Genomic DNA, 144,179 nt, shown 5'->3' on the forward strand with positions numbered 1-144,179 from the left:
ACCCAGAATAGAACCAGAATATATATATTCTAAATAACGAGAATGTAATTCACTTCATAATCAGGAGGTAGCTATCCTAAATTGCAGTTCTAAAATTCAAATATCCTTAAAACTATATAGACATAACCTGTTGTCAGGAACTTAGGTTCCTAAAGGAGGGAGCAAATTAGACTCCCATCCTGGACATGTAAGCAGTTCTCAGGTCATGCTTGCTCCATTAATAGTCCACGGTTAACTCTGAAGTGTGGCACATTACTGTATATCAGACAGGCCAAAAGGACTATATAGTCCATGGTATTTACATAATGAACAGCAACTTAATGCACTAAAATGCATGAGAACAAAATGGATCTTCAAGTAATTAGTGGCACTTCTCATCTTTAAGTAAAGGTAAAGGTATCCCCTGTGCAAGCACCGAGTCACATCTGACCCTTGGGGTGACGCCCTCTAGCATTTTCTTGGCAGACTCAAAACAGGGTGGTTTGCCATTCCCTTCCCCAGTCATTACCGTTTACCCCCCAGCAAGCTGGGTACTCATTTTACCGACCTCGGAAGGATGGAAGGCTGAGTCAACCTTGAGCCGGCTGCTGGGATCGAACTCCCAGCCTCATGGTCAGAGTTTCAGACAGCATGTTGGCCGCCTTATTAGCATATTGCAAATTTGATGTTCTATAAAGTTTAGTCTCCCTCTTTTGGCTCTGCCACCTTTCTCAACAGAATTATAATAATTCATGGCAATTAATATTATGTAAATTAGTATTTGGTTTTATTTATTTTAGATTTTTATACCGCCCTTCCATATGGCTCTGGGCAGTTTACATATAACATAATGGGATAATTGCATAGAACATTGCAACAAATATAACAATAACATAACATGTCAACCAGAACAATATTTAAACAGGGTCATTGACACAGTTTTGGGTTGTTCAGATTCTTCGGTCATGGGAGGAGGTGTCTGGGGGGGCAATGCGTGTTTGGGGGCTGGTTGGCCTTAAGCAAATGCCTGGTGGAGGAGCTCCCTTTTGCAGGCCCTGCAAAATTCTGAGAGTTCGGACAGGGCAATGATCTTTTCAGGGAGCTCGTTCCACCAGGTGGTGGCCAGGACCAAGAAGGCTCTGGCCCTTGTTGAGGTCTGACATGCTTCTCTGGGGCCAGGGATCCACAGCCTGTTGGACGTGGCGGAGCATAAGGCTCTTTGGGGGTATAGGCAGGGAGGTGGTCTCTCAGATACACTGGGCCCAGACTGTGTATGGTGTTAAAGGTGATTACCAAAACCTTAAGCTTAATCTGGAATTCAACTGAGAGCAAGCCCAGTTTTTGGAGTATCGATTGGATATGGTATAGTAGTGAGAATCCTGGCCGCAGCGTTCTGCACCAGCTATAGTTTCCAGATCAAGGAAGGGTAGGCCTGCATCGACCAAGTTACTGAAATCCAGTCTAGGGGTGACCATTGCATGGATCACTGTGGCTAGGTGTTCCGGGGCCAAGTAGGGTGCTAGTAGTTTGGCTTGGCGGAAGTGAAATGCCAGCTGCTCTACTTTTCTGACCTGGGCTTCCCTTATAAGGGAAGCATCCAGGATCACGCCCAGGTTCCTAGTGGAGTGAGCCATTAGTAGTTGCACTCCAGAGTGGGCAGGTGCACTTCCTCCCATGGTTCCTTCCTGCCCAGTCATAGGACCTCCGTTTTTGCAGGGTTGAGTTTCAGATGACTCTGAGCCATTTTGTCACTGATTTCAGGCAGCTGGCAGCTGGCTAGTGCAGAGGTTCTCAAACCAGGAGCCGCAACCCCCCGAGGGGTCGTGGTGGCAGCATGGCACTGGCCTTCTCTGCGCTGCATCAGAGCTAACCAAGGTGGCTTGGAGGAGGCCAGCGCAATGCCACCGCTCCAGCCGCTACCACCACCTCTCCTGTTACACTGGTCTCCTTGGCGCCACCTCAGTAAGCTCCGAAGCAGCACAGAAGAGGCCAGCACCATGCTACCTCCGCTCTGCAACCCCTACAGCAGGAGCAATGGCAGCATGTACCCATGCGCGCCGCTGCGTGAGCATGCACACGCGTGCACACTTGAGCATGCACATCGCTGCTGACACTGCCATCCCTGCTGTAGGGGTTTGAGTGGCGGCAGTTGAGAGCCGCTGGGCTAATGCTTCTGTGGAGGAGTCAGGGCAGTCATCCAGAGGAAGAGCTGGGTGTCATCGGCGTATTGGTGGCAACTGATGCAGAGTAAAAGCTCCCATCAATATAGGGTGAGGATTATTTAAGATCAAACAAATGTACCACAAGTAACCTATTGGGTAGCAAAAGTGAATCCTAGATCAAATTCAAAGTTTTAAAGAAGGAAATTATTTGCTGGTGCAAATTTAGCAGAGTAGATTACAAGAGACAGACGCATGTAACATTGTGTATATCTTGTCACTGATCTCAGCCAGCTTGGTGTAATGGTTAGGAGCGTGGACTTCTAATCTGGTGAGCAAGGTTTGATTCTGCGCTCCCCCACATGCAGCCAGCTGAGTGACCTTGGGCTCACCACAGCACTGAAAAAGCTGTTCTGACTGAGCAGTAATATCAGGGCTCTCTCAGCCTCACCCATCTCACAGGGTGTCTGTTGTGGGGAGAGGAAAGGGAAGGAGATTGTAAGTCACTTTGAGACTCCTGGTAGAGAAAAAACAGTATATGACCGATTGTGCACAACTGTGCCAGAGCATTGTGGTGGAGCAGCATGCTCCGCTATTTATGGAGGATATGTGAGGTTTGCTGGAAAGCTATGCAAGCTGGTACACTGTTTTCCATATCCCCACAGGGAACACATTTCGGTAATGGATCGACTCCGCGCCGAAATATGTCCCCCCCGGGGAATGCCGCTACCATGGAATGGTTCTGCGGAAGGGGGGTTGTCCAGTGTACACGATGGCAGCTTCCTGCACAATAGTGCACACAGCTCCAGTCGGCCCATGGTACCATGCAACACCATAGAGCCGGGGGGGGGGGGCTGATCTGGTCCATCCCTGGCCACTGTAGCACAGGTTCTGCCCTGGCCTAGCCTCCAATGGTGGCTGTGGCAACAAAGGGAAAGGAATAATCTGAGGCCCTGACTTGGGCCAGGGATGGGAGGGGTCTGGGATGGTGGTGACATCATGCATACGTGGGGATTACCCTGCTGCCCTGGTGCTGCCAGCCCAGCGTTTCCACCTCATGCATAATCAGTCATATAAGAACCAACTCTTCAGTAACTGTTGGGTCAGCTTTCAGTTCTCTATTGATGTTTTCCAGAACCAGTTTTCTTCATCTATGGCAGAATAGAGCACTTTGGTTCCCACTGCCACTAAATCTCCATTTATTAGAAAACTCCATCTATAATTTAAGTAAGCAGAAGCTCCTTGATGTCTAAAACATCCTCAGTTCTGTTACTTGGTGTTACAAAGATATTTTTTCCTTGATCATCCATCACTGGCTCAATAGTACAATGCAGTTCTGTTCATTACCTTAGATCTCTAATTTTTCAATCTCCTTCCAATTGCTGAATTGCATTTGCAAGTTTCCACACTCCATGTTGATTAACATCTGTTTTTTAGATAGTTGCGGTGACTTACCACTCCAATATGAGTGCATGTCTGTGTTTATTTAAGATTTTCTTGGATCCCTCCTTTATAACCAGTTTCCAAATTTTAGATATCTTGTGATATGACTATCACAGACACTTAATTCCTCAAACATAACTAAGCACAACTCTAGTTTGAAACAGTCATTCTTCTGGTTTGCAGAGTTAATCATGTAATATTTGAAGGGAGGGAAATTTTGCAACCTTGTTAAAGATAAAGGGGAATTTTAAAAAATCCTTAGGGCACATTGACAAAGCCCAAAGCTTGCAGTTTACAGCTTTCTTAAAATAGAGTCCAGGAAAATTGCAATTTTATGGATATTTTGTGCTGGCTACAGATCAGATTTCAAAATGCACCATAGGCTCCTAAGGTGAAAAAGCAAAAATGAGATCTTTCTGAGAATATAAAAATTGTCAGCTCATCAGATTTTACACCTAGTGATGCCTAACACACATTCCTGTTAGACATCTGAAAAGTAGGAAATGTGTATTTTCAAAGGGATAGATTCCATTTTTTGCTACTTAAAGTCTGGTTTTTTGCCCAGATTCATTTGCCTCAGTACCTCCTAGACTCCACTTCGAGAAAGCTATGAATTGTAGCAACTTATCAATGTGCCTGGCAAGATATATTTTCCTCCACTTCTGCACCCACCTTTCTATACTATCCAGCCTAAGGAAGGAAGAAATCTACGGTACTTAAAAGCTTGCATTCACTATTCTCATTGATTCTAAAAAGTATTCAATCTACTTGTGTCTTGGATTCCCCCCCCCCCATGGCTACCTATTATATATCTCAGTGAAAAAGCAAAAATTGTTTATAGTAGCTGTTGGAAATTCCAAAGCTCACAGGAATGATGTACCATCAGAATGTACTGTAGGGAAGGCTCCAGAGAGCCTCGGGTGGGGGGGGGCCCGGCTGGCCTTCTCCTGGCCGTCGGAGCGGCTTCGCAGCGTCGTAGACGCTGCGAAGCCGCTCCGCCGGCCAGGGGAAGGCTCCAGAGAGCCTCGGGTGCGGGGGGGGGGGCCCGCGGGCGCCACGGACTAAATAAGACAGTAAGGGGTTCTCTGGAGCCTTCCCCTGGCCGGCGGAGCGGCTTCGCAGTGTCGTAGACGCTGCGAAGCCGCTCCGACGGCCAGGAGAAGGCCGGCCGGCCCCCACCCGAGGCTCTCTGGAGCCTTCCCCTGGCCAGCCAGGCCCCCCCCCACCCGAGGCTCTCTGGAGCCTTCCCCTGGCCTGACGTGGCTTCAGGCCAGCGACAAAGGAGCAACTGTGAGCCGCGCGCAGCGCGGCTCGCAGTTGCTGGCGGCGGGAATCAGAGGGACCAATCGGCAGGCGCTTTGCGCCTGCCGATTGGTCCCTCTGATTGTCTGTCATGAGGAAGGGTCCAATCTGGACCCTTCCTCATCCCGGACACATCCCGCCCCAGAACCCCTTACTGTCTTATTTAGTCCGTGGCGCCGGTGGCGCCACGGGCAGTTTACAGATAGTCTCAACACCATCAAATGTCTATTGGAACAAACTTCGCTGCATTTTTTGTGTTGAAGCGATACCAAATGGCAATCCTGCAAATCTGTACTTGCCAAGAGAAGTATTGAATGCACACTTATACAGGTACATTTCTTCCTGATTTGTCTCTCACTCAGATTCTTTCCTCCAGTCTTAAATCTATTGCCACCCTCTACTCACATCTCATTTTGCTCTGACTTCTCCTTTATTATACCCTATTGACTGGCTTCTGCTTTCTTAAGATGTCCAGTTCAAGTTACCTCTTTTGTCTTTAAATATATTCATTTTTTTGCTTCTTTATCCTTTTCTCTTTAGTTGCTTTCTTGCCACATTTGTTCTGCCAAGGCTTTTCCTTGGCTAGACCCTCAGGTTACTTCTGTCCCACGCCCTGTCCTTTCTCTCTTGGTGCCCCTTTCTCAGGATTTTATTGCAGTCTCATATCCACGTTTTCCATTCCTGGCAAGTCTTTAAATAGCTTCTGAAAAATCTGGCTACCATTCTGTTATGCTGGGGTCTATAATCTTTCCTTTCTGCAACCCTTTCCTTTTCCTTGCAGTCTTATGTTTCTTTACAGAGTAAGCTTATTGCCAAGGCTTGCCAAGATTTATTATTGTTTTTTCATTATTGTTTGTCTTTGTTTTTAATACGCTTCTTTCCCATGAATCTTAGTGCATTTAAAAAAACATACATGTTGCTCAGGCTGAGTTTCTTCAAACTGCTCTGTTCATACATTGTGGAATATGCCTGCTTTCTTACAAGCTTTTCTTTGTCTGCCACTCCTGGATTTAACCCTCTTTAGAGCATGTTTCACCTTGCCCACCTCCTTCATTTTTTTCTATATGATTCACTTACTTTTCAGTGTTATCCATTAATTCCACTAATCCTTCCAGTGGTAAATGACACAGAATACTGGCAACTCTGTAGCCAGGTACAACTCAGAAGTTATTTTTTTCCTTCTCAAAAATCAGTCCCAGGCATACAGAATTGTAGGATGAAGAGTTTTTAAAAATCACTTCCCCATTGTGTTTTCCCAACCTGAAAGACCCCATCAGCAGTGCTGTTGTCCCAGGACCAAGATCACTCTGCTTGATACTTCAGATTATATCCAGTGTTGTAATTATTAGAATATTGGGCAAGCTTCTAGAAGAGCAAGATAGTTCTTACTATGGTATTCCCTATTACCATGTATGGGTGCAAAAGTTGGGACGGTGAAGAAGGCTGACAGCAAGAAAGTTGATTTATTTGAAATGTGGGAATTTTATGGATACCATAAAGCCAGTTTGGTGTAGTGGTTAGGAGTGCAAACTTTTAATCAGGCATGCCGGGTTCGATTCTGCGCTCCCCCACATGCAGCCAGCTGGATGACCTTGGGCTCGCCACAGCACTGATAAAACTGTTCTGACTGAGAAGTGATATCAGGGCTCTGTCAGCCTTACCTACCTCACAGGGTGTCTGTTGTGGTGAGAGGAAAGGGAAGGCTGCTTTGAGCCTCCTTCAGGTAGAGAAAAGCAGCATATAAGAAGCAACTCTTCTTCTTCTTCTTCTACCATGAACTATTGAAAAGACAATAATTGTGTTCTAGATCAAATCAAGCCTGAACTCTCTATAATTACACTGATCAAATTGAGGCTTTGGTCACTTTATGAGTAGACAAAGAGATGTGAAGATGGCAAGGGAGGTATAGCATGGGGAGGTGGTTTATCAAGAGAAGATCAGGGAGCTTTATAGGCCCAGTAAGCCAGTGGCCATGGAATTCCAATGGCCGTAGGTCAGAATACACTCACTGTCCTTCTAACCTCCATCCTATCCCTAGGCATGTGGAAGTGGAAGATATACCACAGAGCTTCGGAGAGGAAGAGGGTAGTGAGACGACGAGAACATGTGTAGAGGAGCACTTGTGACAAAGCTGCAAGAACATCTTTTCACATACTTACGAAGGCATATGAGATGGCAGTGAAGGTGGCTAAACATGAGTTTTATGCCATATCTATTGTGTCTGCAATATTTTATTTAGGGTAGTTTGATCTCTCACTGCCCTCGAGGGTGGGCAGCAAAATATTTATTTTATTGATTGATTTATTTGATTTGTTTTCTGCCACTATTGGATCCGTCTTGAAGCGGGTTGCAATCATGGAGCATAAAACCCACATAAAAGCATAACTTCCCAATTAAAACCCACAATTAATAAAAACCCCAGTAGCATAAACTCTCCTTCTCCCCCCTGCCAACACTCACATACCAGTGCCTCAAGGGTGGACTCAGATACCTGACACATATGAACTGGGTGTATTGAGGGGCCCTCTGATATTTCATGCCCCTCAGATATTTCATGTCCTGGCTTCATCCAAAGACCTGGTGGAAGAACTCCATTTTACAGGTCCTGAGGAAAAGTGAAAACTCCTGCAGGGCCCTCATCTCTTCCAGGAGCTCATTCCACTAGGTCATCGCCAGGACTGAAAAAGCCCTGTCCCTGGTCAAGGCCAGGCTAAGCTCACACAGGCCAGGAACCACCAACCAGTTTGTACCCACAGAGTGCAAGGCCCTGTGGGGGGGGGGGGCTTAGGGGGGCAATTGGACCTTAGTGAGCTTTTTTTGTGAAGAAAGTCTTGTTGCTCTGCTATGACCTTCTTGTTACGATTGATACAGATAGCAAATTAGAGACCCCTTGGCTATTTATGGGGGATACGTTTGATTGGAGCGATTGAGGGCAAAAGAAGAAGGGGACGACAGAGAATGAGGTGGCTGGATGGAGTCACTGAAGCAATCGGTGCAAGCTTAAATGGACTCCGGGAAATGGTAGAGGACAGGAAGGCCTGGAGGATCATTGTCCCTGGGGTTGCGATGGGTCGGACACAACTTCGCAATTAACAACAACAACAACAACAACGTTTGATGGCTTCTTGTGGCTCTGGGAATCTAAACTGAACGTTGCTAGGGTCAGTGAGGGTGACCGCTTGCCCCACTGATCCTGTCCATCTTGGCTGCTCAGAACGAATGACCAGCTGATACAAGGCCCTCCGATGGATATTGTTAACCTCTCCCTGTCTTCCAGGAACTTCCAGGAAGTGGGGTGATGGTTCGCCCTCTACTGAAAAAACAAAACAAAACAATGCTGGACCTGCAGGACCCCACCAGCTATTGCCCAGTTTTGCATCTTGCATTTCTGGGCAAGGTAGTTGAAAGAGATGCCAAGGACCAGCTCCTGGCATAGCTGGAGGAAGCTTTGGTGCTCAACCCATACCAGTCTGGCTTCCATCCTGGCCATGGGGTATAGACAGTGCTGGTCACCTTGGTGGATAATTGCTGGCACCAGCTGGATGCGGGCAGTTCAGCCATCCTCATGATGTTAGATCTGTCGGCTGCATTTGATAGAGTCAACCCCAAGCTGTTGGCCTACCATCTTGCTGGGGCTGGCATTTAGTGGACAGCCCTTCTGTGGCTATGTTCCTGTCTCATGCCTTTCTGGGTATTTACTGGTTCTGATAGATTGCCCTTGTTATTAAATCTCACTTTTACAGCCTGGTCTTCTCATGTAATACAACCAGCAGATCTAACAGCCTTTTATCAATAGAGGTGTTAGCCAACTTAGCCCACAAGTGGCTTCTAGAGACGGTGACAAAGTCAGCTTTTAAGTCAATAATGGCTGCGGAAATGGCGTCCGAGAGCTCTCGCCCGGCCCAACTATTTAGGACAGATAGATCTCTTACCGCCCTTGAGGGGCGCCAAAATAGTAGGAAATTAGAACTAGGCTGTGAGGCCTTAATGAGCCATTTTGCGGACAAAGTCTCGTCGCTCCGCCGCGCTCTGCCCGCCACAGTTAATACAGTAAATTAACTGGAGACCCGTTGGCTGCCTTTGGAGGTGACGTTCGAAGGCTTCAGACGGCTCTCCCTACCCGAAGTGGACAAGTTGCTAGGTTCAGTTAGGACGACCACTTGCCCCCTCGATCCCTGTCCGTCATGGCTCCACAAGGGAGGTGGCCAGAGGATAGGAGGCCAGCTCAGGGATATTATCAACCTCTCCCTGGATTCTGGGGAGTTCCCTGAGCAGCTGAAGGGGGCAGTGGTTCACCCTCTCCTGAAAAGATCCACGCTGGACCCGCGGGACCCAGACAGCTACCGCCCGGTATCGCATTTGGCGTTCCTGGGCAAGGTGGTTGAAAGGGCCGCGGCAGACCAGCTCCTGGCATTCTTGGAAGAAACTTCGGCACTCGATCCATATCAGTCTTGCTTCCGACCTAGCCACGGGGTGGAGACGGTGCTGGTCGCCCTGTTGGATGATCTCTGCCGCCAACTGGATAGGGGCGGGTCGGCAGTGCTGGTCCTTCTGGACCTGTCGGCCGCTTTTGACACAGTGGACCACGAATTATTGGTCCACCGCCTCGCCAAAATGGGGATACGGGGCACAGCTTTACGCAGGATACGCTCCTTTCTCCAGGACCGGACCCAGAGGGTGGCAGTGGGGGATGAGCTCTCGCGCTCCTACAGACTTCCATGTGGAGTCCCACAGGGCGCGATCCTCTCCCCCACATTGTTCAACGTCTTTATGCGCCCTCTGGCCCAGCTGGTGCGGAGCTTTGGGCTGGGTTGCCACCAGTACGCTGATGACACCCAGCTCTATCTCCTCATGGATGGCCGCCCGGACTCTCCCCCGGAACCATTTGCCAGATGTTTGGAAGCGGTGACAGAATGGTTCGAGCAGAGTTGCCTGAAACTCAACCCCTCCAAGACAGAGGTCCTGTGGCTGGGACGTAGGGGGCGGGAGCAGGAAGCGCGCTTGCCCACCCTGGGAGGGACGCACCTTACCATCGCGTCCCAGGCCAGGAACTTGGGTGTGATCATTGATGCCTCTCTGACTTTGGAGGCACAGGTCAAAAGAGTAGCGGGCCAGGCATTTTTACAGCTTCACCAGGCCCGACTACTAGCGCCCTACCTGTCCCCCGAACACCTGGCCACGGTGATCCATGCAACGGTCACCTCCAGAATAGATTTCTGTAACTTGCTCTACACGGGCCTTCCCTTGTCCTTGATCCGGAAACTTCAGCTAGTGCAAAATGCAGCTGCTAGTGTCCTAACTGGTACACCGTGGAGGGCCCACATCCAGCCGGTGCTGAGGCAACTGCACTGGTTGCCAATTGCTGCCCGGATCCGGTTCAAGGTTCTGGTTCTAACCTTTAAGGCTATACGCGAGTTGGGACCCACATACCTGAGGGACCGCCTATCGCCCTATGCCCCCCGCAGAGCCTTACGTTCTGCGGGAGAAAATCTGTTGGTCGTTCCCGGCCCTAGGGAAGCATGCCTGGCCTCGACCAGGGCCAGGGCCTTTTCAGTCCTGGCCCCTGCCTGGTGGAATGAGCTCCCGGGTGAGCTGCGGGCCCTGCAGGATCTTCCATTGTTCCGCAGGGCCTGCAAGACGGAGCTCTTCCGCCAGGTTTACGGTTGAGGCCAAGGCTAACATCTATGCCCCCCCTCGGGACTTGGGATTGGGATTAGAGATGGGTACCACCAATATCCCCTCTCCACCTGCTAGTAGGGGGAAAGAGTAGTGGACTAGCCAATCGTGTCGGGTGAGCTTGCTGACTAATAATTGCTGGATTGTGTTTGTTTAACTGGATTTTAATGGATTTTATGGGGTTTTAGAATGTTGTAACCCGCCACGAGCCGCAAGGGAGTGGCGGGCAATAAACCAAATAATAATAATAATAATAATAATAATAATAATAATAATAATATAAGGAACCTTTTGTTGTAGTCACATACTTACGGATTAGATAATGCATAATAAGGCATAGTTGATTTCCCTGACCTAAAACCAGCTTGTTCATCTTCTAAAAAAATTTCTTGCTTCAACCACTTAAACAGTTTAGGTGTAGAAGTTTGGAATACAGTTTGGAAATAACATTTAACTAATTTATTTAACAAACTTATTGGTCTATAATTTTCTGGCTCAGTTCTAAGGCCTTTCTTAATGATAGGAATGATTATGGCTAGACCCCAATCTGATGGGATTTGAGCAGTTTGATCTATATAACTAAATAGTGATGCCAAGACAGGGGCCCACTAATTGATGTTAGCTTTTAATACATCAGGAGAGAAAGTTGTACTGTTACCACTGTTATTATCAGTTAGTAATATTAATGTTATAGTTATTTGTATGTATGGATTGTTTCTTGTACAGTTCTATCTAAACCGCCCTGAGCCTTCGGGGAGGGTGGTATAAAAACGTCGTAGATAGATAGATAAAGCCACTATGTGGGGGCTTACCACACTTTAAATCCTGAATCAGTTGTTTAATCTCACAAATGGAAACCTACGGCCATTGGGATATTATGCCCAAAGGTTCAGGAATGAACAATTCAGATTTAGAATACTGGGTCCATTCAGTTGCACTAATAATCTTTATCCATGGTTCCTCTATATATTTGTGAAACAGCCTGTGGGGTGGAACATGTCCCGCTGTCCAACTTGGAATAGGGCCAATAGAATTGGTCCTGCAGCTCCTGCAGCTCCTGCAGCTCCTGCAGCTCCTGCTCTCTGTCCCTGGACTCTAGCCTCTTTATTCTCAGACGCACTTCAGTGCCTGGAGCCAGCAGCAGGTAAGGGGAGAGGGCCTTGGGCAAAGGGTCTTGGTGGAGGGCCCGCTAATGAGGGCTTCCTGGCCTGCTAGGCTGGGTCTACTAACAAGGGCCTCTTGGCCTATTAGGCTGGGCCTGCTAACGAGGGCCTCCCAGCCGGCTGACTGCCTGCTAAGAAGCTCTGTTCTGGCCCTGCTAACGAGCTGGCCAGCCCCTACTCACACTTGATCTGGCTGTGAGCTGCAGCCCAAGGCCACCTTAAGCTGCCTGGCCGGAGGCCACGGGAGGGGACCCTTTCAAGGCCCGTTCTTAGGAACGGGCTTTGAAGCTAGTATTAGACATAAAGATGGGAACTTGATTAGATTGTGTATATGTCAGTCTCCAAAACTCAGCAGTAGATTTAACAGTTTCAATAATAATCTTCCAATTCTCCATCATTGCATCAGAATATCTTAATAGATTTTTTTAACCATCACTCACTCATAATTAATCCATTTATTAGACTGAAACTTTGAAGAGAAAGTTTTTAGATTAGGCTTGGTAAGTAATGAAGTTAAAATCTGTATAAGTTCCACACGGACATCAAGGATAGTGTCAGTATCCCAAGGGTTCAACAGCTTTGCATGAATGATTCTAGTCTGTTGGGGAATTTAACCATACTTTTAGGATGTTGTTCAGCTGGCAGCTCCATTTGATTTTTTGTTTTCCTGGTGTCTAAATGTGATGGCTCAACAAAAGTGTCTAAATGAGTCTGGCACCAATATTTTAGAGCAGGGGTCATCAACCCCCGGGCCATGGCCTGCTGCCGGGCCGCAAAGGCCACAGTACCGGGCTGCTGGCAGCCGCTCCTGCCTCCCCCCGCCCGCAGCGAGAAGGAAGGGAGGAGGCAGGCGCAGCTGCCGGCACCCCGGTGACGCAAACAAGCATGCGTGCAGTTGCTGCGCATGCGCGTTAGTGCCCCCTCGTGGTGAAAACACGCATGTGTGGCAACTGCGCACATGCGCGTTAGCGCCACGTCGTGGCGAAAACGTGCATGTGCGGCAACTGCACGTGCGCGTTTTCGCAGCACCCGGGCTGTCGGCTCGCCCCTCACCCCGGAGGCGGTCCCTGACCTGAGAAAGGTTGGGGACCGCTATTTTAGAGGATCCAAGTCAAAAAGAGGTAGATGATCACTTTCTGATCTTAGAATTATTTCAAATGTATTTAGTCTCAGTGCCAGGCCTGGAGAAATGACCATATAGTCAATAGTAGAGGCTTTAGATGCAGATCAATAGGTAAATTGACCAGGTTGGTAATACACGCCACAGGCACAGTCCAGCAAAATTAGCCTCTACATCTAAAGAATGGGCTGGTAAATATTGTTTACCTTCTAAATGTTCAGAAGGCTATATTGAAATGTCTTAGCCAAACATTAGTCATTATGCCCTAGCCTGACATTTAAATCACCTCCTATAAGGAATAGGGCAGAAGTATATTTATTTATGAGAGAGAATATAAAAGACTCGATTTCCTTCCAAAGGACTTTTATCTGACAATGAGTTCTTAATGGGGATAAATATAAAGTAATACATAATACTGAGTTCTTTCAATACCAAAATAGCTGTGTTTCTAGGCAGGTGGGAACACAGTCTTCCCACTCTCTCACTTGAGGTGGCCAAGATAGTTATAATTTATAATTAGGAATATCGAGCTCCTATGTGAGCCAAATTTCTTGAAGGAAATAAATTTTATAAAATCAAAGTATGAGGATTTGACTTATTGAGTTATTTCATAGTCATTTGTGTGAACCCTCAATAGTATTTAGTACTTCCCTTCTGCTATGTGAAGATGAATCCATTATGCTCTCATCCTGAAAAACTCCCATTTCTTTTAAGGAGATGTTAGTGGAAATCAGGGATTGTATATATCAATCCTCTCTAAATCCCCATTTGTGTCTTGAAAGATGCATCCATTCTTTGATTTCATATCAATTTCCAAAAGTTCCTTTTTTTGAAGTAGGGCTTATATGTTTTACATTATTCTTAAATTGTCCTTCCCTATCCAAAATAGCTAACGTGTCAGATTTGGAGATCTCTATGTTGCAAGTTTTAGAAGAAATGATTATATCCTTGCATTTGATGTCATTTGTTTATTGGGGGGGGGGGGGTCTGGTTTGCTTGCTCTGCTACTGATGGATTCTTCAGATGTTTAGTATTCACTCTTCTGTCCAATGCCTTTAACCATTCAGTTACTATTCAATTTATCCGCATTCCAGAAAACAGAATCACCTGGCTGGTGCTTAGCTATACAGAATAGGTAAAGGTAAAGGTATCCCCTGTGCAAGCACCGAGTCATGTCTGACCCTTGGGGTGACGCCCTCTAGCGTTTTCATGGCAGACTCAATACGGGGTGGTTTGCCATTGCCTTCCCCAGTCATTACCGTTTACCCCCCAGTGATTGCAATTTATATTTTACCAAGTCCAATCTTTCAATAATTGTCTGTTGCTACATCAAGGACAAATTCTCAAAGGAGTATATAAGATCATCTTCAATAGAATTATCCAAGACGTGATGGATTAGGTTATCAGATATTTCAGACAGCTCATCTCTGTGGATTTGCTTTTGACTGTGCATCACTGAAGTCTCGTCTAACTTGTCCCATCTTATTAAATCTGAATGTGCTGAATTTTCAGATGTCATCACATCCTGTGTGGTCTTATTTATCAGTCTTGGGATTTGAACTCTTAGGGCACAGATCAACAAATTTGAGTTTGAAAATACACATGTTGGAAAAATCTCTTTTGCACTTAGCAACATTTTCTGTCTTTGAATGAATGACATAATTTTGGGGGTGTAAGATGTAAGCAAAATCTGTTTTGCCTGAAACTGGTGATTAAGTGATTCAAATTCAGCAAGATGAATCAGAGAGAAGTTAATTTTTAATAGTGTACTGACATGTCTTTTGATCTCATGTTTGCTTCTCCAGCTTGGTCTCAAGCCCTTATAACTACAAATTGTCAAACAGTTCATCTTTGGCTTTAGGCCAGTTGATAGTAGTTCTCTGGTGTGAAGGCTAGTTCCTGTCCACATTGCTATGCAATATTCAACTTTTTTGAAAGCTGGCTGTCAGTGGGTTAACTGTAGCTGCCAATCTCCCTATTTCAAGGATAAGTTTTAAGGTCGATTTTAAATACATGCTACAGTTCTTGAAATCAATTCAACTTGACTGTGATTCTCAAGCATTGAGGTTTCCCTGGTGTCTAGCTTCACTTGGGGATGTTGCTCTATTGTATGCCATACACCAATTTCAGCGTCAGTTATACCTTCTGTTTCAGCCTTTCCGTCAAACAAAATCATGTCATGTTCTGTCCTCTCAATCCCCTACTCACATTCAAAATCTTCCTCAAGAGAAGAGAACCAGTTGGTCATTTTAATTGCAAGGTAAAAAGGTAAAGCTATCCCCTGTGCAAGAACCTAGTCATGTCTGACCCTTGGGGTGACGCTCTCTAGCGTTTTCATGGCAGACTCAATATGGGGTGGGTTTGCCAGTGCCTTCCCCAGTCATTACCGTTTACTCCCCAGCAAGCTGGGTACTCATTTTATCGACCTCGGAAGGATGGAAGGCTGAGTCAACCTTGAGCCGGCTGCTGGGATTGAATTCCCAGCCTCATGGGCAGAGCTTCAGACTGCATGTCTGCTGCCTTACCACTCTGCGCCACAAGAGGCTCTAATTGCAAATACCTGCTTTAATCTGTGTTTTATGGAATTAGGAGTAAAAATGTCTCCTATTTTTGATTGTTTGCCCTTAGGAAAGGAATTAGTTACTTCATAGTCTCTTGGACGCTTGCTGGCAGCCACAGTTAAATGATAGCAAAATTTCTCCCTCCACAACCAAAAACAGTAAGCTCTGCCAAAAGTGGTAGTTGTTAAAGATGTAATGTTCTCTACCTAGTGCAGTGTTTTCTTTCTTTCTTTCTTTCTTTCTTTCTTTCTTTCTTTCTTTCTTTCTTTCTTTCTTTCTTTCTTTCTTTCTTTCTTTCTTTCTTTCTTTCTTATTAGCAGCTACATACAGCCTCTTCACAATAGCCCTGAGCCTTCAGGGAGGGCGGTATATAAATATAATTAATAAATATTCAGCATGACAGCATAGCAGAAATAATTAAAACTGCTTAAAATAAAGTTAAAAGGGAAAATAATATCTCAAGGCTGATAAAGATGCTGACACCCAGCCTTACCGGAATCGGAAAACCACCAAAAGTCAGATGTGACTGAATGGCTGGCAACAACAACAACACGAAATGTTGAAGACAGGAAGAAAACAGGAAGACTTAACATGAGGTAGAATGGCTCTCGGTTTGCTTTGAAAGACCTCACCTTTTAATGATAGGATGTTTTAGAGGTATCTAATTCATAGGATTGCTAGAAATAAATTTTCTCTGACCCAGTCACACTGCTTCTCATCCACCTCACAAGACTGTTGTGAGGAAGGCAAAATCATACTTGCTTTCCTAAGCTCCTTGGTGAAACAAAGTGGGATAAAAAGATTTATATTGAATGCTTTTAAAGTTCACACCATTTCAAAACCAGCTTGCTACATATGGTTCTCCATCATTGTATTATCACAAGAAATCTGGAAAAGACAACTGTGTAATAACCCATATAAAACTGGCATAGGATTACAATCACCCTGTACCCCAATTCAGAGCGGCTGGCCTGGTGACTGGATATTTCTTTAACCTTTTAAACATGGTAGGTTTTCAGTATTGTGCGTTAACGGAGCGCAACAGAAACAACGAGAAAAAACGTTTTACTTCGATCCAAAGACGTACATCCAATTAAATAGATTACAGCAGGCTCAAGAATGTGATGCTTAGCTGAGTTAGGTTACCATTCATGCGAATGTCTACACAGGTCCGAAAGTGACAGTACCAGATTCTCGTTTTATTTTGTTGTGGTCTAACAAACAATTATTCCAGCATAAACTCCCGTAAATTAGGCCTCACGGAATCGGTTTTTAAGATGCCGCATGACTCCTGTTTATTTTGCAGCTACAAGCTAATGGGCCTGTATCGTGACAGTTCTCTAAACAGAAAACTTTAAGAAGAACTGTCTTCTACTATACACCTCACACACGTTTCAAGAAGCAGGCGGCAAAACACAGCAAGAGATGCAGGCATGTCAAACGAATCCCAGTTGTCTGCGTCTGTCAAGCAGGCAGAAGACCCATCACAACCATCAAGGCGGCGCATGCGCGGGTTCTCGGACGCGCCTCGGGCAAAATGGAGATCCCAGCATCGCCCCGGAAGCCTGGGAACCAACCTTGCACGAGTCCGCCCGGCTCTATGCTCCTGAATCGTCGCTCTAGGAGAGGAAGCGGAACTCCAGCCCCGGAACTGACGAAGGTGGGTTGAGGGTCAGTTTGTGGGCGGCGAGCCTTGAGTTTCCGCCCGGCTTGAGAGCGTCGTAGGCGCACGCGCTGTGGCAGCAGCCCTGGGGCTGGGGTCTGCGCGCGGAGGTGGGTGGGAGTCTCGCGGGTTGAAAGTGACTCGGGGTGGTGGAAGGGGGCCAGAAGGAGGCAGCGTCGGGGGGGGGGGGGTCGCACCGGAGTGGGCGGGCAGAGGAGACTTCCGGGTCTCGTTGCTTATAAAACCAGGAGATAAACAGCACGAATGGTCCACCCTTATTAATGTATTTAGGAAAGCACAAATGCGCTTGCCTGGTGTTTCTTGACAAAATGCCAATTGATGTCATGTGTTTTCTTGATTGGAACATAAAATAAGTTTGAATAGATTTATGGCTGCCATGTGACTAAACAATCTGAAAACACAAAACAGAGATGAACTTACTTGGATCTGTGTCCATCATCCCCTAAACACTAAGCCCACAACCAAGAGAATGCAGAGGCCTGTAATGTGTCTTACAAATCCAATGACCTTTGGCCCATCCCGAGGGTGTAAAATAGAAATTTGCAAATCAAATTGGAAGCCTTTAGAAAAGATACATTGCTGATATTACCATCATTTCTTGTTAGAGCAATATGGGATACGAATAAGTGATAATACCTGTAGTTTGGCAATATATTTGGCTAGTGGGTAATCAAATAAGCCCTCGAATAAAGTGCCCCGAATGACTGCCAAAAGCCTGTTCCACTGTGCTCTGATCACACCATATGTAGTTCTGTGTTTGTGCTTTTAGGTTGTAACGAACTCATAAGAAGTAAAGCCATCTTAGAGATGCATGAAAAACGTTTCCTTAAATGTAATCCCACTGAAACGTGAAATTTTGCCCTTTTGACTACATTCTCCATGTATATATCAACATTAATTTATAGTATTCTGTTTAATCTAGGAAATATATTAGTCTTTAGAAGGAACTTTAAATGTCTTCAGAGGACAAAGAAGCTCAAGAAGATGAGCTACTTGCTTTGGCAAGTATTTATGATGAATATGAGTTCAAGAGAGCAGAATCTGTACAAGGAGGAGAAATGAGAGTCTCTGTGGACCTGCCACAAAACTTTGGTATATTTATGACTGGTGAGTCCGGCTACTTTTGACATTTGCTGTGTTCAAATTATTGTCTTACTGCCATATTTTAACTAGCAGTTGTTTAACAGAGCAGCTCAGCATGTAGGTTCTGCACACAATAGGGTTTTGGGTCAAGTCTCTGCTTGCCAGTTCTCTGTCTCTGTGTATAGAACATTGTGTGATTAGGTATCTGTGCATCATGGTCAGGTCACAGCACATTATGCATACCTTGCGTATGGAGGGGAACATCATCTACACACTCCTTGTTATGGATTTTGACAGTTTTAATTAATAAGACACTAAATCTAGCAAATATGAGGTATAATATATTAAACAAACAGATTTACTCAAGGTATATGTTAAGCAGGATTTTCTTTCTTTTCAGTGTTGTGATTTCATTTTTATCACACCTAAATAGTTGTCATAAGTTCACTTAAGGAGAGAGCCTTTCAACCTCAGTGTGATTTACTTCCGAATATATATGTTTTGGATGACACTGATAGTGGGGGAGACGTTTTCTGCATCTGTTATTAAACAGTATTTTGCAATTTCTTAGAATTTTTATGAAAATCAAAGTAAGATTTGTTTGTGTTAAAGAAAGATGGGATGAGGTACAATGCAGAAGGTTCAAAAAATCTCAAGTGTTTTTTGAAGAAGTTTGGGGGACAACTCATGACAAAGTGGCAAGAACATCTTATAGGACCTTTGAGGTGGCAATGAAAGCGGTGAAGAGAGATTTCTATGCAGCCTCCATTGCATCCGTGAGCTCATTCTCAGTGCAACTATATAGGGTAATTTGATCTCTTACCATCCTTGAAGACGGGCATTCAAATTGTACTCAATTGGCATTAAATGGTGAGGCTTTTGTGAGCTTTTTTGCAGATAAAACTCTTCCTTTGCTACAATGTTTCACCATTGGTTAGTACAGTAAGGGAACTGGAGACCCCTTGGCTTCTTCAGGGGTGTGTTTTGAATGCTTCAGGGGGCTTTCACAAGTTGAAGTGGGTAGGTTTCCCCCCACCGAGTTCTTCATTCAGCAAATTCCAACTTGCTGGTGATCACCAGAGAGGTGCACTTGGCCTTAACAAGGACTTTTTCAGTCCTGGCTCCAGCCTGGTGGAATGAGTTAGAGATGCTGGGACTTTCTAAGTTCTGGAGGGCCTACCAAATTGTGCTCTTCCACAGGCGTTTGAGGCTAAGGATCACCATTGCCATCAGAACTCCCCCCCCCCCCCGGTTGGACTCCTACTCCTGCTTTTTTGTGCCTGGTCAATAAACTGTATTCCATCCATTTAATTCCCAGGTGCTATAGGAGAAGTTTGCTAGAGTATATTCTGACAATGAATGAAAACTGATTTTTGGATGATGTAGTTTTAAAATTGATTATCTGTATGGGTTTTTAATCATGTTGTCATGAGCCATCCCGAGACCATTTGAAGAGGGGCAACGTAGCAGTCAAAATATCAATCAAACAAACAAACAAACAAAACATCACTTTATCTTAAATATTCACATCACTGTAACATAATGGCTTGTACTGGCTTAGGCATGTGTGAAGTAGGCGAGTCATGATGCATCCCACTCCCAGTGACACTGGGATATGTTTAGCGTGTGAAAATTTGTGTGCTGACCCAAAAGGCAGAGGCCACATTGGAACATCTAGCTTGTGAACCGGCACTAGCTGTCATGCTGACCTGTTCCCCCTGCCCTTGACCCTGTCCAGTTTCTTTGCCAGTGATAATTTTGTTTCCCTGTCACAAAATGGCTGCCATCCTAAGGATACACTTCCCTGAGAGTAAGAATCATTGAACTATATGGGACTTACTACAACATCTGGCTGCTGTAGTTTTGGCTAGCAAAGTCCACTTGGGGCTGGTACATTGTCAGCTTGTGATCCTTCCCAACACAGTGCCTGGACATAGTAGGCATTTGTAGTCCATCCTGACTGGCTCTTTGCTGGAACAGCAACCTACAGGATCAGGAATAATCCTTAGCAGAAGGAGAGCTGACAATTAAAGTAATGGTTCTAACTAAAATTGCCTGTTGCTATAAGTAATAATGTTTATTACGGCTTGCACTGATGATAGAATATTTTTGTGCGACATTCAGGTATTGAATTCAGTAGCTTTTAAAAACTTGGCTTTACAGTGTTCTCAGTTTAAAACATTTTGACAGAGAAGAATTATTTTTAAGGAACTCAGCTGCAAAACTGTGTGACATGTCACTAAAATTGGCCTCCTTTTCAAGAGGATTGGAAAGTGGCAAACATAATGTTTGCTTTTCAAAAGGGACCTAAACTTCAGAAATTGTAAGCTGGGTCGGCTCCATAGTGTGGCAGCAAATAGAAAAAGACAAACTCTGTGCTACAGATTATTAGGGAAAGACAAGTTGGGAACAAAACTCCCAGTATCCAGATAGCCATGTATAGTGGAGCTGGATTCGAAATACTGTATACGTCTGGTTGCTATATCTCAGAATGGATACTGTAGCTCTAGAAAAGGCCAAGCCAAATGATCCGAGTTGGAACACCTCCTGTGTAAGAAAAGGCTATGGCATTTTGGGCTTTTTAGTTTAGAGAAAAGGCAATAACACAAAGCAGACGTTGGACAATAACATGAAGAGAAAATGGACAGAGAGAACGTTTTCTCACTCCTAAAATATAAAATTTGTGACCCCCTAAAAAAACTTGTTTGGTAATAAATTAAGGGTGGACAAAATGATGTACTTTAGTGAAATTCGTCACCACGGGATATAATGTATAATGAGAGGCATTGGTTTACTTTACTTTAAAGGAGATTTAGAGTAATTTTTGGATGATCAACGGCTGTCAGCTGTGATGTTTAAAGGAAACTTCGGTGTTCAGAAGTGGGAACTCCTGAATGTCATTGCTGGGTGATGACAACAGAAGAAGGCTTCTGGAGACATTTAGTTGTTTATTGTATGAAAAAGGATATTGTATAAGATGGACTACTGGTCTGATCCAGCATGGCTCTCCTTATGTTCTTATTAGATTTCTTTTTATTTTGTTTCAGGCAGTCCTTTAGAGAATCTTCAGAACGGCAAATTTGAGTGCACAGTTTGCTTCTTGCCTCCAATTGTTCTGAATTTTGAATTCCCAGTCGACTATCCATCAACCTCCCCACCTGTGTTCACTCTCAGTAGCAAATGGCTCTCCCGAGCACAGGTTTGCCAATAACCTTTACTTTTTTGCATTCTCCAGAATATTAAAAAGATGTTCAGTGATGATGACTTCTCTGACAATTGTAGATATTGTCTTAGGTCACCCATTTGACACAGATTGCCCCCAGAGTTGTAAAAAGTGGCGTTCCTCCTTTTTAACTGTTTTAACCATGTTTTTAAAATGTTGTAAACTCGCCTGAAATGATAGGGTCGATAGGGTGGTCTAGAAATGTAAATAGTAAATAAATAATACTCCTTTCTTCTGTCTCTCATCTAGCTCACTGCACTTTGCAAGCACTTAGACAACTTATGGGAAGAAAACCGAGGTTGTGTGGTCTTGTTTGCCTGGATGCAGTTTCTCAAGGAAGAAACACTCGGGTATCTGAACATCACCTCCCCATATGAGCCAAAGATATGCGAACAAGAACACAAGCCAAATGGAGCGCATAACGAAGAGGCTTGCTGTGCAATAGCAAGTGCTGGAGCAGCAGCAAAAGAAGAAACCCTTGACCCAAGAGCTATACAAGACATTGAGTCTCAGTCCAGCCTGATTAGAGAAATACTAGACCTTGATCAGGCCCAGAGAGAAAAGTGCTTTAATAGTAAAATGTACTTATGCGATATCTGCTTTTCCGAAAAGCTGGGAAGTGAATGTACGCACTTCATGGACTGTAGTCATGTGTATTGCAAAGCCTGCCTAAAGGACTACTTTGAAATTCAGATCCGAGATGGGCAGGTCCAATCTCTGAATTGTCCAGGATCAGAATGTTCTTCTGCTGCTACTCCAGGGCAGGTAACATTCTGTCTATTTATTTTTTTAACTATTGGCTTCTATGAGCTCTCTCTCTGGGAGCAGATCTGCATGTACTATTTTGTCATGTCCTTTATATAATTTGACTATTTATTGGGCATTATCCTAAGACTCAAAAGCAGGAACAGGTGTGCCAGAGAGGAATTTATCCTATGGCATGTGTAGCGTAGCCAGGAGATCTGAGGATTGTTTGGCAGCCAGGTAAGGATGTTCAGAGGTGGTTTGCCATTGATGTCTCTGCATAATGATGTCCACTAGTGATCCTTGGAGATCTCCCATCCAAATACTAGCCCTGCTTAGCTTCCAATATCTGATGGGATTGGGATTGCCCTGGATATCCAGATCAGAGAGGAAAGGTTGTGTTGTCACCTGTGCCAGAAGAGTGGCTGACCAAAGCTTAGCACTTTATAGGAAGGACTTGTGATTAGGCCAAGTTCTTAATGTTGCTGTATATTGGGTTAATGGATAAATGGGTTTAGTTCAAGTATATGGCAAGCCTCCTGTTAGTATTTAGTGTTGTCTGGACCAATGCTGGTCCTTACTCAGTATGCAGGATTGGTCGGCAATAATAACCGAATATAGTATTAGACAATCTGAAGAAAAACCAGAGTAACTGCTTTGGGTAGTATTGGGCACACACTCCTAGTTGGAATTTTTGAGGTAAAGCATCAATATCTGTGTACTCTTTTGTCCCTCACAGTAATTAGACTATGACATCATTCTGGGATTCAGAATAAAAGCCATTGCTGACTCCCCCCCTTGTTTTTTTTAAGGATCAAAATTCACTAATCTCATAGTATATTGATACCCTGTTCTTTTAGGTGAAAGAGCTGGTTGGAGAGGAGCTATTTGCACGTTACGACCGCCTGCTGCTTCAGTCCAGCTTGGATTTGATGGTGGATGTGGTGAATTGCCCACGCCCCTGTTGCCAAACGCCGGTGGTGCAGGAACCGTCTTGTAGCATGGCCATCTGTTCCAGGTGCAGTTATGCCTTCTGTATCCTGTGTAAGAAGACTTACCATGGTGTCTCGCCATGTAAAGTCGCCCTAGGTGAGTTAAATGTGAGAACAAGGCCTTCTACTTTGAAATATTTGGATGATGAATGCTGTAGCTCAGGTGAAACTTAGCTGTTCTCCAAAGATGCAGCTAATTTGGCCAGTCTTCTTGTTTGCTCCCTATCTTCCTTGAGCCCTTCAGCTCAATAGGGAGAAAGTAGTGCTTCCGAAATGTAGAGTGGAAAAGACCACTTGGGGTAGAACATAGTGAAGCAGAGAATCTTAGAATAATATTATGCAAAATAACTTTGCCCATGGTGCAGGTGCCTAACAAATTGCTTACACGGTTAGTTTTTCTTTCTAGAGAAAAGGGTAGAAAATGTTAGATCTTGAATTATTACTTCATAGCTGCTTTTGATTGTCTGGCAATGGCATTTGTTTTGTTTGCAGTGTAGCTAGGCATGCTTGTTTATTGTAGCCTTGCAAGCCCTCACACAACCTTGTTTGTTCCTCTGCTTTCCTTAGATAAATTAATAGATTTGGAGAATGATTATCTTGAAGCGGATGAGGCAACAAGAAAATTTTTAGAGCAACGCTATGGGCAAAGGGTGATTCAAAAGGCACTGGAGGAAAAGGGAAGTAGAGAATGGCTGGAAAAGAACTCCAAAACTTGTCCCTCCTGCGGAACTCCTATACAGGTGATATCAGGTCAAAGGAGGAGAACTTGCGTCAAATACATGTTTTCTTGAACATTTACTTGTTTTGCATTCAAAGCATTGTTTTCTTATTGTTTGTTTAAAGCATTTCTATCCTGCCTTATCTCCTTGAACTCAAGGCAGTGAACAGTACAGTAACCAGGTTGCTGGAACATAAATAATAGTACAGTTAACCAACTTAAAACAGGTAAAAAATGTGTAACATCAGTTTAAAAGCCTTCGGAAAACAGGATCACTGAACTCACAGTCAAATCTTCTTGAAAAATCCACCCTCCTTCAAACATGTTCTGGAACAAGACTGCCTGACATACTTTCTTAATTGTAGGTGAAGATTCCTTCTTCATCCACTCAGGCAGGTCATCCCAAAAGTCTAAGGCTTCTGTTCTTGTTGGAGTATATATCAGTCATAAGGGAAGACACCTTAAGGCAGGAGTAGCCAAACTGTGATTCTCCAGATGTCCGTGGACTACAATTACCATGAGCCCCTGCCAGCCTGTTGAAAGTACATATTTGGCACAGGGAAGTATACTGGGAGATATGGCTTAAAAAATAAAAGGCCACAGGCCACAGAGAGCTTTCAAGGTAGTAATCAGCACTATGATTTAAGCCTGGAAGCAAATAGATAAATAGATGCATATTGAATTTACACATTCCAAGTGGCTGACCCTTGAGTGGAGTCTTGGTGCTGCCTTTTGTATCAACTGCAGCTTCTGAGATGTCTCCAAAGATGTACAGTCTAGTCTGGAGGCTTACTGTAGCATAGATCAGTGCAGCCAGGTTGGTAGGGTCTCCGTTTGGCCAGTGTACAAGCTAGTTGTAAGAAGGCACTTTTAGCAACAGCACTGACCTCATCCGTTGGCAAGGTTGGGTCTAGAAATACGCCTAAACTCTTAACTTGATCTACCACAGAAACCTTAACCCCATTAAATGAGCATCAGCCAAACAGTCAGATTTCTTAAGCCTGGACTAAGTGTGAATTTGTTTACTTTAAGCCAGTTAGTCACAGCCTTAAGATACAGGTCCAGGAATGTCTCAGCTTCTTCCAGAGACTGGGAGAGTGAGATATAAAGATAGGTGTCTTCAGCAGATGGGTAACAACTCCCCCCCAAAGCTCCTAATGATCTCTTCCAATGGCCTTGCAGAGAGATTAAAGAATTTTAGGGCTAAAATGGCTCCTTGGGGCACCCCACACATCAGGTCCAAACTAGATGACTGTCTTTTCTGTGGTATCTCTTTGCTGCCAACAAGAAATGAGTGAAACCAGTGGATAGTGGTCCCTTTTATCCCAAACAGGGACTGCAGGCTGTGTGCCGAGATATCATAGTCAGCTGTACCAGATGTCACTGATATAACAGTATGCCTGCCATCACTCCACCACAACCCGCTTAGTCACCGTGTCCAGAAAGTGGAAATTAGACTCAAGGCAATAATTGCCCCCATCTCTCTTATCCAAATATGACTTCTTATGAAGGGATTTCCTCTTCAACATCTCTTCCTCCCCCCGGCACTCTGATTCCTTTGTAGTTTTGGCAGTATGCAGAACAGACAAAGATGGAGTTGCTAGAAAAGCAAATACCGTGCTTGATGGTTCGCTAGCCTGATCTCCAAAGCTAAGCAGGGTTATGATGTAGAGACCACGAAGGAGTGCCAGGGTTATGACGCAGAAACAGGCAATGGCAAACCACTTCTGACTGCCTCTTGCCCTAGGGGGTCGCCATAAGTCAGGGATGACTTGATGGCGGTTTCCGCCACCAAGTTTCCTACCGAGAGAAAATTTAGTCTGACCATATAGTCAGGTGTACTTTGAGCAGCCAGTGAGAGAAAATAGCTTTCAGGATAACATGTTGAGTAAGCAGGATCTTGAGGCCTAGAGGAAAAGAACGTTCAGAAAATAAATTGTAGAAAACAAGCAATATTTAGTGTGTGGGACTCAGTAAAGCATTATAGGTTTAGATAAATTGACAAAATGCAGGAAGAATGCTCTCTGGTGAAAGATGGGGAAAACACCATTGAGCGTCTTTAAGCAGTGCAACAGTCTCCCATCATATTGACTTGGATTATTATAAGCCCTTAGGAAGGCTGGTTGTGATAACAGCCTAGGTATTGGTCTTCTAAGGCTGTGGTCCCCAACCCCCAGTCCAGGGACCGGTACTGGTCCGTAGATCAGTTGGTACCGGGCTGCGGCTCCTCATCCTCCTCCCCGGCTGCTGCTTCGGGGGCTGCCCTGCCACTCTGCTGCCGGCTCACCTTTGGTGCTCTCCGGTGGCCGCCATGGCTGGGGCTCCCCCTCGGCCTGGCACTGCACAGCTGTTGCTGGCAGCGCCCCCCAGTGGGCGGTGGGAAGTCAGTGGTGCCGGCAGGAAAACAAGTGGAGCAGGGGCTCAGGCAGCGGCGGCGACGTCCCTTGGCAAAAGACCCCCCCCCCCGGCCTCAGTAAAATTATCAAGTGTTGACTGGTCCACGGTGATAAAAAGGTTGGGGACCACTGTTCTAAGGTGCCAAAGATTATAGTACTGCTCAAGAGACTCTGCAGATAGCTAGATGGTCAGGTAAGTGATGATGAGCATGGTGACATCCCATTCCACACCAAAGATGAGCCAAAGCCTAAATTCTGAAGCACTGTGACAGTGCTGTGCCCAAATCCACAAATAGCATGTGTTTGAAACTGCTAGGACTGCTTTCCAAAATTCAGGATCACATTCCTCTCTTCCATTGGAAAATTGTGTTTGCCTTAATGATATTGTCAGGTTTGGGATAAAGCTGTCACCAAGGTGGTATTACTGAGAGGGGATGTATAGAAATATCCAATTAATTAATCAATTAATTAATTAAATGTGTGACTGTGTGTCTCAAAGATAAACAGAGCAACTCCCCCCCCCCCCGGAATTCCAGTATGTTTTATGGTCTGCAATGCAAGTTTCAGAGCACAGCATAAACACTAATCTCAATTTAGTAGCTGACTTGTTGCTTAGTTGATTATTATTTTTCCCCCTCTACCAATTGTCAGAAGTTAGATGGCTGTAACAAAATGACATGCACTGGCTGCAAGCAGCATTTCTGTTGGCTTTGTATGAGGCCTCTATCCAAGGCAGATCCATACGGACACTTTAATGACCCAGGCTCCCCCTGTGTTGACCGGTATGTATTTATTCTTACATCACTGTAAGAAGAGTTACTTTAAGTTGTGTATTGCACCACGTTTACTTGAATTAACAGACTGAATAGTAGAATTTCAGCATAGAGTTTTTGCACAACCTTGAATCACAAGTCAAGATGGTGTTGTAATATTTGGATTGCCATTGCATTGCAATAGAACCAAGTAAACAATAGTTTGTGCCCTTACAATTGGACATCTTTATTTTTCCAGAATTTGGCATTTTTTACTGATTCATAACGTACATTTGGCAAACTCTTTTTCAAGAAACCTCTGGAATGTGTGCTGAATCTTTTGCCACCGGCTTTGGGTTGCTAACAGTCACTGTGGTGCAAATGTTCAAAACACGTTCAGAAATATTCAGAAAAATTTCATGCTAGCCTATGTGATAGTGGGACTTTTCTTTTTTTATATGTGGCTGTTGGGTACTGCACTATAGATTTTATTTTCCTTTGCATTTACAAGGTTATGGGTCTTTTGGGGTAGAAAATTAACAAAATTGAAATTCTAGATCAGGGTCTATTGCATAGACAGGACCCGTAAACTGTTGCTGGATAAGGCAGGGGTAGTCAACCTGTGGTTCTCCAGATGTTCATGGACTACAATTCCCATGAGCCCCTGCCAGCAAATGCTAGCAGGGGCTCATGGGTATTGTAGTCCATGAACATCTGGAGAACCACAGGTTGACTACCCCTGGGATAAGGCACTGCTACAGCATCAAGAGCCTCTTGTGGCGCAGAGTGGTAAGGCAGCAGACATGCAGTCTGAAAGCTCTGCCCATGAGGCTGGGAGTTCAATCCCAGCAGCCAGCTCAAGGTTGACTCAGCCTTCCATCCTTCCGAGATTGGTAAAATGAGTACCCAGCTTGCTGGGGGGTAAACGGTAATGACTGGGGAAGGCACTGGCAAACCACCCCGTATTCAGTCTGCCATGAAAATGCTAGAGAGCGTCATCCCAAGGGTCAGACATGACTCGGTTCTTGCACAGGGGGATACCTTTACCTTTTTACAGCATGTTAGTACTTATTTATTATATTTAAATGCTGTCTCCCCTGTGGCTCAGGCTGGTTTACATGGAACAACAAAGAAAAATACAGTATAACTTGGTAGTTACAGTGATAACAGAGAGAACATAGTTTAACAACATCAGCATTTTAACAGTCCTTTGGTTGCTTCTGGTGTTTGGTTCATGGGGGCCTGTAAATGTTGTTAGGTTCAGTTGACCTCAATCAAATGCCTGGCGGAAAAGCTCCCTTTTGCAGGGAACTTTATATTACAAAATCTTGAGATGTGTTTATTAGAAGCTTCCATGAAGACACTAAGATGTTACATTATCGATATCAAAATATCCTGTGGAAATAGGTGTCATGTCTACACATCCATAATGTCCATTAAAGTGACATAAAGATCAGTGGCTCTTGGGTTGGATCCAGTGAACTCTCAGCCAAAGGCACTGATTATGTAAACTTTTCCATTCTTTCCCCTGCCCAAGCCTTTCTGATGGTTGCAGGAGCCATGGAGCTAATAAGAATGGGGTGAAATCAATCAATTCTCCATCTTCATCCTCCAGTCAGTAAGCCTGTACTGACAAAAGAGGGAGGGCTGGGTGATTTCCCCCCATCCTGTATCACCCATCCTGTATCCACAGAAAAGGATCTGAGGTCTTGCTTCCAGATTGTTGGATCCAACACTGGAACAGCATTAGCAAGCTTCCTCTGCCATTTGTGCTGCCTTATTTGGCAGCACAGTGTTTATAGTGTGGCCTTTCTTTGGGAGGAAAGTCACCAATTCAAAGGGCACTTTAAAAAGACTACTCCAAGCAGAATTATGCAACACAATGAAGAGATATACTGTACCACCTCAGGTAAGAGATATCATGTGTGAATGCTTCCCAATGTTTTTAAAAAAACAAAATGAAATCCTTGTAAGTAGTTTTGAACTGGCAGGAACTTTCCTGACTGCTCAATAAAATCAGAGTCCAGTAGCACCTTTAAAACCAACAAAGATTTATTCAAGGCATGAGCTTTCGAGTGCAAGCACTCTTCCTCAGACTAAGAACTCCCTGTATGACAGTGGGAATATGTAGCAAAAATTAATTATGTTACATTAGTAAACTGTGTTACACATCCAAATACAGCCATATGATAATTCTTAGCCAAAACAGCCAATCAGTCGCCTGGAATTCAGTTGTACTTTACAAAAACATAGGAGAAATAAAACTGTCAGTGATCAAAGGCCCTTGCAGGAATGTTTTGCACTTATATGGTGACAGATGGGGCAAACAGCTAATGGTGGGGTGGGAGCCTTTGATCACTGACAGTTTTGTTTCTCCTATGTTTTTGTAAATTACAACTGTTTGCACTCAAAAGCTCACGCTTTGTTGGCCTTAAAGGTGCTACTGGACTCTGATTTTATTGTGCTACTTCAGACCAACATGGCTACTCATTTGAATCTTTCCTGTCGGCTGTTCTAGTTAATTTCTGATAGGCAGCACTCAGTGTGTGTCTAGAGAATGTGCCTCTTCAAACTCTACATGCATGTTTGGATACTCACTCCTGTAAAATAACTTGCTGTGCATGGTATATTAGCATAACAGAGAGATGTGTTACAACCAGAGTTCTTATTGGGTTTTCATTTTGAGTGTGACATTGAACTCTGAAACTCCATTGCCTTCAGTGGTATAATCCACTTGGTTCTGATGATTGCATACAGGTACAAAAGACCTTATAACAAAAGAAGGGGGCTAGTAAGAATGACAGTGTGAACCAAGCTATAGTGTTCATAGTTGGCAGTATGTCAATGCATTTTGATGACCTTGTTCCCAGTTGACTTCCTTCCGTGTTTCAGGTTATTTCAGATGCTGGAAAATGATGCTGACTTCCAGGATGAGGAGAACTAGTCCCCCCCCCCCCCCCCGGTGTTAAAAGCTGAACTAAGCGACACTGAGGCAGTTGCCATATATGCTCTTGTGCCTGGTTCCCACCCTATCCTGCCTCTACTGGAATTATGATAGAGGGCACAGAAGAACTGAAAAATCCTTAGAAAGCTGCATTGGTTTGCTGCTTGCCACCAAAAGCCTTGAATCACAAGGGAGTGATGATTTAAAGACTTTTTAATTTTTGAATAATAGAGCACTGAGAATCAAACAAAACTCTAAATTAGACATTTTGCTTTTTTGTAATTGGTCCTTTTCTGCTAAAATGGACTCAGCAGTCACCTGAGGATTTAAGCATCTTTTGCTTTTTCTTTACCATCGTATAAATATGAAATTCATAATTGTTCCCCCTGGCAGGACCTGCTCCAGTGGGGGAAGGGAGATACCATTGCGGTTTTTATCATGTGTGTATTTGGGCTGGAAAAGAGAGGATTTTATGTGCCTATAAGGATCTTAGAAGGAACGCATTATTGCAGGGACTAATGCACTATTGATTTATTCTTTGGAGTCCTGTTGTACACTAGAATTACCCTAGCCAAAAATAGTAATTGATATAAAATATTCTAGTGTGTGCTCATCTTTATTTTGCGTCTACCTCAGCTGAATTTCTGCTTCAAATGTGAATTTTAAAAAATCCCACAATTAATGTAGGTCAGCCATTTAACAAACCGATACCCAGTTACAGCCACTTGCTAAGGGGATGTGCTCGTACTTTGCACCAGCTGGGGAGGGGGTGGTGGGTTGGATGGCAGCAATCACCAGAGCCCTGGATGACTTGATGCAATCTGAGTCATAGTCATATATTTTGGTTGTTCTGTAAATTTGGCCAATCTGTTTCAAGTAAATGATAACATCTGATCATGTAAAGCCTGCACAATAATGGTTGCTGCTAACAGAGTTATTACAGATGAAGGTTCCGTAGAGACATACGACAGCCTGTTGTCTTTCATGCACTGTTAATGTTGAATTGTGGTCTTTAAAGGGATTTTAAAAAAACCTTGAATGCAGAAGGATTAAAAAATGTGAATTTAAATAGTAGTTATTCCTGATTGAACGGAGTGTAGCTAAGAGCTGAGGCAAAGATCTATCTGGGATCCCTATATTTTTGGCTCAAAATAAACCCCAGAGGCCAAGGGCTTCTTCCTTTGATCCTTCAATATCCTTGTAAATCTAGTTGGCTTAAAGCTACCAAGATTAAACTCGCATGCCTGGGCTTCTCCCCCAGTGACTTATTTAGACTGGGTGAAGATCTGGGGGAAAAATAGGATGCATTGAAAGGCAAATGGATATAGCAAGCTACAAGACATACATTAAAACCAGCTGCCAATCTATCATCATTTGATATCAATATAGAAGAGCCTTTACACTAGCAAAGATGCTCAGCCATACCTACAGTATTTCTGGAGGGCAGATACATAAGAACGATCTCAGAGAGATTGTGCACCTGCTCATTAAGGGAGGCGAAAACAATGGGACACATCTTCTTCCACTGCCCTTTGTATTCCATAGCCTGCAGCAAGCTTATCCAGCCACTTCTGGACAGGAAACCATACCAAACAGAGGCAGACTGGTCCAAAGAATTACTCAAGGATGAAAAGTTTAATTCCAGACAGTGAAATTCTGCACGCACATGATTCGAGCCCACCAGAAAGATAAACACAACCCCCATCACCATGTCCTTTTAGCTAATTTTACTGAAAATCTTAATTTTTTAATCTTGTTTAAAAGTTTTATCTGCAACCTGATCTGTGACTACATAAATAAACTTTATTTGAGCTGGATGGATTTAGGGTTCACCAAGTCATGTTTTATGACGCTTGTTCAATTTAATACAGCAGCAGAGGGTGGTTCTCTGCCACTTTCCCTCGTGTGCTGCAGATGCCATTCTCCTCTTTACACAGAAAGAAGACTAGGAAGTCTCTCTGGCAGTTGTCTAGTTGACATTCTGGCTGACCCACACCCACTTACTACCTTCTGGTTGACATGGATTAGAGCGTGCCAAAGTTCATTATTAACAAACCTGCCATAATGGCTACTTCATCTTTGATCTGAGTTACTGACAGCAGTAACGTTCAGATAAAGCAGTGCTTTAGAAATGAGAACAGCAACCCTTATGAATTTCCAACCTTTGTGGGAGAAGGAAGAGGTGTGGAACCTGTGTAAGGGCATGTATGGATTTCAAAGATGTCCAGCTGGTGCTTCCAATGACTTGGAAAGATTTAGCAACAAACTTATCTTTTGGGAAACATCTTTTAATGTAGAAAATTCACAGTAGCAATGCAGCACATAATTTGACACTGAGTTTGTAAGTTAAACAGATTGCTAAATTCTTTTAGAGTACATGCCATGATACAAAATGACATGTTCCTATTGTTCATTTGGCCTTGCTTATTAAAATATGGGCAACCATATTTATTCCTCTTGAAGATTACTGCTTCTACTTGGTTTGGATCCTGATTCAATTTGGTTTTTTTTCAACACCGAGTTTAAAAAAAAAAAGGTTCTTTTGTAGACGAACAAATGGTGGAAATCTTCAACACAAGGTTGTTCTTCCAGAGTCTTAAGAGATTAGTCACTGTAGGGTTTCTTGGACTGGCTTCTTTCTGCTCCCTTTTCTTTCATACTGTACAAGGGATCCACTAACTTGTTGTGAACTAGCATCAAACCTGTTGTCATGGAAAGCATTACATAAAGTTTGTAAAGCAAAATACCTGCCCCAAGGCAAAGTGAAAATGTACCCATGCCTTATTACTTGCTTTCTTTTAAATATATTGCTTAACTCATACTTACAATGTAATTAACAAGTTCCTTTGGAAGACTAATTACCCCTCTCCCCAAAAAAGTTATTTGGATTATGAGGGAAAGAACATATATTTTTTGTACCCCACTTTTACTACCTGAAGGACAAAGTGGCTTACAGCTCTCCCCACAGCAGACACCTTGGGAGGTAGCTGAGGATGAGAGAGCTCCGAGAGAATTCTGACTGGCCCAAGGTCACCCAGCTGGTTGCATGTGGAGAAATTGGGAATCAAACCCAGTTCTTCAGATTAGAGGTTGCTCCTCTTTTTATTATTATTTCAATTTATTTCCTGCCACCCCTGAGACCGACTTGTGACGGGTTATAAAATGTCCACTAAAATCCCCAATAAAACCCCATTAAAAACCAATAGGATGACAAAAAACATACAACGGGAAACCGGAACAAATATGGTGGTAATTACTCCCATCCCCCCAACCAGCCTCTAGTAAGGGGGTGGAAAGAGTGCCATAGATAGCAAATGGGCTAACTGCTGTCTAACACCCGGGCGGGGGGGGGCCTCAACCATAGACTGGTGGAAAACCATACCCTGGCCTCAACCATAGACTGGTGGAAAAGCTCCGTTTTGCAGGCCCTGCAGAATGCTGGGAGCTCCTGCAGGGCTCACAGCTCATTCCACGAGGTAGGGGCTAGGACCGGGAAGGCCCTAGCCCTGGTCAAGGCCGGCAAGCTTCTCTGAGGCTGGGGATGACCAAACAGTTTGAACCCGCAGATTGTTAGGCTCTGCGGGGGGGGGGGGATAGGGCAACAGGCAGTCCTTCAGGTATGCGAGTCCCAGATGGCAGAGGGCCTTAAAGGTCAAAACCAAAACCCTGAACTGGATCTTGGCAGCAATCAGCATCCAAACCAGCTGCCTCAGCACAGGCTGGATATGGGCCCTCCAAGGTGTTCCTGTGAGGACCCTAGCAGCCACATTTTGTACCAGCTGCAATTTCCGGATCAAGGACAAGGATAGGCCAGCGTACAGCGAGTTACAGAAATCTCTTCTGGAGGTGACTGTCACATGGATCACTGTGGCTAGGTGCTCAGGGGACAGGTAGGGCTCTAGTAGCTGAGCCTGGCGAAGAAGGAAAAATGCCTGCCAAGCTACCCTCTTGACCTGTGCCTCCATGGTTAATGAGGCATCAATGGCCACTCCCAGATTCCAGGCCTGGGGCATGGTCATAAGTTGCAGCCCTACCAGGGTGAGTAAGTGTGCTTCTTGACCCACCCCCCTACCTCCCAGCCACAGGACCTGTCTTGGAGGGGTTGAGTTTCAGAGGACTCTGCTCAAGCCATTCAATCACTGCTTACAAACATCTGGCAAATGGTTGGAGGGGGAGGGGGGGAGTCTGAGCGGCCGTCCATGAGGAGATAGTGCTTGGTGGCATCAGCATATTGATGACAGCCCAGCCCCAAACTCTGCACCAGGTCTTAACCATTACACCAAGCTAGTCCTCAATGCTTTGTTGCATTCTAATTTATGGAAGAAAACAAACCAGAGGCTTTTAATTAACAGACCAAACAAGTATTCTGTGCAGAGGCTGTGGTACTTCTCCAGTTGCAAGATACTGGGAACATTCAGTAGAGCCATCCTATTGCTGTCTTCATGCCGCAGTTGTAAACTTACTGCAAGCATCTAACCAACTATTTGTTCAAAATTGGATTTTCACTGTGATGGAGTGGAACTAACATTTTTCACTGACATCCTCTCCACTTTCTGCATATGATTGCAATACCATGCCATAATGTTAAACTTTTGGCTTCTACATCTGCAACCGCTTGCCTGGATGGGTTGGGTGTGTATGTGTGTATTTTCTTCAAGATGGGAATTTGGGTCAGGTAAGTTTTACAGAGTGACATGCATCCCGGCTCATGGGTGTGACCAGCTTGGTGAACCAGCGTAGTATAGTGGTTAAGGGCATCACTCTCTAATCTGGTGAGTTGGGTTTGTTTCCCTGTTGTCCCACACGCAGCCAGCTGGATAACCTTGGACTCATCATAGGCCTGATAGTGCTGTTCTCAGAGAGCAATAATGTTAAGTTTCTCTCAGTCCCACCTACCTCTCAGGGTGTCTGTTGTGAGGAGAGTTTATCAAAAGGAGTCTCAAAGCGGCACAATCACCTTCCATTTCTCTCCTCACAACAGAGGTATAAAAATCTCTCCACACAAGCAGGGTATAAAAATCAACTCTTCCAAAAAAAGAAAAAAAACATTGAGGGAAGACAGAGGTTTCAATCATAGCAAGTGAGAAGATGAACCAGTTTTTTTTTTTAAGGATCAGGAACGTGACAGACGTTGGATCAAACAAACCAAGAGACACTGAAGAACAACGTATTCAATGGTTTTATAGCAAAAAATAATGCACAAGTTAAATATTCATTAAACAAATTGGTCTTAAGAAATATAGGCCTTCTATCAACAGGTCCAAGTTTCCTGAAGATCAATGCACCTACTTTTAATTGAATCAGGGCCATAGGATCTTGTCTGTAAAAATACCCTAGCCACAAGTGTAATGTTCTTAATGTTTAATATGTGTGTGAAAATCAACCTGTTTGTGAATATCACTTGGTTTGCACAGCTTCATCTCACCACCTACCTTGAAAATACTTCACTGTTTTTACTTTAAGTTCGAGAGTAGCATCCTCATCACATACAAAGACAGTACGGGGGTGCTGTTGAAAAGCAGAGACTGTCCACATGTGGTTCACGCCTTCCTCAATAGCTTTGTACAAAGCAAATGCTTTATGTGCTCCTGTGATCAGAATCATTACCTAAATTGAAGGACACACAGAATGTTAGGCTTGTTAGTTTCAGAAACACCAAGAATACCCTTCCACCTGATTTTACAGAAAAGTGTTGTCAGGTCACCAGTGTGGGAAAAGAGAATGGAAGAGGCATTGGGTTTGATCCAGTACTAAATTTCAGCTAGGGGAAAGAGTGGGTTATTCCCTCCAGACCCTCCTCCTACTAGACCTCCAACCTCTGTATTGTTTCTGGGGAGTTTGTAAGGAGCAGCATTTCACACGTCAGTCTAGGTTGCAGCAAGGAGGAGGCTACAATTCACTGACAAACCCCAGTGCCCAGCAGAATTTATGGCTGGATTCAACTGTGATTTGGCATGCAACAAGAAGAGGAGTGGTAAAAGCAGGCAGGGGATCAATGAAGCATTTTATCAATGTTCTTTAATAATTTTAGGGCCGATTCATGCTTAATGTAGTAAGTACCAATTCTGTGGGGAATATCAATGTCAAAGAGACACACCTAGGCATGTACATGGTAGTCCATATTAGACAGGCTGTTGCCTCTTTACAAATCAATTGTTGCAAAACGGAGTATCTCTTAAAGGTACACACATCATAGTCTTGACTACAGTTATCAAGATGGACCACTGCACCAAAGCTCCCTCTCTGCTGCTTTCTATTAAGTTACTATGTTTCTAATCCAGCGTTTCTCAATCCTGAGAAACCCTGAGCTACCATAAGGTACTACAAAGGGCCCTCAATGGTACTGTGGCATGGGGTTTTCAAGATGGTGGCTGGGGAAGAGCCCTCCCACCCTATGAAAGAAAAAGGGTTTTAAAAAAATATTCTACTCTTATTTGGGCAGGCTGACCTACCCTCTCCCAAAGTGGCCAGTGATGGGTGTGGAAGGAGTGAGAAGAGGAGGGCTGTTGGCCATTTAGATATTTGCCGGCCAAGGCTCCTCTCACTTCTGGGAAGTATGGCAGGGAAGTATGGCCAGCTGACATCACTTTCTGGTAGTTGGAAGCCTGAAAAACAATTCAGTGGTACCTCCATGATCAAAAGGTGGGAAAAGTCTGTTCTAACCTCTCGGGCATCCATGACTGTACCCACACCAACTGTGAGAGCCATTGTGGGCACCTTGGAGAGATCTCCATCAAAGAATCTAGCATTAGCTAATATAGTATCCATAGCCAAGGTCTTCACTCTGGTTCTGGACACCAGACTTGAGCCAGGTTCATTGAAGGCAATATGACCATCTGGACCAATACCTGTAAAGGAGACAGTTCAAGGAGAGGCAAGTTAAGCAGAATGAGCGTATAACCATAACAGGAAGGGTTGCAAGTGGGTCTTTTGTCATGACCCATGCTTGTGTACATTTGCTGCTCACCTCCCATACACAAACATTGAGGAGAAAAGCATCCACCTTCAGGAACTGCCTGAAAGAGTAATGGTGCCATTTTTAAAATATCAAGGAAGAAATTAATGAGGTACAGAAGGGGTGATATTCAGCAGATGTTTTCAACAAAAAGACATGGGTTTCTAATTAAAATTGGCTCTCAGACTGGTAGATTTTTATGCAACCAGAGAGTGGACTAAGCTGCTTTCAAATTTAAGTAAACTCCCTAAACTTCCTGTTCAGTATGCCTCCATGGAGTAATCTAATGAACTTTCTCCAGTCTCCTAGCTTGAAGCCCCATCTAAAGCTGATCCCATGACAATCACCAAACAATCTCTTCTTTCCACCCACCACTTCAAGATCATATTGTTTCCTGTTCCATAATTATAATATGTATCAAACTTTCCCCTCATCCTTCTCCAGAAAAAGTCACAAATCATGATCTTTTCTTCTGCAGCCAAGATCAGAACTTAGGCCATGGCTGGGGTGGAGAATCTGTTCTTCCCCAGTATGAGTTCCAGTTTCCTCCAAGCTCATCTCACTTACATGGAAACTTTGCTAATTCATATTGATCATGGAATGGTCAAAGTGCTTATTTATAAGACAGATTTAAAATGGAGTCACAATATTTATGTGGACTGGTTCCCAAGCAGCAGCTTCAGCTCACACTCCCTCAGTTTTAAAGGAATTTGCCATAAGTAACTTGAGAATATCACCTACTAAAAATGTTTCATACTCCAAAGACCACAAGACATGAACTGCACTAATAACAGGATAAGTTACAAAACATGTGCAGGCCTACCACCCACTTAGAAGCAAGTCCCATTAAAGAAGAGTTTGTTCTTATATGCCACTTTTCTCTACCCAAAGGAGTCTCAGAGCAGTTTACATTTGCCTTCCCTTTCCTCTCCCCACAACAGACACCCTGTGAGGTGAGTGAGGCTGAGAGAGCCTTGATATTACTGCTCAGTCAGAACAGCTTTATCAGTGCCATGGTGAGCCCAAGGTCACCCAGCTGGCTGTATGTGGGGGAGTGCAGAATTGAACCCAACTCGCCAGATTAGAAATCTGCACTCCTAAACTGGCACTTATTGAACCCCTAAGACTTGCTCATCAGTAAACATGAATAGGATGACTGTTTAGTGACTGTTGCTCTGTGTACTTGAACATACAGTTACAGCAAACCACATACCAGTTTTCCTATTAAATATCCTAAATCTGTTATATGCACACACATAACTTTATTTAGCTTCTTTTGACTTACTGACACTTCTTGCAGCTTAACATAAATTGCCTTCATTGAAAAATATATTAGTTGAGCTTTGAATGTTATGTGTGGGCATGACTGATCTTGGATGGCACATGCAAATCACCACTCCCTGTTCCAGTGGCAGAGTGATTAATACACATGTGCAGCCTCACCCTTCTTCCCCACTCTTTCAGAAGTTCACCTCCAACAAAGAGTTCAATTCCTCCAGCTGCCTTGATTTTTTCTTCAAAAGCCTCACATTCTGCTTGCAGGTCGGCTGCATTTCCATCCAAAATGTGAGTGTTTTCAGAGGAAATATCAATGTGCTTGAAAAAGTTGTTCCACATAAAGGAATGGTAGCTTTCTGGGTGATCCCTTGGAAGGCCTGTTTAATTAAGAAAGCTCAGTTACTGTAACCACCACAAGTGCAATCTCTGCACTGAAATACAGAATTATGGTCTTATTTATTTAAAGCATCCAAATGACATATGAGGGTTCAGAACTGTAAATATTTCTTCTCCCTGCAGTTCTTTACATTAAGCAACTCACCTACATATTCATCCATGTTGAAGGTTTTCACATATTTGAAAGAGAGATCTCCATTCTTGAAATATTCTATTAGCTTTTTGTAGCACCCAAGTGGAGTACTTCCTGGATGAAAGAAAGCAGGGTATGCTCCCATGAGACCTTCTGCACAGTACAGTAACATGCATTTAATGTTGCATATCCAAACTCATGTAGCTTTAATGCCAATTCCATCTGCTTGATCTCACACTGTTTAGAACTTTTGCCATTCTCTGCAAGGCTATATTGGCACTCTGGTTTCAAGAAGTTTCTCTTTAAAGTGTTTTCAGTTGGTATCAGTGGAATAGTCTTCCAAGTATTGGCACATCAGGAGAATTAAGCCAGTCATCTCATGTGTACAGTAAGAACACAAGAAACACCCTGCTGGATCAGACCAATAGTCCATCAACTCCAGAAACCTGGCTCACAGCCAGTTCCTCTGGGCAGCCAACAACACAGCATAGAGGCCAAGGCCTTCCCCAGATGTTGCTTCCCAGCTCTCAGATTCATAGGCTTAGTGATTCTGAATGTTCCCCACAGCCACCATGCCATTAGTCAATGACAGACATCCTCCATGAATCTGTCTAACCCCCAAACTGATCCTTGTGAGACGCAGCACTGAGGCTGTTGGCTGCCCATGCAGCCACGCAGCAGTAGCCAGCAGCGAGGGGCACGAGTGCTGGAAGTGGCTTCCTCACCACCCAGGAGCCATCTGGTGGCGAGGCTGGGTAAGCGGCTAGCACATGCGTCATGGAGGTGGGCACTGTAGGGGCTGGCCCAATCCGGACACGCCCAGCTTTGCTGAGTGCATCTGGATGGGGCTGCTGGAGTGGTGGAAGCACTAGACAGACAGGAGCTTCCTGTCCCAGACAGCACCCGGACAGTCGGCTCCTGATCCGGACAGTGGCACTCAGATGGCCCTTTCAGAAATATAAGAGGAACCTGTGGTAAGGATATATAAACACAATTTAAAAAGTGTTTTAATGTTTGTTTGCCATGCTGGGAACTCTTATGTTGGATGAGAAAGCAGCATAAAAATGTTTCAAATAAAACTAGATCATTCACGGCATTTAACATGTCCACATGATGGCCTTTCCTGCTAACTGATCCTGATAGTACTTTGGCTGTGGTTTCTATGTGAGGATGGTATTTGTAAGATTCAGTCCAAGACAACTGAGTCACTGGATTGTTAAAGAAAGAAGGTTAACTGGTTGGGCATATGAAAAAGGTCCATGTGGATCCCACATCAAATGTGATGTGATCCCAAGCGTATACACACCAATGCTTTCTGAGCAGGCCAGTGGCTTGGATCCTGCAATCCATCAGCTGAAAGCTCTGATCTTCCTCCCTCCCAGCAACCATTTCTGAATTCAGGAAAGTTATGTGATTGTAGACCACTCATGAAGTAACAGCCATGAGGGTTTGGGGGTTTGCAGAGGGGAGGAGAGGCAAAATAGCGCTCTCTTGCCACATCTATGCATAGAGATCCACTGAAAGAAGAGGAAGAAGAGAGCAATTATTCCAGCTGAATCCAATAACTCTGCGAGTAAGCTTTCTCAACATCAGAAATTGCTGCTGGCAGGAAATAAAAGCTTGGAAGTTCAGTGATCCTCACACAGTCCTTGCGCTAGATCCTACCTTATTTATTTTATTTATATTTATTTGTAATTTCTTATCTGCCACTCTTGAGAGTCATCTTGCGGCTGGTTACAATGAAAAATAAAAATCTTACAAAGATAAAACAATAAAAACCATTCCATATTCCAGCAGTGAGGAAAAAGTAAAAAACCCAACCCAACCTCCTCCCTTACCCCCTCCAAATGCCACAGGGAAAGGGTGCTTCCAATAAATAGTAGTGGCACCCTGCAGAAGTTGGCATACCTTGTTTATAATATGTTGGCTGAATGTACAAGTGGAGTAAAAACATTTTAAATAGCAAGTCAGAACTGAGGTGGCACCTACTACAAAGCCCCATAAGCTGGTTTGTAACTCACCTGTGGGAAGCCCAAGAGTGAAATATTTGCTTGGACCAGGGTTAAACTGGATGATCCGATTCCTAATGTATTTTGCAGCCCATTCACTGGCTTGAGAATAGTTCTCTAAAATAATGAGCTTCATTATAACCTGAAAATTCGGAAAAAGGTTGTGATTACCATACAACATGACTAGGGTAAGGAGGACAGAAGAAAGAGGAGGTTTGATAAGTTCACACCCACTTAAGTATCACTGATTCTCTTTGGGCTGATCCTGCGTTGAGCAGGGGACTAGATGGCCTGTATGGCCCCTTCCAACTCTATGATTCTCAATACCACTACCTAGCCAGTATTCTGTTTTATTTCCTTAGCAGGAAATGGTTGTTCCCAAGAAGCTAGCTTTGGAGTATCTTCAGGTAAGGAAAGCCAGTGTGTGTAAAAGCAATTTGAACTACAATGCATTCACATTTCTGGTTTCTGATCTATTTGAAAAGCTCAGCATACAAAACAGAGTTCTGCAGCTGAGAAGAACCACCAATTTCCATCTCTAAAAGGCTTTCCGTCTAACAGGTAGTCAATTCAGTCAACAAAAAAACTAACAGTATGAATTTCTTGTGCTTCTCTCCTTCCTGTGATCTGGAGGCCCTTACCTGTGGGGAGACTTATGAGTTCTCTACAGCTTCGAGTTTTCACTGTTGTCTAGATGCATGAAGCCTCATTCAGGCATTTCAAGTCATGCTTTGCAGATAGCAGCAAGAATTCTTCATCATCACAAAGTATATCATTCAATAAGGCCATGATCTCCAGAGCAAACAGACTACAAGGCTTTTCAGGTTGAAAGTCCACTCCTGTCCAGATATCATGAGGGATATCACAGCACTGCAAGTTTATTACCTGTGATCTCTTACCAGAAAAGTCACTTGTAGGCAGGCAGGCAAGGCAAGCATTTCATGCAGTAGACGGGGTGCTTAGTTGCAAGCAGGCCTGCCTCCCTGCAAGAAGGAGGGATCCTTCCCTTGCAGTGGGTAAGCACCAAACACTGCTGTTTGAAAAAAAAGGGGTGAGAGAGGAGGCTTGCTGTTTATTGACAATTAATCCCATTGTCAGCTTGGGGGATATGGCTTTGAAATGTGACCAAGGGCAGCACAAACACTGACTAGAATGAGGAGATGCAAAAAAGAGAAGAGCTGGCTTTTGTATAAGGTGACCAGATTGTCCCACTTTTGAAGACAATCTGGGGGTACCTGGCAAATTGTACTTATGTTGAAATTAAAAAATATATATATTACAGTACTATTTTTGCGTTCTATGAAACTTTTTGTTGCTCCATATAGACCAAATTTTTAACAAGAACCCCCCCCCCCCGGTCAATGGTATCCCACATTACCAATGTTAAAATCTGGTCACCTTACTTTTGTACCTTGCTTTCACTACCTGAAGAGGGGGGGGGGGGGACGAGACCAGCAATCAAAAACTACTTGTCTGAAGTCACTATAAAGCAGGCTCCTTTCTGCCACATCTCTTCTTTCTACGCATCCACTTCATAATCACCCCTTTGCCACATACTATTGGTCATACCGGTACCATCCCCTTCCCTCAAAAATCCACATAGAGGGTGTTTATCCCACTTTATCATCCCAAGAGACAGGCAAAGTGCTGATCTCTCAATCCATCCTGACCACCAGCTGCAAGATGTAGGTTCCCTCAGCCCTATTGCTGGGGCGGCCAACACCATCCTCCTGCACCCGCAGAAAGGAGAATGTGAGGTTGCAAAGCATCTTTGCTATCAGCAGCACATCGCTGTATGCTCCATTTCAAAACCAGCCACCAAACAAGGCTCAAGCACAGATTAGGCACACACATTCTCAGCCTCCTGTGCATGAGATAAATCGGCAGAAACACCCTCAGGTTTTTCTAGGCGCGCTGACTCCAAGCAGGGGACGCTGACGACTTCGACAAGCTCCTAATAGAAGCCCCCAACTCAAGTGGGAACGGCGCCTTTTAGATGCTACGGGAATCCAAGACCAGAAACAGAGTAAGAACATAAAAACATCATAGGGAAACAGGAAAAGGAAGTTTCGCAAGCCAGGAAAGAGAAAGCGAACCCTTCCACGCGCGCTCAACGACGCAAACGAGCGACCCTTTTGCAGCAGGCTGAGGACTCGTGCGCCGTTCAGCAGCCCGCAGAGCGCTTGTCGCTTCCGTGCCGGCAGAGAACAACGCCTAAGAGCAACAACAACCTGTAGGAGCCCGACTCTTGCTTGAATCCCGCCGTCGGCGCAAAACTCACCGCTGTGTAGCGACTTCAGACGATCGTCTGCCGCGACACGCCTCTCGGCTGAGCTCATTCGGTCACATGAGCGGCGGAGAGTCGGTTCAGCAGAAGAGCTGAGCGAGCAAACCACCCTCCAGCTGGCCACGGCGCCCCCTGCGACCGGACTCTGCCCTCCTTTGGCCCCCGGAAATGCCGAACTCCAGGCGGATCGTTCCGCTGCGGCCAGAGGCATTTCAGCCTCTGTGGAAACGGAGGGCCTCGTCTGGCACTTTTCACGAAAAGCAAATGAAGGCCTGCTTTGTTAAGCAGCTTGTATGGTCCAGTTTAGGTGAAGTGAGCCAGAACTTGAAAGTGAAGCAGAGTGAGCCACCTTGTGCTGTTATAGTTAAACAAAGTTTGGCCCCTTTAATACCAGCCAAGTTTTATTCAAGGTATAAGCTTGCGTGTACACAACACGCAATAAATAAATGAATAAAACTTTGTTTTAAAAGGGCCCTTGTTTAAAAAGGCCACTGGCCTCAACGTTGTTCTGCTGCTGCTTCAGACCAACCTGGCTACTCGAATCTGTTATAGTTGGGCTCTCAATGACCGTTTATCCACTGGGAACTTTACTGCCCCAGCTCCCATGCGGGAGCACAAATTGGGGACGCATGAGATGCACCGAACCAAATGCTCCCCCGTGTGGGTGCAGGAAGAGGTGGGGCAACCTGCCACGACTAAAGCTCTAGCTTGCAGCCCAGCATGAAACCTCCAGTGCATAAACGGTCAATCTGAGGAAGGGAGGTTTGACTTTTAAAAGTGTATGGGGTGAAACTCTTATTGAGGTGTGGGTAAAAGTAGGATCTAGAAAATTTCAAATGCATCCTCATGAATTCATATTTTTACATTGAAACGAAATAAAACCACCTTCATTCTGTTGACCATGTCTACTTAGACAATAGTCAGCACCACAAAAATCATGCATCTACAGCATTGTGGTGCTGCAATGGGGCAAAAATGTGGCTGAAATACATGAGTCCTCATGATTTTTGCACTAGATTTATTTATTATATTTATACTAGTAATCAAGCCCGCTGTATCTAAATACAGCGGGCGCTAGACCAGGGAGCCCCCGGCAGTCGCGCAGAGCGCGGCTGCCGGAGGTTCCCTTTGTGGGCAGCCTGAAGCAGCCTGAAGCTCTGTGCGGCTGCCAGGGGCTCCCTTGCCGGCGGCCTGACGCGTCGGAGGCGGACGCGTCAGGCCGCCCTCAAGGAAGCAACTGCGAGCCGCGCTCTGCGGTTGCTTCCTTCAGCAGGCTGGGAATCGGCCGGGCCAATGGTCTGTCCAGAGGAAGGGGCCAATCAGGCCCCTTCCTCATCACGGACAAAGCCCTCCCCCCAAGGGCTTAATGAATTATTTAGTCCGCGGCGCCCGTGGCACCGCGGGCGTGTTAAGGATATCGCCCTCCCTGAAGACTCAAGGCAGTTCACATAAAATGGAAACAATACATCATCCCATACTCCCCATAAGATCATCTGTTCTATCAATAGGCACAGCATACACCACAAAAATCACAGATCTACGCCTTTGTGGTGATGCCACAGGGCAAAAACATGATTCTTGAAACATGGATCTTCAGGGTTTTTGCATCCAGGCACCCCAAACGCATCATAAAATCACCTATCAATAGCTACAGCATAAACCACAAAAATCACCGATCTATGCCTTTGTGGCAACAACAGGGAGCAAAAACACAGTTTTCAAGCACAGATCCACATGGACCCTCAGGGCGTTTGCATCCGGTCACTCCAAACTCACCAATGAATCTCTTATGTCCATGGCCATAGCTGGCACCCCAAAAATCATGGATCCACACCTTCATGATGACACCATGGAGCAAAAACATTGTTCCAAAGCATTGATCCTCGTGGATACTCTGGAGTTTTACTTTTTGTCACCCCCAAATCATTACCCAACCAAGAGCCAGTTTGGTGTAGTGGTTAGGAACACAGACTTCTAATTTGGTGAGCTGGGTTTGATTTCTCGCTCCCACACATGCAGCCAGCTGGGTGACCTTGGGCTCGCCACGGCGCTGATAAAACTGTTCTGACCAAGCAGTGATATCAGGGCTCTCTCAGCCTCACCCACCTCACAGGGTGTCTGTTGTGAGGAGAGGAAAGGGAAGGCGACTGTAAGCCGCTTTGAGCCTCCCTCGGGTAGAGAAAAGCGGCATATAAGAACCAACTCTTCTTCTTTATATCATGGTTATGGGCACCACAGACATCTCCAAATCCACAGATGGTGCTAAGATTTGGTTACAAACAAAGATCTTCAAATCTGCCATGGTGCTAATATTTGGTTACAAACTATCATCACAGATGCTTAGAACTTGTCTGTTGCGTCACCCAGAACACAACACCACATATTATTTTCCTTGTCACAGATTTCAACACAAGAAGCATGGGTCCACTGCTTTCTGCTGTTGCTAAGCGGTCCAACTACTGCTTAAAGGTGAGGGGGAGCTTACCATCTCCTTAGGTTAGCTGATTACACTGCTGAACTATGCCATGGTAAATTTGGGTCTGTGATGACATGGCCCCCTTTCTGGACCTGGACCTAGGATGGGCAGACTTGCATGTGTGGGCTTGTGTGAAGGCTCTGAAGAGGTCTTGAAGACTGCTTCAGGGAAATATGCAAGCAGCATTCATACATGGTGGTGAGTATACGTGACCCCCTCATAAAGGGCTTTATCGCCAGGTGGGAAAACCAGCTCACCAAATGGTGTGACTTGATCATCCAGTGATTGATGCAACAGATATCCAAAAGGGCAAGATTGGAAGCCAGGATGGGGTGGGGGGAAGCAGCTTGGCTGCTGCTCCTCCTCCACGTACCTCAGTAGCCAACCTTTGCTCCACGAATACACTACCAGTCAATGGAACAGACATGACAGGAAGCTGTGTCTGCAGTGGTGATAGTTTTCTTCAGGGAGCCCCAGGAGTCACAGAACATCTGTCCACTGAGGTACTGGGCCATGCTGGAGTCAGACCTTGCTCATGTGGCCCAGGCCTTCCTGTCATGCCCTCCAATGAACATGTAGAGTGAGTGGACATTTTCTCATACATCATTGTTTGCATACATCTTTTGCGCCTTGACCCTGATAAAGTTTAGCAACTGATCTTCCTGAAGGTCAACGCCAGCTCTTGGCTGCCTACCACTGGGCTTCGATGAGACATGAGGTGAACACAGATTGGCTGTGACTGCATCCCCTCTTAGTCTGTGATGGGTTACTGGGGTGAAAAATACTTTTTGCATCCTTAAAAACAGTGTAGCAGGAAGCAGCAGGGCCATTAACCAGTCTGATTGGCTGAGGGTTGTGTGACAAAAACTCACCTGCCCCCCTCCCCCAATTGCCACAGCAAATCGAACGGAGTTAGCATGAACCCATCAGGAAAGTAAGAGCACAGCCTCAGCACAGGGGTGATGAAGAAGAATAGTGGATTCTTATGTGCTAGAAACTCTACCCGAAGGAGTCTCAAAGTGGCTTACATTCCCCTACCCTTTCCTCTCCCCACAACAGACACCCTGTGAGGGAGGTGAGGCTGAGAGAGACCTGATTTTACTGCCCTGTGGGAACAGCACTATCAGGACTGTGGCAAGCCCAAGGTCACCCAGCTGGCTGCATATGGGGGAGGGGCAGGGAATCAAACCTGGCTCACCAGATTAGAAGCCCGCACTCCTAACCACTACATCAAGCTGGCTCTCTCTACATCACCAAGCTGATGTAGATGGTGGTGTGGGCTTCATAATTCACCAGCCACACAGAAATAATAAAAGTTAATTCTGAAATTGGGCTGATGAAATCATGAATATTCTTTTCTGCAGGGATGGGAGGTAGGAAGGGGAGAGTCTGTGATGAGGAGCGGCTGTAGCACTTAGGCCAGCCAGAGTTCCTGTACTGAGACAGTGAAGGCTGGTGAGCAGGCAGATCCTGGTGAGAGAGGAGGATCAAGGTGGATACCATCTCCTTCCCTGGGCAAATGGTTTTTATGTGGTGGGTGAATGTGTTTGTTCTGCTGCTGTTGTCCTGGATGAGCAGTAATGGGCATGGGCAATGGCGGGCAGGGGGCAGTGTGGGTGGTTCTTCTCTGCTGTCCTTGCTAATGCACACACCCTTCCCTGGTATTGTGTTTCCACACAACTGCTGTGTGTGAACTGTTAGGCAATGCTAGGTCCTACTTTTTTTGATGGACATTTTCGTGACTGCTCCAGTTGATTGGCATCGTCCTGGGGATTTGTTTTTCTGGTTTGCTGGAATGTTGCTTCTGTGAATGACCCCACCCCCCCTTCCCTGAGATTAAAAAGGTAAAGGTAAAGGTATCCCCTGTGCAAGCACCGAGTCATGTCTGACCCTTGGGGTGACGCCCTCTAGCGTTTTCATGGCAGACTCAATACGGGGTGGTTTGCCAGTGCCTTCCCCAGTCATTACCGTTTACCCCCCAGCAAGCTGGGTACTCATTTTACCGACCTCGGAAGGATGGAAGGCTGAGTCAACCTTGAGCCGGCTGCTGGGATCAAACTCCCAGCCTCATGGGCAAAGCTTTCAGATGGCTGCCTTACCACTCTGCACCACAAGAGGCTCTTAAATCTACATTAATAATTCCAAAAACGCACACCAAACAACCAACTTTTCCCCAAGACCATTTGTAGCTGAATCAATGCTGAATCACTGGCAGTCTTCAAGCAAAGGTTGGATACACACTTTTCTTGGATGCTTTAGGATGCTTAGGGCTGATCCTGCATTGAGCAGGGGGTTGGACTAGATGGCCTGTATGGCCCCCTCCAACTCTATGATTCTATGATTCTATGAATGCAAGACAGATTATTGCGTTTCATGATTATCTTGGTGGACTCCATTGGTTTGATATTCTACATTAACAGATAAGACCATGACAATCTCTGCCTTGGATATTTTTGCAGCTGTTGCAATTCTTCAAATGCAAATCTTTACAGTGGAGCGTATGTACATTAATGCGATTTCCCATTTCAGTACAGTGTTCATGTTAATGTGGAACCATTTCAGATACCTTTTTGTGGGTAATTCAACTGACATTAGTGTGATCTCACAATGTATTTTGGTGGAGCCCATTTAACAATCATGAGGATCCATGAGGATCATATTTAATACAGTGTTTGAACCTTATCAATGCTTGTTGGTTTTGGGGGTTCATTTGTGGTCATCAACATGAAGTGTGACTTGATGGTATGTTCAAGGTGATCAAGCATAAAAACCCTAATGATCCATGAGAATATGCACTTTGGAAGGATGTTTTTACCCCATGGCAGTGAAACAAAGTGCTCAATGTCATTTTTAGGAATATGGACAACATATGTGAATAGATTATGAATATTGGGTGACCAAAAAAGTTGTGTGTGGGGGTTTCTTGTGGTGCAAGCTGCAGCCATGGACATGATATGTGATTTGATAGTTAACATGGGGTGACCCTATGCAAAAACACTTAGGATTTATGAGGTTACATGCTTTAGAACTGTGTTTTTGTTTTGTGGTGTTGCCACAAAGGCATGGAACTATGATTTTTGTGATGTATGCTATGGCTACAGATAAAATAGATGATTTGACAGTCAGTTTGGGGGTGACCTAGTGCAAAAATTCTGAGAATCCATGAGATCTGTGCTTCAGAACTGTGTTTTTGCTGCCTGGTATTGCCACGAAGGCATGGATCTGTGATTTTCGTGATGCATGTTGTGGCTATTAATAGAAGAGACAATCTTCTGGTGAGTTTGGGGGTGACTGGATGCAAAACCCTGTGGATATGTGAGGATCCGTGCTTTTGAATCATGTGTTTGTTCCATGGTATATCCATGAAGACATGGATCTGTGATTTTTGTGGCTTATGCTATGGCTCTCTCTACATTAGGTGATTTGACAATGAGTTTGAGGTGACGCAATGCAAAAATCATGAGGATTCATGCTTTAGAATCATGTTTTTGCTCCGTGGTGTCACTATGAAGGCATGGATCCATGATTTTTGTGGTGGGGACTCTGGCCATGGACTTATGTGATTTGATTTTGAGTTTTGGTTGACCCAATTAAACCTCAAGGATCTGTGATGATCCGTGCTTTGGAAACATGTTTTTGCTATGTGTCATGGTTGTGGAGGCTTAGTTCTGTGATTTTTGTGGTGTATGCTGTGGCTATTGATATACTAGGTGAGTTTGGGAAGATCTAGTGCAAAAATAATTAGGATCCATGAGGGTCCATATATTTAAATCACGCTTTTGTGCCATTGCAATGCCACAACGCCATGGATGTGTTTTTTGTGATGCTGCCTACAATCTACAGCTTGGAAGTGGTTTTATTTTGTTTTAATGTATAAATCATATGAATTCATGAGGCTCCATGATGATCCGTGGGGATTCGACATTTCCTTTCTTCCCATCAAATGCTTTAAAAAACAAAACAAAAACAGAACCCGCAGGTCAGCAGAGCCGGATCAACAGGCCCCGCTCCTGAACCAGGTCCCATCGGGAGGAGGGACTGCCGCTCGAGAGCCCCTTCCCCGCGTCTTCCGAGGCGGCCGCCCGCTCGCCCGCCCATTGCCACGGCGCTGCCTCAGGCCTCGCCGCGCTGACGATAGCGAGGAGGAGCCGCAGAGTGGCCGCTTGCCGGAGGAGGCGTGTGACGGGGAGGCGGCGGAGGGCGGAGGAGAAGCCAGCCAGGCGGCCCGCGCCGGGGTAGGTGGAAGGAGCCAGGGGCCTACCCGGCTGCCGCTGCCCTCGACGTCCCCTCCGCCCCCAAGGCGGGCATCTGCGGCGCCCAGCGGACGGCGGTGGGAGGCAGCCCGCGTGAGAGCCCTGCCCAGCGGGGCCTGCGCGTTGCCCGGCACTGCCCTCCGCAGCTCCCTCGCCCGCTCGCCCGTTCCTGCCCAGCGCCATGGCGGCGGCGGCGGCGGCAGCAGCAGCTGAGGCCAGCAACAGTGGCGGCCGATACCAGCAGGTGAGGGAGAGTGCGGAGACCTGGCAGGACGGATCACGCGAGCGCCGCGGCTGTTTAGGCCCCACTCGGCCTGGGGTGTCCGTGTGTGCGTGCGTGTGAGGAGGAAGGGGAGGTGGTGGTGGTGGTGGTGCCAGTTTTGTTGGGAAGGCATTTTGTGCGAGTGTGACACACACACACACACACAGACATTGAGGACACGAAGGCTCCGCCAGTCCTCCCTCTAGGCCTAATCCAGCCCTTCCTTGTTTCACCCCTGACCCTTCTCAGGGCCGAGTCACCGTCCCTCTTTATTTTAAGAACAAGGACATTTTCTGTTGCTTGTTTCGCCTTCCCGTTCTGGTGCCTTCCCCCAACCCATTTCCCACAAGCCTTCATTTTAAAAGCCAACGGAGATTGTCTCAATATGGTGTAGTTCTTGAAATATTGGCAGTGGGAGCTGGAAGGAATTCGATTTCCTCTTATTGAAATATACAAAAGAAAGGGTTCAACCATCTAGTAACCCAAATACGGTCAAGATTTCTTTGGCTGCTGGTATTCTTTTACGTGGCAGTAAACAGTTTTTGTGGTATGGTTTTTATATCAGCACAAGATTTTGTGCACTAGAACAAACTGTTCTTAGTCTTTAACATAACAACGTTATTTTTGCTGAGACAGATTGATGCAGTTATCTCTCTGGAATTGGACATTTTAAGGAAGCATGTTTAGAAATACCTGCTTTTCAGCACAATTCTGTGCATAATTAGACAGAAGCAAGTGTTACTGTGGTTGACCGGAATTTCATCTATTTCAGCGTGTATGGAACTCCAGCTTTGTATTGCAATCAGAAATATCCTTTTAAACCCATTGATTTCAGATAGTTTAGAAGGACATTAGCTCTGTTTAGGGTTGCCTTTGACTCAGAATCAGGCTTGGAAAAGGGTGGGTTCTCTTTCACTCCCCTTTTCTGCTTTGAGCAAATATGATTGTCAGGTTCAGAGTGGTCAAACAGCCTGGATTAACTTCACTATCTAAAAAATAGGAGGGAATAAAGTTCATCTATTTTAACACTTTTCCTATTCTGGGGGCTTTCCTATGTCGGTATGCTTTTTAAATTTGTCTTATTCTTGTTATAAGATAAGAAATCCTAGTTTCCTTGGAAATTTTATCTTCTGGGCTTTGAGACCCCTCCCCTAGCCCAACACTTAGGTTTGTAATAAAATTTCCTAAGGAGAAGCTGGGAAGGAAGGTGGTGTATACAACATATATGGGTATGTCTGTTTTGGATCTTCAGAGGGATTAAGTTGAAGTAAGATATTTAAAGAGTGTGATTTTTAGTATTTAATTTAATACTCCTGTTTATGTGCTCTTGCATGAGGATTTCACATAAGGACGCACATGTGCCTGCCGAGTCTTTATGACTGCAAAGAATGCTCTATGTGTTGATTTATTTATCTGACCATCTTTAGGATTTAATGTGTGCTTTGTAGTTTGGAAATCAAAGGAATACAGGAATCTGAAATGAAATCTTAGAAGGGAAGACGATTGAAGAGGTGGTGACAAATGTGTTTGTTAATAGTTTATAGACAGAGTACCTAAAGTCACACTTCAGAACTAAGCACAAAATGAAAATACACAGAGGGCTGAAGAACTGCAATGGTTTTAAAAATACAAATGCAGTCAGATTTTATGTCCTTACTAGTAGAAAAGCCTGTTATATGAAAAATACAATGAGCACTAGCCTTCTGCCTCCTGGGCAGGCCTGGCGAGGCCTGACGAGGCCACAGCGGGGCTGCTCAGGCTGGGGATGAGTGCTGGGGAGGGCTCCCTCCTGCCCCCCACCCTCTGACCCAGACAACCCTGCCAAAACCTGGCGAGGCTGCAGCAGGCGGGGGCGGGGGGAGCGTTGGTGGGAGAGTGCCGGGAGGCCAGGCTCCCTCCCTTTCCTCTCCTGACCCGGGCAGCCCTGCTAAGGCCTGATGAGGCCCGGGCTGCTCGGGGCAGGGGTGGTGGTGCTGGTGGGGGCAGGCTCCCTCCCCCACACCGGGGCACACAGTTCCAGGCTCTCTTCTCATCCTCCCTCCCAGCTCCCACTTGCTGTCTGTCTGGCACTTCTTACACAAGGAAAAAGTTGGAGGGGAATGCGGACAAGGTGGGACAGCCTATCTGATTGGTTGTTGGTTGGACTGATGGCCAATCAGGTAGGCTATGAGTCCCAACTCCTCTTACCACCCCAGTTGGGCTTTATTTATGTTATAAATGGGATGGGATAGTTATTGTGATAAGGTTATGAAGTTCTTTCTTGGTCTATCCTTGATTGAAGAATGGGAGAAGGGTTTGTGTTTGGATTGTGAATACAGATTTTCCATGAATCTGCAAATTTTTCTGTGCTGAATATTTTTCTTTAATTGAAACTTAGTATTTAACAATTTCAAAACTTGGATCCTTTTGTCTTTTAAATCAGTGGTCCCCAACCCCCGGTCCGGGGACCGGGACCGGTCCATAGACCAGTCAGCACCGGGCCGCGGCTCCTCCTCGTCCACCTCCCCAGCTGCTGCATTGGGGGCTGCCCTGCCACTCTGCCGCCAGCTCACCTTTGGTGCTCTCCAGCGGCCGCCATGGCTGGGGCTCCCCCTCGGCATGGCACTGCACAGCCGGAGGGAAAGCAAGTGGAGCAGGGGTCCAGGCGGCAGTGGCGCCGTCCCTCGGCAAAAGACTTCCCGTCCCCCCGGGCCTCATTAAAATTGTCAAGCTTTGACCGGTCCCCGGTGATAAAAAGGTTGGGGACCACTGTTTTAAATCCTCCTGTTACTACTATTAAAAGCTTTTTAAACATATGAATTTTAAAGCAGTCTCATGGAGCCCTGACCCGGATAACCAGACTTGCCTGGTCTCGTCAGATATCAGAAGCTAAACAGGGCTGGCCCAGGCTATGTTTGGTTGGGAGGTCTCCGAGGAATATCAGTGTTGTGACGTGGAGGCAGGCAATGACAAACCACCTCTGAACATCTCTTCTCTTGAAAACCCTCTGAGGTTGCCACTAGTCAGCTGTGACTTGACGGCACTTTCCTAATCATTATGGGGGGCTATCTGTATATTTTTTAAATGGTCAGGAATACTTAAAGGTAATTTTGAAATGAGGTTTTAGAGTGCTTTTGAATCTGTTTTATGAATAGAAGGTTGTAAGGCAGAAATATTATCTATTAGGAATTTTCAGAATAGCAGTGTGTAAAAGAAGAATCTTAAAATATCCATTGTTCTTCAAATTGGAATAAATGACTTAAGTAGATTCCTGGGTACAAATATGTGGTATATTTATTACCATGTGTAGGCATATAATAAAGACAACCAGTACTGTAGTGAGTTTCTGCTTGTACTTCTGATCAAAATGCTGTAGGCAGGTTACTTTTAGTTCCCATGTATGAAATACATTTCATTAGATTAATAATGGAGATAAAGTTGGGATTGAATTTACTGGAGTAGAATTGTGTTTACTAAGGTACTATGTAAGGGCCCATGGTACTACTTCTTTCCCTGTGTTCTTTTCCAAAAAATCTTGAACAAATCTGAAAAAAATATGTTGCTTATGAAGATACATTCTTTTTATAGATCTAAATTCTCAGGATTCTGGAAAGTTAGCCATCTATTGTCAGCTAGAGTTTGATTACGTATTAATTTATTTACAAAATTTATATTATAGTCCGCCTTTCTCCCCTTAAAAGGGCTGCCAAGGTGGCTAACACTTTAAACCATAACAAGATAAAAACACATTATAATATTATTGAAGTCACTCCCCAAGCATACTTTATTAAAACAGTTTTTAAAAGGATAAGTAATACCCAGAGTTAAAATAGATATTAAACAGTAAAAATACATACAAAACATAAGAACATTGAAAGGAAGGATCACTGAAGAAATGCCAAATGAAGCAAAAATGTCTTCTGCACTGGCAGAAGATAGCAGCAGAAGGGGACAGATGAATCTCCCTGGGGAAAAAGTCATGGAGCTTTGGTGCCAAGTCTGAAAAGGCCCTACTCTGGGTTGCCACCCACTTGATCTCAGAAGGTGGGGATATTCAAAGCTAAATGGTTGAGCAAGTTAATAAGTGGTTAGGCAGTTATTCAGATATTTTGGTCCCAAACCATATAGGGCTTTAAAGGTCAAGACCAGCAACTTGAATAGGCTAGCCAGTTGAGTTGATAAGACACTTCTGGCCATAGCTGCCAGCTACTTATTCAGCAGTAATTGCAGATTCAAGAGCACCTCCAGTCTATGGTTATCTGCACCAAGAATGGGTAACTCCTTAAATCCTTCTGCTAACCAGTAGTACTTCTGACTTGTAAATATTTAGCCTACATCCTCTCCAAAACTGCCCCCAGGCACCAGTTCAGGGTTTCTATAGCTTCCATTGGATCAGTTGGAAGTGTGAAATAGAGCAGAGTATAATTCACATATTGGTGACAACCCAGTCTTGGATGACCTTACCCAACTGTTTTTTTGTAGATGTTAAAGAGCAGAGGGGACAAGATGGACCTTTGCAGGACTCAGTAGGCCGAAAGCAAAGACTGAACAGCAGTCTCCCAGCACCACCAGCTGAAACATTACCTCCAGGTAGTACTGGAACCACTGCAGGATGGTGTCTCCCAATCCTAATCTAGGTAGGCAGTCCAGAAGGATCCTCTGATCAATGACACTGAAAGCTGCTGAGAGGTCTAGGAGAATCAAGAGAGTTTTACTTCCTCTGTCCATCTCCTAGTCCAAATCATCCACCAGTGACCAAAGTTGCTTCAGTCCCATAACCAGGCCTAAACCCAGACTTGAAGGGTCTAAGCAATTTGCCTCATCCAGGAAAGCTTCGAATTGCCCAACCACCATCCCGTCATTCACTTTGCTCAAGAATGGGACATCTGAGATTTATTGATAACTAGTAAATAAGCCCGCTGCAGGCAAAATGCAGCGGGCGCTAGGCAAAATGCAGCGGGGCTGGGTGGGAGCGGCTTCTGCTGGCCCTGGGCGCTCCTTCGCTGCCGCGAAGGAGCGCCCGGGCTCGGCAGAAGCCGGGAGAACGGCGGGGCTGGGCGGGAGCGGCTTCTGCCGGCCCGGGTTTTTATCCCGGACGGGTCCCGCCCTAACTCCTCCCACAGAGGCCTTACTCTTTTATTTATTCCGTAGCGCGCCGTGCCACGGGGCGGGGTTTAAAGATTGTTGAGACCTCTTGGGTCAAGTGTAGGCTTCTTTAGAAGTGAACTCACCACAGGCTGTTTCAAGGCTGGGGTGAACACCTCGCTTATGGAAGCAGTAACTGCCCCTCAGACCCAGTCAGCCAGCCCCTTCCTCTGGAGATTTAAGTACCCAGGAAAGGCAAGGGTCATACAAGCAGGCGATAGGCCTCAAACTTCCAAGGATTCTGTCCACATCCGCAGACTGAATAGCCTGAAAAGCACCCCAAACAGTTTTGTCAAATGCATGAAATATCTTCAGTGTCATATATAAATTTATATGGATATCCTTACTATTGTTCCCTCTAATATTTTGGAAAAGCCCCTGTGGGTGGAGCGCTGTCCGGGACATATCCAGTGTCTGGCCTGCACTTCTGCCTACATGGGCCAATCTGGCTGCACCCAGTGAAGCTTGCTGTGGCTGGATTAGAGTGGCCCCTGGAATGCCCACCTTCAGGAGCTAGCCACGAGGCAGCCCAGCCGTCTCTGGAGACATCGGCCTAGCCTCCACCAGGGCTACAGGCTCACCTGCCACACACCATAGCACCCAGCTGCCTGGCCTTCGCCCCAGCCAACAGCATGATGCGCGGCTCCAGTGCTGCTTGCCAGCCTGCCCACCTCTGGACATTTTGCCCCAGCTGCAAGCTGCCACACATTCCCCACCAGCCGATGACGCGTGCCCAGCTTGCTGCTGTACCTGGCTGCCGGTGGCGGCCATGGCAGCAGTGAGGCAGCAGGCGAGAAGGTGGTGGGGAAGTGGCACCATCAGCACCAAGGAAGCAACAGGGAGGCAGCAGGCGTGGAGGCAGCGGCCAGAAGGCTGTGGGGAGGCAGCAGGCTTGGGGCGAGGAAGTGGTGGCGGCAGCAGTGAGGCGCACAGGTGGCACACACACACAAGCAGTGCCAGCACTGAAGCGGCAGACATGGTAAGGGGCCAAGAGGGGAGGTTGCTTGCAGAGCCGGACTCCCCGTGTGCCCACCACATCCCACCCCCCCAAACACCTCCCCGCTGAGTAAACAACGGGATTAGGGAAGATATTACAAAATGAGTCCAGAAGGCCAAGCCAGGTTTTGGATATACTCAGCAAGATACTATCTAACAGGCTGCTCCTGGGTATGGCCATGATTCAGAGAGAAGGCACGAAAGGGGATTGCAGCTTTTGCTTTTGGTCACCATCTCTTCCTACTCACCCATCTGCAAGAAAAACCACTTTTCAGGTACCTGCTTTTTTCCTTTTGTCTACCGTCCACCATTACTTGATTGCATCGATGATAGAACAGTGACTAATGGCATGTAGCGGTGGCTACTGCCTGTCCGGTATAAGAGGAGTGGAGAAGGAGAAAGGTGGTGTGCTTGCTAGGGGGACAGTGAAGGAGAAAACAAATCCAGTTGTTCCAGGGGTGGCCAGTGTCCCCACTATTGTCACCCAGGTAGAGAGATCAGGTTGTTGCTACTGAACGGTGGTGGTTCTCCCAACGCCTTGTGGTTTTGGCAACTGGCCAATAGTACTCACCTTTGACATCAGTCCAGGAGATTCCTATGTAGATCACCTATGAAAGCAGGATCCAGTTGGAAAAAACAAAAAGCCCCACACCAGTGTGTGTACCACTCCCAGTTAGTATGGATTGGTAAAGCAAACGGTCTGGTGTCCATAAACTTCTAAAGAGAGGCAGCTGCTTTCTGTAATGTGATAGTGACTCCCAGGCTGATGGCATTGAATGTGACTTCTAGGCTAGCAGCTTCATGCTGGAGTTGTATTGTGAAGATTCTTGTGCATGGCTAACTCTCTACAGAAGACACCCCTAGCTACCAATTCATTGCTAGTTGGAAGTGTTCCCAACCAATGGGGAGGAATTATTTAAAAATGTTTGCAAACATAAAATGACAAATTAATGGATTGTACTCTTGACTGGATCCTCTGCTCACATATGCTCTGTATAGTATTACAGTTTAATTAAAATCTTGGCTCTATATAATGTGCAGCATAACACTAGATAACAAAAGTTTATGATGCAATACATTTGTCAGTTTTCTATAAGAGTCCCTGACTTTGGACCCGTGGACTCTGTGGTGCCTGCCAACACCTTTTCTGGTACCTTTTCTGAGTGGGGATTCCTAGTTGATTGTCACTTGCAGTCGAGTGCAGCCTCTAATCTGGAGCAACAGATTTGATTCCCCACTCCTCCTCCACATGCAGCCAGCTGGGTGACCTTGGGCCATCACAGTTCTCTCAGAGCTCTCTCAGTTTCACCTACCTCACAGGGTGTCTGTGGTGGGGAGAGGAAGTGCAGGCAATTGTAAGCTGCTTTGAGACGCCTTCAGGTAGTAAAAAACGTGGTACAAAAACCCAGCTCTTGTGATATACTAGTAATTTGTGATGGTCTTTTCTGATCTGCCTTTGATTTCTGCATTAATTCTTAGTCTTTGATTTGCAAACCAAACCCTTCTTATGTAAGGAAGGATTTCCAAGAGTAAATGGGTTTTTGTTTTTATACCATTACTTTAGTTTTACATTTTTGTTGGGCTCTTTCCCCTTTCTTTCCTGGGCTGAAAAAAAGCCCTCATTTTAAAACAGGCCTTTTGTCTGTTGAGCAGCACATTGTTGCTGTGGAATGAATAATCACACAGTTTGCTTGCTCGGTGGTTTCAACCTCTGATTCCATGGAGTTTTGCAAGCAAAGTTCGATTGCTCAGCTTTTTGGAAAGGGAAGTCATGTTTGGGAGGTTTTGTACATGTAGCTCAACATAAGCCAGAGCTATTTGGGTATGTGCTGTAAAAATGTTTGTATCTTAAACTGCTCCAAGTGTTAAAATGTATGTGTGTGTGTGTGATGTCAGGTCACAGCTAGAAAGCATGCACTTCCTTGATAGCCCATGGCATTTAGATTCCATGGTATTAAAGAGCATACGATTGTTGTCACTGAATGACATTGTTTAGAAGGAGAACAAGTCTTCTCACTTCACACTTGCTGTAACTCTGACATACATTAATCCCACAGGCTCAAAACTGCAGTGTTCATTTCTAATTAATGTATCTTGTTTTGCTTGGGGCTTTAAAAATACAATCCAGCTGTTCCTTTGATCCTTAGTGCGGTCCTGAGCAGCGTACTTAGGACAAAACTTGTGATATTTCTTTGGGCCACCACAAGGCCCTTCCCCTTCCTACCCCCTCCAGGCCTATCATTGGTCTAATTGGGAGAGGAGAGATGAGTCAACATACCATCAATTAAATGTTCAAAAAATTTAAAATATATATTAAACATTAACTAATTCCCACTAATTTGGAAAACCTAGGGTTTCACAAAACCCTCTTTGAGAAAGCCTGGGTTACAGATTTCATATTGAATGGCAGTTAGCCTTTAGAACTAAATCATCAGTATTACTAAAATTGATTGGAAACATGTAGCCTTCACTGTGTTTTTTTCTTCTTTATTTGTGGCAGTTAGGAAAGCCTAAAGAAACAGGAATTACTGTTTGACAATGGGAGGTGCTAGGGATGGATCAGTTCTTAGAGGTTGATTTGTCCTATTAGTAGGCTGACTTTGATATCTATACTGGCCTTTGGTAGTGGATATGCAAAGGTGGTATTTTACGGAGGAGTCTAAGCAGTGCAGAATGTTCTCAGATACTTACTCTGCATTTTGAATTTCTCTTGTGTAAGTCCTGTTTTGTAGCTGCTCTGTGTATATACATTAAGGTGGCCAGATGTCCTGCCTTTGGCAGGACAGTCCCACATTTGGGGCATTTGCGCCGCGTCCTGCGGCGTTTTCTAATTGTCCCATGGAGTTCTCCAATTTTAATTTTTTTTAAATCTTTTTTTAATTTTTTGGGCCGTGCACCCTGTGGCAGCCCAGGAGGCAGCCCAGGCTCAGGAGGCCCTCGCGCAGGCCACCGGACTCAGGAGGCCCCTACGGAGACTTGGGGCTTTCCGGCTGGCTCTGCTGCCGCCTGCTCAGGTGGGTCTTCCCGGGCTGCCGCTGTCCTGAGGCCAGTCAGGGAGGGGGAGGGAGGAGGAGGGATGGCCTGCCGGCCACCACCGCCTCCGCTGCCACCCTTCTGAGGCCAGTTGGAGAGGGAAAGGGGAGGGCCCGCCTGCTGTTGCCGCTGTCATCCCACTGCCGCCCTTCTGATGCCAGTTGGGGAGGGAGGGGGAGGGCCTGCCTGCAGCCGCTGCCACAGTGGTGGCGGCGCGTCCCGCCTTGTGGCCCCAGATTTCTGGTCACTTTAATATACATGGTACATTACAATGTACCTCTCCGGTAAATGTTCTGCTTGCTTAACAAAAATAGAGTCCGATAGCACTACTTTTATTGAAGTGCTACTTCAGACCAGCATGGCTACCCACTTGAATGTATCCTTATGGAAGGTTCTGCTTGCTTGTGTGTATAAGGTTTAACTGTGCACCCAGTACACTCTAAGCTTCCAGAAACTGGACATTTTATTTACAGGTTTTGGCCAATGGAATTACATGTCAACAGTGGGGTGGGAAATATGGAACCCTGTTTGTTGCAATATAAGCCAAGCATGCTGATGTTCAATATTGAAACAGATTGAGCATTGGAGTCTTATGCTTAGTACAGTAGTTGTATGTGTGAACTCACCTGTGGGAATATACTTACTTTAGGATCATCTTAACACTAATGCAGCAGGTTGCTTTGCATGGAAATGAGTCAGATGTTCAGAGGGTAAGGTTTTTCAAACAATGAACATCTGAGAGATTTCTCATATAACTTTGGTTAACTGTGTATAATAAAAATAAAACAAATCCATGGTAAGTGGTGAAGTGTTTCATTGCTCTTCAGCCTGAGGATCTTGCTGGGTTAATGTAATATAAACTACAGACAAATGGGACAGTTTGTAGTGTCTACAATAAGAGAAAGAAGCTATCCCTAGGCTACTAACAATATTTTCAAAAATTATACAGAAGTAAAGTAAAAAGTCTCTTTGTTCGTTGTTTCTTTATTGTTATGTAAAATCCAACCAAAACAGTTTCTAGATATATCCTGTTTTCAAAGGGTAATTTTCCTCAGTGATTGTTCTCTCACTTGCATGTAAGTATAGTGATAATCCAAATGGAAAATTCAGCACCTCTATAACATAGTTTAAAGCATACACCGGCCTTTGGTTCTGCATTGTAGAGAGGCTAGTAATCCAACTGCTCCCAAAAGAGGGTGCCTCCATCCTCTCCCTCTGAAAGATGGGGCCACCCTCCTTCAGAACCCCCTGTGGTCCAATTGTTGTGAAATTTGGAGTGGAGTCAGATAAGAGCCTCCAGGAGCTACCCTGAAAGTTTGGAGGCTATAACTGGAACTCCCTCCCCCAGGCCCTGGGAAAGGCGAGAATACCAGGATTCCTATTAAAGTCAATGGTACCATTGACTTAAATGGGTGCAGAAGCGGAATTGGTCCGGATCAGGCTCCTGTTGCACATGCCTAGTACCAATATCTCTCTGACTACTGAGGAATCTGAAGCATGTTCTCTCACAAGTCTAAGGAAATTCTCACAACTGATTTTCCCTTTTCTAACTGGGTGGGGACCCTCCTGTTCTCCTTAAAAATTATTCTTCTAATTTGTCTTGAACTGGGAATATAACGTCACTTCCCTAAGTCCCACTGCCAAATATCTCCCCATTTCTCCAGATACCATGAAGACCAGCTTTCAGTAAACCCAGTTCTCTAATTAAAACTTCTCTTCAGGGAAGAAGATAGAATTATCTCTCTTCAGAATGCAGCTCCTATATCAATTCCCTTGTAGCTGTTGCTGGCCAATCTGAGTGCTTGGAGCAGCCTGTTGCTCTGGATATTTCTGCCTAGTGAAGATTTTAAATTCTTCATTTACTGTTACTTCAGCATTTGAAACCTGACTTTTAAGGTGCTGTTTGTCACAGGGGGATTTCAACCCCCCCCCAATGTATTTTTTAAGATTTAAGATTTAAAATCTGGAAAGGGTCCCCCAGGTTTGCTGGCAAGTGTCACATGTGGGGGAGGGGTACTCTTGGCTGTTAGATATATAGATGGTAGAACAAGATTGAACAAATGCTTCATATCAGGCTATGAAAGTTTCTGGACTCTAGAAAGAGTCACCATATCCAGATTCTGGATGTATTATAAATATGACACATTAAAATATTTTAGCAGATGAGCAGTGAAAATGATCCTGTTCCACTATAATTTTTCTGAATGTTGATAACACTGGATCTTAGCTTAGGAAAGAGTAATCCTTTCTCTGTAAAGCACAATGCCAGCATACTTTCTTTGTTCCAGAATGGAAAAAATCATTTGATGGTCTTCTGTTCAGTGAGGCTTGTTAAATCATTATTTAAAGCATTTGATTTACATAATTTACTATTTTAAAATTACAGCGTTTACCAACACCAACAATCTTTGTGGGACTGCATCTTTAGTCACTGTTTCTTGCCATTATAGGAGTTATAGGAATTAATTGTGGTAGTCAGTTGTGATCAACAGGAAGATCCATGTTTTTTTGTTTTGTTTTGTGCTTACATGTTTCATTTGTACAATGTTTCTTTAAAATATTAAAATAGGAAACCATTTGTACAATATTAACACTGTTAAAAACTGGTTACATTTTTAAAGGATTAAAATATATATATTGAATCTCCTCATTATTTATATAGAAGATATTGTTGAGCTTAATCTGATTTTTATTATACATTATAATCAAATTGGCAGTTTTATTATTTTGTTATTTCCCATGTTAAATAGAAAATATTTGTGTTCAGTTGCAGAATGAAGAAGAACCTAGTGATAATCTGCAAACTGCTAATGATTTTCCACCACCTTACAGCAGCATTTCTGGAGAAAATTCAGGTAAATAATTTGGCTACTGGTGGAGCCATGAAACATTGCAGATTCTAGCTGATTGTATTGCATTTGTGTCCATGAAGCCTTGTCATCAATAATTGTCAAGGTGGAGGAAGGAGCAAGAAAGATGAACAGAAGACAGTCTATGTTTCTGGGAAAAAAGAGAAGAGAGAAAGACCAAGGATTGGGGGGGGGGGGGTACTGAAAGAGCTTAATTGTTTTTTGTGGAAGGTTGGATGACAGGAATCTGATCATTCATGTAATGCATTCCTCTTTCAAACTACACTTTCCCCTTTAAATCAGTTTGGGTTTGGAGGTAGTGGACATAAAAGAGTGATTATTTATGATTTGCTTCTTTTTTTGCCTTTTTATTAAATCAAGACTACCTTACCTGAGCCTGTTGATGTGCATAGACAAATTTGTGCATTTGCTTTCTTGTAAAAGTTACATCCTATTAAGATAAGATACTGTGAAGACGAAGAGGAACTAGTGAAATGAGTACTCTAGTACAACCATGTTCCCTGTGCCAAGATTATATTCTGAACTGGATCTCATGCTAGAAGTTTTGTTCTGTGCATGTCATGCCTAGGGTTTTTTTTCTTTTGATTCTGTTGCTCTCTGCTGCTACAAATGAAGTAACATGAAGGTTAATTAACATTCCCTTGAGGATTAGATCTTGAATTTCTTGCACTTCAGGCCTAATGCTGCTACATTGTGATATGCTGTTTACCTTGAAAATTAAGCTGCTGTTTGTGCAGTGTATTTGAAAACATTAGCTAATTATTGCTTACAGAAGATAGCTTCATCCATGCATTCATTGTACCTCTGATTATACAGACATGCCTGAGTTGATATCAAGTATTATAAGAAGCTATGATCATCCTGAAAAATTCCAAACCACCTGGGCTTCAAATTGACACCTGGGAATACATTTTCATGCACTCCGGAATTAATGGGATGAATCAAAACACCATAATCTGCTTCTAAGTGACATTCATTATATAATTAGCTTTGTAATTGATATGAATATAGCCATGGCAACTGCTCATTTTGCTAAGGGAATTAACTTTGATTGTCTAAAGGGATCTCTTCTTATTCATAATCATCACATCTGAATAAACTTTGTAATGCCTTACTCCTGCCATCTCCATGGCAGGTAGTTAACGAGCTTAATCCAAAAATCATTTGTATTTTAGTAACTAAGCAAATTATTAGCTTTGAATGAAACAGTCGTAGCAGATGATCATGGATAGAAGGGAAAAGAGAATTTTTTCAAAAGAAAATAGAAATACATATTTTGTTACATTAAGAAGTCAAGTTGGTACCTTCAGGAAAATGTCCTTCTTTAGAAGTGTTTGTTCTCCCTCTGAGCGGAGGACATATTAGTGGGTAATTTCCCACTCATCTCCACGGAGGCAGGACAAAAAGCTTTCTTTCACTTCCTGTATAATGATGTGTCCCTCGATTAGGATGCAGTCTTTTTCCTGACTTTTCTAGGAAGAGCAGCTAGTTAGGGTCTATCTGCAGCTTAACTATTTCTAATTACTTCCAACTCAGTTCTTTCTCAGCCTTCTTCACTCCAATACTTCCTGATACCTCCTTACCTTATAATCTGGTCATTCCTTCAGCAATTTCCCTCTGTCTTTTTCTCTTTTTTCATAGTTTGAATAAATGAAGCCTGTGCCAGAGTTAAAATGGCAGAGGTGGCTTTTCAAGAGGAGCTCATGGAGGAGCTGATTACCCAAGCACCCTCAGATTCAGCTGCACTGCAGCAGGTGACAGCCTTGACGAGCAGAGGAACGTTACGGGCTGCTTTGACTGGCCAGGGAGAGAACAAAGATGAGACTGAGAGACACAGAAACAGTGAAAAAGCTGATTTCTGCTGTAGCGCCTAAGCCTGGTGGCCATTTTTTTCACCTCAATGTCTCTAGATGCTCTGCAGAAGGAAGGGCAGAGGATTTGCAGGAGGGGAACCATGACCAAGAGCTTCAAGTAGGTAAAGTAGCACCCTATTTAGTATGCCCTCAGAATTTTTTGAATTCCTTAATGATTCCATTGGTCACCAAATTAGGCAGCTGGTACATCAAGGGTAATCAATACATGCAGTTCCGCCCCCCTCTCCGCTTTCCCTTCTCCTTCCCCCTCCCTCTTAGAAAATAGAGCAAGTCAATACTCTGGGGAAGAGAGACTCACTTGGCCAACAAAAGCAGCTAGAAAAGGGCCTACAAATGAATCCCTGAGGGGTGATTTCTTGGGGGATGAGAGAGATGAAAGTGAATTTTTTTACAGACAAAGAAATAGAGGAAGATATTCATGTATCAGAACCCTCCACCAGTTCCTTTCAGGCTGATGATTATCAATATATGTTAATCAGAGCAATAGCAGCCTGGAACTTAAAGCAAGAACCTAGCATTACTACCTGTGAGATCAGAAAAATTTAGGATCCCAAAGGGAACGAAGAATATTTTCCAAGACCTTTAGGAGGTCAAAATAAACTTCCCTTACCAGAGTTTTTTGAAAAAAGAAGGGAAGAATGGAAAGAGCTCTTGGTGGGAAAGCATTATTTCTCATTCATTAAACTATATACTCTCCAAGATTATGGAGAAGAAACTCTCCAAGAACCCCTTGTGGATGCAGCCATCACTGCACTACAATCACAGGGCTTATTATCAAAGGATGAACAGGGTTTCCTGAGAGACTCTTTCGAAAGGAAGGCAGATGCTTCCCAAAAAAGAACTCACAAAACCATGGCAATGAATATTAGAGCTTATAATACTGCATCAGTAATATCAAGGGTGGCCATGGCTTGAGTGAAAAAGGTAATACAGCTTCTTCCTCATGCCAGCCGCACAGTCCTAAAAGGACTGGATAGGTTGCTTAAGTCTGCTGCCTTTACGGCAGACACTACATTAGCCATAGTCTTCTATTCCAGAGCCGTAGTGGCATCTTTGGTAACTCACAGAGTTTTATGGCTTAAGTCATGGCAAGCAGACACATTTAAGATCACTAGTCCTTACTTATTCTATGGTGACAGATTGTTTGGGGACTCTCTGGATAAAATACTAGTAGAAACAAGGGATAAAAGGAAGACCATGCCTAAGTTTATTTCCAGAGATGGAAAACGGCCTTTTCAGGGTCATTTCTTTCGCACACAAGACATGCTACGCAGATTTAAGTCTACCTCAAGAAGGGGATCCTGGAGAGGTTTCAGAGATAACTCCTGCAGTGGAGGCAACTTCAGCAAGTTCCAAAAAAGTCAGTGAGAACAAGACCAAAGCTTCAGATAGAGACCCCAAGGATCCAAGAGCATGACTCAACCAGACTACCACTGGGAGGTTGCCTGGCAGTGTTCCTCTGAGAATGGGAGTGTGTCAGGTAGACTCATGGACCATTCACACGGTTATATGTTAGAGTTCACCAAACTTCCTCCTCACAGATTCCTGAGATCCTCACTTTTCAGAAATCTGGAAAAGTTACGAAAAGGTAGGAGGGCCATGGAACATTTATTGGACAGAAGAGTAATAGAGACAGTTCCTCCATTAGAAAGGGGACTCAGGGTTTACTCAGTATTTTTCACAGGAATGTGGAATAAAGAGCAATATTGGATTTAAAGTTCACAAACAAGTTCCTTATCCTGAAGAAGTTCAGAAAAGAAACAGTAAGATCCGTGATGGAAGCTGTACAACAGGGGGAATTCCTGACTTCCTTAGATCTAACACAGGCGTTTCTACACATCCCCATCCTTCAATACCACAGACAGGTTCTGCATAGGGGAAGAACACTACCAATACCTCAGATTCTGTATAGAGGAAGAACACTACCAATTTCAAGCCTTTCCTTTTGGTCTCTCAATGACACCTCAAGTCTTTAACAAAGTCTTGGTCAACCAGGTGGTGGTGCTGGGGTGCCAGGGTATGCATATTCACCCTTATCTCTACAACATCTTGGTGATATCTCCCTCCCAACTACAGTCAATAAGAGACACAGAACAGTAATGCATGCTTTCAGATATGATGTTTCCTAGTAAATATGGAAAAGGGCGCAAACACTCCCCCCCTTCAGAGATTGGAACACCTAGGGTTGATTCTGGACACCATCCAGTGCAAGGTGTTTCTGTCCCAGGACAAGGTATCAAAAACAAAAGCAGCAACTTTGGAAGTGATCAAGGCAAGAACCTTCACATTAATGCAACTAGCGAGCCTTGTGGCCAACTGGGAAGCATTGCAAAGGGGCAGGTAGTATGCCTGCCCTCTCCAAGGCTTTTAAAAACCATTCCAGAACATAATAGTGAACAAAAAATCTATGTTGTTGAGAGCCCCCATCGGGGTAAAGCAAAAAGTCAGATAGGGGGTTGGACTAGGTGGCCTGTATGGCCCTTTCCAACTCTATGATTCTATGGTTCTATAACCCACCACCTCGGTTTGATACAGCCCAAAATTCCATTTGCCTTCTTAGCCACTGAGTCACACTGCTGACTCATGTTCAATGTATGGTCCACTAAGACTCCTAGATCCTTTTCGCACATGCTACTGCCAAGACAAGTCTCCCCCATCTTATATGGGTGTATTTGGTTTTTCCTACCTAAATGCAGAACTTTACATTTGTCCCTATTGAATTTCATTTTATTCAGTTTAGCCTACTTCTTAAGCCTATCAATATCATCCTGTATTCTGTTGCTGTCTTCAGTTGTGTTTGCTACCCCTCCCAGTTTAGTATCATCTGCAAATTTAATAAGTATCCCCTCTAATCCCTCATCCAAATCCAAATAATTTATAAATATGTTGAACAACACAGGCCCCAGGACAGATCCTTGGGGTACTCCACTTGTCACTCTTTTCCAAGAAGATGCTGAACCATTAACAAGTACCCTTTGGGTACGATTTGTCAACCAGTTATCGATCCACCTGACAGAATTAGGATCCATACCACATTTTACCAACTTGTGAACAAGAATATCACGTGGAACCTTATCAAAAGCTTTACTGAAATCCAGATAAACTATGTCCGCAGCATTCCCCTGATCCAGCAAAGTAGTCACTTTCTCAAAAAAAAAGAGATAAGGTTGGTCTGATATGACTTGTTCTTGTGAAACCCGTGCTGAGTCTTAGATATCACAGCTCTCAGTTCCAGCTGCTCAAGGACCGTGTTTGATTATTTGTTCCAAAATTTTGCCAGCTACAGATGTCAAGCTGATGGGTCGATAATTACCCGGATCCTCCTTTTTCCCTTTCTTGAAGATGGGGACAATATTTGCCCACCTCCAATCGTCCGGCACCTCACCTGTTCTCCAGGAAGTGTAAAAAATAATGGACAGGGGTTCAGAGATGACATCTGCAAGTTCTTTTAGTACCCTTGGATGCAGTTCATCTGGCCCAGAAGACTTTGTTTCATTTAAAGAAACTAGGTGTTTGTGGACTGCTCCAACAGTGATCCTAGGCCACCATTCTCTTCCCCCTTGTTGTGTTACATTTGTGCCACATTGATCACTATTTCCCTCACAAGAGAAGACTGAGGAGAAATAGGAGTTAAGCAGTTCAGCCCTCTCTTCATCATCTGTTAGAATTTTACTTTCCTGTCCTCGCAGTGGTCCTATGGTGTCCCTATTCTTTTTCTTGCTTGAAATATAACTAAAGAAGCCTTTTTTGTTATGTTTAGCATTTGTTGCTAGCCTAAGCTCATATTGAGCTTTAGCTTTTCTAACACTCCCCCTATAATTATTGGTTATTTGTTTATATTCATCCTTGGTAATAAGGCCTTCCTTCCATTTCCTAAATGACTTTTTCCCCCTCAAATCTTTTGACAACTGCTTATGGAGCCAACTTGGCTTCCTTAGGCTCCTTCCATCTTTTCTTCTCAAGGGAATTGTTTGTGATTGAGCCTTCAGTATTTCCCATCTCTTTAAGTCTTTCTGACCATGGGACTCTACGCAACATACCTTTAAGTCTGTGAAAATCAGCTTCCCTGAAGTCCAGTCTATACGTATGACTACGTAAAGATTTTCTCTTTCCCACAATTGAAAATTCCAAAAGCACATGATCACTGCTACCAAGTGTGCCCACTACTTCCACCTCATCTACCAGTTCTTCTGTATTGATGAGAATCAAGTCTAAAGTAGCAGAGCCCCCTGGCTCTCCTCTCTACTTTCAGGGAAATGAAGCTGTCGGCAAGACAAGTTAAGAATTTAACGGAGTTTGCATTATTAGCAGAGTTGGTCTTCCAACAGATATCTGGGTAATTGAAGTCACCCATGACCACTGTTTCCCCCTTTTTTGAAAATTGTGTAATTTGGTCTAGCGGTATCTCATTCAAGTCCTCTGACTGGCTTGGTGGTCTATAGCAGACCCCCACAATAATACCACTCTCATTTCCTATTCCTTTTATATTTACCCAAATACACTCAACTGAACTTTCATGCTTTGGTACCTGTATTTTTTCACAAGTATAAAGATTCTTAACATAGATTGCTACACCTCCCTCCTTCTTTTCTTGTCTGTCCCTTCTGAATAGATTGTACCCCTCAATTTTAGTATTCTAATTGTGAGTATTATCCTACCAAGTTTCTGTTATTCCTATTAGGACATAGCCTTCTTCCACTATTAGGACTACTAGTTCCTCCTACTTGTTTCCCATACTCTGTGCATTAGTGTAGAGACATTGTAATCCATCCTTTGTGTGCCTCGTGGTGTTGGTTTTTGAACTTCCTTGTAAGTTAGTAGTTCCCTGCTTATGTAACATTCCCTGTAGATTTGAGATCTTCTCATGTTCAGATCTTGCCATCACACTAAGTTCTGAATTTACGTCTCACTCCCCCTTTGTGTCTAGTTTAAAGCCCTCTTCATCAGGTGTGCAAGGGTTCTCCCAAAAATACTTTTTCCATCCCTTGTGAGTTGCATGCCGTCTCCTGATAATAGCCCCTCATATTGACATCGTTGACCGTGATCAAGAAATCCAAATTGTTTCCGTCGACACCACTGAGGTAGCCAGTCATTTACTTGCATAATTTTTCTCTCTTTTCTTATGCCTTGACCACTTACAGGAAGGAGTGATGAAAACACAACCTGTGCTCCCAGGTCCTTTACCTTTTCCCCCAGATCCACAGTCTTTTTAAATATGTTCCATGTTCTGCTGGGCAGTATTATTTGTTCCTACATGGATGAGAAGAGAGGGGTAATTATCTGTAGGCTTGATGAGCCTGTCCAGCCGTTCTGTCACATCCTTGATGCGTGTACCAGGTAGGCAGCGGACCTCTCGAGACAACAAGTCTGGTCTACACACTTTGGCCTCTACACCTCTTAGCAAGGAATCCCCATTTACCAGTACCCGTTTCTTCGTACCCTTGGGAGCAGAACTAAAACTCTTTCTTATGGTGGACTGTGAAGTGTTTCCTGAACTTTGTGGGGTCGGCAGGGGAGAAAATCTAGAACTCTCACCTGTGGTTGCCTGTGACTTTTTTCCTGGTCTACATTGGGGCTTATTCTTCATGGGGGATTGCACATGCTCCTGGGTTCCTGAATCAACTTCTTTAGGCAGACCTTGAAACAGACTGCTGAGCATCAGTGGGTCAGACCTTCTCCTTATTCTTCTACTCCTGTGTAACATTCTTCCAATTATTACCCTCCTATATTAGGTGCTCCTGATTTTGTTTTGATAGATTTCCCTTCTCCTGCCATGTAATCAATCGTTTCTCTAATCCCTGGACCACTCATAGTTAGAACTATGAGTGATCTTCCTGGCACTGCAATACTTCACCAGTCGCCTCCACAGAGTACATGTACTGGTTTGCATGGACAACAATGCGACAAACTCACTAGGACTCCAGGTCAGCTTCCCTCCATCGGGAAACAGAAGGAATCATGTCATGGGCGGAGTCTCACCTCCTGTTCTTGATTGCAGAACATATACAAGGAATATATAACATCCAAGCGGACTGGCTATGTTGCCAGATGATTCAGGAAAGAGAATGGGAGCTCAGTCAGAAGGCATACAAGCTGCTCACACATCATTTCAGCATTCCAATCTTGGACTTGTTTGCTATGAAGTTCAACAAGAAGACAACCAGATTTTGCTCCAGGTACCAGCACAAGGAAGCAGAGTCCATGGATGCATTATTCTTGACCTGGTCTCCAGGTATTCCATATATGTTCCCACCAACAACAGTTCTATCTAAACTTCTGTGCAAGATCTGTCAACAGAAAGCAGAAATGATCCTAGTTGCCCCATTCTGTTCAAGGAGATCGTGGTTCTCAATACAGCTGTCAATAACAGAACTGCTGATGCTCCTGGATCTTCTTACACAAAGCCCTGTTTGGCACTAGGATTCTGAATGATTCAGGCTGATTGCCTGGCAGCTGAAAGGAAGAAGCTTCACAAGAACAGTTATACTGAAAGACTGATAGATACAGTTCTTGCACCAAGAAAACTATCAATCACTAGAATATATATTTCTTTTGTCAGATGGTACAATTGGAAAGGAGTGTACTGTTTCAACCCAAACATGGGAGCAGTCTTGAATTTTCTTTAGAAAGGAGCATTGAGAAGATTAAGAGACACCACATTAAGGAGACAAGTGGAATCCCTGGTCACTATTCTATCAGTGAGCAAGGGAGTTCCAATCTCCAGACACCCATGGTCTTGAGGGCCCTCACCAACGAAACTTTTGAAATGACCAACACAATCTCCATCAGGACTCTCTCTAAAGACAATCTTCCTCATAGATATCACCTTCACACATAGAATTTCTGAACTGGCGGCTCTGTTGATTGAACCAGGCCTTTGTGTGTTCCACAAGGAGAAAGTGGTCCACAGAACTGACCCCCTGTTAGACCAAAAGTTTGCTCAACTTTGCATTCTTCCCAGGAAATTAGCCTTCCAAAGTTTTGTTCCATATATTCTGACATATCCCTCGAAGAGAGTATGGCACAACATAGATGTTAGGAGATATCTGAAGACGTGCCTAATTAGGACATAAACCTTTAGAAAATCGGATTCACCATTCATTTCATTATCAGCACCAAACAAGGACAAAGAAAGCCCTGTCTTCAACCCCCATAGGAAAGTATCTAAGGGGAACATTATGGAGGCCTACAAGGCTTCAGGCACTCCAGTGCCTTGTGGTATCACTGCTCATTCAGTGAGAAGAGCTTCTACTGATGCTGCATTCCCAAATAAGGCTTCATCAGAACAAGTTTGCAAGGCTGCAACCTGGTACACCATTTCAACCTTTATAAGACATTACAGAATCAACACATTCAGCTCAGCTGATGCCAGTTTTGGTAGATAGGTTCTTCAGCATGCAATTGACGAGGGTGTCCCCATCCCTCCCAGGGCGTGAGGGACTGCTCTTTTAGGTCCCACTAAGGTGTCCTCTGCTCAGGGGGAGAACAACTATTGGGTACTTCACCATGAAGAATCCTCCCCTGAGGTTGCAGAGGACACCTTATCCTACCTGGAAATGTCTTTATTATGAGCGGAAAACTTAAACTTAAGCACAAAATTTGATCCCTGCAGACAAATAGGCCTACTAGTTTTTTACAAGTTTCTTCTTGTTCTTACTACTTTTGCTTCTGTAAAAACAAACAAACAAAAAACTTTGGAGGGGAGTAAATTTCTCTGTCTGCATTGTTATACTCTCCAGAGTTAATAATTCCTTAGTTTCAAGCTATAGGTAGTTCACAACTGGATCCTAATCGAGGGACCCATCATCACACAGGAAGTGGAAGAAAGCTTTTAATCCTGCCTTCCTGGAGATGAGTGGGAAATAACCTACTAAGGTATCCTCCAGAACCTCAGGGGAGAAGGACTCTTCACGGTAAGTACCCAATAGTTGTTATAGTGACTCTCTTCATTGTATCTGTGCCACCTTTTTAATTTGTAGAAGCATCTCCTGTATCCACATTTAAAATAATATATTATTGTTATAAGTGCTTTGGTAAACCAGAAATTGTTGTAGCTTCTGCTCGATAGCCATTAAATCAGTGTTGTAACTTTAATATCTGTCTGTTTTCCTCTGGCAAGTAGCAGTTACTTCCAGGAGATTAAGTGTGCCCTGCTTCTGTTATGACTCCTCTGGCAGTAGCAAAACTATGAATGCAGCACCATATCACTACCTTATATTTTGCTGCTGGTTTAAAGTGTTTCTGAAGAAGCTTATTGAATTGAAAAAGGAAAAGCTGGGTCTACTAAGGTGGGGGCCTCTTTTCCGATGCCCAAGGACATCTTGCTGCTTTTGTCCACATTCCCCTTTAGAACCTTTTTATAGCAGCTTGGTTAATGGACTGACCTATAATACAAAGCCCTAGGAGTCAAAAGTTTCCAGCTGGCTTAGACAGAATGAAATTTTGTGACAGCAGGCAACTTGATGAATAATACTTTCATTCTCAGTTGGCTCTCCACTCTTCACCCAAACAGACACCTAGATATTTTATTTTTTACTGTGGTAAGTGGGGCTTCTCTCTGCCTTTATAGTATAATCCTAAAGGGAATTTCTACCTTCTAATTCATAGAAGTCAATAGATGTAGAAGGATATTACTGTTTAGGATTGCACTATTAAGTTCACTGTCTTGAATTATGGACTGAACCTCACATGTATTTTGTGCATTAGCTCTGGTGTAGAAGGATTAACAAAAATGTGTCTCTAAGAAATTGCATATTTTCAGAGCTGTGGACACAAATGGTCTGACATTTTAGTAATTTAAGCATAGATGCTGAGGGAGGAGTGAAACCCTTGTATGGTTGAATTCATAGTGGCCTGTCTTTAGAAAATGGTGAGTTTGTACCAACTAGGTGGAAGAGTTATGACCAGGAAAATTAACTACCAGAAAACCAAGGCCATGGCATTTGGCAAACGTCCAAAATCTAGAACATGGATGCTAACTGGGCACAAAATTGGACAAGTAACCACATTTAAATATTTAGGTGTATATATTCAAGCCTCTGGAGCAAAGAGCACCCATTATTCATATACATCAGAACTAGGGCAAAGATCAGCAAATAACATACTGAAATTCTATCGAACAAAGGGCAGATTCTTTATACCAGCAGCCCTGAAACTATACTCTGCTAAATCTCTAGCCCAACTCACTTATGGTGCATGTTTGGGTGCTCCGATATCAGATACTATCAAACTTGAAAGGGTCCAGTCTAAATTCCTTTGGGCACTCCTCCAACTTCCATGCTGTGTAACTAACTCCATGGTGCGTCTGGAAACAGGAATGTTAATGGTCCAAGACAAAATCTGCCTGTCAGCAATAGGAATGTGGCTGAAATTAATACATAATCCACAGGGTATAGCTTCTTTAACCCTGAATGACAACTTCCAATCATCTTGGACTAAGGCTGTCCATAGAGGAATCAAAAGTCTGGGCTTCTCCATACACACATTATCCATATCTTTATTAGCTTATGATCAAGCTGCATCATTAGTTAAGCAGCGGATATGGGACAATCAACGTCAACTGGACCTCCAACATTTTTTGGCCCCAGTTAAAACAAGATATGTTCTGGCCCCTGCCACTTATCTGTCTCAGCTGGTAATAAGTAAACAAAGAAGGGCATTTACCCTTGCAAGATGCTCTGTCTTGCCTTCAGCTCTTGTAGAGGGTCACTATAAGAACATTCCCCTTCACTGTGACAATATTTTTGTGGGAGTGGCGAAATTGATACAAGAGAGCATATATTGTTCCACTGCCCTGCTTATGTAGACATTCACAGCAACTTGATCGAACCACTTCTTAAAATGTTGCCAGAACATCATGATGTAGATCAAGCAAAGAGGCTGCTAAGTCATGAGTCCCCCCAGGTGACAACTCAGCTGGCCAAGTTTTGTGCTGCCACCATAAAAATCCGATGCTCTAAAGTAGCATAGTTTTAAGTTCTATTTTATGATCTATTTTAAATTGTATTATATTAAATGACCATATTTTTTTGGTCTCTTATGTAATGACTTCATATAACTTGGTCTGAACGACTGTAATAAAGTTTGATTGATTGACTGACCAGGAAAAGATTAGCAAGACCTATTTCTAAATAAAAAGGAACCCACAGCCAGTGCTAAATAATTTAATTATATTTTACTGCCACAGGTAAATTGATGGTTTTTGATAGTCCACAGACATGTCAAGCTTGATAGTCTACACTCAACTAGGGTTTTGTGAAACCCTGGGGTTTCTTGACAGTCCTGGAAGGGTTTCCTGAATGGGTGGGAGTTAATTAATTTTTGATATATTTTTTAATTTGTTAAACATTTATTGGTGATATGACCATATATGGTCATGTTGACCTACCCACCCCTCTCCTAAAATGGGTCTGAAGTGGGTGGGAAGGGGAGGCCCCCTGGTGGGTGTGTACAAAGCTATGTTTCCCAAGCATATTCTGTGTGATTACACTACTACTGGGATTTCTCAAAACCTGTAGAATGTTTCCGGGGTTTCTCAATGTTAAAAAAGTTGAGAAAGGCTGGTCTACATAAGATGTGTGACTTTATTCATCTTAATCGGGCACTGCTTTACCAGGTTGCTTGTTTCTGCAGATGGGGATTGTATCTGCTAGAAGAAGAAGAAGAATAGTTGGTTCTTATATGCTGCTTTTCCCTACCCGAAGGAGGCTCAAAGCGGCTTACAGTCGCCTTCCCATTCCTCTCCCCACAACAGACATCCTGTGGGGTGGGTGAGACTGAGAGAGCGCTGATATCACTGCTCAGTCAGAACAGTTTTATCAGTGCCGTGGCAAGCCCAAGGTCCCCCAGCTGGCTGCATGTGGGGGAGCGCAGAATCAAACCCGGCATGCTAGATTAGAAGTTTGCACTCCTAACCACTATACCAAATTGGCTAGTGTTTCATCACTTTTTCCTCACTCTGCTTTATCTGGAAGCATGTTCAAAAGTCAAGTAGAACACATGGTCAGCATCAATAAATTAAAAATCCAGCTTCAAGAGATCATGGAGGTCTTGGGTGAATCAAGGAAAAATAGTCTGACAGTTCCCCAGTGAGTCCAAGGCTATCCCTGACTAACTAGAGCCTCTGAATTGGAGCAGTGGTGTTAACTGCCTAGCCCAACTAACCCTGTGCCCCTCTGTAGACCATCAGGGTTGATGCAACTCTCCTATTTAAGCACTTCACAGTCTATGCTGCCCAGAAGGCCAGCATAATTCAGGCTGGTAATTAAGATGAGGGGTATCTAGTCTGTTGCCTGGGCATTCAGTCAGGATACATGTAACCCGCCTCGAGCCTTCGGGGGGAGGCGGGTAATGAATATGAATATGAATATATCTCCACTTCAGGCACTGGAAGCTTTTAGAAAAATATCGGGAAAACATCCCCTTTGTTCCCCTTCCTACCTGTGGATTAATCTGTTAATGGCAGGTAGATTTGTTGAAAGGGTACCTGTTTAGATATTGGTGTGTTTTCTAGTTCAGGGTGTTGTGGTTTTCTTGGTATTGTGAAAACATTTTAAAAATGCCTAAATAAATAACACAATAGAAAAGAAGTTTCCTAGAGATACTCTAGAAGTCTATATCACCTGAAAGCCACTTGAGTCCTAAGTGCGTGGTACAGTCTGGATAATATGAAACTGAAGCAGTCCTCTCCACCATTGATCACAATAATACAAAGGTACGGAGGTTTAAATAGCTAAACCAAAACTATCTTGGGACCTTTAGACTTAGATAACATATAGGTGTGGAATTGTTCTGAGAAATAAAACTGAGGGAATTGGTGGGGAATTGATTGGACCAAGGCAAATAGCTGAACCACATGGCCAACAATGACCTAATTCCTCCACTCTGTTGATAAAATGAGGATTGTCTGTTGTCTTTCTGGAATGTTTTACCTAGGCAACTGCTTGCAATCAGCCCCACCCCCTATCTCCCTTTACTTTATCACATTGCATTCTGCATGGCTAATTGCAGCTTTAGCCAAGTGGTTTTGGACAGCCAGGAAATGCTTTGCCTCTTGGGCTTGCTGTAATTGGGCTTGAAGGTTATTAACTTTTCTTTGTAATCCTCTAGCTTCCTTCTCTCCCTCCTGTGCTTTGCTTAGTAGGGCAGCTAATTATAACTTTATCTGCTATAAAATCACACATCCCTTTTGCTCTTATCCACATGCTTCTGTATGTTACTTGCTCTTTTCTTATCTTCATGCCTTGTCCTTGCATCATCATGTCACTCTTTCTCATACATGCACTCCACAAATCACGTGTACTATAAACACTTCCTTCTGTGTGGATTAAACTGGGCACAGTACTCCAAAACAATTAATATGCTTATGAATTCACACTCCCCTCCCCCCTCACAAAGCACCCTAGCTGCTTTTCTGAACTCATGGTTCACATTGTTTGGTTCCTTGACTCTGATCCATCAAGGGCTTTAAAAGCGTGGAACTCTTGGCCTCTGCCATGTTATTTAATTGCTGTGTTACACTTGGGACTAAGTATGAACTTAAAAGCATCTGGGAGTTTCTTGGACTTTAATATCCCCTTACCAAATCTTAAGTCAAAACCAGTGGGGAAAGGACCACTTCCCAAGCCAAGTTAAGGCTTCCTTTGGCACAACATTGACCAGACCAAATAAATAGCCTGACTACCATGAGTCTGTTCTTTGGATGCTTTTTACAGTGGAGCCATAGAAAATTTGCCCTTGGTTAGTCCAGTACCCCAGTATTGTACTGGCCCAGCCAAAAGCCTTATAGCCCAAAAGCTCAAGAGGCTCGCCATGCAGAAAACAGTATTTATGGAATTAAAATAGAACTACCTTTAAGGTTCTTGCTCAGCTGTGCAATTTCAAAATGAATCCTGAGCTGTTGAACTTTGGCAGCTGATGGTGCAGATTCACTGTTCCTACTCTACTGGAAGTTACTAGAATCCCATGTGCCATTTAAAGGGTAGTGCTAGTCACTCTTCAGTACAAGGGGCCCTACCTTTCCAGTAACCAGCCCAACCAGTGAATCCGTGAATTGCACTGATGAGCCCAATCCAATGTGCAATTATTATGTTTAGTAGGGCAAGCAGGAGGATATGTGGACTTAATGCAGCCCATTCACCTTAGTAAAAACTTTAATATGAGTGCACCAAGAAAACTGATAGATTTTGGATTCCTTTCAAGTCAAACAAACAATGCTGCTACCACTGCTGTTTCAATTATGTCAGAATGCAGAAGAGACATATGTCTGCATTCTCTACAAATTCTGTTACTGTGTGTGATCAGTGCATGTGTGCTTTAAAGAGCAATTCTAAGAAAATCCTAATCATATCTATTCCGTGGGGCTTAGTCAGATGTTCTTAGGACTACATTATTAGACATGTCTGTGCAAAGGGACCAATATTCCAATTTAAGCCTGTTGTCACAATAAGGTATAGGGAATGTAAGGAAGAAACCCTTGGTATTTATCACTTCTCTCTCTGAAGAACTGTTGACTTCAGTTTTATAGCTGACTTAAGGACTGTACTTAGTCTGGGCAAACATCAATGTGAAGGGCTATCAAGGAATCATTTCACAGTGATAAGGCTCTTAAATCAAGTTTAGAAAAAGCACTGAGACTTTGAATATGGTGAAATAAAAGGTAGCACTTTAGGGAAAATAATACTGTGAAAAATTCACAATAATAAGCATGATAGTAGTTTTATTCATTAATATTATAGTTCCAAGGAGCTTGTCTGTTTATTTTATAGTTGCTGACCAGGTATGAATATGACACTGCTGTAAGTATTGAGAGTTTAGTTTGAAATCCCATACATTTACATTTTTATTTTGAAAAAAATTTTCCAATGAAAACTCATAGCAACTTAGAATATTCTGTTATATATTTTAATAATAGCTGGAAACAGAAAGTTTCAGAGGAGAAAATATTGTTCCGATTGATTATTTAATGATATTTCTCTCTCCTAAGGGTGTGCATTTGAATCTATCCAAGCTGACAATATATCCAAAATATACCCGATTGATATTTTTCAGCTATATCCAGGATTTTTTTCTTTTTAGGGGGGGGGTGACTGAAAAAAAATCACACAAACACAAAAAGAATCCTGGATATTTTCAGGAATTAGGAATATCAGGGGAAACAGCTTTGAGGCAGGGAGACTGATTTTGGTCTCTCAGCTGTCCCCTCAGTATCTTCTGCACTCCCTTTAAATCAGCCTGTTTTAAAGGGACTACAGGGGAAAAAAAGGGAAGCCAGCTGGGAGACTGCTCCTCACCTCCCAGGTGTTCTTTCTGCAGCTTCTTTAAACCAGGCTGGTTTAAAAGGGACTTTTTAAAAAAGGAGGAAAGCAGCTGAGAGACTGATAGGCTGTTCCTTCTTCATCTTCTTCTGCAGTAGCTTTAAACCAGGCTGATTTAAAGGGACTTCGGAAAATAATCAGTGGAAACACCTGAGAGGCTTGGAGACAGTTCCCAGCTGTTTCTGCTCCAGATTCTTCTGCAGGCCCTTTAAACCAGCCTGGCTTAAAGCGACTGCAGAAAAAAAATCTTAGAAAACAGCTGAGATGCTGGGAAATTGCTCCCTACCTTACTGCTGCCCCCTTCCTCTGCAGTCCCTTTTAACCATTCTGGTTTAAAGGAATGGGAGAAAGAACTGGGGAAAACAGCTGAGAGCAGGAGCAATGTCCCCCCCCCCCCACTCAGTTGTATTTTGTGGTTTTGCCACTCCCGGGTTGTTTTCCCCTCTCTTTATTTTCATCTTACGTCTATTGGACCCGAACAAATATGGATTTAAGGTGAATCCAGGATCTAAATACTTTGCTGGTATTTGGATCCAGGCTTTTTTTGGAAATTCTGAAGGGAGGGGGATTCCAATAGATGTGAACTAGAAAAAAATATCCACACCCTAATTCCTACTATCTTCACTTCACTTCCTGGTTGAAGAATTTTGAAACACGATACTCAAATAACTTTCCATAAATAATAGTTCATAGTTTTAACTACATGGATGTTGATTATTTCCATAATTAATCCACATTCTCCCCCTCTCCCTCTTTTTCCAAGTGTATTTTGACTACAAAGATGAGGCCGGTTTTCCCAAACCTCCTTCTTATAATGTAGCTACAACACTGCCTACTTATGATGAAGCTGAGCGAACTAAGGCAGAAGCTACCATTCCATTAGTTCCAGGAAGGGTAAGTGTTCTGTTTGTTGGTGCATCTTTTTTGTGTGTTTCCTAAGTCCTTGATAGTGAATGCGCAGTTTGTCCATAACAAAAATTGAGCAATAGTACCTTTAAGACCAACAAAGATTTATTCAAGGTGTACTCATGACCAACATGGCTGCCCACTTGAATCCATTTGGCCCATGGTTACTGTGGATTGCTACCAAGGGGCTGATGCTAAGTAGTTCATTACTTCCCCCTCCCCCATCCATTTTTGGTTCCATTTATTTTTAGGTTGTGATCAAGCATCTTGAATTTTTTTCCTGTGGTTAATTGGGTAAAATTATTTTATGTTATATTTGTAGACAAATTATTTTCCTTGATCTTTTGTTAGCTACTTGAGGTAATTATCAAAGTTAGAAGGTGGGATATAAATGTTTTAAACAATCAAATACTTTTTCTATTTGATAAAGAAGAAGAAGAAGAAGAAGAGTCGGTTCTTATATGCCGCTTTTCCCTACCCGAAGGAGGCTCAAAGCGGCTTACAGTCGCCTTCCCATTCCTCCCCCCACAACAGACACCCTGTGGGGTGGGTGAGGCTGAGAGAGCCCTGATATCACTGCCCGGTCAGAACAGTTTTATCAGCACCGTGGCGAGCCCAAGGTCACCCAGCTGGCTGCATGTGGGGGAGCGCAGAATCTAACCTGGCTTGCCAGATTAGAAGTCCGCACTCCTAACCACTACACCAAACTGGCTCTTTAATTTAATTTAATTTAAATTAATTTAAATCAATGCTGTTCCCTGATAAAAATTTATTATAACCTTTAGGGAAATGTGTTTTTAAACACTGCCTGATTCTCTCCTCTCACTATGCAAGAGTATACATTTTTATCCTAGATTCTAGCAATCTGTTATTTTGTGCGCTATATTAAACAGAAAGTCACTTTACAAGTGTAGCTTCTTTCTTTTGGTTGGCTTTCAGTGTGGATCTGCCCTTCATGTATGAAAAACCCTGCTCTGACTTTTGATGAAAAAGTATTTTGCATTGATGGATTAAAAAAAAAAGAGAAACTTTTAAACTTGCACCAAGACAATCTAGATTAGGTTTAATTAACCATTTATTAACCAGTTTGACCCATTTCCCATGTGTGTTCTAGGAGGAGGACTTTGTGGCAAGGGAGGACTTTGATGATTCTGACCAGCTGAGGATAGGAAATGACGGCATTTTCATGTTAACTTTCTTCAGTAAGTACATAAAAAAAAAAACAACTGTAGAGTTGTGGATAAGCAAGATTTACTTTTACTTTTTAAGATAGTTCATTCACGTGGTGGACATCTTCCTAGCTGAATATCGATTATCCAGTCGGACTTTGTGGTCCATGTGGATGGTGATGGATCTGGTAACTGTCTGCCCACTTTTGATGTGCTTAATTCTGTGTAACCACTTCCATTAAGCACATAACTGACATGCTAGTCATTTCTGATCATGAAGATTTTTGTTGTCTACTCAGAATACTCTCCCAGTTTCTTATTTAGTAGAATACCTGGGGTGTTTGTGTGCGTGCGTATTTTCCAGATAACAGGACTTTGTTCACATGCATGCTGCATTTACGTATGCATTCTAGGGGCAGAACGTGTAGTAAAATGGAAGTATAGACAGTGAACAGCTGTCCTTGAGAGAAGCCTGCTTTTTAGCTTTCAGTGTAGGCTGGCCCATAATTTCATTTCTAAAAACAGTCATCCTTCTATAAACACTGAGGTCTTCTAGTGATGCCCAAGTTCCTGTTGATTTCAGGAGTGTCTCTTAGTACTGAGCCCCTGAGTTTTTAAAGACATTTTTTCTAACTTTAGTAGTAGGATAATTGACACACTTGCTTTATTTATATTAGATTGTTGTGCTTTTATGTTCTGCAACCACATTATGAACTTCTTTTCTCTTCCCCCACCCCCAGTGGCATTCCTTTTCAACTGGATTGGATTCTTCCTCTCTTTCTGCTTGACTACCTCAGCAGCAGGAAGATACGGGGCCATTTCTGGGTTTGGTCTCTCTCTCATTAAGTGGATCTTGATTGTCAGGGTGAGTAGCAAAGTGGAAAAAAACCCCTAGCAGCCTGGACAAAAAAGTAACGCCTCAGGGTCTGTCACACAGTCTAATACGTAAAAGTACTCTGGTGTTTCATCTTTTTGTGAAATGTCTTCCGGTTTGGTGTAGCATAGTAGTAGGTCTGTGAATTATATCAAGAATTAGTACGGGAGCAGAATCAGATTGATGTGCTGTCTCTGGATCAGCATTTTGAAAATCTTTCAAATTGCATACATTCTGAAAATAACAAACCCAATATCTGAAATAGGATTTATTTATTTACTGTAGAAAATTTCTGCCTTTCTTTTTTTATTGTAAACATATAAAGCGGCTTACAATCAAAGGGTAAAATATGAATAAGACTTGCTTAAGGGGTAGTTAGTTAGTTGCAACTAGACCAAAGGGGGCTTGTTGTACCTTATTAAGTAGCATTGATTTTACGACATTACATTTTCTGGGCTAGGCCACACTTTGCCAGTTGGCAGAAATGCAAAGAGGGTCTGAAAAAGCTGTGATTATGAAAGTAAAACCTTCAGCAGTGGGGATGGCTAGAGAGAGGGCTTTTTGGACTGGAAGAGGGGGACAGTGAAGTATGATAGATAGTAAGCACAGTCTACCATCTGGAGCCCACACTTGGACCTTCTGAATACTCCATGATTCTAGCAAAACTCCCAGAATGTTTATGTATTGTTCTGCAATGACATTGTCATGATTTTACTTGTGTTGCTGTGTTCTGCGGATGTTCAGATTTTCAGTGACCTAAGCTAGATCATCCAGGACATTGAAGTATAACTTCTAAATAGGATGGAATTGACCTATTTTGTTTTCCAAAAATTCCACTGCTTTCCTGTCTTTCTTAAATTTACCTTCAGTGATGTAACACTTAACTGCATATTTGAAGATTTGCATGTTGAGAACACTGAATGCATAAGTATAGCTTTCCACCCCTTTTCATCTGTAAGTTGTCTTTCAGCGGAATATGGTGCACTTTTTAGACATGGTTTTTTAAGAATGAAAACTAAACACAAGATTCATCTTCTGATTCTTATAGCATGGCCTTGTCCTGTGGCAGGCAATAAGTGATTGCATTATTAGAGCCCAGACCTGCACTTGGTATTATTGACCCCTAGGGGAAGTAAGTGCAAGAAGTTAACGTAATTTGCATGGCAATGGCTTTTCTAGGATCATTGTCAGTTCTAATTAGAGTTGGTAACTGGAGCTGATGCAAGAAAAGGAACTTGCATGGTAAAATTTATATCAGAGTTAAAAACCTCTAAGTCTATCACAACCCACTTAATAGTGTATACAGTAAACTGAAGCCATATGTATTGTATGTGACTCAGCCAGCTCTTGGTGTTCCCACAAAAATGGCTTTTATGTCAGTAGTTCCTTTGATCTTGGAACTGTACAATTTCTCCTTTCAGTGCAGCCTTTTTCTGGCTCCAGTCTTTGAGTTCTAAAGCATCATGGAGCATATCATTAAAAGAGCTAACAAGAGTCAGCATGGTATAGTGGTTAAGAGGGTTGGACTAGGATTGGGCTTGCCTGGACTATCCAAGGGACATGTGAAGTTGTAAGGAGATTGGCTGTAATGGCTTTGAAAATGCCTCAGTACAATACATTACTGTATTGCTTGTCGACGGCTTGGAGAGAGAGAATAGATTGATTCATTAGACTCTATAAACATAAAATTAATAAATCAAATCTGGTAGACCCAGGTTCAAAATCCTGCTTATACCCTGGGTGGCCTTGAGCCTGTCACACTCTCTCAGCCTATTCGCAGGCTTGTTGTCAGGGTAAAATGGAGGAGAGGAGAACGCTGTAAGCCACCTTGGGACCCCACTGGGAAGAAAGGCGGAGTGTAAATTAAATAAATAAAAAATGCTCTCTGCAGCTGAATAGAGTTAACCACTAGAGGGAAAATGTTTACATTTCTTCATCATCTGATTTTAGCAGCACAGAGTCCCTAGTAAAAGTGTAGGAGTCTGGCAACTTTTGCTTCACCAGGTCAAGCACAAGCCATTAGCTGCCCAGTGTGGCCCTGTGAACTGCTTGTCTGCCTCCTACATTTTGCAGTCCCATCCAGGCACCAGTTGTACTTGGCTTGATTATGGGGGCTTGTTTAAAGCATTGATAAAAGTACATCTCTTTAAAAATGGCCCTAGTTTTATATTACACACATCCTCAGAACAGGTGGATGATGCTGGGCAGTGGGACAGTCAGTGTGACATTTGAGGTGCATTTTTCTATTGTTCCATTAACTGGGCTATACTGGCACATTTTTTCACTTTTAGAGAATTTTGTCCTTATCCGTTTTTGTAGTTTGATAGTTGTTTACATGTATGAACTATCGTGTTCTATATGGAATCATTTTTATTCTTACCCGTTTGATTATTCTGCCAGTACATGTGTTTTTTGGTTTTGGGCTTTTGTTTATTTTTCTGTTGTAGAGTTCAATTCTTTTCTTTTTTCTCCTGGTAGATTAATGTACCAACATTTGCATTTGAAGATAAAGTGCAGCATGCTTAAATCTGGCATTTGTCCATTCCTGCCATTTAAAACAGTATCAGTTCCCTCCTACAATAACTGTCTGCAATAAAATATTTCATCTCTGCCCTATTAGTGTTGTTGTTTCTCCTGGGACTCAGCTGCTGCAGTTCCTGTCTGCTTTGTATTCACCTGAGATGAAAAATAATGCCCTTATATTTTGTTGCACAGAAAATGCATTGGTGATACTGTTTTTGAAGATGATGGCTTTATTTTGCTGTTCCTGTCCTGGAGAATGCAGATGATTTGCTATTATAGAAGCAGTATGTGTTATCCCACTTGAACTCCTCTGAGGGAAACTGCTGTAAATCATAAGCAGCAATTATTAGCACACTACTACCATTGGAATGTGTGCTGGTGGGAGCATCTGTAGCAGTAATTCCATTACAAAGCCAATGATAAAATGCCTGTGCATCTCAGGAGTGCCAATCACTCATGACTGCCTGATCTTGTATGCTGTGCTGGTCTCAGAACAGCTTCAGTGCTCTGACTTTTTTGGGTTTTTTTCTCCTTTTTTTAGTTCTCCACCTATTTCCCTGGTTACTTCGATGGACAGTACTGGTTGTGGTGGGTGTTCCTTGTATTAGGTGAGTGTTTAAAGTGGATTTCAGATTCTTACCTCACTAAATGTGAGCAGTTTTTTACATGTTGCTGATTCCTTTGAAGGGGAGAGATTGATTTTTAATCTTGTGGCAGCTAGGATTAATCCTTGTTGGTCTTAAAGGTGCCACTGGACTCTGATTTTGTTTTGTTGTTCAGGATTCAAAGGAATCCTGCCATCTAGTGGATGATTTAACTCTTTTCATGTGAAATTTTGCAAAACTGAGGAGTTCAACTGTATTATTATTATTATTATTATTATTATTATTATTATTATTATTATTATTATTATTATTATTATTATATTTATTTCCCGCCTCTCCCGATAGGCTCGAGGCGGGTCACAACAACTAATCCCATTAAAATTCCCATTAAAACATCAATCTACTAACATGGCGGCTAAAAATCCCATCCCTCCCCCAATTATTAAGAAGTGAAGAGGAAAGGATAGGGGAGTAGTGTACACTCCAACTCCTAGGGGGGGAGCGATGTTCCTGATTCGCTAACTCCAGCCTCAACCATAGACCTGGTGGAAGAGCTCCGTTTTACAGGCCCTGCGGAAAGCTGACAAATCCCGCAGGGCCCACAGATCACCCGGGAGCTCATTCCACCTGGTAGGGGCCAGGACTGAAAAAGCCCTGGCCCTGGCCGAGGCTAGGCGCACTTCCTTCGGGCCAGGGACGACCAACAGGTTCTCACCCGTAGAGCGTAAGGCCCTGCGGGGGGCATAGAGCGGTAGGCAGTCCCTCAGGTATGTTGGTCCCAACCCGCGTATGGCCTTGAAGGTTAAAACCAAAACCTTGAACCGGCTCCGGGCAGCAATTGGCAGCCAATGCAGCTGCCTCAGCACCGGCTGGATGTGGGCCCTCCAAGATGTTCCAGTGAGGACCCTGTCAGCTGCATTTTGTACCAGCTGTAGTTTCCGGATCAGGGACAAGGGTAGGCCTGCGTAGAGCGAGTTACAGAAATCTATTCTGGAGGTGACTGTTGCATGGATCACTGTGGCCAAGTGGTCAGGGGACAGGTAGGGCGCTAGTAGCCGGGCCTGGCAAAGGTAGAAAAATGCCTGGCCCGCTACTCTCTTGACCTGAGCCTCCATAGTCAGGGAGGCATCAATGGTCACACCCAAATTCCTGGCTTGGGGCACGATGGTAAGTTGCACCCCTGCTAGGGTGGGTAAACGCGCTACCTGTTCCCGCCCCCTTTCCCCCAGCCACAGGACCTCCGTCTTGGAGGGGTTGAGTTTCAGGCGACTTCTCGAACCATTCTGTCACCGCTTCCAAACATCTGGCAAATGGTTCTGGGGGGGAGTTCGGGTGACCGTCCTTTAGGAGATAGAGCTGGGTGTCATCAGCGTACTGATGGCAACCCAGCCCAAAGCTCCGTACCAGCTGGGCCAGAGGGCGCATAAAGATGTTAAACAATGTGGGGGAGAGGACCGCACCCTGAGGACCGCACCCTGTAAGGAAGCACAAGAGCAGAATCAGGAAGACCAGATCTCTTCAGGAAAGTTGGAGATTATATAAAAGAAACAATAGAGGTGCAGATGAAATGTATACCGTGGAGTAGAAGGGAAATAGACAAGTCCAAGAAGATTAATAGCAGCATCAAGCCATACTGGGCTTCCTTGGAAAAGTAGAAGTCTAGCCTAAATTAGCAAAACAAAAGAGCACAAATTGTGTTGTAATAAATGTAATGGTACAGTGGCTGGAGTGTCAGACTGGTATTTAAAACAACCAGGTTCAAATACCTAATCTGCCCTGGAAGTTTAGGCCAGCCACACACTCTCAGCCTAACCTACTTCCCTGGGTTGTTGGGGCAAAAAGAGGAGGACGGTGTTGTAAGCTGCTTTAGATAACCATTGGAAAGAAAAGCAGGGTATAAACATCTAAATATAAGAGGACACGGAAAGCAAAGAAATAATTTGTGGACCATAAAAACCAACATCTATCTATTTAAATATATCATAGGAAACAAGCCTGGGAGACAAGAGGAACTATTGGGCAAAGTTGTGAAAAGAGTACTGAAGAAAGACAGTGAGACTGGGATAAGCAAAAACAATTATTTACAGCAATTTTCATTGATAGATTATTTTAGAGATTATACCAGGAATTTTTTTAAAAATATAGGCAATTAAATTAAAAAGAACTAATTGTGAATTTAACAAGACACTGAGTCCAGATGGCATTTAAACGTGAAACTGCTGAATTTACTTATTAAAATCAGCTTCTTTAGCAGAGGATTGGGGGACAGGTGGCTAATGTAACACCAGTTGTTTAAAAGCATCCATGGATTTAGCATTATTAAAATTAGAATCATTAATCATCTGCAGGCTTCGTTTGAAAATGAAATAGCATTGTTCCTTGCAATTAGGAAGTGTTGCGAAGCATATAGATACAGTGTCAAGTGTATACATATTGGATATATATCATATATTTCCAGAAAGATTCTTACCAATGCTTTCTGAGTTAGCTAAGCAAACATCAGAGAAAAGGACATGTGATCTTGTGACTCATTAACTGATTAAAGGATAGGAATAAATCGATAGTTTTCATAGTGGAGGAAAATAAGCAGGGGGATCCTTCAGGGATCTCTTTTGGCACCAGTGCTGCTTTGTCATAAATCAGCAGCATTTGGGAGTGAGCAGTGAGGTAAGTAGCCTTGAAGATGACACCAAAAGATTCAGGCTGTTGAATAGACAAGGGAGGAAATAGCAAGTGACATTTAGGGTAAGCAAATGCAAATGTTGAATTCTTGCAAGCTCAGGTTTTGCTCTTGAAGTAACTTGAAGTGTTTGTATTTAAACATGCATTTAATGTGTTATTAAAGTCAACAAAAACATGCATTCACTAATGAGACCCCTGCTGAACACCCCCCCCCAAAAAAAAAGAAAGAAAGAAAGAAAGAAAAGCAAAGCAACCTAACATGGTATAGTAGCATAAGAAGTTAAAATGTCTGGGAGAATAAAAATATTTATACTGATGATAGAGTTTTAGTTGTCAGAGGTAACCAAGGAAAGAAAAAATTATGCTGGACAATTCTCCAGAGTATTTAATCAATGTGTGCAAAAGGAATTTAAAAGAAAAGGGCAAATATGGGGCTAATTGTTTGAATTGATACATGAGCTGGAGAAGGAGAATTAACCGGCTGTTTGCCTGACTTCCAGAGGTGCTGTTTTCCCAGCCAGGGAAAAAAATAAAATACTACAAAAGCTTCCTATATGGGCAGCAGGCAGACCATTTGATGTAGTAAAAACAGCACCAGGAGTAGAGGGCTGTTAATTTCTTCTCACCAGTGCTATAGCCCTAATCCAGCCCTTAATCCCAGCTGCCACAAAGCAGTAAAATGGGGGAGGGAAATCTGGACACAGTATTTCATCTAGTTTGACTCCTCAGTGCTGGAAGTTACGAGGGGCTGTAAACAAAACAGGAGAATGGCAGCTAATCATAATAATTTAAATTAAAAAATAATGAAAAAGAAAACAACTTGACATCAAATGGTTGGAGCACTGCTATGAAGAAGAGCTAAATAGTTTGAAGTTTGTTTAGTTATTTCATTTTACTTTTCAAAATGTGTACCCTCTTTTGTTCTCATAAGAATCGCCAAGGCAACTAAGAAGTCAGAAACATATCTAATATCACAGTTTAAAAATCATTAAAACCTTAGAAGAAAAAAACCCTGTAAGAATAATTGTGTGCTTTCTCCTCAGGCTTTCTTCTGTTTCTCAGAGGATTTATCAATTATGCAAAAGTTCGGAAGATGCCAGATTCATTTTCCACTCTTCCCAGGACTAGAGTTCTCTTTATCTACTAAAGGTAAAATACTCTAGTGAGCCTGCAGTAATTCCTTTTTCCCCCCTTTGGCTTGACAGAAACGTGGAAGATTGCATCTCTTATGCCTTGCAGATTTTATTTATTTGTATGTCTCATGTTGTTGCTCTCATTATAACATGATGATGTGCACTAGCCTTCCCTTCCCAATCAAACACAACTTTTGGGTACTGCCTCCCCATTTCAAGATGAATGCCAATGATTACAATTAGTGTGGGTTTGTACCCTCTTACTCACTTCAGTGCCTGGTTGCACTAGAGCTAGAGACAGAATGACATGACTGGGTAAGTGGCAACACTTTGGCTAAGCATATTTGATACCATGTCAGTCTTATTCATAGTTTGTTATGCACAAAAAGAGGCTATATCTACATAGTTTTGTATGAGGACCTCTTTAGACTCACTTGCCACACATAAGGAGAGGCCAGAATTTTGGAATAACTGTTGGAGGGGGACCCTGAATTAAAAATATTTGAGGAATGCTGCCTTAAAGGCATAACATTTATCCAACAGATATGCTGTCCAGGACAGTAGTAGCAAAATGATACTTTAGCTGTATGTTGCTAAACTGCACCTTAATTTTCTTTTTCTGCTTTTCTTTTATCAAACCAGCAACCACATGAGCTGTATAAGGCTTGCTTTTTCTTCCAAAAGTTAATGAGATGCATAGCTATACCACCCACAGATTGAAGACTTCTTTAGCAATGGTGAAGTTCTTAAAAAACAAAACAAAAACCCACCCCATCATGACATGGGCCATGTCAGAAATGCAGTTGGCACTAATCCTATTAGAATATTTCATCTGGAAAAAGCTATTAAAAAGTAATATTCTGTGGTTCGGGTTCTTTGCTTCCTTAGCATGGTTTGTGGTATCCTCTGTAGCCCTGGATCTTAATTTTACACTGAAATTCAAACCTGATTTTAAGTCCTTTTTTAATGCTAGAGCAAAAAGACCATATGCAAAGCCAGATCTGCTCAGTTGCTTGTGCTGGGACTAGTAATTATACTAGTTATGTTTCCTTTCTTGTTTCTAGCGGGGGTTTTTTTTAGTTGGAGCTACTTGGTTCCATTTGTTTGTTTGTTTGTTTGTTTGTTTGTTTGTTTGTTGCTCCTTTGCCGCTGGCCTGACGCCTCCGACGCGTCAGGCCGCCTGCAAGGGGGGCTCCCTGCCCGGCAGCCTGACGCGGCAAGAGGCGCGAAGCTCCTCACGCCGCGTCAGGCCGCCGCCTGACGGAGCCGCTGACAAAAGACCGCCGCCCAGGGGAGGCTCCGCCGCCCGAGGGAGCCCCACCACAGAGTAAGTGCCTAGCGCCCGCTGTATTACTCATACAGCGGGCTTGATTACTAGTTAAAATCATAATGAACAACAAAGGTAAAGGTAAAGATATCCCCTGTGCAAGCACTGGGTCATGTCTGACCCTTAGGTTGACGCCCTCTAGCGTTTTCATGGCAGACTCAATACGGGGTGGTTTGCCAGTGCCTTCCCCAGTCATTACTATTTACCGCTGCTGGGATTGAACTCCCAGCCTCATGGGCAAAGCTTTCAGACTATGTCTGCTACCTTACCACTCTGCGCAACAAGAGGCTCTAATGAACAACAAAAGAGGGAACAAAATAATCTAACCTGTGTTCACAAGCTAGGAACATTAGAGGTTGAGCAGCAGAATATACTAAACATTAAAATACAAATATTTATCATTATGTGCACATTTAAGATTTTAAAAATATCAATATTGATCATATCTTTGCACAGATCTAATAAATATTGACACATAAAGTGACCTGAACTCATTTCAACCCCTTTTAGCCTGAGTGCATTCTCATGTGTCTTGTGTAATGTAGTTAAAATCATAAGCCAACTAAAATCTCAGCACTGCCATGCAGAAATCAAAACAAGGCATAACCTCATGTCAGGTTGTTACCATACAGGCACTTAGTCCATTCTTGGTATCACTCCTGTTGTACTATGTAGCTCTTTCAAATATCTGGGAATCACATTTAAAGAGACCTTGAATTGGAATGCATATCTAGAAACCACCAGGTCTTCTGCACTGAGGTTAGTTGGGTCCATTTTGAGATTCTACAACACAAAGGGAGGATATCTTATAGACCCATTCCTGAAACTATTTAATAGCAAAGTCATCCTTCACCTCTTGTATGCTGCTGAAATCTCTGGTTGGAAGGAAGATATTCTTACTAGCCTAGAAACCAAAATCTTTTTCTCAGGCATATCTTAGTCCTTTCAAAGGAGACATCAGCAGCCCTGATCAGAGCAAGAAACTGGTCTGCCTTCAAGTAGGGCTTGCATACATTTAGCCATTGTAAAAGTAAGGAAGAAATGGAAGTATGGAACATGAGGTTTGAATTCATTTAGTGAATTTAAGCTTTCCATGGCCAAATATCCTACTTGCTCCAGATTTTTAAACAACTTTTTGTCATGTTATTCCATCCCAGACAATCTGTTAAACCGTTCAGCATATAATAGCCAACTCAGAGACTGAGTGTATATCTCAGATACCTTGATTGAGAGATCAATCTAAAAGTTCATACTGGTACAAATTAATCAAAACAAATCACTTCAGATCTTCCTATTTAGTCCATCTTTCAGCTCAGTCTCAGAGTACCATTTACTTCCATGCAATTTCAAACAATACCAACAGCTCTACTGAGGGGACGATACCATAAAACACCAAAAGATCAATGCTTCTATAGCTGTGGAGCCTTAGTTGTGTAGGATCTTCCACATACATTCTGATTTGCCCATTGTATACTGATCCTAGGGCCAAATTTCATGCTAATCTACTAGATGGGCTAAATGATAACTTTGATCAAGAATCTTCTGAATATCAGTGCCAGAGAGCAACCTCAAGAAAAGATTTTTGCGCCTTCTTTGTTGGCCCTCCAGGTCAACTGGTTGGTTGCATTATGGGGCTACTGATCTGATGCAGTTTTGAATCACGCTGCTATACTCTGATCCAATTGCTGCTTCTGCATTATGTTCAAGGGCAGTCCTGTGAACATGAGAGTCCAGCATTGAAGTTCCCTCATTGTGAATGAGCACAGCCAGGTCTACTGAGTCTAAGAAAATATAGGGTTTCTAAGCGAAATTAAGTTGATAGAAAGCACTGTTTGCCACCCAGTTTGCCTGATTCTTGAAGACTGAAGAGGACTCACAAACTTTTAACTATGTTAATGAAAGGCTCTCTCAAGTGCCATTCCTTCCTATTTACATAAACCTCTCATAATCAGGATTGAATTGCATATTCTTCTCCTTGCATGATGCACTGTCTCAAAAGTAGGTATGAGACCAAATGATGTTAAAAGGGGAGGCATGAACACATCATAGCAATGATTAATGCTAGTACAGAAGTAAAAGAAACCTAAACCAAGCAAAGTGCTAAGCATGAGAGGGTCATGGGAAAGTGATGGGAGAGGTACAGTCTGTGCATGCCTTAACCTTTGGATGCCTTAACCTTGGCTAACAGATAACAGACCCTTCAAAAGGCCAAACTTCTTTGCAAACAAGTGGTGGTGGTAGAAATCAATCAAGTGTTGAAGGGATCGGTTTTTTAGTTTGACTATCCGACTTAGTGTGTTAAAATATAGTTTCTCAATCTAAGATAGATTGTCAGTTAAAAGTATGTTTCTGAGTTATTCTGTGTTATCTTGGATACCAACACTGTAACATGGGAGTGTTTAAAACTGGGTTTAAGTTAATTGAGTGAAAGAGATGTCCAATAATGTCAGGACAAAAATCTGCAAGCATGTATTAGGAACAGTGCTTATATTTGCTTGGCACCTGCTCCTTTAAAAAGTTAATTATTTTAAACCAGGTGATAGAACATAGCATATAATTGTTTTCAGGTTCCTGAAAATTAAATGCTTATAAAGTTGTGTTTTTAAAAGAGCTGATGGCTTACCGAAAAAGTGCAGTATTGCACACCACAATCTTTTGTTTGCTTGGAGTGAAACTTGTAATGCTCCAGTATTTTTGCCAGTTTAGAATTAAAAGCAGATTTTCTTGCCAAAAAGGAAAGTCTGATTTAAATAAGTGATTCATGTCCACTGAAACATTATAAGACCTAGTTAATTGTAATAATAGGGTTTGCAGATCAGTATAAGTTAACAAAAACAAGACTTGACAGATAGGCTATTTAAATACCTTGAATATATGCAACATTTTTTTTAAATTAAGGAGTTTTCCTAAATTTATACATCTCTCAAACTCAAGCTGCAACTTAGTGACATACTAAGGATCACAACTTGTCTTGTGCTCAATACCTGTGCCATACTAGGAAAAGCTTTATTGATAAAAGTTAAAGGATCACAGGAAACAATAAAATGATAACCTTGGGGTATAGTGGAAGACTGGGGACATGAGGGTACATAAATTATGGCATAGTTGTGTCCTCCCTGATTTTTCTTATATGCCCCAAAACTTCCTTGGACCCAAAGCTCTTTGTGACATCCTTCTCTAACTAAAATTAACAATTCTAACTGTACTTTTGCTGTTCCCATTTCATTCTCAGACAGATGTTTTCTGGCAACATCTTCCTGCATTAATGAATCCTCCTTCAAATAGTAAATGGACAGCTGCAGGAACCAAATCAAGATTCTAAACACAGAAGAAGAAAAATAATCACCTGCTTTAAAAGAAATAAAAGTACTGTTGAAAAAGAGAAGCATTTCTTTCTATTTGTTTCTAGATGTAAAATTTTAATAGTTTAATGCAGAACTATAATCATTGATTGAATCATTAGTGGCTAATGTTTGAAATGGCTCTTGCAATCAAGTCTGTGATGTTACTAATAAAGCCTTATATAGTATTTGTAGTCCTTCAAATAGCATGAGCTATTGCCCTGTAGCCCAGAAGGGGTCAGTCTTGCTTTTTGTTCTCCTTAAAAATGAACTTTGAATTTGTTTTTGGTAAGATGTGTAATAATGCTGGCCATTGTGAAGGGATGTTTTCAGAACTTTGGAAAATTGTTTTGACTGTATTTCTGCACATAGTGTGTATCTGTTGTTAAAATAAATTGAAAACAACCTGGAAGTAAAACTTACATGCACAGAATGAATGTCTTAAAAGTATGGTTCTAAAAGAATGTTGATAAGAGGGTGGCACAAGTATTAACTAATATTTGGTAGTATGCATTCTTGACTTTGCAGTACATATTACTTTAATACTGCAGATTTTAAATAGGGACCCTCACGTTGGTGGTGTCAAATGAGAAGATTTTGATTCTGCATTGTGTAAAATCTGAATGCACCATGATTTGTATTGATGTTAGGACTCTGGAGGTAGTCTCTAACATAGCTGTACTTCTGCTTTTTCTGATTTCTGGTGCAGTTCAATATAGATTAATGTCCACTTCTGTGCTTTCTGCAAAGCAGTAATTCAGAATTTTATTATGTTATAAAACTGTAAATATAGCAGAATGTTAATAAATGCCACTTATATGAGTAGGGAATTTCTTTTGCTGCTCATAGGTGTTTGCACAGGGATCTATTTGTTACTTACCTAATTTATTTATCTTTTTAAAATTACAGAGCAAATCATGACTACCACATCATTCACATGCAATGCTGGGACCAAATGATAATCTTGTGATTATACAGTGGTTGTATCATCAATGGTTTTTGTAACTAAGTGAAGCTATCAGAAGAACTGCATCCCCCCCTCCCATATGGTAGACCTTCTCCAGTCTTAGAAGTCATCTTAGTGCTCCATTGTCCTGGTGACCGATCTCAAACACTAGCTTAACTGCTGTGTAGAAGCACTAAAGAGCTGTTCACAGATTCTTTCCTGACCTACCCCAGATGTGTGTGTATTGATTAGGGTACAGAGGAGATCAACGAAGATGATCTGGGGCCAAGGGACCAAGCCCTATGAAGATAGGTTGAGGGACTTGGGAATGTTCAGCCTGGAGAAAAGGAGGTTGAGAGGGGACATGATAGCCCTCTTTAAGTATTTGAAAGGTTGTCACCTGGAGGAGGGCAGGATGCTGTTTCCGTTGGCTGCAGAGGAGAGGACACGCAGTAATGGGTTTAAACTACAAGTACAATGATATAGACTTGATATCAGGAAAAAAAATTTCACAGTCAGAATAGTTCAGCAGTGGAATAGGCTGCCTAAGGAGGTGGTGAGCTCCCCCTCACTGGCAGTCTTCAAGCAAAGGTTGGATACACACTTTTCTTGGATGCTTTAGGGCTGATCCTGCGTTGAGCAGGGGGTGGACTAGATGGCCTGTATGGCCCCTTCCAACTCTATGATTCTTTGATTAAACCTGGAACCAAATCAAGTGACAGCCCCTGTGAATTCAATATTGGTGGAGATGTGCCATTGGTATTCTTCCACTGGAGGAAGAGGAATACACTGGATTAATCTGTTGTTACCAATAGTTCATTGCCCCTTGCTTGAGATTCTTAAATGATATTATCCTAATTTCTATGTTGTAGTGCCCTCACTCCTGTTCAGTTTACACACTGATTTCAGATATATTTGCTTGAAAACAAGCCCTGTTGATTAACATGCTTAGCCACAGAACTTGATCATCTGTGTGAAAGTTTTAAATAGATTTGGTTGAACCCAGTCCACCACTGGGCCACAGCACTTACACACAGTCGTATCCCAGTGGCTTTACCAACGGCCTCCCCTCCCCCCTTTCCTTGGGTGGTAAGCACATGCACTGTCAGAGCTGGGCAGAGAAGCTCTGTGTGTAATGCTGAATCTTCTGCCTTCTGGCCAAGGAATATGAATTCTAGTGTGATGTCCTGAAGATATCTGTGGGGGAGGGGAATGCTGGACCATGATTCTACCATGTTTCTTTCGCCATGGCCTTGGTGCACCAGATCTGGCCTGCTGCTTTCTTGACTTAAGGAGCTTCACAAAGACTCCTTTTCCAAAATTGTCAGCATTTTGTCAACTTGATCTTAACAGTACCAATTTATCCATCATTGGCAGAGTCCCCAGTAACTTTAGTATATCAGTACACCCTATAAGCAAAATCTTAAAAGACGATGCAGTAAAAGTGCTACACTCAATATGCCAGCAAATTTGGAAAACTCAACAGTGGCCACAGGATTGGAAAAGGTCAGTTTACATTCCAATCCCAAAGAAGGGCAATGCCAAAGAATGTTCAAACTACCGCACCATTGCACTCATTTCTCATGCTAGCAAAGTTATGCTCAAAATCCTACAAGCTAGGCTCCAGCAATATGTGGACCGAGAACTTCCAGAAGTACAGACAGGATTCGAAGAGGCAGAGGAACTAGAGATCAAATTGCCAAAATACGCTGGATCATGGAGGAAGAACATCTACTTCTGCTTCATTGACTATGCTAAAGCCTTTGATTGTGTGGAGCACAACAAATTGTGGCAAGTTCTTAAAGAGATGGGAATACCAGAGCATTTTATTTGTCTCTTGAGAAATTTATATGCAGGTCAAGAAGCAACAGTGAGAACCGAGCATGGAATCACTAATTGGTTCAAAATTGAGAAAGGAGTTCCGCAAGGCTGTATACTGTCACCTTGCCTATTTAACTTGTATGCGGAGCACATCATGAGAAAGGTGGGGTTAGATGAGTCACAAATTGGGATCAAGATTGCAGGGAGAAATATCAACAACCTCAGATATGCAGATCATACCACTCTAATGGCAGAAAGTGAAGAGGAACTAAAGAGCCTTTTGATGTGGGTGAAGGAGGAGAGTGCAAAAGTTGACTTGAAACTCAGCATCAAGAAAACGAAGATCATGGCATCCGGCCCCCTCAATTCCTGGCAAATAGATGGGGAAGAAATGGAGGTAGTGACAGATTTTATTTTCCTGGGCTCCAAGATCACTGCAGATGGGGAAACTGCTGCAAAGATATTAAAAGACGCTTGCTCCTGGGGAGGAAAGCTATGGCAAATCTAGACAGCATCCTAAAAAGCAGAGACATAACCCTGCCAACAAAAGTGTGTTTAGTCAAGGCTATGGTATTCCCAGTTGCAATGTATGGCTGTGACAGTTGGACCAGAAGGAAGGCCGAGCGTCAAGGAATTGAGGCTTTTGAACTCTGGTGCTGGAGAAGACTCTTGTGAGTCCCTTGGACTGCAAGGCAAACAAACCGGTCAGTCCTAGAGCAGATCAGCCCTGACTGCTCCTTAGAAGGCCAGATCCTAAAGATGAAACTCAAATACTTTGGCCACCTCATGAGAGGGAAGGACTCCCTGGAGAAGAGCCTAATGCTGGGAGCAATTGAGGGCAAAAGAAGAAGGGGATGACAGAGAACGAGGTGGCTGGATGGAGTCACTGAAGCAGTAGGTGCAAACTTAAATGGACTCCAGGGAATAGTAGAGGACAGGAAGACCTGGAGGATCATTGTCCATGGGGTTGCGATGGGTCGGACACGACTTCACAGCTAACAACAACAACACCCTATAAGAACTTTGTTCCATGATATTTTCTCCGCAGATGACCTGCCATGTTTCTGGCACAGTAATAGGTACGGGATACTATTCAGGTGATAAGTCACATCAGGGAGACTTGGTGACTTAAACATTTTATTGCAAGTTAAGAATAGGTCAGGAGTGTTATTGTAAAGGTGTCCCTTCCTGTTTTGTTGCAGTGTTTTAAAGCTATTGCTTGCGATTGCTTGAAAATGAAAATTCGTTGTAAACTGTATTGAATAATTTAATTGTGTGATTCTCTGACAGCAACCATATAGGGGGCAGGATGTTTTTTTCCTGACAAAACACCAGGAAAAAGTACCAGTTGTAGTAACACTGGGATTTAAAAGCTCAATGTTCTTTTTAAGAATGTTCAACATATGTGGGTTTTGAGGTTTCTTTAAGCAAATCATTTATGTTTGAGGAAAAAGTCTAAAGCTTTGTAGTTTTTTCAAAGAGGTGTCAGATTCCCTCTTTCACCGGTCATTTCCTGAGAAGTTTAAATGAGGCATCCCTGGTAATGGTGATATTTGACCATCTTGGTGGGGATCTAGAAAGAAGGTAACCTTTTCATTGGCATAGAGGTGCTGATTACTTACAACTTTGGTGGGGGGATGTAGTAAAATAAGTGTTTATTGTATTATGCCTTGATATTTACATCATGTTAGAAGAAGAAGAGTTAGTCCTTAAATACATTAACATGCTCAATAGTAACAGGAATATTTGTAGAAAACATCTACAGCTTTATATCTGAATCAGACCCCCCCTCCCAAGTACCAAGTTTCCCCTGCAGTGGTTACACAAATGCAATTTTTGGACCTACCCATCTGAACTATCTGCTTAAGAGTTATACAAAACTTTGAGTTCTGTTGAATTTAGCCATTTTTAAATAATATTTCATTCTATGCTGTGGAAAAGCTGCCAGTTATTTTTCTTTCTTATGTCATAGACTCATATTACATCCAGTCCCTGACCCCAACTAGAATTTGTTGTTAAAGAAAGAGAATAATGTGTTTTTAAAATTTGTGGGTTTTTCAAATACCTGCATCTAAACCTTTTTAAAAACGGCATTGTAATTGTAATTTCTTTTTTCTTTTTTTAAGCAAAATAAAGCCCAGTGTAAGGGTGGTGCTGAGTGACTGATCATGGTCCCGAGCTTTGCTTAGACCTTTAGACGTTGGTTGGTTACTTGCTCCTATGCTAGCTTTTGAGCGGCATGGCTGGCTTCTTTTTGCAGCTTCAGGACCCCAAGAACAAATTGACTGCAAGACGGAATGCAGGGAGGAAGGAATGATGAGCCAGCCATTTCCTGATCCTGTTCTTGTTAAGAAGCATTTCCCCCTAAAGCTCTGCTTATCACATTCCTTGAGTTCTTTGCAAAAAGAGAAGCAAGGTCTTGCAAAAGAGAGATTCTGAGGAGGAAAATAATCTTTAAACAGTTAAAAAAAATCAACAGATTTACAATTTAAGAATTCCTGGCTCCCTACATCCTTGGTGTCAGGAAAGGATTATTTAAGCCTTTCAGGAGCCTTTCATAAACCAAATAAATAATTACTTGCCTTTAAGCAAATAACTGAGATGGTCTAGAGACAAGTCATCTCAAACTGGGCTGGTGTTTGATTTTATTACTTTGCTTTCTTTTCATTAGAATTTTTCCTTTGAATCTCCCCCCACCCCTCCAAATGAACTTCTTACCTTCTCCTTTGAAACTGGGAACTAACAAAAACATTAGCAATCCCCTTGTAAAGAGTCAGGCACATCTGAGTGTGGAGGACAGGGCTGCAGGTGCTGGAGGAAAGCCAAATTTGCATCAGCACTACAACAGAATAGCATAAAAGTCAGCCAAAAAAGCTCCAATGAACTTTGACATTTTGATTTCAATTTGTAAGAATTGTACCTGGTCACCTTAGCATGAAAAAAAGAAGAAATAGTGATTGCAGAGACATAAGCTAAAGGTGAATCTCCTGATTACTTTTAAAAAATTGGTATTTTTATATTTTATCACAACTGTCAAAAAAAATTATAATACTCTCTGGTTAAACCCCCCCTTATCCCCCCACCAAATTTAAAATAGAAACATAATAAAATGTATTGCACTATTTGAATTTCAAGATGTTTGCAGATGTTTTGGTGGCTTTCCTAACTCAAACCACATGTTATTTTAGCTCAAATTCTACAGCATGACAAATTTTACTGTAAGATACTCTTGGGCTTTTGGTTCCAAGGGGTGAATGTAGTGTTGCCAATAACCTTAGAAGAGTTGTTTTTATACCCCACTTTTCACTTCCTGAAGGAGTCTCAAAGCAGCTAACAATCGCCTTCCCTTCCTCTCCCCTGTGAGGTAGGTGGGGCTGAGAGCTCTGATAGAACTGCTCTGTGAGAACAGCTCTAACAGGACTGTGACTAGCTCAAGGTCACCCAGATGGCTGCATGTGTAGGTGTGAGGAATCAAATCTAGCTTCCCACATAAAAGCCTGTCACGCTTATCCACTTCACCAAGCTGGCTCTGTGTGGTTCATGGATGGTGATTCCTGTTTACTGCCCCTTTTGACACATTAAAAGGGCTGGACATCTTTTTCTCCAGGGAGCTGGCCACTGTAACTGAAGATCTGGGTAATTCAGAAATCCATATGCTTCAAGTAGAGAGGAAGTTTATAAAAAAGGACTGGTGTATCAGTGATCAATGTGACGTTGGCCTATTTTCAGAATGCCAGTCGTATGGCATAGCCCACATTTACCCCTCCCCATTACTAGAGCCCAGTGGCTTATTCTCAAGTATAGTGTGAGCTATCACAGATCTGACAGTTAAACTAAACAAGTCCAATGGCACATTAAAGACTAACAAAATATATTCCATCTTTCATGAGGCAGAGTTCATCAGATGTATTGGGAGTGTAAATCCATCTTGTTGATTTGTGTATACAACGGAAAGATGGTGGTGATGTTATTAAAAATGACCAGTTTAAAATGAGATCCAGACCAAAGAATGATCAGTTCATTCAGTTGGCAGTTGAAACTTACATACTTCAAGATGCATTTGTCTTTCAGTGAGGTTACTGAGATTGCTTGGAGAGCCAGCTTGGTGTAGTGGTTAAGAGCATTGGCCTCTAATATGGAGAATGGGGTTTGTTTCCCCACTTCTCCACATGCAGCCAGTTGGGTGACCTTGGGCTAGTCGCAGTTTTCTTTGAACTCTCAGCCTCTCAGCCAAGGTGTCTTGCAGGAAGAGGAAGGTGATTGTAATCCACCTTGAGACTCTGTCAGGTAGTGAAAAGCAGGGTATAAAAACCAACTCTTCTCGCATGGTGCTGGGAGCTCAACATTGATGCAAGATACAGTGTGCAAACTGGGGCTTTCCACATTCGTCCAAAATAGCACAATGGTTACTAATTGAAATCGCTACAGTTTTGCCGATCCGCAAAAAGCGCTTCGTTGTAGCGCTTTCAGGGAAATCCCAAAAAGTGGATTCACCCTCCGGAAAGCGCTACACTCCTGTAACCAATCTGCAACACTAGCGGGAAAGTTCTGTGTGTTACCATTGTTGCGGTTTCTGCAAAGTCCCTCCCCCTGGCTCTCTCCTCTGATCTTCCGGCGAAGCGATCGTCAATTTTTTTTCTCCGAGCGAGCAGAGATCAACGCACCGGCAAGCCTTCGTTTACCCAGTGAGGCTTCCCCGGCTGCAGTCCCTCTGTTTAAAGTCACCAAGCACAAGCCCGTTTGCTGGTTTATTTTCACTTTATTTTCACACTGTTTTTGGCCGAAAATCGCGCCCGTGGGGGGGGGATTTTTTTTTCCACTCAGGGGGAGCGTGGCAACGATGAAACGGCAGCTCAAACATCACCTGCTAGCTGGATGGGTCTCTCTTGCAACGAATCAACACATATTTGTTGCAACGTGTGTGTTTTTTTTTTAAAAACCTTCCTTAAAGGGAAAGGGGCTGTTTGGGAGCATGAATGGCAGCCCATTGGCTGCTTGACGGCCAGGGGTGGGACACAGCTCAGCAATAGCACTTCCTTTCTAGCGATTTTTGCCGAGACCGGAACCCTGTGGGAAACGATAGAAACGCAACTGGATTCCACTACAAAGGCAGGTATGCATAACGACGAATTCCACTATTTAAAATGGCGATTTTTCGTTCAGCAAACAATTTGCTACATGGATCCTGGTGCGGAATGGCCCTGTGTTTCCACCAGTCAACCACGGCACCTATGATTGAATAAACTACTATTTGGACTAGCTCTTAACTATTGCATACTCAAGTGAGAGATAGCTGGCCTGTCTCCCTCCGCCATCATGGAAGATTTTGATAATGGCTAACTTTGACCACATCTTTGCCTTAAACAGCCTGATGGGTATGAGCAGTGCACATGCTCCTCACATAGGATGCTCTCATCAGATAAGATAAATCTGTCCCATGAGAATTCTTGCTGGAGGCATCACTAGTATATTTTGGACATGCAAATTTATATTCTCTTGTGCCTGAAGGTGATAGGACCAGTCTGGGATAGTGCCCAATTCTGCTCACTTTTAGCTTGCATAATCCCTTGAGTGCAGCTGCTTAATATTTATCAAAAAGACAACTGCAGGGACCTCAAGGTGCACGGTTGCATCTGGGCAATGGCTTGAATGGGCTTGCAGAACTGGTGCCTCGTATGAAGGTGGGGCCTAACAGCAGTCCTTGAGATTGGTCCTAGGATATTTCTGACAACAGGGTGAACCACAACATTAGGCCTTTGGTCATTCTAGCCTTAGGGATTTGACCAGGCCCCCTTTTAAAAATTAATTTTATCAAGCACATTTTTCCAGACCAGGCATTGTTGTGTGACAAAAGCCACAAACCAAGAACATCCAGTGTTAGAGCTGTGAATGTCAGGTAGCCTCAGAACGCTCAGGAACATATCTCCCACTCCCCTTCTTTCAAGAAGCTCAGGACAATATGCTTTGTGTCCTTTCTTATTTTATCCTCACAAAAACCCTGTGAGGAAGGTTAAGTCTCCGTAGCCCTGTGTCCAACCCTGAGTTCAATACATCTGTGTCCAGTTCTCACTGAGGTGGCAAGCCCTGGTCTGTTTCCATCCCCGTAAGCAAGAAGTGGGTCTTTGATAGCAAGAAAGGCCCTCCATCATGCTGGGACCCAGCTTCAACTCCCTGAGCCTCTCCTGTAGCTTCCAGATGCCATTGATGGAGCCCTCAGAGGCAGAGCAGGAAGCAGCCGGATGAGAATCTCCTCCCAGGAACATTTTTATTGAATTTTAATTGTCTTTTTGTTCCTGAGGGCTATGTTGGCAGCCAGTTTTGGCTGACATGCAAGATTTTCAAAAAATCTTAAAATTATCTGGCTGTGCTATTTCATGGTGCAATGTCTAGCTCAAGGTTATGTATTCTGTCAAGAGAATGCAAGGACCTGCTTTCATATAATTATATAATTAAATGCTTAATAGCACAACCCCCTGTTTTATTGTCACAGGTACAGACACCCTGGCCTTGTCTGGTAAAAGTCACATTGCTGGTATATTTAGAACACTATTCTGGTTGGGAAGCCCTGCCTTAGTGAAAGATCAGACTGCATCTCTTCAGATCAAATTTTCAGATGCACCTCTCTATTTATTTTCAAATTTGCAGCCCGCCACTCCCAGATGGGCTGGCTCATGGCAGGTAACATGATAAAATTCCCCACAATCAAACAATATATAAAAACTATCCTTTCCCATTGGCCTCTGTCCTTTCCCAACTGATCTCTGCCCTCCTCGCTCAAGAGCTCCCCACTATCCAGCAGCTCAGAGGATAGACGGAGGGGTAGGCTGATGTTCTTGCCCGATCGGAGGGGGGAGGGGGGGCTAAATCAAACAGCCCTGGTCTCAACCAAAGACCTGGCAGAAGTGCTCTGTCTTGCAGGCCCTGCAGAACTGGGAAAGCTCCGACAGGGCTCTCAGCTCTCTCAGGAGCTCATTCCACCATTGGGGTCATGACCGAAAAGGCCCTGGCCCGGGTTGAGGCCAGGCGTACCTCCTGCAGGCCAGAGATAACCAGCACATTCTCACCCACAGAGCGCAAAGCTCTGCAGGGGGCAAAAGGAGAAAGGCGGGTACCTCAGATGTGTGGGGCCCAGACCACAGATGGCCTTAAAGGTTAAGACCAAAACCTTGAACTTGATCTGGGCTGCAACCAGCAACCAATACAGCTGCCTCAGCACTGGCTGAATATGGGCCCTCCAAGGATTTTCCATGAGGACTCTAGCTGCTGCATTCTACACCAGCTGCAATTTCGGGTCAAGGACAAGTGCAGGCCTGCATAGAGCGAGTTGCAGAAATCAATTCTGAGGGTGACCATTACAAAGATCACTGTGGCCAAGTGATCCAAGGACTGATAGGGTGCTGGTGGCCACGCCTGGCAAAGATGGAAAAATGCCAGGTGGACTAGCCTAGTGACCTGGGCCTCCATACACAGGGAGGCATCCAGAATCATACTCAAGTTCCTGGCTGTGGGCAAGGTGTTAAGTTGCACCCTGGCCAGAGTGTGTCCTGATCCAGTCCTTTCCTACCCAGCCACAAGATCTCCCTTTTGGAGGGGTTGAGTTTCAGGCAACTCTGCTCTAACCACCCAGCTACAGCTTCCAAACATCTGGCAAGTGCATCCAGGGGTAGTCTGGGCAGCTGTCCATCAGGAGATAGAGTTGGGTGTCATCTGCATATTTGTGACAACCCAGCCTGTAACTCCAGACCAGCTGGGCCAGAGGGTGCATAAAGATGTTAAACAACATGCGGAAGAAGATCAACCTTGTGGTACTCCACAAGGGAGTTGAAAGGGGTGTGATAACTCTTCCCCCACAGCAACTTTCTGTGTCCTGTTCTGGAGAAAAGAGATCAGCCACTGAAGGGCTGTCTCCCATATCCCAGCCCTGGCAAGGCAACAGGCTAACAACGCACGGTCGACCACAACAAATGCAGCCAACAGGTCTAGCATTACAAGGATAGTCAAGCCACCTCTATCCAACTGGCACCAGAGATCAACTGTCAGAGCGGTCTGCATTGTCTCCACCCCATGATGAGGATGGAAATCTGACTGGTTTGGGTCGAGCACTGAAGCTTCCTTCAAGAATGCCAGGAGCTGGTGCACAGCACCCCTTTCAACCACCTTGCCCAGAAATGCAAGATGCTAGACTGGGCAGTAGTTTGTTGGGTCCCGCGGATCCAACAATGTTTTTTTCAGTAAAGAGCGGACGACCACTCCCTTCAGTGCCCTTGGGGACTCTCCAGATGACAAGGAGTGGTTGACATTATCCTTCAGGGGGCCTCCTATCTGCTGGTCGCTTGACTTGAGCAACCAAGACAAATGGGGATCAAGGAGGCAAGGGTCGCTCTCATCGATCCCAGCAACTTGTCCACTTTGGATTCTGAGGGCCACCTGGAACCATGAAATGTTGTCCCCCATGACGGCCACAGAGCCTCCTGTTCCCTCCCGTTCCCTTTCTGTCTCAAGCATGGCAGCAAGGTCGCTGCAGAGCAACAAGACTATCTGCACAAAAGCTTGCTAGTGCCTCACAGATCAAATCCAATTTACTAAAAACAAATTTATTTTAATATTTCATTCATACAGAACAAGTTTTTATACAGATTTGTTGTTGTTAGGTGCGAAGTCGTGTCTGACCCATCGCAACCCCATGGACAATGATCCTCCAGGCCTTCCTTCCTCTACCATTCCCCGGAGTCCATTTAAGTTTGCACCTACTGTTTCAGTGACTCCATCCAGCCACCTCATTCTCTGTCGTCCCCTTCTTCTTTTGCCCTCGATCGCTCCCAGCATTAGGCCCTTCTCCAGGGAGTCCTTCCTTCTCATGAGGTGGCCAAAGTATTTTAGTTTCATCTTCAGGATCTGGCCTTCTAAGGAGCAGGTAGGGCTAATCTCCTCTAGGACTGACCGGTTTGTTCGCCTTGCAGTCCAAGGGACTCGCAAGAGTCTTCTCCAGCACCAGTTAAAAAGCCTCAATTCTTTGATGCTCGGCCTTCCTTATGGTCCAACTTTCACAGCCATACATTGCAACTGGGAATAGCCTTGACTAAACACACTTTTGTTGGCAGGGTGATGTCTCTGCTTTTTAGGATGCTGTCTAAATTTGCCATAGCTTTCCTCCCCAGGAGCAAGCGTCTTTTAATTTCTTTGCTGCAGTCCCCATCTGCAGTGATCTTGGAGCCCAGGAAAATAAAATCTGTCACTACCTCCATTTCTTCCCCATCTATTTGCCAGGAATTGAGACGGCCCGATGCCATGATCTTTGTTTTTTTGATGTTGAGTTTCAAGCCAACTTTTGCACTCTCCTCCTTCACCTGCATCAACAGGCTCTTTAGTTCCTCTTCGCTTTCTGCCATTAGAGTGGTATCATCTGCATATCTGAGGTTGTTGATATTTCTCCCTGAAATCTTGATCCCAATTTGTGACTAATGTAACCCCGCCTTTCTCATGATGTGCTCCGCATACAAGTTAAATAGGCAAGGTGACAGTATACAGCCTTGCGGCACTCCTTTCTCAATTTTGAACCAATCAGTGATTCCATGCCTGGTTCTCACTGTTGCTTCTTGACTTGCATATAGGTTTCTCAAGAGACAAATAAGATGCTCTGGTATTCCCATCTCTTTAAGAACTTGCCACAATTTGTTGTGCTCCACACAATCAGTATACAGATTACAGGACAACAAATGGAAGATATAAAATACATATAAAGAGAGAGAAAAATAGTAAAATAAAATAAAAAATAAAAATAAGTATGTGGTTTAAAAATGACTTCTAACTCTAATTACAAAGAAAAAATTCTTAACCTTTCCCCCCCAGTATATAAACCTTGCTGTATCATAATATCTTTAACCCGCTCCTAGCGGAGCGGATTAAATAATCAGTTAAGGGTCCTGAGGATGGGCCCTGTCCGTGATGAGGAAGAGTGCCCATAGGCCCCTTCCCCCGGACTGACACTCGGAGGGCCCAGTTGGCAGGCGCGCAGCGAGTGTCAGTCCGGTGGCAAGGGACCAATTGCGAGCTGCACACAGTGCGGCTCGCAATTGGTCCCTTGCCGCCCCACCCCTTCCTGCTTCCCTACTTCACGCCGCATGCCGCCATTTCCGCGCTCCCTCGCAGTGTGCCCTCCGACCGCCAGCTGTCGCGCCCCTACCACCGCCCCCTCGCCCTCGCCGACAGTGCCCTGCAATGCCACCCGCCGCTAGGTCGGCCACACGGTAGGCCGCGCCGCCACACTGTGCCGCCACACACTGCTAGCGCCCGCTGCATTAAGCCTGCAGCGGGCTTATTTACTAGTCTAATATAACAGATATTCTATAAAATATAGAGCACAACTCTGAAATCTCCATGATTGGGGCCCTGAACCGTCATATCTCCCTGCCCTTCTTTTGTCAAAATGCTACATTTTTTAAAAAAAATCAGCAGAATAAATAAAGATGAATCTACCAAAGAAAGGGGTGAGGGGAAAATTTTGCTGGTCCCCCCCTTTGCTGGCAGATCTCTGCCTTGCCCTCTCGATGTTTTTAAGGGTTCTCTGTCCCCTAGAATCATAATGCTCTTTACAAATGGAAAATCCAGAGAAATCTTCTGGTGCAAACCCACCACCAAGGAGATAGGGTTGAATTTTGCAGATTTCCTGCACGGAGGGAGTTTTAAAGTCCAGGAATATTCAAGTAAGAGGATGAAGTCCTTTGTACTACCTCATACTGCCAGTGTTGTTGTTGAGCTGTTGATATGCTGACCGCTTCTGGATTTGTGACCAGCTGCAATCCAGGATATGGACGGAGGCTTCCCCTTTTGAAGTGGCACCCAGCCTCTGCCAGGCTGCTCCCCATTCCCCAGCTCCCCATTTCCAAGAAAGCCCCAAATTGCTGAACAGTGGAGTCCCTTTAAACCCCTGCTTTCTGCCCTGGCCAGGAACTGGCACAAACCCCACACGTTTATGGAAGTACTTGATCATGGACTTCAGTTCCTGAATCACAAACAGGGTTCAGTTTGTGCCCGTCCCTACTCTGTGACTTAGCAAGGGGGCATTCCATGCTTGTGCAAACACATGCTATGATAACAGCCCCTGTGGCTTGGTAACATTTATGGCAAAATGGGAGAGGGAGAGTTGTGGTCACAGAGGCATGCTGCACAAAGGGACCTTTGTGTACTCGCCTAATTGTGCTCAAACAGGCTTTGCCAGAAGCACCAGGCACACAATATCAGCCCTTTATCTCTGACTGTGTTTATTTGTACCTACCAATCAGCCATATGTTTACCTTGAATTGATGGTGCAAAGTTTAGAATTTCAAATGGGTTCCCAGTAGTGCAGCCTCAATTCTCTTCCTGCAGCGAACAGCTTCTAGGTGGTTAGGGGTGTGTACATGTGGGGGTGTTTTGTATAATTAGTCAGGTACAACTTTCTCAGGCAGCTTTGTTGACATTTTCCTGGGTCTGTTGGCTTGAATGGTTTATTTAGGCAAGAGCAGAAAGAAACCAACACTGACTTACCTCTATACCGCACCTCTAACAAAGATGTCTGTTTTTGCTCTGCAAGGTCACATTTGCCTGCCTGCCTGCCATATTATTATTTCTGATGTCATACCAAATCTTGATGGCAGAAAATATGAAAGACTGTTTATGAATGGGATGTGAACAGTTACTGTAAGCACTCCTAAGGGTTTAGTCATGCTACGTCTACCTCCACACATGGATATTCTCTTCACAGAACCCAGGTTAAAAGAGAGCATCCACACAATGTCATGACTTGGTGCAAGAGACGCGTCTGCAAGCAAGTGAACCCGACAAGTACCTTGTCAGAAGTGGGGTACAACAGACAGGTGCAGCATATAACCACTTCCACTGTACCCCCTTCTGTGAGAACCCAAGAAATTCAGGAGTTCTTCAAAGGGAACAGACCAGGCAAATAGTGAGGTGCTCAAGGCTGTGGCACTGCATTCTGGAGATGTGGAAGATTGGGGGGGTGCAAAAAGGAAGGAAAAGAAGCTGCGTGCAATAAACTCTCTGCATCTGCACATCAAACTAAATCTACACATTAAACAGAAACAAAACAAATGGTAGAAGCATAGCATTTTGACAATCTCAATGCTCCACTTGTAGCTACCAAGGGAAGTGGGGCAGTGCTAAACTTCACTTTCAAAACGGCATAGGGCAGCTCATTCTTGTGTGCCATTCCCCCCTTTTAATCCTTTAAAGGACTTCTCCCATTTCCCTGCAAAACTGCATTGTAGAATTACAGTACAACTGGATGGGGGAAAGGGGGGTTCCAGTAGGGCCACCAGGTCTCTTCTGGCAATCGGTCAGGGATGAGAGGCACTTACCAGGAGAAAGACCCAGTCCACATTGCCAGGGTCACATAGGAAGTGACATCACTCCAGCAATCTCTGGGTGACGCTCTGCTATCTGGGCAAAAAACTTTATGGTAAAACTGGCTTCTACCATAGAGTTTTTGTCCACATACCAAGGGGCCACCCAGCAGTCACTGGCCTGATGACATCATTTCCTGTGTAATACCAGTAATATCACCTGGGCCTTTCTATTTCTTCCCGTAGGTCCACCTGCTGGGCAGCTGCTTGGGTGGTTGGCAGGCAGGGCCTGAGTGCAAGTGACCACTGTCTCTACTAGTGGGATGTCTGGCAACCCAACTTTCCAGGCATTGTGAGGCCCTATTAGAATCACTTTTGTATCTGTACTTTTCTGTAGGCATGATGGGGAAAGGGAGAAGGAGTTCAGGGTAGTGGCCACAGCCGTAAGTGTGTGGTGTGTGATGGTGTACTCCCCACCTGTTCTCATTCTACTTGCTGTGGGTGTTGCCTTCTGGAAGCAGCCCCACTGGGAGCGGTGACTTTTTACTGAATATCTTCCCCAGCTGTGTGGCAAGCTGATTTTGAATATCATCTCAGTGTCACAGTCCCCTGAAACAAGTGGGCTGCATCAGCAAGTACAGGTTACAGGGCTGGTTCGTGTGCTATCAAGGCAAAGCAGTTTGCATAGATTCCTCTCTGCAGAAAATGCCGTATTGACCCAGAAGGAAAAGGTACTAAATCAAATCACTTCCTGTGTGCTCCTGCCTGAGCACTGTAGCACTCTCATAATGCTAAGCAAAGCTCCCATTTGACGCCTTAACAACAACAGACTCTGGATTTGGTCTTGGCATAGACATGCCTGTGACAAAAACCCCTAAACTTACTAAGGCCCGAAGACCACCTAGACAGCCTGGGATGTTGGATCCCTTGAATTTACATTGCTATGAGCCATTCACCTCCATTCTACATGGGACCAACTCGGTTGACTTAATCCTTTTTGGATGAAAGCCAACCTGGTTTAGACTAGACCCGCTATTTTTCATGGAAGTTTGGAGCTCTTATTGGGTGCTTGATGGAGGTAGGGCTATATTTGATATGGCTCTGATTGGCCACAGTAGCTTCTGACGTCAGAGGCTAAAGCAGCTCATCAACCAAGAAAGGAGGTTGGCTTAGGTCTTTCTGATAAACATTTTAAATCAACTCCTCTTTTCTTAATTTTCCATTATTCAGCTGTGGTTTGAAGAAAATGCAGTTTTCTTACATAAAGGGAGGCGGCTTCTTATGTTCAAGTCTGCTGATCATCCCATTTCAGCATCCTGATCAAGCAGATGCTTTGGAGGGTGGGCTCTATGGCATGGTATCCCACTGAGATCCCCATCCTTCCCATGCTCCACCCTCCCATTCTCCAGGAATATCGTAACCTGGATCTGGCAACTGCACCCCCATCCTCCACTGGTGAGCAAGGGCAGGGGGCCTAGCATCCATAGCCAGGCCTGGGGTATAAAGCCTGCACCCATGCTTCCTGGCAGCTGTTTGTGGCCAGGGCTTGGAAGAGGAAAACGTCTCTGAGTCCCTTCACTCCTTTGCCAGAGGGTTCGATGAATCCTCAAAACTCTATTGTAAATAGCATAGAGATTAGGAGAGACATCTATCCATTCCATTTTTTCCTCCTGCTCACCAAAGCAAAACGGGCAGTCGCCCCCCATCCTATATGTGTTGACAGAGTTTAAATATGCAAGGAGGATAAGCGCACCAAGCTACTTAAAACAATAAAATGGTTTTATTAAGAAAAGAAGCAAACTTTGAAGAGAGAAAGAGTCCAAGCTAACTGTCTAATTGTTCTCCTGCATCCACTCAGGCAAACAGAGAGCAAGTATGATCAAAGGAGCAGAAAGTCTCCAACTGAGCCAGTTAGGATGTTGGAGAGGATTACTTGAAAAACATCAGGAAGTTCCTATTCTACCTATGCTAAATACACATCTCCGATGCCCCCTTTAGGATATTCTTCATATTCCATTGAATCATGCACACTACATATTCCAGCAGAGTAGACAACTGGCATTCTTACTAGTATCTCCCATGTCATTTCCCCAGTGTGAATCAACCTCTCCTAAGCTGCTACATGTTCAGAGAGAGGGGTGCACTAAAGTACAATGAGTACCTGCTTATTTTTTGAAATGACACTTTCCACTCAGAGTTGTTACTGGGGAAAACAGAACAGGGATGGGGAAGGGTTGAATCCTTTGTCTATGCTGCAGCTGGTCCTGATCCATTCCTATGTAGTGCAGCTCCTGTTTAAGGCTAAATTTGCCTCTGGAGATAGGTCACAGGGTCTCCTGTGTGGCATGTAGTTTGTCTTTGTATATTGGCTTTAGACAAGGCAAGCCTTATTGAGCTGTGAGAATCAGTGGAAAGATTTTTCTGACATCAATGGCAGCTGGAGATATTGTTGCCATATTATTAAAGCCTTGTTCAAGCTGGGCCTGGAGGAGAGGAAGCACCTCTGATTTCACTCAAGAGGACAGGAAGGGGGGCCAAGAAGATGGCAGGAGCCTCTGTTCTCCAGATGTTCCTGCCCTTCTCTGCAGGCTATCCCCTGTCCGGAAAGGAATGAATGAGGATGCATTTTGGAAACCCGGGAGCCGAGAAGCACTTTCTTGCACAATGCCCTTCAGGGAGTGCAAGCAGGATTCCTTTTCAGCCTCTCTCCCAGGTGAGGTGGACGGTGTTGAAGAGGAGCGGGGGGGGGGGTGAGAGGAGAGCTGTGAGCAGAATAAACAGAGAGAGAAGGGGAGGGAGACCATTGGGATTGAGACATATGAGGAAAACGGAGGAGGTGGTTGTGGAAACACAAACAAGATGAAGAAGAAATGGGAGAAAATGGGAACAGAGAGGGAAATTGGATGGGGCCCGGGGAGGCCAGGGCTTGATGAAAAGTGGAGATGGTACAGGAGAGAGGATGGCAAGGACATGAAATAGTAGGAAGGGGTAGAATCACCTTCTTTGAGATAAAAACTCTCAAGCTCCTGGGTCTTCACCAAAAGCTTGAGTCCTTTGTAGGGTTACCAACCTCCAGGTGAGGTCTGGAAATCTGGTATTACAACTAGTGTTGCCAGGTCCATCCACACTGCCAGTAGGGGATGGGGGGGCATTTTCTAGAGATTTCAGATATGCCGACATCACTCGGAAGTGACACCAGCACATTGGAGACATACGGGATGACGCTCTGGGTTTGAGGCAAAACTCTGTGGTAGAATTTGCTTCAAATTGTAGAGTTTTGCCCAAAACCCAGAGTGTCACTTCCCCCCTGATGACCCAGGTGTGCCTACATCATTTCCAGGTGATGTCAGCATGTAACATTAAGAAGCAACATTCTTCCAGGTTGGGGTGAGTTCAGGGGGTGGGTTTGGGGGGAGGAATTCGGGGGGGGGGGGAATTCAGAGTCTCCTGACCTGGCAACCCTAATTGCAACTGATCTCCAGATGACTGCTTTGGAGGGTGGACTCTATGGAATTGTGCCCTGCTGAGGTCCTTCCCCTCCCCAGACACCACCCTCCCAGGTTCCACCCCCAAAATGCCCGGGGATTTCTCAGCTCAGAGCTGGTAACCCTATCAAGGGTTGAAAATAGAAAACAGCACTCCGTCTTGCATTCAGTCCAAATTCCGAAGAGGTTTCTCAAGAGGTGGTGTGAGTGAGACTTGGGGGATTGGCAGTTACTGCATCCATACCCTGTGCCCAGCGGCTCCATCATTTGGAAATGAGCTCTCCTGAGTTCAATGACTGTTGAAAACAATTTAGACTGCATGGTGGACTGTTGGAAACACTCTTTATATTAGAAGGCCCATGTTACTCAACTGTCTGAACCTAAAGGTCTTAATTGCACATTTTACACCCCCCCACACACACACATTTTAAATAGACACTGGTTGTGACTTCCCTTCCAGGAACGCAGTTCTCATCTGTGCACCTGGACCACAAGCATCGCCTAGTGCCAGTTTTCTAACTCTAAATGGTTTCAAGGTTTGCTGTTCTCTCTATTGGAGCCTTCTTGGTTACTGATAGAATATCCAAAAGTTTCTGTTACGAAACAGGAGGACATTTGACATAACTGGAAGCTGCCTAGATCATCTCTCTCTTGTTGCTTGTTGTTTAGTAAGTATACCTTTGAGCCACACCTCCTACCCAACTCTGGGATCTGTTTTGGCAAGCTGTTCAGTCAGTAAAATGCACAAATACATTTTCCAAGGTGTAAAATATGTAGGCTCATAGGAAGATGGCCAGGCCACTGGGCAAATGAACTGTGAACCTACACAAGGTTCGTACATTGAAAGCATCTCTGACCATTTAAAAAAAAAACAAACCAGAAGCCATGCACAATCTATAATTAAAGACCTAGTGGCTGTAATGGGAATTTGAACTCAAGGCAAATCCCTTCTGGCACTTCCTGTACCCTAATAACCACCAACAGACAAATCAAACAAATCCAATTGGTTCCAGCTGCTGAATCTATAACAAGCTAAAGGTTGGAGCAGAGGCAAGGAAAGAAAGTGAACCCAAGTAACACCGCTAAAACATGCAAAGATGTCAAAGCTGCAACTGGCCTCACCAGAAGGCCTTGTAAGATGCTGCTATGAAGTGACAGGCATATGCTTTCCTCAGCCACTTCTGTGCTGGGAGCCTCCTAGGACAGAGGCAAGTACTGAGCATGGCACTAGAGCTTAGGGTTGCCAGATTCAGGTTGGGAAACTTCGAGATTTGGGGACAGAGGACAGGGACCTCAGAGGGGTACAAGGCCACAGAGCCCACCCTCCAAAGCTCCTGTTGTCCTCGGGGGAACTGATCTCTGTCATCTGGAGTTAAACTATAATTTGGGGTGGGGCATCCCCAGGTCCCACCTGGAGGATGGCAACTCTATCAGTCAAGACTGCTCTCAGGAATGGTTTGGGCAGCATCACACCTCAGTTTGGACCTAGGATTGTGTAGCTGTTTTGCTTGTTTTTGTATTTACACATCACTTTTCTGTACAAGTGTCCTCAAGGCAGGTTCCTTAAAAAAAAAAAAACAAGTTGCAAGGAGGAGAGGGATCCAGGTACCACGTCTGCCCAGGTCTGCTCCTTTTCCTCATATGAAGCATTAGTCAGCAGGGCTCTGTCACAGAGTCCAGTTTTCGAATGTGTGGGCCTCTGGAAATATATTGTTTGGTTTTCTCTTAGTTCCCCTAGCAAGCCTGAAAGTGTTAGGCATTTGGGGGAAGCGTAGTTCAGAAATCATGGCTGCCAAGCTCGTGTCTTGGTATGTCTAATTTTAGACACTGGACATTCTCCATAAATTCTTTAAAAGTAGGTTGCTATATTCAGTCGCCAAAAAGCTCATCTTCAGGATTTATGTCTCTGTACCAAACCTGCCAACAGTCCTTGTTATTCCCACATCCTGCTCCACCTGGCGCTGTAGAACAAAAGGCATGTTGTAAGGGTGATGCAGGTGGGGAGGGGATTTGCACAGTGTTGTCCCTGGATGATGGAACTATATAGGTTGCAAAAGCAGTGTAATGTCAGCATCACAGATCAAGCCCCTGGGTTCCCAGGGGGATGCATCCAAAGAAAAATATTCATAAAGTATTATTATAGAAATTTAGAAAAATGGGTTAATTGTTAATTTTTATCAATACAACACAAGACTCACAAAACAGAACGTGGAAAACAAAATAATACTAGTGTACAACCTGACTCTTCCTCACTTACCTCAGGCGGCTCTACCTTAGCTTCCTGCCAGAGGAAGACCCATTGTTAAAACCTTTTGTACGTTAGCTGCAGCAGCCTATAGGAACGGAGCCAGTCGGAGTTCATGCTAGCTTCCAGTTCTTCATAGCTAGGCCCAGGTTTAACTTTTTGGCCAAATGCGATCAGGTAGTCCACTGAGACCAATCAGAAGCCACACTGGATGGAAAATACCAGAATGTTATCTCATTCCTCACTGGCCCACCCCCCAACAGAAGCATCCAGGCTTTCCACATTAGTCACTGCCCAAGGCAACAAACCAGCCTTGAGAGGATAAAGGAAGCCCACCACTCAGCAGCACACCTGCGCTTGGAATTACCCCTGATCGTATTTAAGGTTAGTTTGCAGATACTAAATTATATGTATTGTGTCAGGCTGATTTTGTCAGTGAAAGTAAGATGGATGATTATGGCTCTTTGGTTTTCAAACTGTGAAGAACCCATTAGTGATTGGCCTGTTTCTGAAATGCCAAAGAGCGAACTATGGTATTTTGCACTGCACTCTAACTGGTCTTTCTTTTGTGGGAGGGAATTATGGGGGAAATACTGTAAAGTCAGGCAGCTTCTAGCCATGCTAGTGTAGCCCTGGGCCTGGGCAAAAGCCCTGGTGAAAGACAGTTTTAACAGGGCTGTGTTTCCAGTTATGCATTTTGTGGCCTATTTCAAGCAGAGGGAATATCATATTCAAAGAGAGCCAGCTTGGCATAGTGGTTCTAATCTGGAGAGACAGGTTTGATTCCCTGCTCTTCCTCTGCATGCAGCCAGCTGGGTGACCTTGGGCCAGTCACTGTTCTCTTAGGGCTGTAATAGAATTGAACAAATGCAAGTATTTACAGGTACTGCAGATTCTTCTGTCAGTTAGAGCTTGTTCTGTCTAATAGGAGGCCAATGGGAGACAACCCATTAAAGTTAACAATTTCCTGAGCTTTAAAACATCTTAGCCCTGTCCAATATTTTGCTACAAAATGCCCAGATGTACTATCCAAGGATAGCAAATGGCAAGGAGGTGCTAGGACTCAATGGTAGAGCATCAGCTTTGTATATAGACATGCATGGGTCTAATCCTATCTCAAGTTGAGAGGTGATGTTAAAGGTTTTCTACCTGAGACCCTGGGGAGCCACTACAGGTCAAAGTAGAAAAAACAACGGTTGAACTCATTATAATTGATTCAGTATGAAGCAATTTCCCATGTTCATACTGAATTAGACCGTTGATCTGTCAAAGTTGATTTTCTAGGGTCTCAGAGTTGGTCTTTTGTATCACCTCCTGCATGGTCCTTTTAATTGCGGGGGAACAAACCTGAGGCCTTCTGCATGGGACCTTCTGCATGCGAAGCAAAGACTCTTCTACTGAGTCACAGCTCCTCCCCCATGTGTTCATGTGCTATCCTGAATCTATCCTATCCAGAGGTACAACCTTCTAAATTTATTTTAGGATGTAATTCTGCTCAGGATTGTTCCATAAACGCAGCAACCCTTCATTAAGTAGGTATTCATACCACAACATCTTTAATCTTTTGCCTCTTGAGATGTTTTATGTTTTGGGGCAGAGGCTGCTATTATTCCTTTGGCTTTCATGATTGCCTTAAAACATGGTCTTTTTCATAATCCCAGATGCAACACAGGCTTCTTTTAGTGATGCATGTTCTTGTAGTATGTTGAGGCCTACCATTTAAGTTTTTGTCTCCACTTCTCAAGTGATATGGTGCCTTCACAGGATGTCCACAGGCAACTAACAGAAAATAATGTGGGGAACAATATAAACTGTGTGCTAAACATATTTGAATTGTCCATCAGAAAAAACAAGGTTCTATGCCATTCATGTAATATGAGAATGGAACAATAATCTCTTCTGCTTTTGCTAACCATGGAGAAATATGGAAGGTATTGAAACTCATGCTCTGGCAAATTATACTTAAACATGCATACATATGCTCATCTGTCCTCTTCTTAGATTCCACAAGATAAGTTTCTACTTTTTTCATAATGGTAAGAAACTTGTTCTAAAAAAACAAACTGGATGCTGAGTTCTCTGCTATGGCAATGCAATGTCATATATGTACAGAATATATGGATGCCCTAGAGGTAGCCTGTTTCCCTAGTATCTCAGCTGAGCTAGTCTAGCAAGTCCCCTGATGCCTTGAATTCTTAGGCTGATTTTGCACAAAGGAAAAAAGAAATGTGATCAGTGCTACATGGGCCAGCATGACATTTTGTACTGTCCTACCTTCATTTTACACCAGGGAGCCCTCCCGTTTTTATCTCCGCCATCGTAGTGTTTGCACCATTCCTCACCTCCTTCTGAGGAGTGAGGAACATGCTACGAGCTTCCAGTGCCTCCCCCAGCTCGCACCCATCAATCACTCCTAACAACCATTCACCTTTCAGCATGGCACTTTAAACCCCCATGGCCTGCTGTGAACTCTTTTTAAAAAATGAATTATGTGATGAAATGAGAATCGGCTTATTCATACATGCATTGTTTGGGTGAGAAAAAATCATTTTAAAGTCTCACTTCCGCATCTGCGGCCAGGTCATGCTTGTGACTGTCACATTGGTTTATTTAACTTGGGGAGAGAAAAAGACTGTGGGAGAAGGGCGATCCAGGGCATATTTTTAAACCATTCTGCAGCCTCGCAAACCCCTATTCATTGCTCCAGCTTCTTTGCCATTTTTTCAAAAAGACAACAAAACCCTGCTCCCGGAAATGAAGGGGGCAGAAGCGAGGGCCGGACATCTCCTCGTGTGACAACTACTGTCCTCACCTCCTGGCCCTCCTTTGGCTGGCTGCTCATGGCAGCCGGCGGGATTCCCCTGCTCTCACTACAAATCAGAAGATGTAGTGAAAGCAGCTCTGGGAGGAGGCTGAGAGCCTTGTCTGAAACCCTGAAAATGTCTGCAACAGGTAACGATCTTGTTTTTCCCCCCTTGTGTGGAATGGCCCTTATTATCTGGTGCTGCATTGTGCATATACAACTATGTTGCCAAAGACAGAGTGAAAAACAAACGTTATTTGGATTATTGCCATACAGCCCTCTATGTAAGTTGTGTATTCCTTGAAGAAAAAGTACAAACGAATGACGTATAGCCTAGACTTGCTTTCATAACTCTCTATAAAAGGGTGACACACTGCAAAATAAAAATGTTATCTTATCTCCTGTTTGTTTCAGAGTGATCGGAGAACTGATTTGGATACACCCAGCAATTTAGCTTCTGGACCAAATGTTACTGTTCTTTTATTCCAGGAGCCACACTATGCTGGGATATTAAGAATGACTGGCCCTGCTTTGTAACATCTGAAGTATGCATGGCTCCGTGCAAACATCTCAGCCAATTCCATCCACCAAGAAGAGAAGATGACTTACTAATAGTTTCTTTTTTGTGCCCTTCCAAGTAGCCCTTTCCTTTCACTAGTCCTCCAGCAGCCTACACAATGGTGATACATTTCCATACACAACACACACTCTGTGTCTCTTTTCCATATGGCATTTGAGGAGATAAACTTGTCCCTGGCTTTACAAATCAAGGAGTGAAGTCCTGTCATGCCGCACTGAACAAACACCCCCATACCCATCTTGGAAAAGACTTACTGGTAGTGATTACCTGCTGGGTGGTAAAACAACAACTCGATAATGCTATTGTTGTTGTTGTTGTTGTCAGCCATTCAATCATGTCCAAGACTTGGATGCTGATAATTTGTTAATAGGTTCTAAATTGTAGTTCATCTTTTTGTCTAATGTTTTATTTCTTGTTGTTTTAATGGCTTGTTATCTGATGAGCTGTGTACGTACACCACCCTGAGTTGCTCGTGGTAGAGTGGTCTAGAAATTTAATAAATAATAATAATAAAAATAAACTGTTCTTGATGCCACTTTTTGTTCATGTTGATTTTATCAATAATGTTAATAGCATTGTTTTCTGAGACTATTCCTCCAATGTGACATATTTGCCTTGCTATCTTGTATGACTCTAAAAAGTGATTTAAAAACATAAGAAGTGTCCTGCTAGATGTGACTGGTGCTCCATCTGGTCCACCACACAAGGAATCTGCCCTTGACAGCCTTTGGTTGCTGGCAGGTTTTAGTGCTGCTTCCACATGATGTCGGCAGCAACCTGAGGCTGTCCAGGGGTTGGCTCGAGTTTTGGCTAGATTTGTCTCGAGTGGAGGGAAATTGCCAAAACTGAATTTGCCACCTAGTATTGATCTTCACATCAGGGGGCAACCAGGGGAAAACTTGTGTGGAGGGAGAAACACATGACAGTCCCTGCAGTGTTTTGCCTCCCCTCCCCTCTCCATTTCCTGCTTGATAATTCTTTTTTAAATGGTGAGGTCTGTGTTGCCACAGGACCGCAAAACTTCTTTGCCTAAGTTAAAATCAAATGTTCCCTTAAGTGTTCATGGTCTTTTTGGGATCAGGCTGGCAAAGCACAGTCCTGTTTGTGTTTTTTGGCTGTGGGGAATGAACGGGGCAAGGGGGGCACACATGATGAAGCAGCCCACTCCTGATCAGCTAGGCATCCGTGCTCTTTGTTTTTAAGCCTTACTATTTGTATACAATCACTCTTCAGGGTCCAGTCACCCTGTCCAGCCTCTCATAACTCTACCAGAACATTAATAGAGACCGAAACAACATTAATTCCCCAAAAGGGGGGATGCTTTATCATTGTGGCATTTCTCCATAGCAACACAGAAGTGTTACTTTTTAAATTAAAAATGCTTTAATGTTGTCGCGTTACCATATAGCAATGTGGAAGTGCGCTTTAAAAAAATTAAAATTTTTTAAAATTAAATTAATAATTATTTTTTTTTTTAATTACAATCTTGGGGGAGATGGAAGTTTGATTCCCCGAGACAACTTCTGTGCTGTGATTGGTGGCTTGCTGTGATTGATAAGCTGAGGAATAGGGGGGGGGGGGAGAAGTCTGAATTGCTGTGATGAAGTGGTGGGAAAATGTGAGAGGGGTCTCCCATCAGAAAGTTTGCAAATGTGAGGCTTACAACCACATGTTTGCAAGCAGGAGGCAGCGCAAATTTTGCACCGCTGTGCAGAATCAGTACCTGTCTTATTCAGTGTTCAACCAGTTCCTTTTGATGTTCAGCAGCAGGGCATAGAGGTGGTGTCCTTCCACTGCTGATGCCTCCTAGCATACTGGTATCCAGTGAGGGGCCCACGAACTGATAGCTGAGCTTTTTGCAGAGCCTCCGATTCTTCAGGTGCTTTGGGGGGTTTGGCCCCTGGTAACGGTTCGATGGCGCAGTCCATGGGGCAGTGAGGGGGGAATTGGTTGCATTCCTCCTCGGAAAAGGCTTTGGCTAAGACCCTGTAGCAAGGGGCCCTCCACCTCCCCGGAATAGAGGTCCAGGGCATGTAGCTAGGGGTTGAGAACCACTGGGCTTGCCAACCAGGGGACCACCGTGCTTGCCATGGTGGTGGGGGGGTGAATCGGGTTGGTCCCGGTACCAAAAGTGGAGCTTACAGTTCGGATTGGAGAACACTAGTCGCTTCTCATCCCAGTCAATTTCAGGGTGGTGGAGTTCCATCCAATCGATCCCTAAGAGGATCGAGAACCCGGCCACTGGGGCGATGGTGAGGGAGAGGCGTTCCCAGTGTGGGCCGATGTTCAGGGCGAGGGTGCTTGTGACATGGCGAATTGCTCCCCCCCCACACCAGGGCCCCATCTACTTGCCTCATAATGATTGGTTTGTCCAATTCCTCCAACGAGGTCCCTAAGGCTTGGGCGAGCTCCGGTTTCACCAGGGACGTGGCGCAGCCGGAGTCCATGCACACCTGGACCTCAATCTGGTTGTCTGCCTCCTCATTGATCAGTACCTCTGGGAGGAGGATGGGGGGTAGGATTCTTCTGGGAGGCGCCGGCGTGCCGTTGGGGAGGGTCCGCTGAGGGGCGCCCGGCATGACGGACCATCCTCGTTTCCCAAGCTGTCCGACAGCTGGGACTCGGGGCTGGCGCTGTCCGCCCGGTCATCGTCCTCCCCCACTCCTACGAGGGTGAGGAGCACCCAGGGTCCACTCGGCTTGCTACCGTGCTTCTCCGCGAGGCGGGCCCGGTTGGCCTAGGGGCGGGATTTCCCCTGTTCTTGTTGGGGAGAGGATTTTCCCTTAGCCAGGCACGTGGGGCAGACTGAGGCGAAGTGTCCCTTGCCCCCACACTCATGGCACAGTCCTTGTTGGCGGCGCCGCTCCCGGTCCGGGGCGGGCGTAGGGATCAGTGGGGCCACCAAGGGTTTAGGAGCCGAGGGCAGCTTGTCCAGCCGGGAGCCCTTGAGCAGGCGGGCCACCTCCTGTCGACGGTTGTAGGCCTTGAATTCCACTAGGTTGGTCTCGATCACTCCTGCCGCATCGGTCCACTGCTGGAGGGTTCCCGCGATGGGGGGCCCCTGTTGTAGATACCGTTGGCAATGGGACGGTCGAGTCCATCAACAAACGCCGTCACCATCTGTACCTCGTTCATGGTGGGGATTTTGGCCAAGAGGGAGCGAAAGTCAATGACGTAGTCCATTAGGGGCCTCCTCTTCTGTTTCAGCTTGGCCAGGGCCTCTTTCGCCTTCTGCTCTTTGAAGTGGTCGCGAAAAGCCTCCTGGAGTTCTTCCCTGAAGGATGCTAAGGAGGTGGCTGCTACCGTGCCATTCTCGTGCTGGTCGATCCACCATTCCATTGCCTTGCCGTCGAGGTTGCAGCCCAGGGTGCGGACCAAATTGACCTTGTTCCGACAGGTGTCCCCCCACTCCGCTAAAAAACCATCCACCATAATTAAGAAATAGGTGAGTTTCTCTGATGATCCATCGAACCTCGCCTTGAATTTCCATCCCCCCAAATGCTCGTGGCGCTCCCCCCTGGCGGCCCCATCGTCCAGGCGAGGAGGGGGCGTGGGTGGGTGAGCCCGAGCGGCCGGGGACGGTGGCGGGGTGGTGAGGACCGGCGCCAGCTGCAGGAATGGATTCATGGGTTGCGGTGTTGGCTGGGGTGGCGTGCCCAACGCCGAGCGGCTGGAATCATCGGGAATTGCCCCATCGGGGGGCCATGTAGGGATTCCATCCCCAGGGGAGGAGGCCCCTGGGTGAGCATAGGGTCCCCATTGTCCCATCATCCGCGGTGGCTGCGGAGCGGGGGGAGTGGGGGTCCGGGTGCGAGGTTCCTCCCATGGACCCGATAGAAATGTCCCGGGGTCCGTGGCCTGTGGTCGGGATCGTGATGGTGAGTCCCCTCTCCGCGAACGACGGAAGTCTCGGCGGGGTGGAGTCTCTCCGAAAGCTGGGAGCTGCGTGGGTTCCCGCCGGGACCCAGGATCGGTGTTGGCATCGCCCTCAGCAAGCCAGGTCCCCGTGGGCAGACTCGCTCCTGTGTCCGGGGGGGGGAAAGGTCAGCCTCCGTGGTGGGGGGGCCATCGCAGATGGCAGGGTGGAAGAGGTGGTGGCTCCCATGCTCCCGAACCCCACCGCAGGGGTACTGTGGTGCTTTGGCTTGAGAGTAGGTCCCGCAGGGGGACGGGTGGTGGCCCGTGAAGCTGGGGCGGTAGTCGCGGCGGGCAGGGACGCGTGTAGGGATGCCTGGCCTCTCGTCCCCTTCTCTATGGTGAGGTGGGCATTCCAGAGGTCGCGGTAGGTCTCGGACTGGTGGCGAAGGGCGTCGATTTCTCTCCGCTGGTTCCCCACGCGTAGCACCAGGCTCTCTAATTCTTCCGCGTGGACGAGGTGCTGGCGCCCATCCCGGGTGAGGTCGACTCCAACCTGTCGGCCCTATTCGGCCAGGCGGTCCAGAAGTCCCGGGTCCTCAGGGGGCTCCTCCTCCTTGTCTAGGCTGGATGGAGAACGCGATCTCCCATCCGTCCTCGGCGGGTCATCTGGGGGGGGGGGACGAGCACCGGCGCCCTCCATGGTGTGTAGACATCCTGAGTGCTGGGGTTCGTTGTGGTCCTCTTCCGCATGCTGAGGGGACGGGGGTCCCTGTTCTCCGGTCCAGAGGGGACATCCGAACTGTGAGAGCGGGGGGCGTCGTCAGTGGTGCGGTCATTGCTCTGTCATTCACTTGTTCCTCGATGGGGACGTGGATGATCAGGTGCAGGCGGCCCCCGTCCGGGGACTGCTCCATGACGTCCGGCCCTGAATCCTCTCGTGGCGCCGCTGCCATGGGTGGTAAGGCTTTCCAGCAGGTGGATTAACAGGGAGAAGAGGTTATTATCAATTTGTCAGGAATCAGGCTGAGCCCAGCCTGCGGAGTCCAAGATAAAGAAGCATCCAAAACCCAACGGTCAGTTGCAGATTTCAGAGAGAGCTTTATTAGGCAGAGTCCACAGCACGCTAAAGCAAGCCAAGATCTTCCTAAGCAAAGATCTTGATAATAACAAAGTACAGAGGAATAGACCAGGGCAGTTATAGTGCCCACCAAATAGGGGAGGGGGGATGTAACAGTTTCGGCGGGAGAGCGGGAAGGTAACAGAGGTAGGTTGATTCCCAAGCGGCCAGATGGCCCGGAATCTTATCAAGCAGTTGACATTTGTTGAGATTCTGAGTTGTCTCTGCAAGGACACTTACAGTAAGATTGATACATTCACATGGAGCCTCTCCCGCTTGGGAAAGGAAGGGAGGCAGAAAACCCAGCGACGGGTTTATTGCTTTATGGCCTTGGCCAGAGCCGGCTGGGGAGATCAGAAGGGTGCGGGGAAGTGAAACCTAGATGGCATGAATCGGGGTTCATGACAGATACCTCCTATGACTCTTGTCTCAGGTCCTACTGGATTCCTTCCACCAATAAATGCATGAGTGAACTCCAGATGCTTCATGAGCAACTGCAGCAAACCAAGGTGGCTTATAAAGCAGGTGCAGGTCAATGGTGGTGACCAGGGAAAGACCTCAAAGCTGGAGACAAGGTTCAGTTTTTTGTGGGACACATTTAGAGCTTGCAGCCCTCATGCAAATTGAACACTGATTCACTGGACTCTTCACTATTGTAGAGCAGGTGAACTCCAGGGCCTACAACCTGGACCTCCCACCTAGTTTACAAATACATCTGGTTTTTCATTGCTGTCTCCTGGCCCTACAGCTCCATCAGCTCCCCTTCAGGCCCCAGTCCCAGATTCTCTGCCCATCTTTATTGAAGGGGATGAGGAATATGAGGTGGTCCAGATCCTGGACTTGCAAAGATGGTGGGGTCGGCTCTAGTACTTGGTTGACTGGAAAGGCTCCAGGCCGGAGGACTGGACCTGGGAATCTACAAAGAATGTTCATATACCCATTGTGGTACAGCCAGCCCCAACCCAGGAGGAGGGCCCTTAGTGGGGGATGGTGTCATGCATCACCTAGGACTGAGCAGTGTTGAAGACTCCTCAGAGGAGGAAAGGACCAGCTAGCTAGATCAAATGCAGCAGAAGCCAACAAACAAGAGGAGGTGCAAGAATGCCATGACGTAATGCCAAGGGCTTATACAAAGTCACTTCTAATGCCCAACTCTGATTCAGCACATAGAAGCCAGTTGCCTGATTCCAGCCCTCCAGAATACCCTGCACCATTAGAGAGGTGAAGATGCAGATTTAGAGTACAGCTGTAGGCTAAAAGAAGCGCTTGCCTTATGGCTAGACATCAGGTACCTGCTGAAAGCGATGATGAGTTGTTGCAGGACTGAGTCTGAATAGCTGGTGTTTAACTATAAAACCTCACTGTGGGTGTGGAGTAATGTAAGCTATAGCAGTGGTCACCAACCCTCGGTCCGGGAACCGTTACCGGTCCGCGGCTCCTCCTCCTCCTCCTCCCTGGATGCTGCCTTGCGGGCTGCCCTGTGCTGCTAGCTCACCTTTGGTGCTCTCCAGTGGCCGCCATGGCTGGGGTTCCCCCTCGGTGTGGCACTGCACAGCTGCTGCTGGCAGCACCCCCCAGTGGGTGGCAGGACGTCAGGGGCGCCGGTGGGAAAGCAAGCGGAGCAGGGGCTCAGGCGGTGGCGACGTCCCTCAGTAAAAGACTCCCCCCCCCCCGGGCCTCAGCAAAATTATCAAGCTTTGACTGGTCCCCGGTAATAAAAAAGTTGGGGACCACTGAGCTATAGGCTTGAATCCTTGACTTCTTGGACCAGACTTCTGTGCTTGCCTGATGTCTGTAATACCGAGCTTCAGACTGAAATAATTTTGTATCTCATCTCCTTCCTTATCTTTGGATACCAGCACCTGAGGAAACTATTAGAATTGGTCTGTCAAAGTCAGCATTGTCCTCTCTTACTGGCAATTTTCTCCAGGGTCTCAGGTCTGTTGCATCATCTACTATTTAATCTTTTAACCCGAATCTCCTGGAAGTTGACCTTTGGAAATTCTGTATGCAAAATGGATGTTCTATGGCATCTGCTCTTGTCCTACAGCCTTTTTTGATCTGTCAGTATAAGGGTTCCACTGACGTATTGCTGGTACAAAACTGAGGCCATACTAGTTTGCATTCCATAAAGCATTCTGACATTTGAGGTGCAAACTTTATGACATAAACAGTTTCCATTCGTACAAGGAGAAACACTATCCCTGTCTAGCATGCACAAGTAAGAGACTGGATTGTTCTTAGTAATTTGGTTAGTTATTCTGTTTATGTAATAGGGATGCCTACCTCCTGGTGGGACCTGGGAATGCTCCAGAATTACAGCTCATCCCTGGATTGTAGAGATCAGTTTCCTTGAAGAAAATGGAAGTTTCAGAGCATGGGGTCTATGAAATTGTAGCCCCCACCCCCAGGTTCTATCCTCCACAGGCTCCAAATCTCCAGGATCTGGCATCCCTGGCATTCTCAACCTGGATCTGGCATCCCTACACTCCCATCTCCCAATGGACACCTGGCAGCCCTCATGTAGAAGATTAAATATCTTTGCCTAGAGATGAATAGAACTTTGTTGAGAACTATAATTACGAAAAAATAGACTGTAGCAATAGTACTGCCAAATCCAAGGCCCTTTGTATTTTTCTGAGTCATATTTTAAGGTGATTTATTTACTTTTCTGCAATACTAATATCACAGAAAAATTTGAATTATAGTTCTGTGGTTTGGTTAAGGATGGTGACTCTTTGAAACAGGGAGCCCAAGACTGGGGTAATGATCTCATACTCCAGTTTTCTTTAGTCTCTAATCTTTATCAACCCCTGTGGTATTGTGCATTTTATATATACCCGCCACAGTATGTAGAACTATTCTTTGGTATCTGGCCATTTGAACTGGCAGTGATATTTGAGAACACAAACAAGAAATCTGTGAATGGAACCGGCAGAACATTCTTTTCTCAAGCAGTTGCTCAATAGTTCCCCGTTCAGTGGGAGGCTGGAGTCATGACAGCTTAGGAAGAAATAGACTATTGTGTAAATATTTGTGAACTAAAATTACCACCCACAGCAGTACTTTTAAACAGTACTTTCATGTCAAAGGTAGCCTTAGGTAGATGGAACAGGTGCAGTCACACTGTCCACCATACCTGCTCCTGGCCTCAGCTGTCTGCTTGTCCTTTCAAGAAATGTGCTGTAGGGATAGCATTAGGGCCTACTGTTGAGTAAATTGTTCTAGAATGGTAGCTTTAGACATATAAAGCATGGTATGCCCATCACCTATTACTGAGTATTTGTTGTTTATTTAGTGGGAACTCAAAACAACATAAATCATTTTGTTCTCTTTAATTTTATCTTCTCAACAACCTTGAGTGGTAGGCTAGGCTGAGAGAGAAGTGGCCCTAGGACATCCACCAAGCTTCCATGGCAGAGTGGGGATCAGAGCTTGGAATCTCCGAGCTCCTGATCCACCATTCTAACCACTATACAACACTGGTCCCCTTTGTACAAGTCCCTTAGTTTCCTATGACCACATTGTTGAGGATTCTTCCATTCTTCCTGGATGTGCTGTATTAATTTAGGTTGCTCCTACCTGGAGGTTCTTGGCTTCAAAACTGGTTTTCTTGCAGGGGGTGGGGGGAATTCATATGACATCCTGCCGTAATAATGCTGTTTCCAAGGGCCATTCCACCCAAGGACCAATGTTGCCAATTGCTTTCACAAAGCGGAAACGCTATTTTAAATAGTGGAATCTCGGTGTTCCGGATACCTTCATTTGTAGTGGAATCCAGAAGCGTTTCATTCGTCCCCCACAGGTTTCTGGTCTCACAGGAATCGCTAGAAAGGAAGAGATTTTCTTCTGTGCTTGTTCCCATCCCTGGCTGTCAATCAAATGGAACAGCCAATGGGCGGTTGTTATGCTCCCAAAAAGCCCCTTTCCCTTTAAGCACAGTTTTTTTTTAAACACACACGTTGCAACGAATATGCCTTGATTCTTCACAACGTAGAGACCCATCTAGCTGACGTGTGAGCTGGCAAGTCATTGTTACCACGCTCCCCCAAGTGGGAAAAAAATCCCCCCCCCCGCATGGGCGCGATTTTTGGACGAACTTAAAGGGAACTGGCGAACAGGAGGCTGTGTTGTGCTTGGGGACTTAGGGGAGCTTTAAAGCACTTCTGTGGAGGGACTGTAGCTGGAGAAGCCTCGCTGGGTGAATGAAGCCTCGCTGGTTTGTTGCTTTCCCTGCTCTGAGGAAAAAAGAAATGGCGATCGCTTCGCCGGAAGTTCGGAGGAGAGAGCCAGGGGGAGGGACTTTGTTGCAACTGCTACATTGAGAACACACATGCCTTTTTCGCAAGTGTTGCAGGTTGTTGGCAAGAGTGTAGCGATTTTCTGAGGGTGAATCCACTTTTCCCGATTCCCTGGAAATCGCTACAACAAAGCGATTTTGGCACTAGTGTTGCAGATTGCTCACGACGTCATGCGGATCGTAGTTTTAGTGGCGAAAACAAAATGCAAGACTAGTGCTATATTAAAGTCGTGCGGAATAGCCCCATGTTTTCACCATGTGTAATACACTCTTTCCTGTACCCGGTGTTTGAAAAGGCAGTGAACATAGTGTGTTAACATATTGTCTGCAAGGAATGTCACTATTTTCCTTCCACTAGCACCCCCCCCTGGGTTCCATTTTTCTAGCAATTTTTAAAATCCTCTGCTGCCTGAAAGGACTTCTGTGAGGAATTCTTTGAGAACTAGCTTAGTGTAGTGGTTAAGAGTAGCAGATTGTGATCTGGAGAACCACAGGTTTGATTCCTTGCTCCTCCACATGCAGCCAGCTGAGTGACTTTGGGCCAGCTAGATCAAATGCAGCAGAAACCAACAAAAAGAGGAGGCACAAGAATGGCAAGACTTACAGCCCAGGGCTTATATAAAGTCACCTCTGCCCAATTCTGATTTGGCAGATGAAAGCCAGTTGCCTGATACCAGCCACAAGTCTCTCAGGGCTCTCTCAACCTCCCTCACAGGGTGCCTGTTGTGGGGACAGGAAGGGAAGGCGATTGTAAGACTTCTTCAGGTAGTAAAAAGCAGGGTACAAAGAACCACTCTTCTTTAAAATTGGTAATGGTATAGCACTGCAACTGCTTATTACCATGTACCTGTTTCAGATTTTAATAGAACTATTATAATGCATGCCTGAAGAGAAGAATAAGGAGTGGGGGAGCAATGGTCCACTAGGACAGCTGGGATAACCAAGCACCTAGGAGCAGGAAAAAAGAAGAAGAGTGCACAAAAATCTTCCGCATATGGAAGCTCCATTGCCAGTGTGAATTCTTCCACCTTTGGAGTGGTGAGGAAGACAAAGTGGAGAATTCTTGCTGTGCAGAAACAGCCTGAGATGCTGCTTATTCTTTAAAAAATTGATACATTGGACTGGGCACTGAAATGTTATTCAGACTGGTTTGTTTTGTGAGTTAAACGTTAGGTTATGTTCAGATTCTTTAACTTTGTTATGACAGGTGTTTCTTTAGGGTCTGTTTACATTGGTTTCAATGTAACCCTCTTTCTGTATCCAAAGGATAAAAACACAGCTATGCCCTTCATCCACAGGATCCTCTCTCCCAGCTTTCAGGCAGGTAGGAGAACAACTACTATAATTCCTGCTTGCTAGCTGGGCCAAGAGCAGGAAAATACTTCATCCAAATGCTCACCATAGCAAGGAACAGTCAGGAGAGCAGAGCACTCATGTGGTTTAGCTTTGTAGAAAAAGAAAAAGAGGCCCTGTTCCTATATTCATGGACAGGTGGACTTGTGTATAATTAGCCTCTCAGGAGAGATGCTCAGTTAGGAATTTTTCTCTCACAGAAAAGTCTAATCTGCTCACGGATCTCTCACCTGGCCCTGTAAGAGGATAGACATGTATATGTGTTTACAGTGGGTTGAATGAAAGACTTCACCTCCGCTCTGAAGAGCTCAGGGCATGCTTATTGGAATTGGGCAAGGATGGAACATAAGCAGACCAGCCTTTACCTTTTGGCCTCCTCCCCCCTTCCACAGTGGCACAGTAACCCTTCTTGCCTTGTACAGTAAACTGACAAATATTTTGCCACTTTCCGTGAGATGCTATGCAGGGGTCATTTCTCCCCCCACAATGTTATTTATCAGTTATGCTGATTCCTTTGAAATGTGGTGTTGGGGGAGAGTTTTACAGATAGCATAGACCAACAAAAATGATAAATAAATGGGTTCTAGATTAAATTAAGTCTGAACTCTCCCTGGAAGCTAAAATGACTGAAGCGAGGCTATCATATTTTGGTCCCATTATGAGAAGACAAGGGTCACTGGACAAGACAACAGTGTGAGGAACAGTTGAAGTCAGCAGGAGAAGAGGAAAACCCAGCATGAGATGGATTGACTGAATTAAGGCAGCCACAGTCCTCAGTTCGCAAGACCTGAGGATGGCTGGTAATGAAAGGACATTTTGCAGAATGTTAATTCATAGGGTCATCGTGATTCAAAAGTGACTTGATGGCACTTCACACCCGTGTTTATGTTTCACTGTTTTTATACCATAGAACTTAACATGAGGTACATGGGATTCTCACCTCTCCCACTCAGGCACTTAGCTGACCCAGTATTACAAGACTGCTACATTGGATGTCTTGAGATCATATTTACCTTCTCCCAGAGGGTACAAATGAAATGTTCGCCTACTCCTACAATGAGGCTAACACCAACTAGCAGAAGCAGACTGGACAAGGAGCAATCTTGAATTGCTGTGTCTCCCCTCTCCTCAGTACTCCGGAGAAATGCAAAACTTAAAGACAGAGAGGGAAAATGGAAACTGAAATCAAATCAAATCCACAGATGATGTGGTTTTGTCAGCAAAATGGCCAAATCTAATGGTGACACAGAACCACTAGATTGTATATGATTAGGTTGCCAGCTCTGGGATGGGAAATACCTGGAAATTTTGGGGCTGGAGCCAGGAGTGGATGGGATTTGGGGTGGGGAGGGACCCCAGTGGAGTATAATCCCACAGACTCCCCCTCTCCAGAGGAGCCATTTTCTCCAGTAGAGCAGATCCCTGTCACCAGGAGGTGAGCTGTAATTCTGGGGGATCTCCAGGTCCTATCAGGAGACTGGCATCTCTAATTGTGATGTCACTGTTTAATTATTTTCTGGATTCAAATGCTGGGAAAAATTTCAGTGGGATTAGCAGTTCTTGAAGTTGATGAACAAGATATGTTCAGACTGGGTTTTGATGATGTTCCCAATCCATATCCCCAACAATTGTTCTCTGATACCTTATGCATGTGCATAAAGTGCTGTCAAGTCCCAGCCAACTTATGATGGCCCTAGCAAGGTGCTTCCAAGACAAAAGAGATCCAGAGGTGGTTTGCCATTGCTTTGCTCTGCAGAGTCTTCCTTGGTGGTCTCCCTTCCAAATACCAGCCCTGCTGAGCTTCTGAGATTTCATGCACAGTTCACAATTAACCTTGCCTAATTGCAAGGCATGGAAAGGCAGGCAAGACAGTGCATGGTGTCCCATGCTGTGAATCAATACAGAGGTAGGGCAAAAACAGATCAAAGCAAGATCACAGACCTTTGTCTGTCCAATGTCAATAGTGCTTGTGCCCAGGAATGGTTTGGATCTGGGCCATGTAGCAAGAGACAAGGGGATCAGGCTCTCAACTCCTACTTGGCATCAATAATTGAATCCTGGGCAGAGTGTGCACTTACTTTCTTTATTCTATTGTCAATCCTGTTGAATTCAGATTGCTTTGAACTCGGGTCTTCCTCTCCCCCCTCCTCCCCACTGAAACAGGAAAGTCTTCTGCACGTGGTTAGGGAGGCTCAGAAGGTGGTTGGGGACTCTTTCTTTCTTTTCTTGAAGCTTCTTTCCTTCTTTTCTTGAAGGGGGGTGGGGAGAAGCCAAGCAGGGAGCCTCTTTCTTTTCTTGGAGGGGAGGGGGAGAGGATCGAAAAAGGCAGAGGAGGGAGGAAAAATCCAGGACCAACAGAAGTTGAGAGAAGTTAGGGGCTTCTCCTTTAAGGCTAGCATGTCACATCACCAGGTGTAGCCTATCAGAGGTTTTCTACCACGGAGCTTTCTTTATTCAGGATTAACAGCAGTCTGAGATATCGCACAATAAAGGTAGGGTCACTCCGGATCAATCCTTCTTGCTGCAGAAGGAAAATTTAAATCGCCCCAAATCCAAACGGAAATTGCATTCTGTGTAGAGGGCAGGGACTGAATCGATCTGGGGTTGGAATAAAAGCTCCGTGCAGTTTACACCCTGGTTTCCATGTTCACTTGTATTTTAAATGAAAAAAAGATGTGTTAAAAGATAGCTTTTCTTTTAACTGCTAATAAAAGTATAGGGAGCCCAGTTTTAATCAGTAAAACTGAGAAAGAGTTGAATGATTGGATTCCTTTATTCCATCCCATGTGGTTCTAATCCACTCTGTAGCTGCATATACACGACTTACTTTTTATTGATGGAGACGTGTGATCATCATCAAGTTTCTATTGTGCCCTTAGTGTGTTTAATCCCACTGGTTCACATGCACACCAGAATTTATCTGTATCCATGAAAGCTCAGAGATTTGTCTTCTAGAGCTGGGTTTCCCCACCGTGGTACCGTGATACCATATAGTACTACAAAGTCCTCAATGGTACCATGGCATGAGGGTTTTCAAAATGGCAGCTGGGGAGAGCCCTCCCACCTTGTGCCTGCAGTTTCTGGCTCTAAGTGAAGAAAAAGAAAAAAGGTATTTCAAATCTTTTTTTTTATTCTACCGTTATTTGGGAAGGTTGACCCATCCTTTCCCAAAGTGGCCAATGATAGGCCTAGAGGAGGTAGGAAGGGGAGGGGCCCTGGCATTTTAAACCTTTGCTGACAGAAGCTTCTCTCACTTTGGGGTGTGGCACAGAGGCGTGGCCAACTGACATAACTTCCTAGTACTTTGAAGCCTGAAAAATATTTCCATGGTACACCTCCATGACCAAAAGATTGAAAAAGACTGTTCTAGAGACCAGAAGGAAGGACTGATCCTCCATAATAGGCATCCTCAAGATCTTCCCACAATGCAAAACTGGAACAAGCATAGACAGGTTTTAAAAAGTAGGGATTGTTCTTGGTAAATAAGGATCACTAGAGTGCATGTGCCCCCTTCAAGGATCGCTGCTTTGCCATGGCAAGGGGGCTTGCGTAGCTCAGTGAAGCTATGAGCTATGCCGTGTAGGGTTACCCAAGATGGACAGGTCATAGCTGAGAGCTCTGACAAAAGGTGATCCACTGGAGAAGGAAATGGCAAACCACTCCAGTATCTTTGACATGAAAACCCAATGGACAAGTTCAAAAGGCAAAATGATATGACGCCGGAAGATGAGCCCCTCAGGTTGGAAGGTGTCCAATATGCTACTGGGGATGAGCAGACAGCTAGTACAAGTAGCGCCAGAATGAATGAAGCAACTGGGCCAAAGCCGAAAGGACACTCGGTTGTGGGAGTAACTGGTGGCAAAAAGACAGTCCGATGCTGTAAAGATTTTTATTCCATAGGAACCTGGAACGTCAGATCCATGAATCAAGGCAAGCTAGACGTGGTTAAAAAAGAGATGACAAGACTGAACATAGACATTTTAGGAACTAAAATGGACAGGAATGGTTGAATTTAATTCAGATGACCATCAGATATACTACTGTGGACAAGAATCTCGCAGAAGAAATGGAGTAGCCTTTATAATCAATAAGAGAGTAAGAAAAGCAGTCTTGGGATACAATCCCCAAAATGGCAGAATGATCTCAGTTCGAATCCAAGGCAAACCATTCAACATCACAGTAATCCAGGTCTATGCCCCAACCACTGCTGCTGAAGAGGATGAAGTTGACCAATTCTATGAAGCCCTACAACACCTTCTAGAAGCAATGCCAAAAAATGATGTGCTTATCATCATGGGGATTGGAATGCTAAAGTAGGAATCCAAAAGATAACCGGGATAACAGGCAAGTTTGGCCTTGGAGTACAAAATGAAGCAGGGCACAGGCTGGTAGAATTATGTCAAGAGCATACAATGGTCATAGCAAACACTCTTTTCCAACAACCCAAGAGACGACTCTACACATGGACATCACCATACGGTCAACACAGAAATCAGATTGTCTATATGCTCTGCAGCCAAAGATGGAGAAGTTGTATACAGTCAGTAAAAACAAGACCAGGAGCTGATTGTGGTTCAGATCATCAGCTTCTTGTTGCAACATTTAGGCTTAAATTCAAGAAAGTAGGGAAAAGCACTAGGCCACTCAGGTATGAACTAAATCATATTCCCGATGAATATACAGTAGAGGTGACAAATAGATTTAAGGAATTAGATCTGATAGACAGAGTGCCTGAAGAACTATGGATGGAGGTTCGCAACATTGTACAAGAGGTAGCAACTAAAACCATCCCAAAGAAAAAGAAATGCAAGAAATCAAAATGGCTATCTGAGGAAGCTTTACAAATAACTAAGGAGAGAAGGGAAGTGAAAGGCAAGGGAGAAAGCGAAAGATACACCCAACTGAATGCAGAATTCCAGAGAAAAGCTAGAAGAGATAAGAATGCCTTCTTAAATGAACAGTGCAAGCAAATAGAAGAAAACAGTAGAATGGGGAGGACCAGAGATCTTTTCAAGAAAACTGGAGATATGAAGAGAACGTTTCATGCAAAGATGGGTATGATAAGGGGCCAAAATGGTAGAGATCTCACAGAAGCAGAAGAGATTTTAAAAAGGTGGCAAAATTATACAGAAGAACTATACAAGAGCGAGCCTAACATCCCTGATGACCACAATGGGGTAGTTACTGACCTGGAGCCAGACATCCTGGAATGTGAAGTCAAATGGGCCTTAGGAAGTCTGAGCAACAATAAAGCTAGTGGTGGTGACAGCATTCCAGTTGAACTATTCAAAATCTTAAAAGACGATGCAGTAAAAGTGCTACACTCAATATGCCAGTGAATTTGGAAAACTCAACAATGGCCACAGGATTGGAAAAGGTCAGTTTACATTCCAATCCCAAAGAAGGGCAATGCCAAAGAATGTTCAAACTACCACACCATTGCACTCATTTCTCATGCTAGCAAAGTTATGCTCAAAATCCTACAAGCTAGGCTCCAGCAATATGTGGACCGAGAACTTCCAGAAGTACAGGCAGGATTTCGAAGAGGCAGAGGAACTAGAGATCAAATTGCCAACATATGCTGGATCATGGAGAAAGCTAGGGAGTTCCAGAAGAACATCTACTTCTGCTTCATTGACTATGCTAAAGCCTTTGATTGTGTGGAGCACAACAAATTATGGCAAGTTCTTGAAGAGATGGGATTACCAGAGCATCTTATTTGTCTCTTGATAAACTTATATGCAGGTCAAGAAGCAACAGTGAGAACTGAACATGGAATCACTGGTTCAAAATTGAGAAAGGAGTTCGGCAAGGCTGTATAATGTCTCCTTGCCTATTTAACTTGTATGCGGAGCACATCATGAGAAAGGCGGGATTAGAGGAGTCACAAATTGGGATCAAGATTGCAGGGAGAAATATCAACAACCTCAGATATGCAGATGATACCACTCTAATGGCAGAAAGTGAAGAGGAACTAAAGAGCCTGTTGGTGCGGGTGAAGGAGGAGAGTGCAAAAGTTGGCTTGAAACTCAACATCAAGAAAACAAAGATCATGGCATCCAGCCCTCTCAATTCCTGGCAAACAGATGGGGAAGAAATGGAGATAGTGACAGATTTTATTATCCTGGGCTCCAAGATCACTGCAGATGGGGACTGCAGCAAAGAAATTAAAAGACGCTTGCTCCTGGGGAGGAAAGCTATGGCAAATCTAGACAGCATCCTAAAAAGCAGAGACATCACCCTGCCAACAAAAGTGCGTTTAGTCAAGGCTATGGTATTCCCAGTTGCAATGTATGGCTGCGAAAGTTGGACCATAAGGAAGGCCGAGCGTCAAATAATTGAGGGTTTTGAACTCTGGTGCTGGAGAAGACTCTTGCGAGTCCCTTGGACTGCAAGGCGAACAAACCGGTCAGTCCTAGAGGAGATCAGCCCTGCCTGCTCCTTAGAAGGCCAGATCCTGAAGATGAAACTCAAATACTTTGGCCACCTCATGAGAAGGAAGGACTCCCTGGAGAAGAGCCTAATGCTGGGAGTGATCGAGGGCAAAAGAAGAAGGGGACGCCAGAGAATGAGGTAGCTGGATGGAGTCACTGAAGCAGTAGGTGCAAACTTAAATGGACTCCGGGGAATGGTAGAGGACAGGAAGGCCTGGAGGATCATTGTCCATGGGGTCGCAATGGGTCGGACACGACTTCGCACCTAACAACAACAAAGAGTGCATATGATACCTCTGCTCAATTGTTTACTTTCAGATCAGGGAAAAAACATAGTCACAGAGTATATGAACATTTCCCCTGTGTATTGATTTGTACTCTGTTGTTGTTGTTCTCCACTGGGTATACACTTTGGTCCATCTGTGTTCATTTTGATATTCCTCTTTCCTGAATACGGTCTGTTACGGAAGAAGTGTCTAAATAATTACTCCCTTGGAGCTGAAAATGAGCATATAGGGCCCATTTCTGCATTTTAAAAAATCTGCCATGCTATTGACTCATAGCTGGAGCTTTGGCAAAAAAAGGTGACATGGTGAGCATAAGGATGTGTCATCTGCAACAGGCTGTTGCTCTTTTTTTGGCATCAGAGGCCCTACCGGTTGTGTAGCGGGGATATTTATCAGGCAAGAACAATTCATTACCCAATCCTTATCCAGCTGGAGATCTAGAGGAAGGAGTGTTTTATAGCTACAAACTTCCTGAATTTACTGCAAATTACCTCATGCATATTTGAAACAATAAGCATGTACAGCCAAGAATATTTGGCTGAAAGCATTAGACTGTTATAGGGGAGGGAAATGAACTTCCTGCAAGATGCCTCCTTACTTCTTCCTTTGGTACTTCCCCTCCACTTTAAGATTTGTGTTTCTTTCTGTCTGAAGCAATTTGTGTCTCCCAAAGGGATATGTGGAGTCTCTGAAAGTATTTTTCATTCCTTGCTTTGTGCTGAAGGAGATTACTATGCAGTAATATGTATGTGTGGATGAGATCTGGGGATACTCTATAATTACATCTCTGCTCCAGACTACAGAGGTCCATTCCCCTGGAGAAAATGGATGCTGGGGGGGGGGGTGAACAGTATGGCATTGTACCCCACTTGGGTCTCTGATCTTCCCAGGTTCCATCTCCAAATCTCCAGTGGTTTCCCAACCTGGATCTGGCAACTCTACAGTTCTGTATCCCCTGCTAGGCAAGATACAGGTCAGAATTTGTGCTTCAGATGTAACATCAAACTGTGGTTGACTGGGAACCAGGAAGTATTCTGTTCCCAAGCTAGGTATATAGGCAAAGGAAGAAGATAGAACCCCTGAGCCAAAGGACTTCCAGGCCTCTTTTTTCATGACACATGGAGATCTCCCTCTATTACATTGATCGTTAGCCAACCAAGAGCAGCTCCTTGCAGAAAATTGTTGCTTTGGAGGATGGACTCAATGACATTATACATTATGCCCTAATGATGTCCCTCCCTTTCTGAAATGCCACCATCCCCAGGCTTCCACACCCAAATTCTAAATGGCGATATGGAATTTCTCAACATGTACACCCCCCGCCCCCCCCCAAAGAAGAAATTAAGGTTGTTAGAAATTTGGGAGTTTTTTTTTTGGGGGGGGGGTGGAAGTTGTTGCATTTTTATCAAGGATGTTACTTGGAAGCGGGACCACCAAGAAAGACTTTGCAGAGGAAGGCCATTAGCGTCTCACTCACCTTGACAGAACCTTGCTGAGGTTGGCATAAGTTGGCTGCAACTCGAGGGCACTTTAAACACACACAAAAAACCATGACAGCATGTGGATGAGGAGGATTCTCTGAATCAAATAGTTCTGCATTACGAATAATGTGATACAGATCAAGAACATTTTAACCAGTTGAATCAACAATCTGGTGCCACTGATGGTTCAACTTGTTAATGTTCTATTTATTCTTTTCTTTCTTATACTGTATTAAAAGATTATTATAATAAAAAACTTTAAAAAATAACATTGTCATAGAATGGTTACAAAGAAAACCATGGAACACATCCGATGGTGTAACTGACTTTGTACTGGATGGCGTATCAGGTCAGTGATCGTGTTCCAAAACAGCAACATGCAAAACATAACATCCAGAGCTGACCAAAACAGTATAATAAACAGTTGACGTCTATCTAAGCAGAATGTTACTATTGCAGATTAGGATTTAGAACAGCTTGGCATGAGTCAGTCTTGTTGTGATCAGTTTTTCCTTTAATTCATCTGAGCTCTGCCTCCTCTATACAAAAGTGAACAGCACAGTAATACAAAACTTTGCCCCCAGATACCTGTAAAATTAATTTTTTGGATTGTGTTTAATTTATACTTGTTTAAAAGTCAAAGGCGTAATTGAAACTGTCTTAATGGGAGAACGAAAGGTTGTAGACAAAAAATTTCCACCTGACCCTCAGGCTAGCAGGACAACAATTGATATGTTGATGTGGATGTGGTCAACAGAACCCTTTTTCCTACGGCATGAGAACCACGGGACATCAGCCATCTCAGGGATCTTCCAACCTAGAAGAGAGCGATTTTCCAACAGGAAGGAGGGTTTCCGATTATCTGATTCCCAACAAAATGCATCATCATGACTTGGAGTGCATAGCTGAATCTGGTTTTATTAAAACAGCACTTTGGGTTGTCATCTGCCCTAAGATCTGGAGTTAGAAGTCAAAGAAAGAAAAGCTTATGCTTTGCCACTCATCTGAGAGAACAAAGTCAGCTATTTCACACCTTGCTCAGTGAGCACATCTTTGATAAATGATATCACAAGAGGACAGAGGTGCCTCCAGGGATGGAATTCCACATTTGTAGCAACGTCTCACAGGTCATTCTCTGAGTCCAACAAACTTTCTTGATCTGGGATCTGAAGCAAAACTTCTCCAGAGGCTCTCATCTGCTATGGTGGGTCCTGTATTCACAGGTTGGCTTTATGATACTGCAGGGATTGATTTAGCTGCAAAGAGAAATGGCGTGTTTGTATATCCCCTCGCCTACTAAGAGCAGTATTGGCTTTGGAAAGCAACCTACATGTAGTGCAAGTGCAGCATCAATGGTACAGAACATTTGCTGCAGTCTTAAAGTCCCTCCTTTCCCCTTTTCTGTGTATGCACATAATGGAAAGAAACTGCTGACCGTAGGGAAAATGGTGGCATGTAAGCAAATGTGGAAGTCATTAAGCATTATTTAGCAATGTAGACCACATGCAGCTGTTACAGTGCATTTATGCAAGCTTGTGGTGGAATTAAATTAGGATTTTTAAATGGGGAAAACAGGGTTATTTCCTTCTTTTTTTCCATTTTGGCATGAATAACCACCAGATGGGGAGACAGCATGCATCCAGAAGTATTCACTAATTTTACAGAAATATTTTTTTCCTATGCTAGTTTGACACTGAAATTCTTCAGGCAGTTTTTGTGTTTCCTGTGTGCTGTAAGTCAGCCAAAAATATAGAGGGAGAGAAAGAGAGAGACATCATTTGAGTTTCTGCACAGAAATGCCAGTGGGGTCCACTGAATGGAATGTTGTCCTTCAGATACTTGAGCTTGAAACCCTACATAAACAGCAAATCTCTTTGACTGGCTGTGAGAAAGCTGTACCCCTTTTTGGCCTCTGCTTCTCATCTGTAAAATAGGAATAGCAATGAACTACCTCAGTGATTTCCAAACATCTTATCCCTGGGGAACATTTTCAATAGCTGTTATTCTGCTGAGGAACAGCTGTATGCTGGACCATGTTCTGGGGCCCTTTCTAAGATTCAAATGGAGAGGTGTGTTTTGGGAGGTGCTCTCCAGTCCCTGCAGCTTCAAACTGACAGAAAAGATGACAATCCTAGAGGAGCTTCAGAAACATCTGTTGCAGCAAAGCCAAAATGGAGCCTTGCAGCCCCTCACATACTTATTGTGACACATGTGAGGAACTGAGAAACCTCTAAGGAACTTTATATGGAAACGTGCTGTGGAATGAAAGAGGAATTATAGAATAACCTGTGTTACAAAAGTCACAGCAATGATGAATAAAGTGATAAGCACAAATACGTCTTGTATCCTTGAAACACTTAGAGCTTTTCAAAAATTTGAGACTTTTTTTTTTCACAATCAGCATTCAAGATCCTAGTCACTTAAAGCCCAAAGTTATCAAGGAATTCAGGAGCACTGAGAGACATCGTGGACCTCTGAGCAAAGATTCCCCCTAAACCCAGGTAGAAGTAGTGAACTATTTTGACCGTCTTTCTCAACAGCCTGGCAGAGTTCTTCACACTACTGATTGCTTCCCTTGATGGTAATATTCTCCCATCAGAATAGAACAGACATGGGGAAAAGCTGCACTGGAGCATGTACGTCCATATAACCCAAATCAGATACAGACTACAATATGGGGACCACTGTTGTAGGAGACTCCTACATGAGAAGTGCCAGCAGTGGATCACTCAGTCCAGTGGAGGACAATCTTCAGAAGTCTCCCTGGCCAGTTATCCTGAGGGCCTCCCTGAGTTTGCTCTGAGAAGGTGTCATTATTTTAAAAAGTACATTCCCAAGATGGGAACCATTCAAACTTTGCCATGAAGACTTGATCTGGTCGGTATCACTGCCACATGAAGGGGAGGAAGAGAGTCTGCCCCTTTCCCCAAATGCTGTTTTTCCTAGTCAAAATGAAACCCGGGGGCAAACAATGTTCCCTGGCACTGATTTCAGGGAGAAGAACAACACTGAAGGGAAGGCAGGATCCCATACTCCCTCTGAACTGCAGGGTCCTGACCCGACTCATGCCCTCCTGGGAGCTCACTTTTTAAAATGGCAGGATGTCTGTGGGGCAAACCTGGGGATGCCCCTCGCATGTAGATGGGCCCTCACTATAACATGATCAAAATATTAGATTATCTTGACATGCTCTGACTTGGGGCTTATCTGCAATGGGCTTTTAAAGCTAAAAAAAAGCCAACTGCACTTGACTCAGGTTTCCATTTTGATCCTGGTCGGGTTTTTCCTCCCATCTGCACAGCTGTAGTGTGACTATAATGTCACACTACTTATTCGCGGGCATATCCAAGAGTGGATTTTCTCTGCTTCAAGGAGGAAATGCAGGCCCAGGGCATCCTCTTTGAGGTACAGATGCCATTGTCTCTTTCAGACTTACTGTCCCCATGCCTCCAGCATGGACACTGGGCCATGGTCACTGCTGGTGGATTGGCTCCCAGCATCCACAGACCCTTTCCTTTCCAGTGCTGCCTAATGGTACAAGCTCTCTTAAAGTAATGCGAGAAGCACTCATACAAGAAAAAGTTAAAAATCAGCCCACACGGAGGGGGGGAGGAAGAGAATCAGGTGAGGAGGAGACAGTGAGGAGGAAGGAGAGAAGAGACTGACAAGAGAAGAGAGAAGAGACTGAGGGCCATTCCGCACCAGGATCTATGTGGCAAATTGGTTGAGGGACGAAAAAATGCCATTTTAAATTGTGGAATTCGTCGTTATGCATACCTGGCTTTGTAGTGGAGTCCAGTTGCGTTTCTATCGTTTCCCACAGGTTTCCAGTCTCGGCAAAAATCGCTAGCCAGGAAGCGATATTGCCGAGCTCGTCCCGCCCCTGGCCGTCAAGCAGCCAACGGGTGGCCGTTATCATGATCCCAAAAAGCCCCTTTCCCTTTAGGGAAGTTAAAAAAAAAAACATGTTGCAACGAATCTGCGTTGATTCGTTGCAGCGGAGAGACCCATCTAGGTAGCAGGTAGTGTTTGAACTGCCGTTATTGTTGCCACGCTCTCCCCGAGTGAACCCTCCCCGGCACGGGCGCAATTTTCGGCTGAAAATAAAATGAAAAATAAAGGGAAAATAAACCAGCAAACAGGGCTGTGTGTTGTTTCGTGCTTGGTGACAAAACAGCTCTGCAGCCAGGGAAGCCTCACTGGGTAAATGAAGGCTCGCCGGTGCGTTGATCTCCGCTCGCTCGGAGAAAAAAAAATGGCGATCGCTTCGCCAGAAGATCAGAGGAGAGAGCTAGGGGGAGGGACTTTGCAGAAACCACAACAATGGTAACGCATAGAACTTTCCTGCTAGTGTTGCAGATTGGTTGCAAGAGTGTAGCGCTTTCCGGAGGGTGAATCCACTTTTTGGGATTTCCCTGAAAGTGCTACAATGAAGCGCTTTTTGTGGATTAGTTTCAGGAGTGTTGCAGATTGTCAACGATGTTGTACATAACAGCAAAACTGTAGCGATTTCAATTTGTAACCATTGTGCTATTTTGGACGAGTGCGGAATGGCCCTGACAATTGGAACGATTCAAGTGCAGAACACAGCGTCTGACTGCAAGCTGTTTCAAGTAAGAAAACAGGAATGTGGCAGATCTGTTGCGAGATCTGGGTTCAGATCTATCATAGTTCAGCAGGATTGAAAGCGGGGGAAATTGTGAGTACCTTGGATGGCCCAGAATAGCCTGACTTTGTCAGATCTTGTCATCCATCTCATATGAGTGGTTCATCACTTGACAAGCACAATGTCATGGGACGTTTTGTGTGAATGAATGGACCATCTCAGAGAATTTTTTCATGCCATCCAATGTCTATTTAGATACAATATTTTCTGTGCTTACATATTGAGCTGCCAGTCATCAAGTGCAGAGAAATCAAATACAAGTGTGTCTGAAGCAGCCCTTACAGTCTTCTGCTGGTGTGTGGATGTGGGGAGGGAGGGGGGAGACACCCTGCAACATATGGTGTTTGTTTTCACTTGTGTTGTTTCCGCTTGGCTTCCTACATTTGCTCATCTGATGCATTTACAGCTTCTCTTGCTCTAAACTTAAAACAGAGGCTGGGATAGATTTTGTGGGAAACATATGGGCAGATGGAAAATAAACAGCTCAAAGAATCTCTGGCTAATAGAGCTGTGTACTATAAGACATTACCAAAGCCAAGCAGTCCAATACATCAGGGACTCATCAGTAGACTTGGATGAGTTACAAGAGAGCTGAGCTTTCTCCACTTTTCCCATCGCGAAGAGAAATTGTCCAAACGAAGAGTACACAAGGGCTCTTGGGCCATGTGCTCTAATTGCAAAACAGTTTAAAAGGAGAGCAGGCTGAAGGGGGAGCTGGAAAACAAAACGATTGGGTGACGGCAGGTAGAGCAAATTTATGGAATCCGGGGTCCCTTGTTTGGTTGTATGTCTTGAACTTCACCTTATGCTGAATGATGTCTCATTTGTCTGCTATGAAAAACATCAGGATTACCAGGGCCAGAACTGTTTGTCCATGGAAGAGAGGGAGTGGGATGCTCCAGGCCCCACCCTACCAACTCCCCCCCCCCGGAAGACTGAGAAGCTGATGGGCAGACGGCTTCTGTGAAAAGCAGACGGATCTCAAGGATTGTGGCCACTGTTCTAAGGATGAACGTTCCAGTCATTCCTGCAGTTGTGTGAGCAACCCCCAAGGAGCTTATTATTATTACATGATGATGATGATGTGTATTGAGTCGCCTCTGGAACACAAAGGCAGAGACGGGGTACAGTCATTGCTAGAGCATGCTGTCGACAGAGGGCATCTTGATTAATTCAGGCCATGCAGAAAAAACTGCTGATTCATTAGGGCAAAACGCCCCATCAGCAGAAGCTAGTCAAGGTCTCCGCTCTCTGGTTTCTGTCTCTGGTTAGCTTCCCCTCTCCCCAGCAGCAGCAGCAGCAGCAGCAGCAGCAGCAGCAGCAGCAGCAGCAGCAGCAGCAGCAGCAGCAGCAGCAGCAGCAGCAGCAGACAGAATGGGCCTTGCTGTCTGGCACAAAGCCAATGAGAAGCTGCAGTGTTGCCACACGGCTGACCTGCTGCTTTCACAAAGCCTCTTGACACTCTTCTCAGTGAACCTCTGGCTTTCCATTTGCCCCCTTGACAAGGAGTCTATATGAATTACATGAACGAATGCTATGTTATGCTATTTTAAGAAACGTCAAACATACATTGCTGATTTGGGGCCCTTGACCTGGTTATGCCCAGGGCACGTTCCCCTGTTGCTCTACTGGAAAGGAAACCCATATGTCAAGGATATCTTCAGGGATAAAAAGGGGTCTGGGCAATAAGGGTTAGAGGCAGCAAAGCAAATAGCATCGTGCACTCTTGCCTGCGACAAGAAGTGGCACAACTAGCAATTAATATTTTTCTCTGTAAAATAATGTAAGTGATCTGCAGCATAATAATGTATAAACATAAGAAGAGCCCCACTGCACCAGACTAATGGTCCACCTAGTCCAGCAACTTGTCTCACACAGTGGCCAACCAATTCCTCTGGAGGGCCAACAATATTGTATAGAAGCCAAAATGTTTCCCTGATGTTGCCTCCTGGCTCTGGAATTCAGAGGTTGGCTACCTATGAACATGGAGGCTTCTGTCAACCACTAGTAGACCTATCCTCCACAAATCTGTTTCCCTTTTCACGCTGTCTATTCCATCATTCTAGAATAGCAGGTTTTAGTCTTTTTGGTGCTCTAGGCTCTAAAGCAGGGATACCCAAACTGTGACTCTCCAGATGTCCATGGAATACAATGCATGTGCTGGCAGGGGCTCATGGGAATTGTAGTCAATGGACATCTAGAGAGCCACAGTTTGGCCACCCCTGTTCTAGATCTAGCCATCTGAGGGGTGCTGGTGGAAGTGATGTCATGTAGTTCTGGGAATCACCAGAATCTCAGTGATTCCTACAGTGACAAGAAGTCACTTTGGTTCCCCCCAGAAGGGACATTGTGGCACACACAGTGCCATGCATCCCATGTCCCTGCCCCACAAACTCCCACAAGTTGCCAGCAATTCTATGACTTCTTTTACTACTAGAGGGTCCATCAGTCACACCAGGGCAGAGTCTGCACTTACTTTGTTTATTCCATTGTCAAGCCTGTTGAATCCAGGGTGTAAACTGCATGGAGCTTTTATTCCAACCCCAGGTCGATTCAGTCCCTGCCGTCTACACAGAATGTGATTTCCGTTTGGATTTGGGGCGATTTAAATTTACCTTCTGTAGCAAGAAGGATTAATCCGGAGTGACCCTACCTTTATTGTGCGATATCTTAGAGTGCTTTAAATGCTCAATATTTTTCAAATCCGGATTGGGAAAGAAAGCTCTGTGATAGAGAACCTCTGATAGGCCACACCTGGTCATGTGACAAGCTTGCCTTAAAGGAGAAGCCCCTAATTTCACTCAACTTCTGTCGGTCCTGGATTTTTTCTCCCTCTGCCTTCTTCGATCCTCTCTGCCCCCCCCCCAAGGAAAGAAAGAGGCTCCCTGCTTGGCTCCTCTCCCCCTTCAAGAAAAGAAAGAAAGAGGCTTGGCCTCCCCCTTCTGAACTACCCTAACCATGTGCAGAAGACTTTCCTGTTTCAATGGGGAGGAGGGAGGAGAGGAAGACCCGAGTTCAAAGCTATCTGAATTTAACAGGATTGACAATGGAATAAACAAAGTAAGTGCAGACTCTGCCCAGATCGCTTTGAACTCGAGTCTCCCTCTCCCCCCTCTCCCCATTGAAACAGGAAAGTGTTCTGCATGTGGTTAGGGAGGCTCAGAAGAGGGGGGAGACAAATGGAGACTCTTTCTTTCTTTTCTTGAAGTGGGGGAGAGGATGCAAGAAGTCAGAGGAGGGAGAAAAAAATCCTTTCTTTTCTTGAAGGGGGGGGGGACGAAGAAGGCACAAAAAAAATCAAAGACTGACAGGAGTTGAGAGAAATTAGGGGCTTCTCCTTTAAGGCAAGTTAGTCACACGACCACCTGTAGCCAATCATGGGTTCTCTACCATGGAGGAGAGTCCAGATTCAAAACCCAGCCCAGGTTAATAAATGTTCCTCCAATCCTCAGGGCTTCAAGGTCACATTGGTGGGGTGGAACTGGCCAAGAAGGCATGGCAGCTCATTGGTTATTTTAAGAGGGCCCAGAAACAGGCGATGGTAGCTGATCCTGCTTAGAGTCCTAGGGCACAGGAGTCAGTAGAGAAGAGAAGTATCATGATCCTGGTGTATCAATCCTGGGTGTAAACTGCTCGGAGTTTTTATTCCAACCCCAAATCAATTCAGTCCCTGCCCTCTACCCAGAATGCGATTTCCATTTG

General features: G+C 44.4%; 3 protein-coding genes and 1 long non-coding RNA gene across 7 annotated transcripts; 3 read left to right on the plus strand and 1 right to left on the minus strand.

Moving 5' to 3' along the window:
* The first annotated feature begins 17,049 nt into the window (after window positions 1–17,049).
* RNF14 (ring finger protein 14) lies at window positions 17,050–31,008 on the plus strand. The gene is made up of 8 exons (XM_077326929.1): window positions 17,050–17,176; window positions 18,010–18,194; window positions 21,218–21,369; window positions 21,643–22,158; window positions 22,998–23,226; window positions 23,697–23,869; window positions 26,895–27,025; window positions 29,888–31,008. The coding sequence occupies exons 2-8, from the start codon at window positions 18,041–18,043 to the stop codon at window positions 29,937–29,939; spliced, it is 1,407 nt and encodes a 468-aa protein (XP_077183044.1). The 5' UTR covers window positions 17,050–17,176; window positions 18,010–18,040; the 3' UTR covers window positions 29,940–31,008.
* A 1,198-nt stretch (window positions 31,009–32,206) lies between these two features.
* Window positions 32,207–43,146, minus strand: GNPDA1 (glucosamine-6-phosphate deaminase 1). 4 transcript variants are annotated; one of them, XM_077326932.1, is made up of 7 exons: window positions 42,992–43,146; window positions 40,723–40,852; window positions 38,714–38,815; window positions 38,367–38,549; window positions 36,603–36,787; window positions 35,372–35,546; window positions 32,207–32,641 (listed from the first exon to the last, which is right to left on the minus strand). In XM_077326932.1, the coding sequence occupies exons 2-7, from the start codon at window positions 40,844–40,846 to the stop codon at window positions 32,544–32,546; spliced, it is 867 nt and encodes a 288-aa protein (XP_077183047.1). In that variant the 5' UTR covers window positions 40,847–40,852; window positions 42,992–43,146; the 3' UTR covers window positions 32,207–32,543. The 4 variants fall into 4 exon arrangements, with proteins under 4 accessions (XP_077183047.1, XP_077183045.1, XP_077183046.1 ...); XM_077326930.1 differs by having other exon boundaries at window positions 42,942–43,127; XM_077326931.1 differs by lacking the exon at window positions 42,992–43,146 and adding an exon at window positions 41,610–42,871.
* A 6,453-nt stretch (window positions 43,147–49,599) lies between these two features.
* On the plus strand, window positions 49,600–93,582 carry NDFIP1 (Nedd4 family interacting protein 1). Its single transcript, XM_077326934.1, has 8 exons — window positions 49,600–49,970; window positions 61,909–61,996; window positions 78,964–79,094; window positions 80,221–80,308; window positions 81,016–81,140; window positions 84,214–84,280; window positions 88,003–88,108; window positions 92,652–93,582. Exons 1-7 carry the CDS (start codon window positions 49,908–49,910, stop codon window positions 88,104–88,106), a joined length of 666 nt encoding a protein of 221 aa, XP_077183049.1. The 5' UTR covers window positions 49,600–49,907; the 3' UTR covers window positions 88,107–88,108; window positions 92,652–93,582.
* A 21,292-nt stretch (window positions 93,583–114,874) lies between these two features.
* Window positions 114,875–117,501, plus strand: LOC143831269 (uncharacterized). Its single transcript, XR_013228777.1, has 2 exons — window positions 114,875–115,130; window positions 116,891–117,501. It is a non-coding gene; the product is annotated as an uncharacterized LOC143831269 (long non-coding RNA).
* Window positions 117,502–144,179: the final 26,678 nt, after the last annotated feature.

The sequence above is a fragment of the Paroedura picta genome, chromosome 3, assembly GCF_049243985.1.
Source record: "Paroedura picta isolate Pp20150507F chromosome 3, Ppicta_v3.0, whole genome shotgun sequence".
In the NCBI taxonomy this organism is placed as follows: Eukaryota; Metazoa; Chordata; class Lepidosauria; order Squamata; family Gekkonidae; genus Paroedura; species Paroedura picta.

Excerpts from the sequence above, each read along its gene's own strand:
- RNF14 (XM_077326929.1), top strand. The coding sequence starts at position 18,041 with ATGTCTTCAGAGGACAAAGAAGCTCAAGAAGATGAGCTACTTGCTTTG. Across the intron at positions 18,195-21,217 it reads CTTTGGTATATTTATGACTG|GCAGTCCTTTAGAGAATCTT; the intron begins GTGAGTCCGGCT and ends ATTTTGTTTCAG. Across the intron at positions 21,370-21,642 it reads AATGGCTCTCCCGAGCACAG|CTCACTGCACTTTGCAAGCA; the intron begins GTTTGCCAATAA and ends TCTCTCATCTAG.
- NDFIP1 (XM_077326934.1), top strand. The coding sequence starts at position 49,908 with ATGGCGGCGGCGGCGGCGGCAGCAGCAGCTGAGGCCAGCAACAGTGGC. Across the intron at positions 79,095-80,220 it reads TTCCATTAGTTCCAGGAAGG|GAGGAGGACTTTGTGGCAAG; the intron begins GTAAGTGTTCTG and ends TGTGTGTTCTAG. Across the intron at positions 81,141-84,213 it reads AGTGGATCTTGATTGTCAGG|TTCTCCACCTATTTCCCTGG; the intron begins GTGAGTAGCAAA and ends TCCTTTTTTTAG.
- GNPDA1 (XM_077326930.1), bottom strand. The coding sequence starts at position 43,049 with ATGAGCTCAGCCGAGAGGCGTGTCGCGGCAGACGATCGTCTGAAGTCG. Across the intron at positions 35,547-36,602 it reads CAGTCATGGATGCCCGAGAG|GTAATGATTCTGATCACAGG; the intron begins GTTAGAACAGAC and ends CCTTCAATTTAG. Across the intron at positions 32,642-35,371 it reads AACAGTGAAGTATTTTCAAG|GTTTGATGCTAGTTCACAAC; the intron begins GTAGGTGGTGAG and ends CCATGACAACAG.